The sequence below is a fragment of the Mugil cephalus genome, chromosome 9, assembly GCF_022458985.1.
Source record: "Mugil cephalus isolate CIBA_MC_2020 chromosome 9, CIBA_Mcephalus_1.1, whole genome shotgun sequence".
Taxonomy (NCBI): domain Eukaryota; kingdom Metazoa; phylum Chordata; class Actinopteri; order Mugiliformes; family Mugilidae; genus Mugil; species Mugil cephalus.
Window position 1 is genome coordinate 10,352,607 of NC_061778.1, and position 115,545 is coordinate 10,468,151.

Sequence of the window (115,545 nt, forward strand, 5' to 3'; positions counted from 1 at the left end):
CTCCTTCTAAGTATGATAAACTTTATTACAGCATTACAGTCCATTAAACTGTCTATTTAATCCTTTTTATTATCATTATTATTATTATTATTGGGCTTTCTGGACTTTATGAGAGGGGGAATGACATGCAGGAAAGGCCGCTCGGTGTGGGACTTGAACTGGGGCCGTCCCTGACCACCACCCCGTCATCTATCTATCTATTGAGCTTCACATGTGAATAGTTTGAACCTAAACACATTTGGCTTACCCTTTGTTATCTGATAATGTTGTCATTTTGTGCTTCAACTTGACAAGATCAACACCTTCTCTTTTGTCGTGGGTTTTGTAGGTATAATGTGCTACAGCAGTCTCCAAAACATCTACAGTGTGACTTTATGGACTCCAACTAACAGAAGGATGTTTTTGTTTCTTGAAACTCATCCTTGATCTGATGTGGAAGCAGCCTGAGACTAAGCTAGACATCCCCACCTCTTCACACAAATGAATGTACTGTCCACCCATTGTGTGCCTTTTTCAAAGGCATTTGTGTGAATTCTATGGGTATCCCACCATCATTATTCCATTTTACCTCATGGGAGTTCCTTCACATTAGTGGCCTTTACTAGTGCAGGGCCAACCTACACCCTCTATGAAGGAAGGGTGCAGGTTGGTCCTTTGGCAGGTTTTCGAAGATTCTGCAAACTGACCTTGACAAACTGACGTTGACTCTCTGATAACACTATCTCATAATACTAATGGCCATGCAAATGACATGCGTGGCACATGGGAGAACGAGGCTTGAGAAATGCTGTGTGTGGGCCTGCTAAAACGTCACCACATCTCAAACAATTGAATCATTATGGCAACCAAACATTTTTACAGAGGAACATCATACTAGCTAGATGAAATAACCTATGGATTTATAACTTAAAGGCTCTGAGGGACAACAGTGAGCAGTCATGTACTGATTATCAAAGCATGTGACAAGTTTAAGCACATTGCACAATCACTAGTGACATGGTGATCCCGTCTTGCCTTAGGCAGCTTGTCATACAGAATCCTGAAAATATGTGTCTAGATCTGTTTAATAGTATGTTATCACAGCACATTTTAAAATGTAAGTAATAAATGAGATCTGCTGCAACAGATCTGCCCTGCTATTGCTTAAAAGGTGTGGACATGGTTGAAGTTCAGAAAAAGAGTGAATGATCAAACAAAGGGCAGGTTGGGTAAATTCGACTTTATTCAAACATTCACCATTGAAAGACAATGAATTGTAAATGACAGTTAATCATATGATATATTAATTGTGAGTATTATTCTTGAATAAATGTAAAATATGACAATATGCGCTGTTTTATGTGTTGGTGGCTCCTCGGCCCATGATTGCTTTCTTCGTGTTCCTCTCTGGTCTCAGCAGGATTATGTAACATTTGGGCCCAAACAGCGCAACCAAGAGACCAAAACTGGAGGCCAGGATGGCGAATACCTCAACAGCATCTGCATATTTGCCTGGTGAGTTGACATAAGCTGGGACAAAGGCCACCCACACAGCACAGAAGATTAACATGCTGAATGTGATGAGTTTGGCCTCATTGAAGTTGTCTGGAAGATTCCTTGCTAGAAATGCTAATAGGAAGCTGAGGGTGGCCAGTAAGCCAATGTAGCCCAGTAAAACTGCAAAGCCTATCGTGGACCCCACTACACACTCATAAACTATCTTATCTTTGTAGTACTGGGTGTTTTTATTTGGCATTGGCGAGGAAGATACAAGCCAGGTGATGCAGATTGCTGCTTGAATAGAAGTGAGAACCATAACTGTTCCTCTCTGCTGCACAGCACCAAACCACTTAAGACTAGCTCCACCTCCTGGTTTAGAGGCCTTGAACACAGCCAGTACCACCATAGTTTTGACCAGGATGCATGAGACACAAAGAACAAAGCTGATCCCAAATGCTGCATGTCTCAGTTGGCATGTCCACACTCTGGGACGTCCAATGAACAGCAGTGAGCAGAGAAAACACAACTTCAGGGACACCAAGAGCAGGAAGCTCAGCTCAGAATTGTTGGCGCGTACCATGGGTGTGCTGCGATGGTAGATAAATATCCCTAGAACAATAGCACAGATGAATGTGCCCAGTAATGAGGCGACTGTCAAGCAGATACCCAGAGGTTCTTCGTAAGAGAGGAACTCTGTCTTCTTAGGAACACAGTAGTCTCGGTCGGGGTTCGACCAGAAGTCATCTGGACAACTGATGCACTCCATAGAGTCTGACAAAAGAGGAAAAGTTAAGACAAAAGTCCACTAGGATAAATATACCATTTCAATGAGTGGAAGAAACCATTCTCACTGCTTGGTTTAGCTTGCTTTGGTTCCAAATATAACGTATTTCAGGTATCAGCGGCATGTCCCCCCTCACACAGCCAAGAAACATCATAAATTCATATTTAATACCAACCTGTGTTATTGCTGATCATTCCCTCAGAGCAAGGGATACAGTCAAAACAGCACACAGGTTGCCCCTTCTTTGTGGCCATGCGAGTACCTGGAGGACAGCTCTCACTGCAAATTGACCGGGGTGGCTATAGCAGATTGTTAAGAAAACAGTTATCACAGTTCACCACAATTTGATACTGTTGTTTGATTTTCAGTCAAGTAACTAAGGAGCAATAACCTGTCTGGGTTCAAAGTTCCAGAAAATTTTCTCTTCATTCAGTGTGAGTTCGTTGCCTTTGACCGACTCTTTAACCTCACCAATATGTTGAATCATTGCGGTTCCGTCAGGGTGCCACAGCCAGTTCATGACATCGTATATTGGCAAGGCATCACCGTTCCCATCGAATAACACTTGGTCACCAAATGGTGTGGTGAAGTTTACTCTGTCCAGATAATATATCATCTTCAAATGGGGAGAGATAAATTAAATATCAGAATAACGCATACAGAGTGTGACAGGCTCCATCCAAATACGAACAACACCAGGAAGAGTATTCAGTCTGTTTCTGATGGAATTATTCTGTTTAAAGTGTAACAACACCGTGTTATAAGGCAGTATTGTTGCTGCCCTGCTTCCCTAATCCAAAATCTATTACCAGTTTGGCTGACTTGGCTTGTAACCAGACCCATTAAACCTCTTGCCAAGGAGACATTTAAACCACAGAAGGTCAGTAAAGACAATATTTGATAGGTAACTGCTAAAGAGTACGAAAATATTGCCTGTATAACATATTTAAATCATAAGCACAAATGCCATTTTGTATCATGATATTATTTTTCTTTTAGATAAATTACACCACTATGCAAAACACAGATCTAGTGGGTACATCAGAGTGTAGCAGCAGCAGTATTTTAAATCAGAGAAAGCTGAAACTGATATCACACCTGCCACGGCTCCAGTGTTTGTAAAGTAGCACAGCTGTGCCCGCTGAAAGGCCCTCTCCCTGGCACACAACGCAGCATGTCATCGAGGGCGTAGGCCAGAGCGTACACAGCTTTGTAAATATTATATTCAGGCCTGAGGTTTGAAACATCAAACACCTCACTCTCCACACCATGTAGATCTTCCTGTCCAGTGCACAGTGCTCCACCGGCTTTCACCCATCCTGATGGAGGGGGGGCAAATCTACACTGAAATATATCTTCCCAGAACTGATTGACCTGTGAAATGACAATAGTTCTGAGTTAACAGAAGTAGAAACATACATCATACTGTTACTGCAAATGAGGCTATATTGTAAGATGAAGGTCTCACTATACTATTTCCGTAGTTGTTGTGGTATTTGTCTGGGTGTATGCTTAAGAGGAAGTCTTTGAACCCTGCAATTTCTCCATGACGGATGGCAATGCCCAGTGTGCCGCCCAGGTACGGCATGAATTCGGGCGTCTGGAGAACATCCACTGATGTCCAGGCTTCACTGGCCATCCACTGCAGGCCGGTCACATTCTGCCTCACCACCTGGGCATAATATTATAAAACAAAGATTTTTTTCAGACTCTGGTACAATTTACACTCAGTTCCACATTTTGTCCTTAGATTTACTGATAATGTTTCTAATGTCCTTCTATAAACCGTAAAGTGAAGAAGTAAATGACATACATCTCATTTAACATTTAAAAAAACATCACTCTGGTTTCAACACAACCTCCTTCATTAGCTGATAAATGTGGATTTCATGTGCAAACACCATGACCACACGAGCTGTTGATGTCTTCATCACATTCACAATCCTCCTGAGTTCATCTGGATCGTTGCCCCAAGGCAACACCTCGGAATAGGCCAGACAACCTCCACCGGTTTTAGTCAGGTCGGACTGGAAAGATCGGGCAACATGGACTCCGTAGTCGTCATCACTGACCAGAAGGCCTACCCAGCTCCACCCGAAGCGTTTAAGAATCTGAATCATAGCACGCACCTAAGTTAACACAGAGTTTAGGGATAAATGCTTCAGAGATTTCAGCAATGTCACATCCAGTCTATAGTCTATCATTTTCATTTGATACCGTTGTCGAACAAAGCTCACTTTTATTTCACAGGGAACTAACTTATTTGCAACTTTGCTGTCTCCTGTTGAACATTGTTGTAAGTTATTACTTAACTAGGGACGGTCACCTGGAAAGCATCACTTGGAATCGTCCTAAAGAAAGACGGAAACCGTTTCCGATTGCTCAGACAGGAACATGTGGCAAAATGGCTCACCTGAAAAGAGACACACGGTACATACACAATCTTTGCACAGTACCTCATGCTTACTCTACGATTCTTGTGCCACTTGTGCAATTCAAAAAGCTCAACAATAGGAGCCCAGAAAAAAGCATAAATAAAAATGAAGCTCACCATAGGCAATCTGAATAAACCAAGGACATTGGAGGTGGCGATAGAAAAAGTTGAGTAGGAATCACCCACAATCCCCATGGCTGGAGGGGTCCCACTACAGTTCTCCTGAAGTATAAACTGCTCCTCTTGACCACTGGCCAGCACCAAAGCGGCACGAAATCCAATAACAAGTGCACCACAGTTATCGTAAAGACTGTATCCTAAGGTCACGTTCGGCAGCAGATCAGAGTTCTTGTTGATTTCGTTGACAGCAAAGACCATCGTCATGGCTTGTCTGAAGCCTTGACTGTCAAAGCTAAAACAACAAATAGCTTCCATTAAGCATTAAATGACCAGTTTGAACCCAAATATAAAACCACACATGCACATTGTCAACAAATCTTGCAGTAATAAGTCATACGTCCACATTTTAGACTTGTATGTCTGTTTCAGTATTGATCAAAACCTATAATATAAAGGTTTCACATTATTTTTAGTATCTTAAACACACTGTACAGACAAGGACAATCTGGAAAGATCTCTGCTGTGTGTTAGGCTTACCCTGTGCAGGTGGGTTGAGCTGGCTCCAAAGTGAACGTCCACTCAGGGAAAACTGAGGTGTAGTGGACCTCGAACAGCCCACCCAGAGTCACATCCCCAGGCTTGTGCAACCCGTTGAGGTGAAACTGTCGCCGCAGTTTACAAGATGGGGAAGCAGACGAACAAACAGAGGAGAAAAAAGAAGAGTACATAAGCAACAACAGGTGGAAGCGAAAGATGAGATATATGTCAAGCAATGCCCCCATTACTGCCCTCCTCTGGTCGCTCCTTCTCGATGTGGGGAAACTTAATTTTTATATGCATGGTTAGGTCATCCCCTTTGTGTTCTTTTCGTCAGTGATTCACACCACCAATTGGGGCATGGCCAGTAGTCAGGACGAATTAAACAGACTTCATTAGGATTACATAATGTACAGTCAATGCACAGTCTTTTACGAAAAATGCAGTAAATGTGAGTCATAGAAACGGTACAGATATATTTTATATCAAAATGCGGGCAGTGAACTCACTGAGCTGGCATCCGGTCGACCCAAACACAAGGCGCTTATAGTGCTAGCTGTATGGACCTCCATTCTGGGATGTTTGCTACCTGACTGGAAACGTAGAAGAGGCGTCTCAGCACAAATGAAAGACAAGGATCTAAATTAAATAAAACATGTGACAAACAAGCATTGGGATAACAAACTGGGCCAGCAATACCAACATGTGCAAGGCCCACACACATCTTCACACGGTTTTGATTTCATACCTTGATGAAATCAGTCTGTCCAGAGATAGGCAGATAGAATATTTTTTTAAGGTTTAGGACTGGGCATTTAGTTTTAGGCCTCGCCATTTGTTCAGACTAATAAATGTAATTTGTAAGGTCATGATTTACTTAAAAATTCAACTATAAACCCACAATGTTTATGATATTTGACTCAGATTATTATTATTATAAGTGTTACTACAGATTTACTTATATTATTAGAAAATATATATATTATTGTGGAAGAATAAATCTTATTAATTAATTTATTAATCTTACAAATAACCAGCACATTTGTGAGGCTGTAATGTAGGATTAGACGGTTTGAGGATGTGACAAAATTAAAAGATTTTTTTCTGTTGTTTACAAAGAGACAAAAACAGCCACAGTCAGTAGAAAGAATAATGTACAAACAGGATTTCTTTCTTTTTTGAATAAAATGAGACCAGTGGGTATGGTCATCTCTGATGTATTTTACATGTGCTACAGCAGTCTCCAAAACATCTACAGTGTGACTTTATGGACTCCAACTAACAGAAGGATGTTTTTGTTTCTTGAAACTCATCCTTGATCTGATGTGGAAGCAGCCTGAGACTAAGCTAGACATCCCCACCTCTTCACACAAATGAATGTACTGTCCACCCATTGTGTGCCTTTTTCAAAGGCATTTGTGTGAATTCTATGGGTATCCCACCATCATTATTCCATTTTACCTCATGGCAGTTCCTTCACATTAGTGGCCTTTACTAGTGCAGGGCCAACCTGCACCCTCTATGAAGGAAGGATGCAGGTTGGTCCTTTGGCAGGTTTCAAAGAATCTGTTAAAGACCGAGTAAATTCTCCCACTGAGGGACAAAAGGTACATCTGGTTGCTTAACGTTGAGTCTCTGAAGAGAGAGACACTATCTCATAATACTACTGTCCATGCACATGACATGCATGGCACATGGGAGAACGAGGCTTGAGAAATGCTGTGTGTGGGCCTGCTAAAACGTCACCCACATCTCAAACAATCAAATCATTATGGCAATCAAACATTTTTACAGAAGAACATTGTACTAGCTAGATGAAATAACCTATGGATTTATAACTTAGAGGCTCTGAGGGACAACAGTGAGCAGTCATGTACAGATTATCAAAGCATGTGACAAGTTTAAGCACATTGCCAAATCACTAGTGACATGGTGATCCTGCCTTAGGCAACTTGTTAAACCGAATCCTGAAAATATGTGGCTAGATCTGTTTAATAGTATATTATCACAGCACATTTTAAAATATAAGTAATATATGCATTATAGTGTTTTTATAGTGTCATTATAGTGCTTTTGCTTAAAAGGTGTGGAGATGGTTAAAGTTCAGAAAAAGAGTAAATGATCAGGCAAAGGGCAGGTTGGGTAAATTCGACTTTATTCATTCATTCACCATTGAAAGACAATGAAATGTAAATGTTAATCATATGATAAATTATTGTGAGTATTATTCTTGAATTAATGTAAAATATGACAGTATGTGCTGTTTTATGTGTTGGTGGCTCCTCGGCTCATGACAGCTTTCTTCGTGTTCCTCTCTGGTCTCAGCAGGATTATGTAACATTTGGGCCCAAACAGTGCCACCAAGAGACCAAAACTGGAGGCCAGGATGGCAAATACCTCCACTGTGTCTGCATATTTGCCTGGTGAGCTGACATAAGGTGGGACAAAGGCCACCCACACAGCACAGAAGATTAACATGCTGAATGTGATGAGTTTGGCCTCATTGAAGTTGTCTGGAAGATTCCTTGCTAGAAATGCTAATAGGAAGCTGAGGGTGGCCAGTAAGCCAATGTAGCCCAGTAAAACTGCAAAGCCTATCGTGGACCCCACTACACACTCATAAACTATCTTATCTTTGTAGTACTGGGTGTTTTTATGAGGCATTGGCGAGGAAGATACAAGCCAGGTGGTACAGATTGCTGCTTGAATAGAAGTAAGAACCATAACTATTCCTCTCTGCTGCACAGCACCAAACCACTTAAGACTAGCTCCACCTCCTGGTTTAGAGGCCTTGAACACAGCCAGTACCACCATAGTTTTGACCAGGATGCATGAGACACAAAGAACAAAGCTGATCCCAAATGCTGCATGTCTCAGTTGGCATGTCCACACTCTGGGACGTCCAATGAACAGCAGTGAGCAGAGAAAACACAACTTCAGGGACACCAAGAGCAGGAAGCTCAGCTCAGAATTGTTGGCGCGTACCATGGGTGTGCTGCGATGGTAGATAAATATCCCTAGAACAATAGCACAGATGAATGTGCCCAGTAATGAGGCGGCTGTCAAGCAGATACCCAGAGGTTCTTCGTAGGAGAGGAACTCTGTCTTCTTAGGAACACAGTGGTCTCGGTTGGGGTTCGACCAGAAGTCATCTGGACAACTGATGCACTCCATAGAGTCTGACAAAAGAGGAAAAGTTAAGACAAAAGTCCACAAGGATACAGATACCATTTCAATGAGTGGAAACCATTCTCACTGCTTGGTTTAGCTTGCTTTGGTTCCAAATATAACGTATTTCAGGTATCAGCGGCATGTCCCCCCTCACCCCGCCAAGAAACATCATAAATTACATAATTTCATATTTAATACCAACCTGTGTTATTGCTGATCATTCCCTCAGAGCAAGGGATACAGTCAAAACAGCACACAGGTTGCCCCGTCTTTGTGGCCATGCGAGTACCTGGAGGACAGCTCTCACTGCAAATTGACCGGGGTGGCTATAGCAGATTGTTAAGAAAACAGTTATCACAGTTCACCACAATTTGATGCTGTTGTTTGATTTTCAGTCAATTAACCAAGGAGCAATAACCTGTCTGGGTTCAAAGTTCCAGAAAATCTTCTCTTCATTCAGTGTGAGTTCGTTGCCTTTGACCGACTCTTTAACCTCACCAATATGTTGAATCATTGCGGTTCCGTCAGGGTGCCACAGCCAGTTCATGACATCGTATATTGGCAAGGCATCACCATTCACATCGAATGACACTTGGTCACCAACTGGTGTGGTGAAGTTTACTCTGTCCAGATAATATATCATCTTCAAATGGGGGGAGAGAGAAATTAAATAGCAGAATAACGCATACAGAGTGTGACAGGCTCCATCCAAATACGAACAACACAAGGAAGAATATTCAGTCTGTTTCTGATGGAATTATTCTGTTTAAAGTGTAACAACACCGTGTTATAAGGCAGTATTGTTGCTGCCCTGCTTCCCTAATCCAAAATCTATTACCAGTTTGGCTGACTTGGCTTGTAACCAGACCCATTAAACCTCTTGCCAAGGAGACATTTAAACCACAGAAGGTCAGTAAAGACAATATTTGATAGGTAACTGCTAAAGAGTACAAAAATATTGCCTGTATAACATATTTAAATCTTAAGCACAAATGCCATTTTGTATCATATTATTTTTCTTTTAGATAAATTACACCACTATGCAAAACACAGATCTAGTGGGTACATCAGAGTGAAGCAGCAGCAGTATTTTGAATCAGAGAAAGCTGAAACTGATATCACACCTGCCACGGCTCCAGTGTTTGTAAAGTAGCACAGCTGTGCCCGCTGAAAGGCCCTCTCCCTGGCACACAGCGCAGCATGTCATCGAGGGCGTAGGCCAGAGCGTACACAGCTTTGTAAATATTGTATTCAGGCCTGAGGTGTGTAACATCAAACACCTCACTCTCCACACCATGTAGATCTTCCTGTCCAGTGCACAGTGCTCCACCGGCTTCCACCCATCCTGATGGAGGGGGGGCAAATCTACACTGAAATATATCTTCCCAGAACTGATTGACCTGTGAAATGACAATAGTTCTGAGTTAACAGAAGTAGAAACATACATCATACTGTTACTGCAAATGAGGCTATGTTGTAAGATGAAGGTCTCACTATACTATTTCCGTAGTTGCTGTGGTATTTGTCTGGGTGTATGCTTAAGAGGAAGTCTTTGAACCCTGCAATTTCTCCATGACGGATGGCAATGCCCAGTGTGCCGCCCAGGTACGGCATGAATTCGGGCGTCTGGAGAACATCCACTGATGTCCAGGCTTCACTGGCCATCCACTGCAGGCCTGTCACATTCTGCCTCACCACCTGGGCATAATATTGTAAAACAAAGATTTTTTTCAGACTCTGTGATACAATTTACACTCAGTTCCACACTTTGTCCTTAGATTTACTGATAATGTTTCTAATGTCCTTCTATAAACCGTAAAGTGAAGATATAAATGATATACATCTCATTTAACATTTAAAAAAACATCACTCTGGTTTCAACACAACCTCTTTCATTAGCCGATAAATGTGGATTTCAGGTGCAAACACCATGACCACACGAGCTGTTGATGTCTTCATCACATTCACAATCCTCCTGAGTTCATCTGGATCGTTGCCCCAAGGCAACACCTCGGAATAGGCCAGACAACCTCCACCGGTTTTAGTCAGGTCGGACTGAAAAGATCGGGCAACATGGACTCCGTAGTCGTCATCACTGACCAGAAGGCCTACCCAGCTCCACCCGAAGCGTTTAAGAATCTGAATCATAGCACGCACCTAAGTGAACACAGAGTTTAGGGATAAATGCTTCAGAGATTTCAGCAATGTCACATCCAGTCTATAGTCTATATTTATTTGATTTTCATTTGATACCGTTGTCGAACAAAGCTCACGTTTATTTCACAGGGAACTAACTTATTTGCAACTTTGCTGTCTCCTGTTGAACATTGTTGAAAGTTATTATTTAAATAGGGACGGTCACCTGGAAAGCATCACTTGGAATCGTCCTAAAGAAAGACGGAAACCGTTTCCGATCGCTCAGACAGGAACATGTGGCAAAATGGCTTACCTGAAAAGAGACACACGGTACATACACAATCTTTGCACAGTACCTCATGCTTACTCCACGATTCTTGTGCCACTTGTGCAATTTAAAAGCTCAACAACAGGAGCCCCGAAAAAAAAGCATAAATAAAAATGAAGCTCACCATGGGCAACCTGAATAAACCGAGAACATTGGAGGTGGCGATAGAAAAAGTTGAGTAGGAATCACCCACAATCCCCATGGCTGGAGGGGTCCCACTACAGTTCTCCTGAAGTATAAACTGCTCCTCTTGACCACTGGCCAGCACCAAAGCGGCACGAAATCCAATAACAAGTGCACCACAGTTATCGTAAAGACTGTATCCTAAGGTCACGTTCGGCAGCAGATGAGAGTTCTTGTTGATCTCGTTGATAGCAAAAACCATCGTCATGGCTTGTCTGAAGCCTTGAGTGTCAAAGCTAAAACAACAAATAGCTTCCATTAAGCATTAAATGACCAGTTTGAACCCAAACATAAAACCACACATGCACATTGTCAACAAATCTTGCGGCTAAAAGTCATACGTCCACATTTTAGACTTGTATGTCTCTTTCAGTAATGGTCAAAACCTATAATATAAAGGTTTCACATTATTTTTAGTATCTTAAACACACTGTACAGACAAGGACAATCTGGAAAGATCTCTGCTGTGTGTTCGGCTTACCCTGTGCAGGTGGGTTGAGCTGGCTCCAAAGTGAACGTCCACTCAGGGAAGACTGAGGTGTAGTGGACCTCGAACAGCCCACCCAGAGTCACATCCCCAGGTTTGTGCAACCCGCTGAGGTGAAACTGTCGCCGCAGTTTACAAGATGGGGAAGCAGACGAACAAACAGAGGAGAAAAAAGAAGAAGAGTATATAAGCAAGAACAGGTGGAACGGAAAGATGAGGTATATGTCAAGCAATGCCCCCATTACTGCCCTCCTCTGGTCGCTCCTTCTCGATGTGGGGAAACTTAATTTTTATATGCATGGTTAGGTCATCCCCTTTGTGTTCTTTTCGTCAGTGATTCACACCACCAATTGGGGCATGGCCAGTAGTCAGGACGAATTAAACAGACTTCATTAGGATTACATAATGTACAGTCAATGCACAGTCTTTTACGAAAAATGCAGTAAATGTGAGTCATAGAAACGGTACAGATATATTTTATATCAAAATGCGGGCAGTGAACTCACTGAGCTTGCATCCGGTCGACCCAAACACAAGGCGGTTATAGTGCTAGCTGTATGGACCTCCATTCTGGGTTGTTTGCTACCTGACTGAAAACGTAGAAGAGGCGTCTCAGCACAAATGTCTACCTGTGATCTAAATTAAATAAAACATGAGATAAACAAGCATTGGGATAACAAACTGGGCCAGCAATACCAACATGTGCAAGGCCCACACACATCTTCACATGGTTTTGATTTCATGCCTTGATGAAATCTGTCCAGAGATAGGCAGACAGACAAACCAACAAATAAATACTTACAAAACCACATTCATAGCACAAAGGGGAAAAGATGCTTTATCTTTTTTTCTTTTTTTTTAGTTTTAGAACTGGTCGTTTACTTTTAGGCCTCGCCATTTGTTCAGACTAATAAATGTAATTTGTAAGGTCATGATTTACTTGAAAATTCAACTATGAACCCACAATGTTTATGATATTTGACTCAGATTATTATTATTATAAGTGTTATTATACGTTTTACTACAGATATTACGTATACTACTACTTACTTAATACTTACTTATATTATTAGAAAAATATATATTATTGTGGAAGAATAAATCTTATTAATTAATTTATTAATCTTACAAATAACCAGCACATTTGTAAGACTTTAATGTAAGACGAGACGGTTTGAGGATGTGACAAAAATAAAATATTTTTCTCTGTTGTTTACAGTGGTAACTTTCAAAGAGACAAAAACAGCCACAGTCAGTAGAAAGAATAATGTACAAACAGGATTTCTTTCTTTTTTGAATAAAATGAGACCAGTGGGTATGGTCATCTCTGATGTATTTTAAGCTGACGCACAAACGATGCTTCTGTGTTAGGGGCTATATAAACCAGTCAAAGCACTCCTACGCTGACAATCAAACCCTAGAGGGATGGATATCTCCATTCTCTTCATTGGACTGAGATTGGCTCTGGGTTGGTTCAAGCTCAACTCGGCTGATGTCTTGGGTGGGGTCAGTACTCAGACTTCATGCAAGCTGCAGGGTACTTCTCGTCTACCTGCATTCTCAAAGGATGGTGACTACATTATCGGAGGTGTTTTCTCCATACACTACTACATTAACACAGTCAAGCCTAACTATACTACCATGCCTGAGCCACTCAGGTGTACAGGGAGGTTAGTAAATGGGAGAAGTTGGGGATGAAATGATGTTAGACTGCTCAAGAGTATAAACTGAAATGTTTTCCTTTGTGTTCTGTGATATGTTGTTGCACAGTATTTTTAAGAAGGGTTTGGTTACAGTAAATTTACAGAAATTGAAATGTACAGATGCATGAAAAACAAGTGATTGTCATCAGCTGAGTAGTAAATGTTATACGAACATAATCAGCCTTTAATGATTTAATTTACCACTGTTATTCTGTGCATTAATATCTGATATCTAATCTTATCCTCTAATTTACCACTTTCTATATGACTGACAGATTCATTGTGATTAGTTTTCCATATTTATGAATATCTCCTTTTCTGTGACAATGTGAATTGCCCTTATTAACTGAGTGTCTTTGTGCAGCATGGACACCCGTGAACTGCGCTTCGCCCACTCTATGATCTTTGCCATCGAGGAGATTAACAGCAACACGGAGCTGCTCCCGGACATCAGGCTCGGATATGAGATCCACGACTCGTGTGGCTCGGTACCGGTGGCGGTGCACGCGGCGTTTCAGCTTTTAAATGGTCCGGACCCCGTATTTGACAACGGAGGCAACTGCTCCCAGTCTGGTAAGGTGATGGCTATTGTTGGCGAGTCTGGATCCACGCCATCCATCAGCATGTCCCGCGTCATCGGGTCATTTAATATTCCTCAAGTAAGTATTTATCCCGGTAAAAATATGAATGCGCTTATTTTTTTCCCTTAAAGAGTTATCCTGTCTTGTTTTTCTTTAGGTGAGCCACTTTGCCACTTGTGCGTGTTTGTCTGATAAGAAACAGTATCCGAGTTTCTTCAGAACTATCCCCAGTGACCAGTTCCAAGCTGACGCGCTCGCCAAGCTGGTAAAACACTTTGGCTGGACTTGGATAGGGGCTGTCCGGTCGGATTCGGACTATGGAAATAACGGCATGGCGTCTTTTTTGGAGGCAGCTCACAAAGAGGGGATCTGTGTGGAATATTCTGTATCTTTCTATCGGACCCACCCACGGAGCAAGATCCAGAGAGTGGCTGAAGTTATCCGCAGGTTTCTACGTGGCAGATTTGTGCAGATTAATTATAGAATTTTTTTATTTTTTATTTTTTTGTCCTCCTCTGTCATATGAGGTCAATGCTGCAGCATTTACACAGAACACTGAAATCACTTTCACAATCTTGATCCAATTTCTCTTGTACTTAAATTTCTCTCCAGGTCAACAGCTTTGGTTGTTGTGGCATTTGCAGCCCCTGGAGACATGAAGATGCTGCTGGAGGAGCTATCTCGTGAGCCTTCACCACCACGCCAGTGGATAGGCAGTGAGGCCTGGGTAACAGATCAAGAGATGCTGAGGTTCAGCTTCTGTGCCGGAGCCATTGGATTTGGCATTCAGAAATCTGTCATTCCAGGTCTGAGAGACTTCCTCCTGGATCTCTCTCCCTCTGAAGTGGTTGCATCCCCACTGCTAACTGAATTCTGGGAGGAGGCATTTAACTGCAGACTGGGAAAAAGTGAGAAAGTTTTTGATTTTTAATTATCAGCTGTGAGCTTTACTGCAGTGATTTAACAGTATCAGCACTGTAGTCTTCCATGAAATAAATAAAAGTTTAAAATGGTACTTTTTAGCATGTTTAAATTGCAGTACATCACTCGTGCAGACCAACAGATAATGGCTGTTTAATGTCATCTGTGTAATCTGGAGTTGTTGTTGTACTTTGTGTCCCTGTGTGTTTTTAGATGCTGCTGCAGGTGAGAGTGTGTGTGATGGAACTGAAGACTTGCAGAAGCTTCAGAGCCCGTACACTGACACCTCTCAACTCAGAGTTACTAACATGGTGTACAAGGCTGTTTATGCAATAGCACACGGCATTCACAATGCAGTGTGTAAGGAAATAAATGGCACAAGTCAGTGTGATAAGCTCACCAATTTAGAGTCTAAACAGGTCAGCTGAAATTCATAACTGAAGCTGCATTTCTTAACCTAAAAAATATACTTTTAATTGAGTTGAACATTTCTTTCTCTCCTTTTTCTTTTCCTCTTCTGTGTTATATTAACTACATCCTTGCAGGTTTTTACTGAGTTGAAGAAAGTAAGATTTTCCCAGAATGGTTATGACGTGTCATTTGATGCTAACGGGGATCCTGTGGCAGTGTACGAGCTTGTTAACTGGCAGAAAAGTGAGACTGGTGTCATTGAGTTGGTAACAGTGGGACACTATGATGCATCACTGCCAGTGGGCCAGGAGTTCCGCATCAACAAGAACCTAACATGGGTGGATGGTGGTACACAAGTAATGAGCAACATGAGCAACAGCAAATGAATCTTTGGTGAACTCAGCAATCATGTCTGTGTAGCAACAAATGTCCATCCATTAATTAGCCTGTATCCCTGTGACAGGTGCCAGCGTCAGTGTGCTCTAACAGTTGTCCTCCAGGAACTCGCAAAGTGCTGCAGAAAGGAAAACCCATCTGCTGCTATGACTGTATACCATGTCCTGAAGGAGAGATTAGCAATGCTACAGGTAATAAGACATTATTATGCAAATGTAATAAATGTTTACTTGTCGATGTGTGCAAAGCTGAGTTATATTCTTCTTCTTTTTTTCAGATTCCCTTGACTGTTTCCCTTGCCCAGAAGAATTCTGGCCTAATGCAGAGAGAGATACTTGTTTCCCCAAGCCTGTGGAGTTTCTTTCCTTTGAGGATGTGCTAGGAATCATTCTGGCTGCATTCTCAGTTGGTGGTGCCTGTCTGACCATTATAACAGCGGTTGTATTCTTCCGTCACAGGACGTCTCCAATTGTCAGGGCCAACAACTCTGAGCTGAGTTTCCTGCTGCTCCTCTCCCTGACTCTGTGTTTCTTGTGTTCATTAACTTTCATTGGAGCACCCTCTGACTGGTCCTGCATGCTGCGACACACAGCATTTGGCATCACCTTTGTTCTCTGTATCTCATGTGTACTTGGGAAAACTATCGTGGTTTTAATGGCTTTCAAAGCTACACTTCCAGGCAGTAATGTCATGAAATGGTTTGGTCCTCCACAGCAAAGAATGACTGTAGTTTCCTTCACATTTATTCAAGTTTTAATATGTACTATTTGGTTGGTAGTTAGTCCTCCTTTCCCAATAAATAATCTGTCCACATACAAGGAGAAAATCATCCTGGAATGTGCATTAGGCTCTGCCATTGGGTTCTGGGCTGTGCTCGGGTACATCGGCCTGTTGGCTGTCTTTTGCTTTGTACTGGCTGTCCTAGCTCGGAAACTACCTGATAATTTTAACGAAGCCAAGTTTATCACCTTCAGCATGCTGATATTCTGTGCAGTATGGATCACCTTTATCCCAGCATATGTCAGCTCTCCTGGGAAATTTACTGTGGCTGTTGAGATATTTGCGATACTGGCCTCCAGTTTTGGACTAATACTTTGCATATTTGCTCCCAAGTGTTTTATCATATTGTTTAAGCCAGAGAAGAACACTAAGAAACACTTAATGAACAAAAATTAATACTAAAACAACAGAAATTTGAAAATAATTAACACAAACCAAAAATACTTTTAACTTGTTCACATTTAGTGCAATACAAGAAACTCTTAGTTGAGGTAAATATTAATCTAATAAATAAGCTGTGTTCTAATGCACATGTCTGCGAATACAGTTTTAATCTGCTATTGTGACACTGTACTTATATGAGCTTTCTTGTAAAATAAATTTGAAAAATAATTTACGATTCTGAGTATTTATTCAATATTTCAAACCATTTTGCAACTTGAATAATATTAAAAATAAAAAGTGCTTGTTGCAGAACATGGGAGATCTCCCACACACACATTTATGGACATAATAATTTATATTATCTAATTTTAACAAGTAATAAGAAGTCTTTATTGGAATTTAGACATCAAAAAGCACAAGTAATCTTTTAAAGGTCTAAAGAATGTAATGGTTGAGCTGATCCCTGAACCCTGAATAGAATGTGAACAAAGCTGTGCATGCTCTGGCCTACACCCCTGATACCGTGTTGTACCAACTTACAGGTAGAGAGAGTCTCTTGCACAGAGAGGGGCAGCGCTAGTTCACAAAGACTAGAATCCTGGCAAGTGCAGTATCAAGCTACATTCCAACTGCTTTTCATTTGTATAGTCTACATAACAATAAGAGATGAAATGGAATTTTACATTGCAGACAATTAGTCCGTAAAACGTTGTACAAATACTGAATTATTAGGCCTGGCATTGGTACACTGGCTAAACTCTGTTATTTTGCATGGCCTGTGATTAAATTTACATTTACAGTATGGTGGCTGAGAGAGCTCGATGCACCAAAACTAAAGAACATGCAAGAAAATGTATGAAACACAGGCAAAGGAAGGAAACGTCATTATCAGTTTGACAGCACATGCTCACCACACCAGCAGATACAGAAATGCACTGGTGCTGTGAGTATGTGCACGGCAGATCTTCTGTGTTTGCTGGTTTGTTTACAAGTGTTTGGCTGGCTGTTTGGAAATATGTTTGCCTGTCTGTCGTATTTATGTGAACAAGTGCAAAAAGGCAAGGATCTAAATGAAATCAAACGTGAGACAAACATCCACTGGGACTGAAAAGTGTGATCAAGCCAGCAACACCAGTTTTGATCTCTTGTGTGGTTGTGACGCCATGGCTAGACAAAATCTTCCCACAGATGGCCAGACAAAGAAATAAATACTTAGAAAAGTACTCAAAATCACTTTGGTTCCATGAATGGGAAAGATGTTTTTTTTTCTACCTTTTTTGTGGTAGTTTGGGGACTTCTCCATATGTTTACCACCGCCAACGCTTCAATTGCTTTGAATTTATATCGTTGTTTAAATATAACTACAGTATTTTGACATACAGGACATCAGGCAAAGTTTCAGAATTGCTTGCCTGTTCCTTAAGGTCATAGATTATTTGAGGGTACAAGTGTAAATCCACAAAGTTTACACTGTTTGATCCACATTAAGGAGCTGAACTCTAAAAAGAAACTTGCTAGCAGGATTTGTTATAGTTTAATATAGTGGAGTGATGAATCCTGTTATTTGTTCATTTTAAAAATAATCAATTACGGGTAAATTTGTGGGGCTTTTCCGTAATATGAGATCAACCAAACAAAAGGTGTGAGAACGTAGCTAAACTAAGTTTGCTTTTTCTATTATTTACAGTGGCAGTTTTCAAAGAGAAGAAAAAATACATGGTGGACAGTGGAAATGATCTTTTCCAAACAGGTCAAGAACAAAAACACACAATCACATCTCTGATGTAAGCTGACATACAAAACGTGCTTTTGTGTGAGGAGCTATATAAACCAGTAAAACCACCCCGTGACAACATACTTGAGGGATGGATTTCTCCGTTCTCTTCATTGCCCTGAGGTTGGCTCTGGGTTGGTTTGAGCTCAACTCGGCAGACGTCTTGGGTGGTGTCGGCACTCAGACGTCATCCGTGAAATGCAAGCTGCAGGGTACTTCTCGTCTACCTGCATTCTCAATGGATGGTGACTATGTTATCGGGGCTGTTTTCTCCCTACACAACTACATTGACACAATGAAGTCTAACTATACCACCATGCCTGAGCCACTCACTTGCACAGGGAGGTTAGTAGGAGGGAGATATGGGGGATAAAGGAGCAATAGAATAACAGTGTTTTGAATTCTGTGCTGTAATATCTTGTTGTATTAGTTTTTTTTTATTATTATTGTGGAAAACTCAACAAGAGAAACAACGAATCATTAAAAACTGAATTGCATTTAAGTTTCAAATCAGAGCTTGGTTATATAAAGTAAATTCACAACAAACAGCAATGCATATCTGTATGAAATATAAGTGGCTGTGATGTTTGTGAGCTGATTAGTAAATATGAAACATGATTTTAAAAATAATCAGCCTTTACAGATTTAATTTAATACTGTTAATCTCTGTGTTAATATTCCTGTGGATTTTGAGCAGCTATTTAATACTATCCTCCAATTTAACCGTTTGTATATGACTGACAAATGAATTGTGAATTGTTAATGTTCCATAACTATGAACAAAAGATATTTTCCGAAACACCGTGCATGTTCCCTGTTTTTGTGTTTGTGCAGAGTAGACACCCGTGAACTGCGTTTCGCCCGCTCTATGATCTTTGCCATCGAGGAGATTAACAACAACACGGAGCTGCTGCCGCGCGTCAGGCTCGGATATGAGATGCACGACTCGTGTGGCTCGGTACCGGTGGCGATGCACGCGGCGTTTCAGCTTTCAAATGGCCTGGATCCCGTGTTTAACACCGGAGGCAACTGCTCCCAGTCTGGTAAGGTGATGGCTATTGTTGGCGAGTCTGGATCCACGCCATCCATCAGCATGTCCCGCGTCATCGGGTCATTTAATATTCCTCAAGTAAGTATTTATCCCGGTAAAAATATGAATGCGCTCATTTTTTTCCCTTAAAGAGTTATCCTGTCTTGTTTTTCTTTAGGTGAGCCACTTTGCCACTTGCGCGTGTTTGTCTGATAAGAAGCAGTATCCGAGTTTCTTCAGAACTATCCCCAGTGACCAGTTCCAAGCTGACGCGCTCGCCAAGCTGGTAAAACACTTTGGCTGGACTTGGATAGGGGCTGTCCGGTCGGATTCGGACTACGGAAATAATTTCATGGCGTCTTTTTTGGAGGCAGCTCACAAAGAGGGGATCTGTGTGGAATACTCTGTATCTTTTTATCGGACCAACCCACGGAGCAAGATCCAGAGAGTGGCTGAAGTTATCCGCAGGTTTCTACGTGACAGATTTAACTTTATTTATAGCACTAAAGGTTTTTTCTTTCATGTAGGACCATAGCTGTAGCATATATTCAAAACACTAAAATCATTTCTCACATAAATTTGTGTTAACAATCTTGACCCATCAGCTATGTCATTTAATATTTTGGGTGTTATTATAATACAACCTACTGTACTCAAACTTCTCTCCAGGTCGACAGCTTTGGTTGTTGTGGCAGTTGCAGCCCGTGGGGACATGAGGTTGCTTCTGGAGGAGCTATCACTGGAGGCTTCCCCACCTCGGCAATGGATAGGCGGTGAGGCTTGGATAACCGATCGAGGCATGGTGAGGTTCAGCTTCTGTGCCGGAGCCATTGGATTTGGCATTCAGAAATCTGTCATTCCAGGTCTGAGAGACTTCCTCCTGGATCTCTCTCCCTCTGAAGTGGTTGCATCCCCACTGCTAACTCAATTCTGGGAGGAGGCGTTTAACTGCAGACTGGGAAAAAGTGAGATTTTTAATTTTCACATGTGAGATTTACTGCAACAATTACAATATAAGCACTGTAGTCTTCTATTCAACAAAGTAAGTCTAAAAATGGTACTTGTTAGCATGCATAAGTTACAGTACGTCACTCTGGATATGAATTCAGAACAACCGATATTAACATTCAAAGACAAAACTCTGTGCCCCCGCGCGTTTTTAGGTGCTACTGCAGATGAGAGTGTGTGTGATGGAACTGAAGACTTGCAGAGGCTCCTGAGCGCATACACTGACACCTCTCAACTCAGAATTACTAACATGGTGTACAAGGCTGTTTATGCAATAGCACATGCCATTCACAATGCAGTGTGTAAGGAAATAAATGGCACAACTCAGTGTGATAAGCTCACCAAGTTAGAGGCTAAACAGGTCAGCTTAAGTTCGTAACTCAAAAATTCAAAACTGAATCCTAATGTCTAGTCATAATGTACTTAGAATAGAATGGAACTTAGAATGGAATTGCGAATACATTTTGTTTATTCTCCTTTCAACCTCGCAGGTTTTAACTGAGTTGAGGAAAGTAAGATTTTCCCAGAATGGTTATGACGTGTCATTTGATGCTAACGGGGATCCTGTGGCAGTGTACGAGCTTATTAACTGGCAGAAAAGTGAGACTGGTATCATTGAGTTGGTAGCAGTGGGACACTATGATGCATCACTGCCAGTGGGCCAGGAGTTCCGCATCAACAAGAACCTAACATGGGTGGATGGTGGCACACAAGTAATGAGCAACAACAAATGAATCTTTGGTGAACTCAGTCATCATGTCTGTGTAGCAACAAATGTCCATCCATTAATTAGCCTGTATCCCTGTGACAGGTGCCAGTGTCAGTGTGCTCTAACAGTTGTCCTCCAGGAACTCGCAAAGTGCTGCAGAAAGGAAAACCCATCTGCTGCTATGACTGTATACCATGTCCTGAAGGAGAGATTAGCAATACTACAGGTATGAAATGTTTTATTATGCAAATGTATTAAATGTTTACTTGTGGATTCATGCAAAATTGAATAAATTCTTCTTTTTTTCAGATTCCCTTGTTTGTTTCCCTTGCCCAGAGGAATTCTGGCCTAATGCAGAGAGAGACGCTTGTTTCCCCAAGCCTGTGGAGTTCCTTTCTTTTGAGGATGTGCTAGGAATCATTCTGGCTGCATTCTCAGTTGGTGGTGCCTGTCTGACCATTATAACTGCGGTTGTATTCTTCCATCACAGGATGTCTCCAATCGTCAGGGCCAACAACTCTGAGCTGAGTTTCCTGCTGCTCCTCTCCCTGACTCTATGTTTCTTATGTTCATTAACTTTCATTGGAGCACCCTCTGACTGGTCCTGCATGCTGCGACACACAGCGTTTGGCATCACCTTTGTTCTCTGTATCTCATGTGTACTTGGGAAAACTATCGTGGTTTTAATGGCTTTCAAAGCTACACTTCCAGGCAGTAATGTCATGAAATGGTTTGGTCCTCCACAGCAAAGAATGACTGTAGTTTCCTTCACATTTATTCAAGTTTTAATATGTACTATTTGGTTGGTAGTTAGTCCTCCCTTCCCAATAAAAAATCTAACCACGTACAAGGAGAAAATCATCCTGGAATGTGCATTAGGCTCGGTCATTGGGTTCTGGGCTGTGCTCGGGTACATCGGCCTGTTGGCTGTCTTTTGCTTTGTACTGGCTGTCCTAGCTCGGAAACTACCTGATAATTTTAACGAAGCCAAGTTTATCACCTTCAGCATGCTGATATTCTGTGCAGTATGGATCACCTTTATCCCAGCATATGTCAGCTCTCCTGGGAAATTTACTGTGGCTGTTGAGATATTTGCAATACTGGCCTCCAGTTTTGGACTAATACTGTGCATATTTGCTCCAAAGTGTTTTATCATATTGTTTAAGCCGGAGAAGAACACTAAGAAACACTTAATGAACAAAAATTAATACTAGTACAACAGAACTTTGAAATAATCAAGATAGAAAATTTTCATAGTGTAACACAAGTAAATTCTTTTTTCTACAATTCTAAGTTGAGATACATATCCATACATTACCAGCTTCCTTATGCACATGTCTATTTGTGAACATTTTAATCTGCTATTTTACTAATATCAATTTTCATGTCAAAAACATTTGAAAAATAAAATAATGTACAATTCTGAGTATTATTTATATTTTGAATGTATTCTTAATAATAAAATAAACAAAAGCTGTAAATGCATGTGTATTGCAGAGAGAGAGATCTCTGCCATACACACAATTTTGATTTAAAACTTTTAGCAAGAAGTCGACTATCGCATATCACGTGACAAAAACAACACAGACGTCTCAGAGAACACTGATGAGGAGCCAAGTAGGTCATTACAGCAAACTAGCCGTGGTTCATTGTGTGTGTGTGGAAATACACACACGATGAACAATAACAGAAAGAAGGAGGCTGCATATCAACTTTGCTGATGAATTACATTGTCTGAAGTTGTTATGCATGGAAAATGATTCAGACATACAGCACATTTTTTCATCCTGGTTACATTATGTTTCCATGTGTGATGTCATCAACTAGTTGATATAGACTCAACTTTCACCACATATTAGTTAACTTTAAAAAAAAAAAAAAGTGAAAGTCAAGTAGACTTGTCGGTCTGACGTCTCATGAAAACACAACAGAAAGTAATGCACTACAATAGTTAAATCCATATTTTTCATCTTGTAATGTTTCACACAAAGGAAGCTATAGAGGCTTCTCTACTAGTTTACTGAAACTTGAACACGGCCACTCTCGGCCGTAGCCCACGCCAACACCAAAAACACGGTTAGTCTGAATTTTCTAAAATCTGGCTCTTGCTCCAAAAACTCTCTACCACCTCTGGCATGGTGCATTAACTGACATCAAGGACAAAAAAGTGTCAACTAATAAAACACAACAGAAACACACGCACTTGTCAATACTGTGAGCTTCAGATATATTGTCTATATAAATAGACCCCGTCAGTAGCATTTGATAGTAGGACAGTGTACCCAGAATAAGAACAGCACTATTTCTCTGAAGCTTTGTCTGTTTACAATAGTTAAAGGCCTAATAACTTTGACAAAGAAATGCACAAACAAAGAGCTGATGTGCAGCCTTATCCTTCTTTCTGTTACCGCAGGGTGTTTGATGAAGTTGTTAATTGACTGCTGAGCATTAGGACCATTGCTCTTCTAGTATTAGTGGATAAGTTGCACATATTACCAGGCTTTCACAACATTTTATTGTAATTTGTCACAATGAATTAATATATTTTAACATTACAAGATTACTTGATTTACTGTGATATTCACGATCACACTGTAATTTAGATGTTGTCACAGTAACTTCCTATAGAATTACTGTGAAAGTAATGGAATTATTAGCCAGTAAATTTAGACTATAAAGATTAACAGTGTAGATGAGCGTACTCAGTGTATTTGAGGACTGAATTCCATGTTTTACATGTCACGGTAAAATGAGCTTAATTTTTAGTGAGGTATTTCCGCACACTTGATGGGTCAATGCTAGTTTGCTGCAACGACCAACTGAGCTTCTCACCGGTCTTCTTGGAGGTGTCCATGTTGTTATTTTCATAATTTGTAAAACGTATTATTATTGTTATTATATTCGGTCGTTATCATTGTACCCTAATGGTGCGTGCCAGCAATTTAAAACTTTGTTGAGCTGTTGGGTGACTTTCACGGTGGCTGAGAGCTCGATGTACCGAAATTCAAGAGAACACATGAAAATAGACAAACAATACATCACACAAAGTGAGAGGGCACAAATGTAAGTTCTCAATGTTTACAAAGTTTGATTCACATTAAGGAGCTGAACTCTAAAAAATAACTCACTAGTAAGATTTATTATAGTTTAATAAAAATGGAGCGATAAATCATCTAAATCTTCTTTATGAAATACAAATATTCAGTTAGGGGTGATTTTGTTGGGCTTTACTGTAATATGAGATCAACCAAGCCAAAAGGAGTGATATTTTTACAAAATGGTAAATGGAAGTTTGCTTTTTCTATTGTTTATAGCAGGAGCTATCAAAAAGAGAAACAGACAATGGAAGTAGAAGTTCTATTCCACGAACAGGTCAGAGAACAAAAACAAATAACCACATCTCTAATGTATTGTTAAGCTGACGTACTAGGTGCTTTTGTATGAGAAGCTATATAAACCAGTAAAACCACTCCTATCGCCACATACTTGAGAAATGGATATCTCCATTCTCTTCATTGCCCTGAGGTTGGCTCTGGGTTGGTTTGAGCTCAACTCGGCAGACGTCTTGGGTGGAGTCAGTCCTCAGACTTCGTCCGTGAAATGCAAGCTGCAGGGTACTTCTCGTCTACCTGCATTCTCAATGGATGGTGACTACATTATCGGAGGTGTTTTCTCCGTACACAACTACATTAACACAATGAAGCCTAACTATACCACCATGCCTGAGCCACTCATTTGCACAGGGAGGTTAGTAGGAGGGAGACATGGGGGATAAAAGGATGTTAGACTGTACAACAATAGGAATTGCAATGCTGTGATTTGTGTGCCATCGTTTCTTGTTCCACAGTCGTTCAGTTGCTGAAATCTCTAAAAGAATATTAATTATTTAAAAATGGAGAACTATATTAAGGTTCAAATCGATGCTTGGTTATACAAAGAAAATTCACAACAAACAGAAATGCATATCTGTATGAAATGTGTTTGTGTTCAATACAGTGTTTGTTCATGAGCTAATTAGTAAATACTACACATGATATGAAAATAGTCAGCCTTTATAGATTTTATTTAATACTGTTAGTCTGTGCATTAATATCCCTGTATATTTTGGGCTGATATTTAATATTACCCTGTAATTCAACCTTTTTTAGCCTACACAAATGAATAGCAAATGTTCAGTGTTCCATATCTATGAACAGAAGATCTCTTTTTCTGCAACACTGTGAGTGTTATGAGTGTCTGTGTGCAGTATGGACTCCCGTGAACTGCGTTTCGCCCGCGCAATGATCTTTGCCATCGAGGAGATTAACAACAACACGGAGCTGCTGCCGCGCGTCAGGCTCGGATATGAGATCCACGACTCGTGCGCTTCGGTACCGGTGGCGGTGCATGTGGCGTTTCAGCTTTCAAATGGCCTGGATCCCGTGTTTGACACTGGAGACAACTGCTCCCAGTCTGGTAAGGTGATGGCTATTGTTGCTGAGTCTGGATCCACGCCATCCATCAGCATGTCGCGCGTCATCGGGTCCTTTAACATTCCACAAGTAAATATTGACGTAATTTATCCTGGTAAAAATATGAATGCGCTTATTTATTTATTTTTTTTTCGTCAAAAAGTTACACTTTCTTGTTTTGTTTTAGGTGAGCCACTTTGCCACTTGTGCATGTTTGTCTGACAAGAAGCAGTATCCGAGTTTCTTCAGAACTATCCCCAGTGACCAGTTCCAAGCTGACGCGCTCGCTAAACTGGTGAAACACTTTGGCTGGACTTGGATAGGAGCGGTCCGGTCGGATTCGGACTACGGAAATAATGGCATGGCGTCTTTTTTGGAGGCAGCTCACAAAGAGGGGATCTGTGTGGAATACTCTGTATCTTTCTATCGGACCCACCCACGCAGCCGGATCCAGAGAGTGGCTGAAGTTATCCGCAGGTAGATCACAGATTTAACTTGTGCGCAGATAACTTTCTTTATCCTAGCAATAAACCTTTTTTTTTCTTTTTTTTTTGCCTTCATCATATTCATGCGTGTTTTCACATCAGCTATTTCATTTAATATTTTAGATGTGTGACACTATAATACAACCTACTGTACCCAAATTTCTCTCCAGGTCAACAGCTTTGGTGGTTGTGGCATTTGTAGCCTCTGGAGACATGGTTATGCTTTTGGAGGAGCTATCCCAGGAGCCTTCTCCACCTCGCCAGTGGATAGGCAGTGAGGCCTGGGTAACGGAACGAGACATGCTGAGGTTCAGCTTCTGTGCCGGGGCCATTGGAATTGGGATTCAAAAATCTGTCATTCCAGGTCTGAGAGACTTCATTCTGGATCTCTCTCCTTCTGAAGTGCTTGCATCCCCACTGCTAACTGAATTCTGGGAGGATGCATTCAACTGCAGACTGGGAAAAAGTGAGAAAATTTTTAATTTTTAGTTATCACTTGATTACTCACATCTAGCTCGTGTGGTTGTACAATCTTAATGAAAATGACACTTTCTTGGTTGACATAATGTGCACCTCTGCCAATGTTCTCACGGTATATGATGATCTTTCATGAACTTTATATCAATACTGTAGTCTTCTAGTCAACAAACAAAGTTAAAAAACTGCTACTTATTAGCATGTAAAAGTTACAATGAATAAATCTACTCTGGCTGTAGAAAAACAGTGGATGCCATGACAGCTCAGCAAAAATTAAGCCAAAGCACACTGTGACATCACAATGATTGGCAATCAGTCAAACTTTATTCAGGATACATGCCAATAGTAGTAAAAAAAAAAACAAAAACAAAAACAGGCTGACATACAATAATTGAATAAATATAATACATACACAGTTTATAATCTGACATTTCTTTGTAAGTAGGGGAGGTAGAGCAAAGCATAGTCTTCATCAGACACTAGTGAGTCCCGCAGAAGTATAAATGGGCCAATGATTAAGCAGCTCCACTGTCAGACAATACTGTGTAGCTGTGTAAACTTCCTAGATGGCTCCACTCACATTCCTGGTATTCAAGCAGTAAATTTACAACAGCCAGCAGACAGCTGACTAATGCGTATATGATGTAATCTGGATGTAGGTGATAAGATTCTTTGTTTTTGCTAAAAACAGTAACAATTTTAACTTTCAAAGGCAAAACTCTGTGTCCCTGTGTGTTTTTGTGTTTTTAGGTGCTGCTGCAGGTGAGAGTGTGTGTGATGGAACTGAAGACTTGCAGAGGCTCCAGAGCCCGTACACTGACACCTCTCAACTCAGAATTACTAACATGGTGTACAAGGCTGTTTATGCAATAGCACATGCCATTCACAATGCAGTGTGTAAGGAAATAAATGGCAGAAGTCAGTGTGATAAGCTCACCAACTTAGAGTCTAAACAGGTCAGACAAAATTCATAACTGAATCCTAATGTCTAGTCATAATGTACTTTGAATGGAATTGGGCATACATTTTCTTTCTCTCCCTCTCTCTTCCCGGTCTATTTTATTTATTACATCCTCAGGTTTTAACTGAGTTGAAGAAAGTAAATTTTTCCCAGAATGGTTATGACGTGTCATTTGATGCTAACGGGGATCCTGTGGCAGTGTACGAGCTTGTTAACTGGCAGAAAAGTGACACTGGTGTCATTGAGTTGGTAACAGTGGGACACTATGATGCATCACTGCCAGTGGGCCAGGAGTTCCGCATCACCAGGAACCTAACATGGGTGGATGGTGCCACGCAAGTAATGACCAACATGACAATAATAAATTAATCTGTAGTAAATTAAATCATCATGTCTGTGTAGCAACAAATGTCCATCCATTAATTAGCCTGTATCTCTGTGACAGGTGCCAGCGTCAGTGTGCTCTAACAGTTGTCCTCCAGGAACTCGCAAAGTGCTGCAGAAAGGAAAACCCATCTGCTGCTATGACTGTATACCATGTCCTGAAGGAGAGATTAGCAATGCTACAGGTAATAAGACATGTTTTATTATGCAAATGTATTAGATGCTTACTTGTGGATTCATGCAAAATTGAATAAATTCTTCTTCTTTTTTTCAGATTCTCTTGTTTGTTTCCCTTGCTCAGAAGAATTCTGGCCTAATGCAGAGAGAGACACTTGTTTCCCCAAGCCTGTGGAGTTTCTCTCTTTTGAGGATGTGCTAGGAATCATTCTGGCTGCATTCTCAGTTGGTGGTGCCTGTCTGACCATTATAACAGCGGTTGTATTCTTCCGTCACAGGACGTCTCCAATTGTCAGGGCCAACAACTCTGAGCTGAGTTTCCTGCTGCTCCTCTCCCTGACTCTATGTTTCTTGTGTTCATTAACTTTCATTGGAGCACCCTCTGACTGGTCCTGCATGCTGCGACACACAGCGTTTGGCATCACCTTTGTTCTCTGTATCTCATGTGTACTTGGGAAAACTATCGTGGTTTTAATGGCTTTCAAAGCTACACTTCCAGGCAGTAATGTCATGAAATGGTTTGGCCCCTCACAGCAAAGAATGACTGTAGTTTCCTTCACATTTATTCAAGTTTTAATATGTACTATTTGGTTGGTAGTTAGTCCTCCCTTCCCAATAAAAAATCTAACCACGTACAAGGAGAAAATCATCCTTGAATGTGCATTAGGCTCTGCCATTGGGTTCTGGGCTGTGCTCGGGTACATCGGCCTGTTGGCTGTCTTTTGCTTTGTACTGGCTGTCCTAGCTCGGAAACTACCTGACAATTTTAACGAAGCCAAGTTTATCACCTTCAGCATGCTGATATTCTGTGCAGTATGGATCACCTTTATCCCAGCATATGTCAGCTCTCCTGGGAAATTTACTGTGGCTGTTGAGATATTTGCAATACTGGCCTCCAGTTTTGGACTAATACTGTGTATATTTGCTCCAAAGTGTTTTATCATATTGTTTAAGCCAGAGAAGAACACTAAGAAACATTTAATGAACAAAAATTAATACTAGTACAGCACAACTTTGAAATAATTAAAATGGAAACAAAATTCAGATTCAGATAAAGACTCAACTATTTTCTAGATGTTTAATCCACTTTTCTGTTATTTTACTCATTTTAGTTTTCATGTAAAATAAATTTGAAAAATAAAATAAAGATTAACATACGATTTGGAGTATTTCTTTTCCCCCAGTATTTTGTATGCACGTTGCAACTTGAATAATATTTGGATTATGAACACATAAGTGTAAATGCATATTTATTGCGGAATGAGGGAGCTCTGCCATACACACACTTTTGATTTTCAGCATAAAAAAGGATCTCATGCTTTTCAATTAACAATATTACCAATGTGAGAAAGCAATGTTGATAAGTGACAGGTGTGCGTGTCAAATTACAGGCATAATAATTCACAACATATATAACTATACAAGTAATACACAAGTAACCCATTAGAGTTAAAGATCTAGAGAAAATGTAGGGTGAGTTGTTGGATGGTAAAAACATAGGCCTGCATAGAATGTGAACAAAGATGTGTATGCTCTAGCTCACATCCCTGATAATATGCTGTACGACATTACAGGGACAGTGAGTTTCTTGCACAGGGAGGGGCTGTGTTAGTTTGAAAAGACAATAACCCTGTCAGGCGTAATATCAAGCTACACTTGTCCTGTTTTTATAACATATTTCCATTAAAAATTTCTACCCACTGGCAGAAATGTCCATTAAATAAAAAGTTGTATAAATCCTGAATTGTTTAACCATGAGATTGGTACACTTACAAAACTATTTAGCTGGTACTGTGCTTCAGCTCCATAATAGTCTACATGTTTATTGCATGTCCCTTATTTGTGTGAGAGGCTATAATAAGCTAAAGAAAAACTGTTCCACTGTGTTGTATCCCTGTGTTGATCCTCTTATAGTTTGTTATTTGCAAAATCACATAATATTCCCACTGTATGTGTTCCTCTGTTACAGCAAACCTATGTATAAGAGGCTCAACCACTCTCTTTTTTTAAAGGTCAACTAATGAGGTGGAATTCGAGTCAACGTGACTATTCGATGACGTCACTAATAGTAGAAATGCTTTGCAACAACAAAATCTATGGTCTTCAATTCTCGATTATATATTGATGTGTCTCAAACAAATGAAGCTTCGGAGGCTTTTTTGCAAGTTTTGCAACTTCAGCTTGAACACAGGCTCTCACCGTTGTCGGCAAACTCTACCAGAACTTCCGTCTCTCGTATGGTGCATTCAATGGCACCAAGAACAACAAAACACGCTCTAAAACCACAACAACAACATCAATTAATAGAACACAACACGACTGAACCACACGAGGTTATACTGTTAACCGCGAATATATCGGCACCATCAATAGCATTTAACAACACTCCCTCCACAGCGTGTTATAAAATGTCACAATTTGGACCGTTCCTCTGCTAACTTCAGCGGAAGCCTTTTTAGATGAGTGTGCATTGCAGTAGTACTTTTGTTGTATTTCAGGACTGACTTACATATTCTGGATGTCACAGTAGAATAGATCTCATCTTTAGTGAAGTATTTCCGCAGCCTTCATGAACCATTAATAGTTCACCTGCAAAGGCCCACTGAGCTCCTCACCTGTCTTCTTGCAGGCGTCCATGTTGTTATTGTCACGTGATCAATGAGTAGTTTACATGAAGCTGGTGACAGTGGAACAGCTGTTAAATCGAACAGTCCATTTGTCTGAATAAGCCCTGCAAGGTATTTACGTGGACTTCTTCATCCATTATTGTTGTACCGCAATGGAACATGCAAACATCTCAAAATGCTGAACAGTTGGGTCAGTTTTTACTTACTTCAGTGAAACACAAGAAAACACATGCAAACAGAGGAAAAAAAGTATTTGGATTGTGTATCCGTATTCAGAGGTGTTATATTTGCATAACAGGCGTTGTCAAGTTGATGTGTTCTTATTTATTTATTTATTTCTGTTTGCATGTGTTTGCAGTGTGCTGAGGTACACTTTTTTGACCCAAGTACACAAAGACCACACCTTAAATGATGCACAAAAGTTTATTGGTAGACAGGCTGTGAGACAAATGAATGAAGGGATGAGAAGGGTCAAAGGGGATGAAAAGGATTGAGGGGATGGGATACTCATGCATTGTTAATCGTTTCATTTTTTAAAAATTTATTTTACATGTTAAGCACATAATAATGAGTAGTGGTAAAATAAGACGATAAAGATTAAAGTGGCAATCACAAACCGACTGAATTAACTCAAATATGAATTCAAAAGGAAGATTTTGATAGTATTAAATGTGAAATGTTTAAGCTGTATATGTATTTTCATCTTAATTATGCCAAAGTTCTATTGTACTAGTATTAATTTTTGTTCATTAAATGTTTCTTAGTGTTCTTTTCCGGCTTAAACAATATGATAAAACACTTTGGAGCAAATATACACAGTATTAGTCCAAAACTGGAGGCCAGTATTGCAAATATCTCAACAGCCACAGTAAATTTCCCAGGAGAGCTGACATATGCTGGGATAAAGGTGATCCATACTGCACAGAATATCAGCATGCTGAAGGTGATAAGCTTGGCTTCGTTAAAATTATCAGGTAGTTTCCGAGCTAGGACAGCCAGTACAAAGCAAAAGACAGCCAACAGGCCGATGTACCCGAGCACAGCCCAGAACCCAATGGCCGAGCCTAATGCACATTCCAGGATGATTTTCTCCTTGTACGTGGTTAGATTTTTTATTGGGAAGGGAGGACTAACTACCAACCAAATAGTACATATTAAAACTTGAATAAATGTGAAGGAAACTACAGTCATTCTTTGCTGTGAGGGGCCAAACCATTTCATGACATTACTGCCTGGAAGTGTAGCTTTGAAAGCCATTAACACCACGATAGTTTTCCCAAGTACACATGAGATACAGAGAACAAAGATGATGCCAAACGCTGTGTGTCGCAGCATGCAGGACCAGTCAGAGGGTGCTCCAATGAAAGTTAATGAACACAAGAAACATAGAGTCAGGGAGAGGAGCAGCAGGAAACTCAGCTCAGAGTTGTTGGCCCTGACAATTGGAGAAGTCCTGTGATGGAAGAATACAACCGCTGTTATAATGGTCAGACAGGCACCACCAACTGAGAATGCAGCCAGAATGATTCCTAGCACATCCTCAAAAGAGAGAAACTCCACAGGCTTGGGGAAACAAGTATCTCTCTCTGCATTAGGCCAGAATTCCTCTGGGCAAGGGAAACAATCAAGAGAATCTGAAAAAAGAAGAAAAATGTAATTCAGTTTTGCACACATCCACTTTTGCATTTTCATAATCAAACGTGTCTTGTTACCTGTAGCATTGCTAATCTCTCCTTCAGGACATGGTATACAGTCATAGCAGCAGATGGGTTTTCCTTTCTGCAGCACTTTGCGAGTTCCTGGAGGACAACTGTTAGAGCACACTGACACTGGCACCTGTCACAGAGATACAGGCTAATTAATGGATGGACATTTGTTGCTACACAGACACGATTGCTGAGTTCACCAAAGATTCATTTGCTGTTGCTCATGTTGCTCATTACTTGTGTACCACCATCCACCCATGGTGCGGAACTCCTGGCCCACTGGCAGTGATGCATCATAGTGTCCCACTGTTACCAACTCAGTGACACCAGTCTCACTTTTCTGCCAGTTAACAAGCTCGTACACTGCCACAGGATCCCCGTTAGCATCAAATGACACGTCATAACCATTCTGGGAAAATCTTACTTTCTTCAGCTCAGTTAACAGCTGTGAGGACATAGCAAATGTAACACAGAAGAGGAAAAGAAAGGGGGAGAAAGAAAATTCATGTTCAACTCAATTAAAAATTAAAAGTTAAGAAATACGCTGGGGATCAGTTATGGAATTTGGCTGACCTGTTTGAACTCTAACTTGGTGAGCTTATCACACTGACTTGTGCCATTTATTTCCTTACACACTGCATTGTGAATGCCGTGTGCAATTGCATAGACGGCCTTGTATGCCATGTTAGTAACTCTGAGCTGAGAGGTGTCAGTGTATGCACTCTGGAGACTCTGCAAGTCTTCAGTTCCATCACACACACTCTCACCTGCAGCAGCAACTAAAAACACAAACACAGGCACATTTGCATTTGAACATAGAATTACTTCAATATTCTATCTCATACCTTATGAATATCATTCAGATTATTTGTGACTGAAATTTACACAAAGCAGAAAGAGTCTTCAGTAAGTGACTGTTGATCTGAATTCATAACAAGATCAAACTCATTTATTATAACTGATACATGCTACTTCATTTGTTGAATGGAAGACTGACTGTATACGGTAGTGATACTGAAATTCATGCAGTAAAGTTCATGAAAGATCATCGTGTCAAGTGACAATAAAGTAAGATTTAACAATCAAAACTTCCTCACCTTTTCCCAGTCTACAGTTGAATGCATCCTCCCAGAATTCAGTTAGAAGTGAGGATGCAACCACTTCAGAGGGAGAGAGATCCAGGAGGAAGTCTCTCAGACCTGGAATGACAGATTGCTGAATGCCAAATCCAATGGCCCCGGCACAGAAGCTGTACTTCAGAAAGTTTGGATCAGTTACCCAAGTCTCACTGCCTATCCACTGGCGTGGTGGGGGAGGCTCCAGAGATAACTCCTCCAACAGCATAACCATGTCTCCAGAAGCTGCAAATGCCACAATAACCGAAGCTGTCGACCTGGAGAGTCATAGAACAATATATCATACTATAATACATCTGAAACTTTTTAAAATTGGGTGTGCTTCATTCTTTAACATAAGCAAACATGAGAAATGATTTTGTTATACTATATGCAGGCTGCAGAATTGATCACACAAGACAAGAGAAAAAAACAAAAAAACAAAACAAAAAAAAACATGACAAAAACAAGATGTTTTGCCAAGATAAATAAATAGTGTGTATTTCATCTCTTAACCTGCGAATAACATCAGCTACTTTCTGGATCTTGCTCCTTGGGTCAGCCCGATAGAACGCTACAGAGTATTCCACACATATCCCCTCTTTCAGAGCTGCGTCCAAAAAAGATGCCATGCCGTTATTTCCATAGTCCGAATCCGACCGGATAGCTCCTATCCAAGTCCAGCCAAAGTGTTTTACCAGCTTGGCGAGCGCGTCAGCTTGGACTTGGTCACTGGGGATAGTTCTGAAGAAATTCGGATACTGCTTCTTATCAGACAAACATGCGCAAGTGGCAAAGTGGCTCACCTAAAGCAAAACAAGAAATCTTTAACTGAAAAAGTAATCATCACATTCATATTTTACACCATTATCAATGCTACAGTACTTACTTGAGGAATGTTAAAGGACCCTATTACACGTGACATGCTGATAGATGGTGTGGATCCAGAGTCACCAACTATAGCCATCACCTTACCAGACTGGGAGCAGTTGTCTCCAGTGTCAAACACAGGATCCAGGCCATTTGAAAGCTGAAACGCCACATGCACTGCTACTGGCACCGAGCCACACGAGTCGTGGATCTCATATCCAAGCCTGATGCCCGGGAGCAGCTCTGTGTTGTTGTTAATCTCCTCGATGGCAAAGATCATTGCACGGGCGAAGCGAAGTTCACGGGTGTCCATGCTGCACACAGACACTCATAAAATAAGGACAATTCACAGTATTGTTTGAGATTTTCTGTTCATTAATACGGAAAACTAATCACAATGAATCTACAAAATGATGCACTTTTTATGAATACAGTTTACATATCCAATTTCTGAATTTCCCCTTAATGCAGGCCTAAAATTGCAAATATATCTCATCGCTGTACAAAATCTTACAAAAAACAAATCAAAACATTTCTATTCCTGCACAGACAAACATTCTTTTAACCAACTTTTCTCCCTCATACTAACCTCCCTGCACACCTGAGTGGCTCAGGCATGGTGGTGTAGTCATTCTCCACTGTATGAATGTAGTAGTGTATTGTGAAAACACCACCAATAATGTAGTCACCATCCATTGAGAATACAGGTAGACGAGTGGTTCCCTTCAGCTTGCATTTAACAGATGAAGCCTCAGTACTGACTCCAGCATCAGCTGTAGCCTCTTTCAACACAGCCCTAGGTTTCAGACCATGCAGTGTTCCACCCAAGACATCAGCTGAGTTTAGCTCAAACCAACACAGAGCCAGTCTGAGGACAATAAAGAGAGCAGTGATCTCCATCCCTTAAGAATGTGGGCGTAGGTGTCTTTTAATGGTTTATATAGCTCTTCGCACAAACGTTTCTGTGGTACGTCACCTTACAATACATCAGAGAGCCCCACACCCAGTGGCCTTTGATTACGTCTTTTAATTCAATCACCTATTTGCACAATAAAATTTCCACTATGTGTCACTCTCTGTTTTTCTCACTCACAGGTGAAGTAAATGACATTTTAAAAGTTGGAAAATCATTGGACCTGAATATTCATGAGGATGTTACTTAGACATGAACCACTCACCTACATCAGACCAATAACCCCCAACCCATAGCAATGACACTCCTTGATCGCAGCAGCCATCCCCAGCTGACAAGCCCATGTACCCATCATTCTTGCAAACTGTGAAGAGTAATCCTTTCAAATTTGAGGCCTTGTCCAACTAGTCACTTTCTTAGACTGGTTCAAGATCCCTATTGAATGTCTGTCCCTTTCACAAACTGAGAACAGAATTTGTCAGCATGTTCTGGGAAGAGCAGTTTGGATGTAAGCTGGACTTCAGTGGTGTGGATGCTTCTGAGTACCAGCCAGGCTCTCAAACCAATTCTGTCTCCTTGTTTGGACCTGCTATGCGACTACATATATTATTAAATGTGTCAGCTGACAAAAATGCTGATAAGCCTATATGTACAGGATCAGTGGATCGGAGGCCCTCTTACAGCAGCTACACTGATATATCTCAGGCCAGCATATCCTAGTATATGTATAAAGCAATTTATGACATCACCCACACTCTGCACACTTTATTGAACTGTAATTCACTTCAGCTTAACATGAGGCCATGGGAGAAGTACAAGTCATTTACATCTGGGAATGCAGGTGAAACATACATACATATAGTGTGTGTGTGTGTGTGTGTGTGGTTATATATATATGAAATCACACAAAGAGAAAATCATCCTGGAATGTGCATTAGGCTCTGCCATTGGCTTCTGGGCTGTGCTTGGATACATTGGCCTGCTGACTGTCTTTGTACTTAACTACCTGATAATTTTAACAAAGCTAAGCTTATCACCTTCAGCATGCTGATATTCTGTGGAGTATGGATCACCTTTATGCCAGCATATGTCCAGTTTTAGCCGGACGGACAAAAACCAAGAAACACTTAATGAACAATAATCAATGCTAGTACAGTATCACAGTTTAAATTATTAATATTTAGTGCAATACAAGAAAGTCTTATTTGAAATACATATTCATAAGTATTTTCTTATGCAAATATCTAGTTGTGAATATAATTTTAATCTGCTTTTGTGTTATCTTACTGATTTTGATGTTCTTTGTAAATACATTTGAAAATTTAAGTATTTTGTTTGTGTGTTTGTTTTTTTTTTTTGTATTCAGCACACTTATAGCGACTTGAATAATATTTGCATGATGAAAATATGCGACTGTCACTCGGCAAACACTCCCATAACTCCAATCTTTCGCATGGTGCATTAACTGACATCAAGGACTACATATCTGTGGATATGTATAGCCTATGTAAACAGACAACATCAATAGCTAACTCCACAGCGAGTTGCAAGATGGGATAGTGTAGCCGGATTAAAATACGTGTTATTATTCTTTGAAGCCTTTTCCGTGTACAGCAGCTAAAGGTGTAATAAATTTGACAATGCAATTCACTAACAAAAAAGCTGATTTGCAGCCTCCCTCTCTCTACCTTGCCACAGGGAGTTTGGTGAAGGTGCTGAATGACTGCTGTCGAGAGGGTTTGGACCGTTCCTCTAGCGTTAGCCGATGCACTTTCAAATGAGTGTGTAACGCAGTAGGACTTTTGATGTACTTCAGGGCTGACTTACACATTTTGCATGTCACGCTAGAATGGGCTTCATCTTTAGTCAAGTACTTCCACACAATTGACGAACCGCTGCCAGTTAACTGTAACGACCCAGTGAGCTCCTCACCTGTCTTCACGGGGGCGTCCATGTTATTGTCACGTGATCAGTGACTTTACATGACGCTTCAAGCGCCGTGTCAAGTCAACCAGTTGATTGGTCTGCATAACGCCAACTAGGTGTTTGTTTGGACAGCTTTATCCATTATTGTTGTATCCCAATGGTACGTGCAAACAATTAAATACTTTGGGAAACCGTTGGGTCACTTAGTAGCAAAATGGTTTCAAAATGTTGAAAAGAATACTCATGCATTGTTGATATTTTCATTTTTTCCCAATTTATTTGTTAAGCACATAATAATGAGTAGTGGTAAAATAAGACGATAAAGATTAAAGTGGCATCCACAAACTGACTGAATTAATTCAAAAAAGAATTCATAAATAAGAACCTTTTTGATAGCATTACATATGAAAACTTTAAGCTATATTTGTGTTTCTATCTTAATTAGACCAGAGTTCTATTGCACTAGTATTCATTTTTGTTCATTAGGTGTTTCTTAGTGTTCTTCTCTGGCTTAAACAATATGATAAAACACTTTGGAGCAAATATGCACAGTATTAGTCCAAAACTGGAGGCCAGTATTGCAAATATCTCAACAGCCACAGTAAATTTCCCTGGAGAGCTGACATATGCTGGGATAAAGGTGATCCATACTGCACAGAATATCAGCATGCTGAAGGTGATAAACTTGGCTTCGTTAAAATTGTCAGGTAGTTTCCGAGCTAGGACAGCCAGTACAAAGCAAAAGACAGCCAACAGGCCGATGTACCCGAGCACAGCCCAGAACCCAATGGCAGAGCCTAATGCACATTCCAGGATGATTTTCTCCTTGTATATGTTTAGATTTTTTATTGGGAAGGGAGGACTAACTACCAACCAAATAGTACATATTAAAACCTGAATAAATGTGAAGGAAACTACAGTCATTCTTTGCTGTGGAGGACCAAACCATTTCATGACATTACTGCCTGGAAGTGTAGCTTTGAAAGCCATTAAAACCACAATAGTTTTTCCAAGCACACATGAGATACAGAGAACAAAGGTGATGCCAAACGCTGTGTGTCGCAGCATGCAGGACCAGTCAGAGGGTGCTCCGATGAAGGTTAATGAACACAAGAAACATAGAGTCAGGGAGAGGAGCAGCAGGAAACTCAGCTCAGAGTTGTTGGCCCTGACAATTGGAGACATCCTGTGACGAAAGAATACAACCGTTGTTATAATGGTCAGACAGGCACCACCAACTGAGAATGCAGCCAGAATGATTCCTAGTACATCCTCAAAGGAAAGAAATTCCACAGGCTTGGGGAAACAAGCGTCTCTCTCTGCATTAGGCCAGAATTCCTCTGGGCAAGGGAAACAATCAAGGGAATCTGAAAGAAGAAGAAGAAGAATATAACTCAGCTTTGGACACATCCACAAGTAACATTTCATACATTTGCATAATAAAACACTTCATATTACCTGTAGCATTGCTAATCTCTCCTTCAGGACATGATATACAGTCATAGCAGCAGATGGGTTTTCCTTTCTGCAGCACTTTGCGAGTTCCTGGAGGACAACTGTTAGAGCACACTGACACCGGCACCTGTCACAGAGATACAGGCTAATAAATGGTTGGACATTTGTTGCTACACAGACATGATGATTTAATTTACTACAGATTAATTTATTATTGTCATGTTGCTCATTACTTGTGTGCCACCATCCACCCATGTTAGGTTCTTGTTGATGCGGAACTCCAGGCCCACTGGCAGTGATGCATCATAGTGTCCCACTGTTACCAACTCAATGACACCAGTCTCACTTTTCTGCCAGTTAACAAGCTCGTACACTGCCACAGGATCCCCGTTAGCATCAAATGACACGTCATAACCATTCTGGGAAAATCTTACTTTCTTCAGCTCAGTAAAAACCTGTGAGAATGTAATAAATGCAACACAGGAGAGGAAGAGAAACAAAATGTTCAACTTAATTAAAAATTATTATTATTATTAAGTTAAGATATACATAGGTTCGGTTATGTATTTCAGCTGACCTGTTTAGACTCTAACTTGGTGAGTTTATCACACTGACTTGTGCCATTTATTTCCTTACAGACTGCATTGTGAATGGCATGTGCTATTGCATAAACAGCCTTGTATGCCATGTTAGTTACTCTGAGCTGAGAGGTGTCAGTGTACGGGCTCTGGAGCCTCTGCAAGTCTTCAGTTCCATCACACACACTTTCACCTGCAGCAGCATCTAAAAACACAGAATTCCCAACCAGATTAAATTGATTTATTAATAGTGACACATGCTGCTTCATTTGTGGAATGCAAGACTGACTGTATATAGCACTGGTACTGTGAAGCGAAGTTCATAAAAGATCACCATGTCAAGATTTAACAATCAAGAACTTTCTCACTTTTTCCCAGTCTACAGTTGAATGCATCCTCCCAGAATTCAGTTAGAAGTGGGGATGCAACCACTTCAGAGGGAGAGAGATCCAGGAGGAAGTCTCTCAGACCTGGAATGACAGATTGCTGAATGCCAAATCCAATGGCCCCGGCACAGAAGGAGAACTTCAGAAAGTTTGGATCGGTTACCCAAGACTCACTGCCTATCCACTGGCGTGGTGGGGGAGGCTCCAGAGATAACTCCTCCAACAGCAAAACCATGTCTCCAGAAGCTACAAATGCCACAACAACCAAAGCTGTCGACCTGTGGAGCCACAGTACAATATGTCATACTATTATACATCTGAAACTTTGTTAAATGGGCTATGCTTAATTTTTCTTTTGAACACAAATAAATATGAGAAATGATTTTGGTGTACTCTATGTAGGATACAGCATTGATCTCACAAGACAACAGAAAGATAAAAAAAAAAAAACATTATCAAAAAAATATGTATTGCTATTACAATGAAGTATTATATTCGTGATGTAAAAACCTGCGGATAACATCAGCCACTCTCTGGATCCTGCTGCGTGGGTGGGTCCGATAGAAAGATACAGAGTATTCCACGCATATCCCCTCTTTCAGAGCTGCCTCCAAAAAAGACGCCATGCCGTTATTTCCGTAGTCCGAATCCGACCGGACAGCCCCTATCCAAGTCCAGCCAAAGTGTTTTACCAGTTTGGCGAGCGCGTCAGCTTGGAACTGGTCACTGGGAATAGTTCTGAAGAAACTCGGATACTGCTTCTTATCAGACAAACACGCACAAGTGGCATAGTGGCTCACCTAAAGAAAAACACGTAACTTACGTGGGAAATAAAATATTTTCTCATTTTACACCGGGATTCATGCTTCAGTACTTACTTGAGGAATGTTAAATGACCCGAGGACGCGCGACATGCTGATGGATGGCGTGGATCCAGACTCACCAACTATAGCCATCACCTTACCAGACTGGGAGCAGTTGTCTCCAGTGTCAAACACGGGATCCAGGCCATTTGAAAACTGAAACGCCACATGCACCGCCACTGGCACCGAGCCGCACGAGTCATGGATCTCATATCCGAGCCGGATGCCCGGGAGCAGCTCCGTGTTGTTGTTAATCTCCTCGATGGCAAAGATCATAGCGCGGGCGAAGCGCAGTTCACGGGTGTCCATGCTGCACAAAGACACTCAGTAAATAAGGACAATTCATATTCTCCTCATATATATGGGAAACCAATCATACTTAATCTGTAAAATGTTACATTTCAATTTTTCATGAATGCAGTTTACATATCACATTTCTGAATTCCTCCTTAATGCAGGCCTACATTTCCAACACTGCACTAAATCTATGCAATGCATTACAGAAGACAAATCAAAAACATCATCCCCAGTCAAATATTCTTTTATCGTCCACTTCTCCCTCATACTAACCTCCCTGCACACCTGAGTGGCTCAGGCATGGTGGTGTAGTTATTCTCCACTGTGTGAATGTAGTAGTGTATAGTGAAAACACCACCAATAATGTAGTCACCATCCATTGAGAACACAGGTATACGAGTGGTTCCCTGCAGCTTGCATTTAACGGATGAAGCCTCAGTACTGACTCCAGCATCAGTCCTAGCCTCTTTGACCAGTGACCTCGGTTTCAGACCATGCAGTGTTCCACCCAAGACATCAGCTGAGTTCAGCTCGAACCAACACAGAGCTAATCTCAGGGCAATAAAGAGAGCAGTGATCTCCATCCCTGAAGAATGTGGGCGTAGGCGTGCTTTTAATGGTTTATATAGCTCTTCACACAACACTTGGCGCTTCTATTGTACGTCAGCTTACAATACATCAGAGATGCCCATGCCTCGTGATTATGTCTTTTAGTTCAATGCCCTGTTTGTCCTATATAATTAACACTATGTGTCGCTCTCTGTTTTTTTTTTCACTTTGAAAGCTAAACTTCTTAATTTCCCTACATCCCCCAACATTTTACTTGTTTATCCAGTTAAGCCTTTACATATGCACGCCTAATTCACCGTTTGTAAAATCAATTATATGAGTACATCTATAATGCTGGTAGAAAGAAAAACATCTGTGAGTTCCTTTCAGAAGTTAATCTGCTCTATAATCCGTCTTTTAATTTAATGTCCTTACACATTACATTTATTAGTAACTGAGCATGCATTATTACTCGTTGTGATGCATTGCATATCCAGCCCAGTATCATAATATTTTGACACATGTATTATTACATGCTTCATAGTGCAATAAAAATCAAAGGTGCAAATCATCAAACACTATTCCTATACATGTGGTTCTTTTGGCTCCAAGGCTCAGGCCGATGTTGGACTGAAGGAGCAGTGGTTATTGCAGGTGTTTGTACACTGATCAAGCCTAATATTATGACCACATTCCTAATATTAAGTAGGTGTCCCATATGTCAACACAGTTGTGACTCATCAGTGAATGGACATGGGCCTTCTTAGTGTGTTCTGTGGTGTCTGGCAACAGAATGTTGCAGGAAGGAACCTCTGTGAATAAGGTTTGTTCCAGTGCGTCCCACAGATACTTGATCAGTTTGGGATCTAGTGACTTTGGAGGCTAGCTCAACATCTTGTGCTGCTTCCATGTTTTGTTTGTTTGTTGGTTTGTTTGTTTGTCTGTGTGCCTGTGGACAGATCTTGTCAAATGTTAATGTATGTTGTATGTATGTTAATGAAAGATAGGGTCACGAAATTACAAAAGAAATCTGTGTTGCCAAATGTGTGGCATTCTGCTCCTGTCTCCATAGTCTGTGTCTCATATTCCATTTGATTTAATTCTTTGTTTGCATACTCCTTTCCCTGTGGTACAGATCCAAAACGAAAAGTGAATACACAAAATTGAATTGATTGAATCTATTCACTTAAAATACACTGAAAACTGCAAATCATGAGCAACTTTTCATTCTTGCAAATGCCAGATGTTTGTTGCACAATGAAACTCTCAGCATAACATTCTCATTTATTTCCGAAGTGGTTGTTTTATTATGCCCATAGGCCAGTGTGTATTTGCAAACAGAGGTCTCCCTGTAACCAACTGAAACAGCTGTGAAACAATCACAGACATGAATGCACTCTAGCTTTTCAACATAATCTCCAGTAGGTGGTAGCAGTTTACCAAGAAATTTTATGATGTCTCAAAATTTCAAGGAAAATCACCATACTTTTGGTTTCTTTGTGTTATTTTCATTGAATTGTATTTCTCTTATTTAATGTTTAATACCAAATGCATAAATATCCCATAACATATATCACATATATTATTTTTCATTCTACAAATCAGTTTTATTGTCAACATTTATATGATCCTATTATTCTTATTTTTCACATCAACCACAGGGTTCTCCAGTGAAGCTGTATTTCTTGTGTGATTGGTTGATCTGATGAGTCATATGACCTATGAAAACGTCATACTTTTTTTTTCTTTACAGTCTACCTTATTAGCCGGCCGAAGACTGTCTCTCTCACAAACAGTCTTCATGGGGTCAGTATGGGCAATGCATTCAACTCTTGTCGGGATATGCTTCTGGTTGCTTCTCTGTGTCTTCTTTAGCCTTCTCGTCTTAGTGTCCTCTGGTGGTCCTGCAGATGAGAGGAAAGCGTTTAGTTTGGAGGGAATCACTGTGGGAAAAGCAGAGAGACTATACGATTTGCAGGCAGGGGAAGTTAGTGGTGTTCATTCTGGTTTACCTCGGTGCGTGAAACTGGGCGACAGTGAGCCTCTGGCCTTGCACTCAGAGGGGGACGTTGTCATTGGGGGGTTTTTCCCTCTGCATTTTGTGGCCCCTGTGCCACAGCACAACTACCACAGCAAACCCAAAATCACACCGTGCAGTGGGTGAGTGTGAGGACGCTGCTGATGTTTAATTTTGATTAATTTATCACATTCACACATTTCATATTTTTTTATAAAATGAGTGCGTTCCTATTGTTTAGATAGTCTGCATTGTTACACCATGTTTATGCTGTGATTTCTGACTGCAGCTTTGACTACAGAGCCTTCCGCTGGATGATGACTATGGTGTTCGCGGTGGAGGAAATTAACCGCAACTCAAGCCTGTTGCCAGGTCTGAAGCTAGGCTACCGGATCATGGACAGCTGTGACCACGTCCACACTAGCCTGCAAGCTCTCTTTTCTCTGATCAGTTACTCCAAGGCTGCAACAAGTGAGCTGCAGCAAATGACAGAGATTGGAAACGTATTGAATGTGACAAAGGATATGAGTGTTGAAATGGATTGGTTAAAAGCTGTAGAAATACCTCCTAATATGGGAAATGACATAAAAGTAAAAGCAACAGAGGAGATAGCATGTCTGTCTGCATCTCCTGTGCCTGCTGTGATCGGCCTCGCGTCTTCTTCCCCCACAAGAGCTGTAGCTGACACTCTTGGTCCTTTTAACATCCCACTGGTAATACATTAGCAAAATAACACACACTGAAAGGCTGTTTAAAAGTGTTTAATGATGTTATTTTGGATTTTTAGTGTTTCAAGAGCTGCTCTGTCTCCCTCTAGGTCAGCTATTTTGCCACTTGTACCTGTCTTACTAACAAGCGCATGTACCCGTCTTTCTTGCGAACCGTGCCGAGTGATCTCTTTCAAGTTAGAGGCCTTGTCCAACTGGTCACTTTCTTGGGCTGGTTCTGGGTGGGCACAATAGGAACCACGGTGAGAAACTTGCTGCTACACGGCACGGTTTTTCTGTGCAACGCACCAGCATAACTGACTTTCTGTGTTTGTTTTAGGATGACTACAGTCACTACGGAATCCAAGCTTTCACAAATCAGTTTAGACAACAGGGTGGGTGTGTGGCATTTCACCTCACTCTCCCCAAATCGCCAACAGTAGACGAGATACGAGAAATGGCAGACAAGCTGCAGAGTTCAACTGCACGGGTCACGGTGGTCTTTGCAACAGAGGGGCAGCTCCTGGATCTGCTCTTGGAGGTAAACAGACGTATAAGGCCAGTTGTACATTGTAATGTGACTGCAACAGAGCTGGTAATCACGGAAATCATAAAATGTCTTTATCTATGTCATACCAGCTTGCTCGGAGAAATGTGACAGGGATACAGTGGGTAGCTAGTGAAGCCTGGGTGACTGCTAGCCTGCTGACCTCACCCCAATTCCACCCGCTCTTAGAGGGAACACTGGGCTTCTCCTTCCCCGGAGTCAGGATCCCCGGCCTGAAGGAGTTCCTTCTGAGTGTCCGTCCTTCTCCCAAACCTGGGATGGAATTTGTCAACATATTTTGGGAGGAGCAGTTTGGTTGTAAGCTGGGATTCAGTGGTGTAGATGCATTCGGTTACCGGTCTCAAAACAACTCTGGGTCCTTGTTTGGGCCACTAAATAGCTTATTAAATGTGTCAGCTGATAAAAATGATGGAAGTGCTGCTGAAAAGCCTGTGTGTACCGGATCGGAGGATCTGAGGCTCTCCGATAGCAGCTACACTGATGTGTCTCAGGTCAGAATCTCCTATAACGTGTATAAAGCTGTATATGCCATCGCCCACGCTCTGCACACTTTACTGAACTGTGATTCTGCAGAACCTAACGTGAGATTATGTGAGAAGCACAAATCGTTTACATCTGGGCAGGTTGGTGAAACTATTACTATTGTTTTTCATTATTATTTTAAGCTGTCATGATTCTTTGTTTAATTGTTTCTTTCTGTACAGTTGTTGCATCATTTGAAGGCAGTGAATTTCAGCAACCAGTTCGATGAGAAAGTGTATTTCGACTCTAACGGAGAGCCAGTCCCCCTCTATGACATAATTAACTGGCAGAAGAACAGCAAGAATGAAATAAGGTGGAGTAAATTACCTCAGTGTGAAAATGTTTCAGTGATCGTGATTAAGAAGATTATATTTATTGATAATATCTGTGATGGTTTAACCTGCTTGCAAACTTTGGGATATCATTCTGGGCATAGATTTATCAAAGTGGGAAGCTATGACGGTTCAGCTGCTCTGGGGCAACAGTTGAAGATAGAGCAGAGGAACATCGTATGGACAAAAGGACAGTCAGAGGTGAGGCTGGTTTCAGTTGTCTCTTAAATCCTTCATTCTGTGTTAAAGTGTTAAATAAAAGTCTGCAAAACAAATAATAATAACAATCAAATTTTACAGGTGCCAGTATCTCAGTGTACTGCTCCGTGTCCCCCTGGCAGCAGACAGGCCAGACGTCCAGGAGAGCCCCACTGCTGCTTTGACTGTTTGCCCTGTGCAGACGGAGAGATCAGCAACCAGACTGGTAGGTTCTATGTCTTTTACCTACTCAAATATTTTCCACAGAACGAGCCGTGAAAGGTAATGTGGCACAAGTGGGGAGTAATCAACTGTGAGTGTTTGCTTTATGTGTCCCCAAAGGTTCCACTGAGTGCACAAAATGCCTTGAGTACTACTGGTCGGACAAAGAGAGGGTGAAATGTGTCGCAGGGGTCGAAGAGTTTCTGTCTTTCTACGACACCATGGGCATCATCCTGGTGGCACTGACCCTGCTGGGCGTCCTCCTGACCACTGCCATCACCGTTGTCTTCCACTGCTTTCGCTCCACACCCATCGTCAAGGCCAACAACTCAGAAATAAGTTTCCTGCTTCTGCTGTCAATCAAGCTCTGCTTCCTGTGTTCCCTGGTGTTCATCGGCCAGCCGTCGGTGTGGACGTGTCGACTTCGCCAGGCGGCATTTGGCGTCAGCTTTGTCCTCTGTCTCTCCTGCCTGCTCGTTAAGACCATAGTGGTTCTGTTGGCTTTCCGGGCTAACGTGCCTGGTTCCAGGGCTCTGAAGCTGTTTGGTCCATCTCAACAAAGGGCTATGATCCTCTGCACTACAGCACCTCAGGTTGGTGAAATATATGTAACTTTTACTAAATTTAATGCCATTTATGACTATGTATTTGTTGTCTGTCTTTCTACCTTCCCCTCAGATTTGTCTTTGTGCTGGCTGGCTGCTGGGCGCACCTCCTTTCCCATTCAGGAACCCGGCCTACCAAGCCACAACTGGAAAAGTAAGAACAACATACTCTGACGACTCCCACAGTATTCATATTTTCTTTATTTTTTGACATTGCCTGCATCATTCACCAAAAATAAAATTGATCAAATCCCGAGAAGACTGGTGTGTAGGATCTAGTGCCATCTGGTGGTGAGGATGAAGACTGCAGCCATATTTTTTGTGTTGTAAAAAAAAATGGTTGCAGTTGTAGTTACATATTTGGTTCCAGTTGCAGTTTGTTTTTGGATACTGTAAAATGAAAACCCGTTCCCTATATTTTGAATTATTCTAAGATACGACAGACAATTAAAACACGATCAATCATCTGTATGTATACTCTATGATCTGTATTGTTATATGTGCTGTTTTATATCACTATGTATGTTCATCATCAGATTGTTCTGGAGTGTAAGGAACCATGGCCTCCTGGATTTTATCTCGTCCTTGGCTACATCGGACTGCTGGCCTTCGCCTGCCTTCTTCTGGCGTTTCTTGGACGGAAGCTGCCCGATACATTCAACGAGGCAAAGCTCATCACCTTCAGCATGCTGATATTCTTGGCCGTCTGGATCTCTTTCATCCCGGCTTATGTCAGCTCTCCTGGGAAGTTCACTGTGGCTGTGGAAATATTTGCTATATTAGCCTCTAGCTTTGGCCTGTTACTGTGTATTTTTGTGCCCAAATGTTACATCATTTTACTGCAGCCAGAGAGAAACACCAAGAAAGGCATTACCGGAAAACATTCCAGATGAAGCTAATGCACATTTATGTATAGGTGTCAGGTGTCAGGTGCATGTTTTTTTTTCTTTCTTTTTTTTATTTGAAATATACCCATCCAGCATAACATTATGGTCACTGACAGGAGAGGTGGATAACATCAATCATATTGTGACAATTCAATGTTTTGCTGGGAAACTTTTGGACCTGACATTTGTGTGGTTGTCTAGGTACTACCCACCTAGACCAGACCAGGCATGCCCTCCCCAAGGCAATGATTCATCCATAGAATAGCAGCAGTCATCCCCAACAGGATGCAGCCTGACACAGGCACACTCACAAAAATGGTTTAGGAACAATTCAAAAAAAAAAAAAAAAAAAAAAAACATGAAAAACAAGGTGTTGACCTGGCCTCCAAATTCAAGTATCTGTGGGATTCACTGGAACAAGCCTGATCCTCAGAGGCCCCTCCCCTCAACCAATAGGGCCCAAAGTTCCCCACTAACAACATTATTCTGCCAGACACCACATTTTTTTTAATGTTATGCAATCCTTCAAACAAGGCTCTGACTCAAAGTCCCCACTATTTTCTATTATTTACTGTATAAGATTAATCCTTACTGCAGTTATATAAAGCTCTGCTGCCTTCTCTCTGCAGTGTAGGCTCAGTGTCAGCCTTTGCTGAAATATTTTAAAACCAGAGAAGGATAAATATTTAAAGCTCTCCTAATTTAAACAGGCATTTTAGCTTTTTTTCCCTATAACTGGTGTATGTTTAGCATGTGGACATTGTAACAGCTTGAGATGCCTACTGACCTCGAAATCAGCCTTGTAAATGTCTTTTTGATTAAATACCTTCAAAACATTTACTGTCTGCCATTGATTTGTTGTATGGGAAAACTATTAGTAAGAGATGATTAACATATGAATAAAAGAGACATGTTTGTATCTAAGATTGCTTTCACACTGTGCATTTAATCCCAAAGATCATGGTCTGATCTGCATCTCCTCTATTAATTTACTTATTTAACAAATAAGTAATTGCTGCAAATAACTCAACATACATAAAAGCTGGAACATACTTTGCAACACATTTTCTGCAATACATACAGATAATTCTAAGATTTCTAAACTTTCTGGTAAAACTGAATCAATAATTGATTAGTAACTGCAGACTTCCTTGTCTTCAGTTCTAAATTAGACAGGATCAAACTCAAACTAGTTAAAACTGTAACAAGTTAAAATGTGTATGGTAGGAGATCATAGGAAGGTTTTTCAACAACCTGGGTTTATTCATTCATGTTTATTCATTCTAAATATTACAAACATTAACAGAAAAGGCTTCATGTAATTATGCAACTTTTTTTCTAGCACACGGTCTAGAACAAATGTGAAATTAATTAGGACTTGTGAAGAAGTAACATTACTTCTTTTCTTTTCCCAAGAGGTGCTGCTTTGTATTTTTTTCTGGCTTCACTAAGATAATGTAACACTTGGGAGCAAACAGGCAGAACAGCAAACCAAAGCTGGAAGCCAGAATGGCAAATGACTCCACGGCATCGGCGTAATTTCCAGGAGAGCTGATATAAGCAGGGATGAACGCCAGCCACACTGCGCAGAAGATCAGCATGCTGAAAGTGATGAATTTGGCCTCATTGAAGTTGCCGGGCAACTTGCGGGCCAGAAACGCCAGTATAAAGCAGAGACAAGCTTGTAGGCCAATATATCCCAAAACACACCAAAATGCAAAGCTAGATCCCACGCTGCACTCCAGTATGATCTTCGAGCGTTCATACTTGGTATTTCGGAATGGAAAAGGTGGAGCGTCTATTAGCCAGGCGGCACAGATGACTACCTGAACCACAGTGCAGCTGAAGATAATGGCCCTCTGCTGCTTGGGCCCAAGCCACTTCATTATATTGTTCCCTGGCCTGGTGGCAGTGAAAGCAGCCAACACCACCAGAGTTTTTCCCAGGATGCAGGAGATGCAAAGTGAAAAAGTGATGCTGAAGGCAGTGTGGCGAAGCATGCAGGACCAAAATGTTGGCTCTCCAATGAAAACCAGCGAACAAAGGAAGCACAGCGTCAGGGCAAACAGGATGAAGAAGCTGAGTTCTGAGTTATTCACGCGGACGATTGCTGTGTTCCTGTGGTAAAAGAACACTGCAAGGACAGCCACGGTGAGGCAGGCACCCACCACAGAGATCACTGTCAGAGCTATTCCCAAGGCATCATAGGACAAGAACTCCACCCTCTTGGGGATGCAGGCTGTTCTGTCCATGTTTGACCAGAAGTCTTCGGGACAAAATGTGCATTCTATTGAATCTACAAGAGAAAGAGTAAGAAAAAAACAAAATCTCAGTTCAACTCTTCAATATTGAACTATTCCTTGATTGTAAAGAAATATTAAAGTTCCCATTAATTCAAATCTCGTGTGCTTTTATATCACATGGGCTGTATCGAAATATTTGGTCTAACACTGACAAAAAGGCACACTACTGATAAAGTTGATAACATTTTAGAGCTTGTAATTTGCTGTAAAACAGTTTAAAAAAAGGTTGATGACTCATCATGCACTAATGGGCATGCACTTTCTCAAATTTTTACACCCCCTCCATTTCCCTCCACTTCTCTCATTCACCACCATCACTGCCAGCTCTTGCCTGTTGCATAACTTCATCAGCCAGTCTGTGGGGACTTGTACTTCTACTACTAAATGTGAAATTATGTTTAACAGTTCAGCTTAATTGTATGGTTTCAGGCTCACTTGTCTGATTGCTAATTTTGCCGCTGTCACATGGTACACAGTCAAAGCAGCAGACAGGCTCCCCACGACGGACAGCCTTCCTGGACCCTGGAAGGCAGCTGGCACTGCATACAGACACTGGCACCTAAAGAGACAAAACAATAAAATTAAATTTGTTGAAGCAATTATTTGCTTATTGACTAAAATTAGCAACTTTTCTTGATTGCTTTATGAATGTATCCAATCAAAAATGCCCATTATTCCATGTTTGGGCTCATCAAACGAGAGGATTTGCTGCATTTCCTGTTGAACATTACCATGAACTTTGCATTCTTTATTGCAGGCTGGACATAACAAGCCATCTGTGTGTCTAATTTAAACTTTACCAAACGGTGACAACCATTTCTTCCCTTTCTCACATATTATATGTAGGCCAAACAATTACTGAAATGGGTATTCTCCTTCATTTAAGAATGTGTTGTTCTTTTTCTTTATATTCAACTCTGCTGTAAAGTTTATATAAACTTATCATTATAGAATGAAAACAATTATTCTTGTGGTTGCAGGATTTCTGAAACAGTTTGAGGCGTGAATTAATCTGAAGAAAACCCTTTGTGCATTACTCTTTTCTTTTAATTCAGTAATAATTCTTTTTTTTTTTCTCTTGAAGCAATACTGTATGGCCAACTCTGAATTTACTGTTCACTGCGACTACGACTGCAACAGGACTCACATCAGATCCACACCTTCCTGCCCACCTGACTTACCTCCACCTTAACCTACAGAACTTCAACAGTTGGCATCTGATGAAGGTAAAAACACAGTGTGAGCAGCTTGCCTCACTCTGATGCCCTGCCCACATTATCCTGTCCTCCTGGATCACCAGCTCCTCTCCATCAGGCTTGGTTCCGTCAAACAACCCCACGTTGATAAATTCAATGTTCCCGCTTGCGCCTCTCTGCCAGTTGATAATGTCATAATATGGTATGGAGTCGCCCTTCAGGTCAAAGTTTACCTCTTCCCCGGCAATGTTAAATGACACTTCCTGGAGATAGTACTGGAGCTTGAAGACCAGCAGATAATGTGGAGTACTGTAAATATTTTTAAGTGTGTCACCGTAAAAGTAAAAGTGACAATACTGGATGTTTATTATACCTGCCAGGGGAAGATGTTGTTACTCTGAGCGCATGACTTGTTTTGAAAAGGCCCACTTCCTGGTTGACAGCGGAGAAGGTTGTGCAGAGAATGAGCAACTGCGTACACACCTTTATAGACGTTATAGGCCACTCTGGGGCTGGATGTGTTCATGTAGGCTGAATGCTGCTCCAACAGCATCTCCTGCCCCGAGCATAATGGCAACTGGGAGGCAGAGGAAAGAGAAGAACTGCAGCCATACAGAGCCTCCCACAGCTCCTGCACCAGAACATTATCGGGATACCTCTGAGGGTTTATTGTCTGCAGGTAGTCACTGAGCCGGAAGATACGACCCTTTCTGATACCAAACCCAATGGTGCCTCCCAGGAAGGGGTAATACTCGCTCCCTGTGAAGACGGATGCTGTGATCCAGGCCTCACTAGCCACCCACTGGATTCCAGTGATGTTCTCCTCCATGTAGTCTCTCAAGAAAGGAGTCATTTCGCCCTCAGCTGAAAATACCACCACTACTTTTGCAGAAGACGTGCGCATCACCTTTACAGACAGGCACGTAGAGAAGGAGGAAAACGTTTACGAGGAAGAGGGAAGGTATAGAATATTAACTAATAAAATAAATGACATATAACACAACAGGCTGCAAAATTCATTTAATATATGTAACTAAATAAAATACTCAGCACTCAGTTAATGTTTTGTTTTATTTTACTAGATTTCTACTTATATTTTATTTTATTATTTTATCTTTTTTACCTATCTTTTTACTTGGTGGTTCTTAAGAGTGTTTTTTTACATGCAGCTGAGCTGACCAGCAATTTCCCATGTGGATGAATAAAGTCTGTCTAAGAGTCTAGTTCAATAGAACACATTTTTCAGGTGAAAGAACACTCTACAGGTGCTGGCCAGTAAATTAGAATATCATCAAAAAGTTGAATTATTTCAGTAATTCCATTCAAAAGGTGAAACTTGTATACTGTATACTTTCCTTCCACACATAGTGATATATTTCAAGTGTTTATTCATTTTCATTTTTATTATTACAACTGACAGCTAATGAAAACACCAAATTCAGTATGTCAGAAAATTAGAATATTCTGAAAAGGCTCAATATAGAAGACACCTGGTGCCACACTAATCAGCTGATTAACTCAAAACACCTGCAAAGGCCTTTAAAAGGTTCCTCAGTCTTGTTCTGAAGGCTCCACAATCATGGGGAAGACTTCTGACTTAACAGTTGTCCAAAAGACGACCATTGACACCTTGTACAAGGAGGGCAAGACACAAAAGTTGATTGCTAAAGAAGCTGGCTGTTCGCAGAGCTCTGTGTCCAAGCACATTAACAGACAGGCGAAGGGACGGAAAAAATGTGGTAGAAAAAAGTGTACAAGCTCTAGGGATAACCGCACCCTGCAGAGAATTGTGACGACAAACCCATTCAAAAATGTGGGGGAGATCCACAAAGAGTGGACTGCAGCTGGAGTCAGCGCTTCAAGAACCACCACGAAGAGACGCATGAAAGACATGGGATTCAGCTGTCGTATTCCGTGTGTCAAGCCACTCTTGAACAAGAAACAGCGTAAGAAGCATCTCGCCTGGGCCAAGGATAAAAAGGACTGGACTGCTGCTGAGTGGTCCAAAGTTATGTTTTCTGATGAAAGCAAATTTTGCATTTCCTTTGGAAATCAAGGACCCAGAGTCTGGAGGAAGAGCGGAGAAGCACAGAATCCACGTTGCATGAGGTCCAGTGTAAAGTTTCCACCGTCAGTGATGGTGTGGGGTGCCATGTCATCTGCCGGTGTTGGCCCACTCTGTTTCCTGAGGTCCAAGGTCAATGCAGCTGTCTACCAGGAAGTTTTAGAGCACTTCATGCTTCCTGCTGCTGACCAACTTTATGGAGATGCAGATTTCACTTTTCAACAGGACTTGGCACCTGCACACAGTGCCAAAACCACCAGTACCTGGTTCAAGGACCATGGTATCCCTGTCCTTGATTGGCCAGCAAACTCGCCTGACCTTAACCCCATAGAAAATCTATGGGGTATTGTGAAGCGGAAGATGCAATGCGCTAGACCCAACAATGCAGAGGAGCTGAAGACGACTATCAGAGCAACCTGGGCTCTCATAACACCTGAGCAGTGCCACAGACTGATCGAGTCCATGCCACGCCGCATTAATGCAGTGATTGAGGCAAAAGTAGCCCCGACTAAGTATTGAGTGCTATACATGCGCATGCTTTTCATGTTCATTCTTTTCAGTTGGCCAACATTTCTAAAAAAAACATTTTTTTTCATTGGCCTTTTCAATATTCTAATTTTTTGAGATGCCAAATTTGGAGTTTTCATTAGTTGTCACTTATAAATATCAAAATTAAAAGAAATAAACATTGGAAATACATCGGTCTGTGTGCATTGCATGAATATAATGTACAAATTTCACTTTTTGAATGGAATTACTGAGATAAATCAAGTTTTTGATGATATTCTAATTTACTGGCCAGCACCTGTATATACTACCTTTGGAACTTGGATCACCACACACTTTGCATCTACCTGCATGATCTCCAGGGCCCTCTGGCGATTGTAGAGCAGAGGGATCATTTCTTGGTATGCCACACACACTTTGGTGCCTTCCAGTTCTCTCAGTAAACCTTGTACGGCAAAGCGTCCGTATTCATGGTCCCCTCGCACCAGTCCCACCCAAGTCCAGTTGAAGCGCACCAGCAGCTGAGCAATGGCCTTCACCTGGGGAACCAGAAAAGAGGGCCGACCCAATTACACACATATGCACATAAAAAAAAAAAAAAAAAAAAAAAAAAACAGATCCCTCTACAATGTGCTAATAAATTTGTATACCACTGTAAAGTGAGATGAAAACATATTGTATGTAAATGCTATTTATTAAAATTGTGAATCTGAATGTGGTGAATATGTGTTAACAGCAGATAAATAAATTCTAATGCATTATAGTTTAAACAGCAGCAGCTTCAGTGTTTTCTGATTACTAAGGCATACCTGATAGTCATCATTAGGAATTACTCTGAAGAAAGTAGGATATTGTCTTCTGTCAGTGAAACATGCACAGGAGGAAAAGTAGCTGATCTGCGTTGAGGAAGAAAGAAGAAAATAGAAAAGTAAAATCTTTGAATGTTTGTGGGATACCAGAAGAAAAGAGACACAATTACCATCGGGATTCTGAAAGGCTGCAGGATTCTTGACACCACGATGGACTGAGCTGAACCAGATTCTCCGATCACAGCAAGGAGCGGAGAAGCACCACTGCATGTTGGAGAGTCCTCCTCACTCATTCCGTTCAGCACAGCCAGAGCAGCCCTCTGGCCGGTCAGTGGATAAGCACAGGAATCAAAGATTTTGTACCCCAGGGTGTGATTTGGCAACAGGTCGTGACTCTGGTTGATCTCCTCCACTGCCAGCCTCATGGTCTGAGCCCAGCGAAATGCCCTCGGATCAAATCTGTAGCTCAGCAGTCAAAGATGCACAAACCACGCACACATTCAACATGGGGCTGTTTGCCTGAGGAACAAAAACACACATTTCAGCAGGAGGCAAATAATCTCACCCGTTGCACTTCACTGGTGGTGGTCTGTAGGTGCAGTTTAGGTCTGGCATCTCCTGGTTGTAATGAAGGGGAAAGATGCCTCCGATAACGTAGTCACCCTCGGCCACAAAGCCTGGCTGGAAGCTGTTTTGAAGAGTGCACACTTCAGCGAAGCAGAAAACCGGGGCATATGTTAAAGTAAGGACATTGACAGAGTAAAGGAAGGAAAACAACGCAAGCAGAGTCATTATTACACATCCCTTAAGAGAGACAGAGAGAGAGATCAAAGAAAAAGGCAAATTATTTATACCGAATGTCATTCTCATATTAATGACAGGAAGCTTCTGGATTGGACATCGACAGCCCCTCCTAATTCCCTATGGTGAGTTAGTGTAGACTAACATAACATAACATAAATGATGGGGGAAAAAAAACTTCCACAGATAGAGTATCTCATCCTATATCCTATTAACCTAAAGTTAGAATGTTTAGCTATGGCCAGTTTAGGGGTAAAACTCATTTTAGGATGTTTTTAGTTATTATGTGTTACGTGGACACATTTAATACAATTCACAGAACATTCAACTTGCTAATTAAAAGAATCTCTAAAAGTACAGTTTATTAATGTTTGAATTTGGTTGACCAGCGAAGCAAGCTCTGTAATAGCAAACTAAAAATATAATTCAGTCCCAACACACATGATATACAAGCGCTGCTCATTGCTAAAGCAGAGAGCAAGCCCAGTCTTAGACCAATTTAATAAAACAAATGCTCTTATTTTCTGGTTTGTTGGGAGGTTTCAACAGTATTTCTTCTTCTATCAGTATGAACAGTGATGGAGGACAAAAGCCGCTGAAGTGCTGCTAAAGTGCTGCTTTTTGTTGCATGGCCCCCGTAGACAAAGCGTAAGACTCAAGGTCAGTGACATTAATGTCACAGTATTCCATTAACATCACAGGGCTTTTGTATATGACTCAAAACTCAGGATCTTATTGATTTTACAGTTTTAGATTACAAACAAACGAATGCTCTGACTATATATCTGTTAGAAAACTACAGATTAATCTCAACAACTGAAGAGCTGTCTATGAATATATTTATCTCATATTTGTTGTATGCACTATTCATCCTACATCAGGTGTTACATCTAATGATGTCACAACCACCGTGTCTGGGCGTTCCCTTCAGATTTTTTTGTGACAAACTAAAGCTTATAAGTCAGCTGCGTCCTGAAATATCGCTCTCCTTTTTAACAGGAACAGAAGGGGCGATTGAAGCTTTCTACCAACACTGTTGCAGCCATGCCACTGCTGGCTGCAAAGCTTATTATTTTTCTTTCTCTTATTATTTGCAAACCTGACTCATCTGCTGCCGGGGATGCTTGTGTTTTCTTGGGAGAGGAGGAGAGAAATAGTCTGTACGAAGATGGAGATGTGGTTGTAGGAGGGTTATTCCCTCTACATTACAGCCCAGAGTCTTCTGTTACAACTTACAAAGCAAAACCAACACCATATATGTATAAGTAGTAAGTAATTAATGATTAGTTTAAAAGTAGCTGACTCGTTTCTTCTTGTACACTGTACATATACAGTACATATTTGTGTTGTGTGATGAATTGCTTTCACTCTTCTGTGCAGTTTCAGCTCTCGAGCCTTACGCTGGATGCAGACTATGACATTTGCGATCAAAGAGATCAACCAGCGTGGGGATCTCCTGCCACAGCTCAAGCTAGGCTTCCACATCCGTGACAGCTGTAACGACATACCCGTGTCTCTGAGAGCGTCTTTTCTGCTGGTGAATGGGCAGCCGGAGAGAGGCCTCAAAACTCAGAGTGTCGACGGAGACAACAGTCTAGAAAAAAACTATTCAGGTTGCGCTGCCGTGAACAGAACTGTGTCCCGGGTAATCATAGGGGATGCCAGCTCTGGCGTCTGTATGAATCTGCTACGAAGTCTGGGTTCTTTCCATATCCCTCTGGTGAGACTTCCTGAGCTCTTCGGTCGTGATAATGTTTGCAAAATGTATTTGTGCCACGTTAATAAGCATTTAGTATTACCATTCAGTTGTGATATTGTCACTGCCCTGTAAAAACTGTTACTGTTTAAGGTTAAGCAAACCAGCCCCACTTTAACTTAGAGAGAGTAAGATAAAGCTAAAATCTGTATAATTCAGTGGAACATGCTTGTTCCTGTTTGTTGCCTGGACACAGATACAGTATTTGTTGATTTAACTTGAAAGTATATACTGGTGTTTTTTTACATTTTCATAAATGTATTTAAATATTTAAAATTTCCATGTTGCTAAAATAGTTTTTCCTCAGCTTGCATTTTTTAGCTGAGCTCCCGTGTCAGTTGCAGGAGTAACTCTGCACCACTGAACGTTTGTAAAGTCTGTACTGTTCAGTGAAACTTGACACTTGCAGGCCAAAGTACAAATGGTTGACTGCAGTTTTCTCTAATACTAGGTGAGCTATTTTGCATCCTGCAGCTGCCTGAGTAACCAAAAGGAGTTTCCCAGCTTCATGCGGACCATGCCTAGTGATGCCTTCCAGATAAGAGCCCTGGCTCAGCTGGTTAAATATTTCGGCTGGACCTGGGTCGGGATCATTGGCGTGGAGTCTGATTACGCCAGTTTTGCCATTCAGCTCTTCCTTAGGGAGTCAGTGCGGTACGGTGTGTGCACGGCCTACGCTCATTTGTACCCCATGGTGCTCAGTCAGGAGGCCCTAGATGACCTGCTGGAAGTTATACAGGTAGTTCTACATGTTTCTCATAAAGAGGGTTAAATGCACATGAAGAAATAGAGAATATCACCTTAAAAATCAGTTGTAGTTTGACCCTAACCCTAAGTCTTCTCCTCTGTTACAAACAACTACTGAAATATACTGTAGTCACTGAAATCTTTTCTTAAGTCTTTTTCTGCCTCAGTTGTGATTGATGTTAAATTGTATTTTTTAACACAATTTAAACATTTAAACATCATATAAACACAGTTTAACTCCCTAATACTGTACATGTACCCTCATATGAATTACATTAAATATAGACTAAGATACTTAATCAAAAGTCTTCAAACTTTCTGAAAATTAATTCACAGTTAATTACTTTTTCACTCGTTAGACGGCGTCCTCTAAAGTCATCATCAACTTTTCTAGCGAGTCGGAGATGAAAAGCATCCTGAGAGAGATCCAGCGTCGGAACATAACCGGACTGCAGTGGATTGCCAGCGAGGCCTGGTCCACGGCCTCGTCGCTGTGGGAAAACTCTGGGAACCTCCTGAAGGGAACGCTAGGATTCGCCATCCAGAGAACAGACACGATTCCGGGCCTGAAGCAACACCTCACCAGCCTCACCCCGTCCACTATTCATGAATCAGCCTTCTTGGCAGAATTTTGGGAAGAGACGTTTAAGTGTCGACTAAACGGCTCAGTGAACAGCCACTCTCATGGTGATGAGAGCTACTTCGACAGACCGCCGTGTAACGGGAAGGAGGATTTAGATGACGTTTACTCTCCGTATTCTGACATGACACAGTTAAGGGTTTCCTATAATGTCTACAAAGCTGTATATTTGGTGGCTCATGCCTTGCACGACATGAGTAATTGCAAGGTTGGAAAGGGGCCTTTTGCTAATCAAACCTGTGCAGACCCCAAAAATTTTAAACCTTGGCAGGTGAGACTGTGGATATTATGTTACAGTTTATTTTTACTAAACAAGACAGAAGTCACATTAACCTGTTTCTGTTTTTCCAGCTGATCCACTATATGAAACAAGCAAATTTTTCTGCACTGGGGGAAAGAGTCAACTTTGATCAAAACGGTGACCCCATCGCATATTATGATCTTGTGAACTGGCAGACGAGGCCTGATGGCTCTCTGCAATTGGTCAAGGTGGGTTTCTTTGATGCCTCAATGCCCACTGAACACAGCCTCGTCATAAATGACTCCAGGATCCAGTGGCCCGTCGGCAAGCAGGTGTGTTCTCTGCAAACGGGCCTGAGACCATGTTCACCTCTTAGACTGTTTTACTCATTGTTGATCAACGCGTCCGCTAATTTGTTCTCATTCGTGACTCATATCATTTATTGTTGAACAAGCAGACAAAATGTCACCCTCAAATATGACCCAGAATCATGTTATATTTAATTACAATGTTTATTAGTTATATTTGTGAATAGGTTGTGATTGTGTTGTGATAATTTTATTCTACAAATGTAACTTAAAGGAGATTTGAAATTTGTATTACATACGGTATGTACCACTGTTCTTGATTTCATAAAAAATACAATACACTTCACTATTGACTAATATGCTCTGTAGCTATATATATTTAATTTTACTTTATGATTAGACATTAAAATATTATATCAGTGTCTCTCTGAGTGGCTCAACTCTGCCTCTCAGGCTTCCCGGTCTGTATGCAGCGACAGTTGTCCTCCAGGTTTTCGCGTTGCCAGGAGAAAGGGGGAACCCATCTGCTGTTACGACTGCGTTCCCTGCACTGAGGGAGAAGTTAGTAAGAAGAATGGTGTGTTCCGTCTTTTCTTTTCTTTGTCTTAGTGGGTTCTAGAGTCTCTAAAATGTGCCCTTTATATCTCCAGATTCATTGGAGTGCTCACACTGCCCTGAGAACACGTGGTCCAACGAAGCCCGAGATCTTTGCATCCCGAAGGCGATCGAGTACCTGTCTTACCACGAGTTAATGGGCATTCTGTTGTGTGCTGCGTGTGTTCTCGGAGCCTGCATTTCCATTTTCATCCTCGCCATATTCATCACTTACAAAGACACGCCTCTGGTTCGGGCCAACAACATGGAACTGAGCTTTCTTCTCTTGGCGTTCCTCGCCATCTGTTTCCTTGTCGGCCTGCTGTTCATTGGTGAGCCTTCAGACTGGCTTTGCCGCATCAGATATCCAGTATTTGGTATCAGTTTCGCGCTCTGTATCTCATGCCTCCTGGCCAAGACCACAGTGGTTCTGATGGCATTTAGGTCCACATTGCCAGGAAGTAATGCCATGAAGTGGTTTGGTACCAACCAGCAGAGAGCCAGTGTGCTCTTGGGAACCGCCGTCCAGGTAGATGAACTTTCTCTAAACCTGTCTTTTCATCTCTTTCAGTTAAAACAAATAAAAAATTACATCTTATTGTTCCCCCACACACACAGGTCATCATCTGTATTATCTGGCTGCTCACTAGTCCGCCCCATGCCAACAATAACACCAATTACTACAGTGCCACCATCATCATGGAGTGTGTGACTGGTTCAGAAGTTGGCTTCTGGTGTGTTCTTGGATACATCGGCGTTTTGGCCTGCATGTGCTTCCTAATGGCTTTCTTGGCACGAAAGCTGCCCGATAATTTTAACGAAGCCAAGTTCATCACCTTCAGCATGCTGATATTCTTTGCCGTGTGGATTACTTTCATTCCAGTTTACGTGAGCACGGCTGGAAAATACACGGTGGCTGTCCACATCTTCGCTATCTTAGCCTCAGGTTTCGGACTTCTTTTTTGCATCTTTGCGCCAAAGTGCTATATCATAATTCTGAAACCAGAAAAAAACTGCAAGAAAAGCATGATGAAAAGGTGAAAATTAAATTGTTTTCAAAAACTTACATATATAATAAATCAATTTTAATGGCCTTTCTTTGTGTTGCTCATGCTTGAAACAATATAGCAAAGAAGCAATAAAGCAAAGCCCTGTTGAACGAGTTGTTCATTATTCATTCATTAATTGTCTGTAACCGCTTGTCCTCTAGAGGGCCACAGGAGAGGCCTGGAGGCTAACCCAGTTCTCAGTGGACAAAAGGTGGGGTACACCCCAGACAGGTCACCAGTCTATCACAGGTTTAACACAGAAAGACAACAACAACAACCATTCTCCTGTGCACACCTACGGCTACTACACAGTCACCAATTAATCTAACAAGCATATGGGAGCAAATTATCCATTTCAAAAAAGAAAAACAGTTGCTTTTGTCTCTAACGATGCAACCATCACGACATGTTCAACTAAACAGAACAAAGCATCATTAGAGTTAGAGTTTTAATTTTTTCACTGTTGTGTATAGAACATGATTTCAAACCATCTATGTATCCAAAACATAATCACTCAGAATAATGGTTATTATACATCCCCATTAGCAACATTAGTGGTTTAGGTATTACATTTTTAGGATGGCCCTTTATCATCAAAGTCACTGTGACCTTGCACTGAGTAATGCTCAGAGATTCACTTTGACTCAAGTAGGAATCATCCATAGTTAAGTGGACAAAGGTCAAGGTCCTGGTGACTTCACATCAGCCTTCAGATCTGGCACAAGCAAGGTCACTTAACTAAAAAAATTCATAGTGTAATTACGACCTAATTTTCATACAAATTGAGTAAACTTTTGACATCGTAACATTTTATAGCCGAAAGGTGTGAAGGTTAACTACACTGAGCATAATTTTTTTGCATAAAGACCGAATTGCAATTTGACTGGTTGTGGCAAACAAAGCAGACAGTGAAAAAGGTTTTTATTTTGATCTTTTATTTTTATCCTGATGTAACGTAATGTCACAACAAAGCAGTGAAACAGACGATAGAACAACCGAAATGTAAAACTTTTGTATGTAAATCGAATTTGTACATTCAATTTCCTTTAAGCATGTCACAAATTTAGGCATTTACATTTTCCATACACAACATAATTTACAATTACAAATGGCATTTCAACTTTTGTATAAACCTGTTGAGATGTTGTTGCAGTACACATGCTCCTACAGTCCGATAAAAAACAAGCCTTTTAATTAGGAAACTGTGTATTTTTGGTTCATTCTTTTTCCCATGACATGTTTCTTTGTATTTTTCTCTGGCTTCAGCAATATTATGTAACATTTAGGTGCAAAAATGCTGATTAATAAGCCAAATGCCGAAGATAAAATTGCAAATATCTCCACAGCAACGGTAAACTTTCCAGGAGAGCTGACGTACGCTGGGATGAAGGCGATCCACACGGCGCAGAATATCAGCATGCTGAATGTGATAAATTTGGCTTCATTAAAGTTATCAGGCAACTTTCTTGCCAGAAAAGCCAGGACTAAACATATTATTGCCAGGATTCCTATGTAGCCCAGCACTGCATAGAACGCAGCCTCAGAGCCGGTGTTACACTCTAAAACAATCTTCTTGTTGCTGTATCTGAAAACCATGTCTGGGAAAGGTGGGTTTAAATTTAGCCACAACACACATATGACTATTTGAATGAAAGTGCAGGAGCAGACGATGATCCTTTGCTGCGCAGGACCAAACTTTCCTGAAACTTTGTGGCCAGGAAATGTGGCTTTGAAGGCGGTAACCACGACAATAGTTTTTCCCAAGACACAGGAAATGCAAAGAGCAAATGTCACACCAAAAGCCGTGTGGCGCAGCATGCATGTCCAGAGTGTTGGTCTTCCCATGAAAGGGAGAGGACAGAGGAAACACAGAAAAAGAGAAAACAAGAGGAAACAGCTCAGCTCTGTGTTGCTGGCCTTTATTACAGGAGTTTCTCTGTAGTAGATAAAGACCATCATGGTGGCCAGCGACAGGGAGGCCCCTAGCAGGGACACAACGGTGATAGATATTCCCATGGGCTCATGATACGTCAGGAACTCAGTTGTTTTAGGAATGCATTCATCTTTCCTCTCGTTGGACCAGAATTCCTGTGGGCAGGATGTGCAGTCTGCTGCACCTGATCAGGATAAAGAGAAGTGAGCGTGAAGTGAGCATCTGGATAATAACTGGAAAGTGAATGATTCAACTTTGAAGACCACTTCAGTATGGCACAGTAACAAAACCCCAGACTATTTAAACATTAAAAATATGCAGACACTAAACACGTGTCATATATGTTTGGTTGTGTCATATATGTTTCACATATATGCTTTTTGTACATGTCCATGTACCTGTTGAATTGGCTATAGTTCCATCAGCACACGGGATACAGTCAAAACAGCACGTGGGTTTTCCCTTAATTTGAGCTTTCCTGGTTCCGACTGGACAAACATTAGAGCACACTGATGTGGGGACCTGAGGGAAAAAGAAATGTAAAGTGTGAAACAGTAGTGTGCACACACTCAGCAGATTATCTGCTACATGAGAAAGTGTTTTTGACGCTTACTGTTTTCCCTGTCTTCCACACTATCTTGTCCTCCTCGATGCTGAGCTTATATTCACCATTTGCAGTAGATACGAAATGACCCACTGTCACATGTTGCACCTGTCCGTCCATCAGCTGCCAGTTAATAATGTCATAAGAAGCAGGAGGGTCACCATTCTCATCAAAAAACACACGTTCCCCAAACTGATCTTTGAAGTTGACCCTTTGCAGGTGATCAACAACCTGAGAAAAGGAAAAGACTATTCAGACATTCAGACACGTTCATATGAAGAAGAAACCTTCATTATAGATATGGTATATTTATTGTTTGCAGACTGTGTGAAGCATCATTTGTGAATTGAAATATTTTTAAATATTTCTCACCGCCTTCAGCCGTATTTCTGATACATTCAAACACAGCTTCATTACTTTTTCTCCCACTGGCTTGCAGAACACCAGCTGATGAAGGGCATGTGCAATAGCATAAACTGCTTTATGCACATTGTAGGAAACTCTCAGCTGTGTGACATCGAAGAACAAATCCTGAGAGTTCATTAATGTCTCATTGCCTGTGCATATTTTACTTGATCCCTCAGTATCTGTGTTCATCCCAGGTAAAACAGGTCTACAACCCACAATAATCTCCCAGAAGTCCTTCACAAAGGCTGCATTTGGATCTCTATAAGGACTGATATCAGTAAGAAACGGTTTTAGTTTTGGGATAGCCATCTTCTGCACCACAAATCCCAGAGCTCCACCAAAAGCCTGGTATATTTCAGGCGTGGAGGGTCGAGCTGCTGTTATCCAGGCCTCGCTGGCAATCCACTGAATTCCTGTGAGGTTTTGTTTCACTACCTCTTTCATCAAAGGATAGAAGTCGCCCTCAGGAACAAAAGCCAGAATTACCTCAACAGTAGACTCTTTGATCATCTCCACAACATTCAAAATTTTATCCATAGTGTCCGTACGTAGAACGGTGCCGACAAAAGCAATGCAAACCCCAAGGTTTTTAACCTCTTCACTAAAAGCCAGGATCCCATTCCGCCCATAGTCATTGTCTGACTGTATGGCCCCAATCCACTGCCAACCAAAATGTTTCACCAGTGCTGCCAAAGCTTTTGCCTGGAAGTAGTCGCTGGGGATTGTTCGGAAAAAGGTGGGATATTTAGCCCGGTCACTCAGACAGGCACATGTTGAGAAATAACTTACCTATCAAAGGAATAACAAAACAAAACTCATACAACAATCAACACAAAAGCATCAAATATCATAAATCGCATAAATCTCTTACTATTGGTAACTGAAAAGGTCCAAGGGCTCCAGCCACAACCAAGGACTGAGATGATCCGGACTCTGCTATGAGGGCAGATATAGCTGGAGTACAAGCAGAAGTCAAACCCTTCTCCTCAGGTCCACTCGCCAGTGTGAGCGTAGCACGTAAAGTGTTTGTAGGAGATGCACAAGAATTGAGGATTCTATAACCAAGAGATATGTTTGGCAGCAAAGCAGGATCTTTGTTGATTTCTTCAATTGCAAACATCATCACTTGGGTCCATCGGTAAGCTCGCAGGTCAAGTCTAAATGTGAGTTATAAAATGATTTAGATGCTGCAGATTAAAGAAAAAAGCAGGTTTACACGATAAAAACAAACAAGCATGTATGAAGTATGGAAAATTCAGATGTATTCAATCATACCCTGCACACTTCACTCCTGAAGGCTCTTTCTCAAACGTAGAAGTGCTGATTATTTCTTTGTTGAAAACCGGGAAAATCCCCCCGATCATTATGTCTCCCTCCTTAAACAAACTCGGCATGTCGAACCTGCCGAACAGCTCACAGCTGTTGGCTGTGTCCATGAAGAGAACACACAGAAATAAGGTAATAGCCCTTTCCATATTTGTCAGGTTTTAAGCATTGCAGATGAGGGCATGACTCTTATAACAACTGCAGCTGGATGCAAGCAGACGTGCTATCTCCCGCGGGACAGAGCGATCGTATGGTTGGCGCAATGATACTATACAGGAAAAATAATGAAAGTTTACAATATGCAAAAATAATTTCATGATGTGCATTGACCTTCTGATGAAAAATGCATTGTTAATCTGCCTTATAATAAGTTCATTCATAATACAAAGAACTGAAGGAAGGAACTGGAAGACAACTATGTGCATGCTAATGGAATCGTAGAAGTGCTACGATATGTCTTGCAAAAGATGACAGTTTTGTTGTTAAATAACAATAGGCCAAGAGAAAATTACAAAATAGGGCAGTATGAGGATGTGAATGATGCAAGTTCTTATAACACATGAAAATCTAAGAATGCTATTGTGAACAAAAAAGGAGAAAAAAAACACCAGTTAAATCAACAGGATTTTTGTGAGAAATTGAGCAGCCATGAATTTCATGATGCACGTCAGACATTTTGTACTTACAGTTTTATTATTATAATTTTTACATCTTATGCTACTTTTCATTGTTATCTGGGATAACTGAAGAAACTGGGCCACAACTGTGGGGACAGAAAGCAGATAAAACACGCAATTTCGACAAAATCCTAAACCTCAATAGAAGAGAAGAAGGATTGAGGTCATGTGAAATAGTGATGTGTGGACCAGTTAAAGTACTGCGGTTAATGCGTAAATTGGTCGGACTGGGTCATAAAAGCATTCTTAGACATAATGGACAAGTTGTAGGTAGGTGAAAAAACAACATACATCAGACACATCTGAATTAGTGTTGGGCATGAATTAACACAACTATTTGCCAGTGTGTGGCCGGCGGAGGTGGGTTGCTTTGGATTTGTTGCAAAATCCACCATTGCTCTCCTGTGCGAGCTAGGCGTTTGCAGGAGAGAAGGGAGGGAGTAAACAACATGAACCTAGCAGCAGAGTGAGCAAGTGAGTGGCTGTGGCTAAAGAGGAAACACCCCAGCAGGGGAGCATGCTAAACGTAAGGCTAGCTAAGTGGTTTTAGTAGTTAGTAGTTGGGCTAAGCTAATCTTTCAGTTGAAAGTCACACAGTTGCGTGGTGGCTGCGTGGAGGGGGTGACTCCAGGACGTTGGAACTCACAGTTAAGCCTTCTTGAAGTGACGTGGGCCTAACTTAATGAAGCATTGGTGAAGAGAGGTGCCCACTTGAAAACCCCAATAATGTGCTGCATACTGACTACTGCTGTTAGCTAGGCTAGTTAGCTGGTGTCTTCTTGGTGGTTGGTAGTTGGCAGCTGACTGTTAGCGTGCTAGTTGTTTTTTCTGTGGGACTGGGCCTCTAAATGTGTTTTGCCTCGGATCTTGGCACAAGGGATTGTAACATCATATCCTGTGTTATAATGAATGCTCACTGGAAATTGGTGTTCATGCAAGGATAAATAATGCATGGCCAGATATCATTTAATTATTTTTTCAACTAAATGATGATTTGAAAAATATACTGTATATATATATATATATATTTAAATAAAAAAAGGTTTATATGGATGATTTATTTAAAGGTACAAACAGTAAAATATATAACTTACATACTACTGCAATATACATAAAACATATAACAATCAGTAACTGTGGCATCATCTTTTTAATAAGTAAGAAATCATGTGGTTTTTATTCAGATTTTTCCCATGACCCGTTTCTTTGTATTTTTCTCTGGCTTCAGCAATATTATATAACATTTAGGTGCAAAAATGCTGATTAATAAGCCAAACGCCGAAGATAAAATTGCAAATATCTCCACAGCAACGGTAAACTTTCCAGGAGAGCTGACGTACGCTGGGATGAAGGTGATCCACACGGCGCAGAATATCAGCATGCTGAATGTGATAAATTTGGCTTCATTAAAGTTATCAGGCAACTTTCTTGCCAGAAAAGCCAGGACTAAACATATTATTGCCAGGATTCCTATGTAGCCCAGCACTGCATAGAACGCAGCCTCAGAGCCGGTGTTACACTCTAAAACAATTTTCTTGTTGCTGTATCTGAAAACCATGTCCGGGAAAGGTGGGTTTAAATTTAGCCACAACACACATATGACTATTTGAATGAAAGTGCAGGAGCAGACGATGATCCTTTGCTGTGCAGGACCAAACTTCCCCGCTATTTTGCTGCCCGGAACTGTCGCTTTAAAAGCTGTCACCACGACAATAGTTTTTCCCAAGACACAGGAAATGCAAAGAGCAAATGTCACACCAAAAGCCGTGTGGCGCAGCATGCATGTCCAGAGTGTTGGTCTTCCCATGAAAGGGAGAGGACAGAGGAAACACAGAAAAAGAGAAAACAAGAGGAAACAGCTCAGCTCTGTGTTGCTGGCCTTTATTACAGGAGTTTCTCTGTAGTAGATAAAGACTATCATGGTGGCCAGCGACAGGGAGGCCCCTAGCAAGGACACAACGGTGATAGATATTCCCATGGGCTCATGATACGTCAGGAACTCAATTGTTTTAGGAATGCATTCATCTTTCCTCTCGTTGGACCAGAATTCCTGTGGGCAGGATGTGCAGTCTGCTGCACCTGATCAGGATAAAAACACAAAAAACAAACATCTATCATGTGAAAAGTTAAATTAAACAATTAAAAATGGACATGAAATAACACAAAACCAAATATGAGATACTGAGTTATGTATGTTTTGTTTAACATGATATTTGAAACATAACATTATGACCACCTTCCTAATATTGTAGGTGTAGCTCTCCCTTGTGCCTCCAAAACAGTTGTGACACTTCAGAGAATGGACATGGACCTTTTGAGGGTGTCCTGTGGTGTCTGCCAACAAAATTGTGTTAGTGGTTGCGTTTGGGTCTTATGGGTTGAGGGGTGTGGCCTCTGTGGCTCGGACTCTCGACCAGTTTCGGATCTAGTGAATTTGGAGGCCAGGTCAACTCCTTGTGCTATTTTTCATGTTTTTTAAGATGTTCCTAAATTATTTTTGTGTGTGTGCTTGTGTGAGTGTCATTGCTATGGGGGTGGGGGTGCCTGGTCTGGTTGATGTCTAAGTAACATCCACAATAATGCCAGGTCCAAAGGTTTTCCATGCACAACACTGAATTGTCACAAGATCAATGTCAATGTTATTTACTTCTCCTTTCAGTGGTCATAATGTTGTGGCTGTTCAGTGTATGTTTAAGACAATAGTCTGCATACCTGTTGAATTGGCTATAGTTCCATCAGCACATGGGATACAGTCAAAACAGCACGTGGGTTTTCCTTTAATTTGAGCTTTCCTGGTTCCAACTGGACAAATATTAGAGCACACTGATGTGGGGACCTGAGGGAAAAACACGTTTAAAGAGCAAAACAATGGTTCGTACGTTCAGTGAATCTTATCATCACCATTAAACAGGACTCATATGTTTCACGCTTACTGTTTTCCCTGTCCTCCACATTATATTCTCCTCCTCGATGCTGAGCTTATATTCACCATTTGCATTAGATGAAAAATGACCGAGAATCACATGTTGCACCTGTCCGTCCTTCAGCTGCCAGTTAATAACGTCATAAGACGCAGGAGGGTCACCATTCTCATCAAAAAACACACGATCTCCAAACTGATCTCTGAAATTGACCCTTTGCAGGTGATCAACAACCTGAGAAAAGGAAAAGACTATTCAGACATTCACATCAACAAGATGTGTGATGATTGTGGACTCTAGTTCCCCACTGTTTCTCACCTCTTTGTGCTGAATGTCAGATACATTCAAACACAGCTTCATTACTTTTTCTCCCACTGGCTTGCAGAACACCAGCTGATGAAGGGCATGTGCAATAGCATAAACTGCTTTATGCACATTGTAGGAAACTCTCAGCTGTGTGACATCGAAGAACAAATCCTGAGAGTTCATTAATGTCTCATTGCCTGTGCATATTTTACTTGATCCCTCAGTATCTGTGTTCATCCCAGGTAAAACAGGTCTACAACCCACAATAATCTCCCAGAAGTCCTTCACAAAGGCTGCATTTGGATCTCTATAAGGACTGATATCAGTAAGAAACGGTTTTAGTTTTGGGATAGCCATCTTCTGCACCACAAATCCCAGGGCTCCACCGAAAGCCCGGTACATTTCAGGTGTCGAAGGCTGAGGCGCTGTTATCCAGGCCTCGCTGCCAATCCACTGAATTCCTGTGAGGTTTTGTTTCACTACCTCTTTCATCAAAGCAGAAAAGTCTCCCTCAGGAACAAAAGCCAGAATCACTTTGACGGTTGACCGTTTGATCATCTCCACAACTTTCAGGATTTTATCCATAGTATATGTGCGCTTGACTGTCCCAACAAAAGCAATGCAAATCCCGAGCTTTTTAACCTCTTCACTAAAAGCCAGGATCCCATTCCGCCCGTAGTCATTGTCTGACTGTATTGCCCCAATCCACTGCCAACCAAAATGTTTCACCAGTGCTGCCAAGGCTTTTGCCTGGAAGTAGTCGCTGGGGATTGTCCGGAAAAATGTAGGATATTTAGCCCGGTTACTCAGGCAGGCGCATGTTGAAAAATAACTTACCTATCAGAAGAATAACAAAATAATTATTGTTTAGCATCAGATATTTCAGATTAGATTTGATAAAACATGTCATTTAATCTCTTACTACTGGCACTTGAAAGGGTCCAAGCGTTCCAGCCACAGCTAAGGACTGAGATGACCCTGCCTCTGCTATGACAGCAGAAATAGTTGGAGGACAGAAAGAAGTATTTTTTATCTCTTCTGGTCTGCTCGCCAGTGTTAATGCAGCACGCAAGGTGTTTGTAGGAGATGAACATGAGTTAAGGATCCTATAACCAAGAGATATGTTTGGCAGAAGAGTGGGATCTTTGTTGACTTCCTCTATTGCAAATATCATCACCTGGGTCCACCGAAAAGCCCGCAGATCAAATCTAAACAAGGTAAAGCAAATTATATAAATCTAAACAAGCATATATAATATGAAGCTGGCAGGGTAAGACAAACTGTATGGAAAACTTACACAGCACACTTTGCTCCAGGAGGCTCCTGCTCAAAGGTAAAAATGCTGTCTATCTCTTTGTTGAAAACTGGAAAAATACCCCCGATCATTATGTCCCCCTCCTTAAACAAACTCGGCATGTCAAACCTGCCCAACAGCTCACAGCTACAAACTGAGTTCAGGTAGAAGGCACATAGAAATACAAGAGCAGCACTCAGCATGGTTGCACCGCTTTTTTAAAATTCAGTTGAGGACCAGGCTCTTATAATGTATTAGATGCAGGCAGACGTCATGGACAGCTGATTTATTCCCCACAAGCACGGGCACATGTCATGAAATGACACTTGCACACATACGAACACAAACGTGCACGTGGCTATTGGCTGTTAGTCTGCCTTTCATTGGACAATTGTTTGAGCTAATCACTTTTTTCAATTGAATATATCCGCCCAACACAATTTTAGTAATATTTTATAACTGTGTAACCGTTTGTACTGAAGACACAAAAACACAATGAAAGTGAGTGTCTTAAAAAAATTTGATGGTGCTTTCCCAACAGCTTTGTTTGGACGAGCTGTGTGGCCATGTGATATGTCCATGCAGCGTGGACATGCAGCAGCTTCAGTCCGATTTAAATGTTATGCTGCATCATTGTCTACCATGCCATAATTCTGGACAAGGCCACCTCTGTAAAGTGAGCAGTGGTGAGTCAAGATGGTCCTCACAATGTTCAATCAGTGTCTGAGTCTAGGGACTGGGCCCCAGGCTTACTGGCCATAACAGATTCAGTGCACAGTGTCATGCTGCAACTATCTGAGGTACAGTGTGCTGGTGGATCCTGACTGTAAAGAAACTTGCTCAAAAGCCCTCATGCAAGTGCAGGGCTGCTCTGTGCCTCTTAGATCTGCTGCTTTTTGATGATACCTGGCAGATCCCAAAAAACAGTGCTTTATCAGCCAGTGTATGGCTTGCAGATTGATGAGAAGAGGGAGAATGTGGGAAGAGAATAAAATGCATCTTGACTTCTGCCTGCAGAATGCATCAAGTCAAGGGAGAATGTAGTGAGCCTGGCAGCACGTGAGCAAGCGGATGATGCTAGATTTCAGACTCCAGACTGTTTTTCTTGCCTTCTTTCTCTTAACTCAGTGATTGCATTATGGTGAAGCAAAATGAGACCAGAACGTGATTACAGTTGCAGACCTTAGAAGTGGGGCCTGTGCATAGCAAAGGGTACGGAAGGAAATATTCAGGAATGCTCATGCACGAGGGGACGAACTCAGTAACAGTGGCTCTTAGAGCAGGGATGTCAAGCATATAGGCTGCAGGCAAGTCCCAGGGTACAATGTACGAAAATTACATAGAAGTCATGAACTGAAACGTTTCATATCGATATTCCTATTTTTTCCACTAAGCATCGCACTGTTTTAGGAAGAGTTCCATAGATAACACAACACTGAGACCCATAACTAAACAGCAGATGGCAGCAAAGCACCGACATGTCAGTTATTTTATTTAAGAAATTTCCGAATGTATATAAAATGTTTTGTAAAGGGATAGTTCATTAAGTGTAAACATTTTATGGTGTACTTCTTTTTGCATTAAAACAAATGGGAAAGTCTGGAATTGTTGTCATTTATAGATTATTATGCTATTATGTTGCTGGTCTGAACCACTTGAGATCAAATTGGGCTGTATGTGGCTCTTGGACTGTCTTACAGGGTGTAACCTATACTTGTAACAGAACCAATACTAACTGTCATTAACTATTGTTCAGTGACATATACACTGGAAATTAAACCATTTGTACTAAAGCCTTGTGAAAACAGACATGACCAGATTGGTCAGGGTCAGGAGTAACATAAAATTTTATCAATTATTGTCAATTAACACAGTGATATCTGCTGGGCAACACTTGACTCTATCTGTATGACAATAACCTGCACATTGTGAAACCTTCATTCATCTCAAGTGGTTATAGAAAATGAATGAATGAATGAATGAATGAATGACTTTTAAAGTCTTTTTTATTATTAGTTTGTTGAAAGGAAAGATGCATTACCCTTTTGGAACATATTATTTTAGATAACTGAAAAGGAAAGACATGAGTCATTATTTTTTTTTCCATTTATTCGTCATTACAATAAATTACAACGTGTCAGGCTATCCAGTATAATCACTGTATTTGCTCTCACATAACTACATGTTTCTGAAGACACATTTGAATGGCATATTAAAGAGTTTTTGCTGGAATTCTCCCCATCAAATGCTTTTTTGAGTTTTGTTCTGGCCTGAAGATAATAATGTAGCATTTTGGAATAAAAATGCACACCAGCAAACCAAAACTAGAGGCCAGAATAGCAAATATCTCCACCGCCACAGTGAACTTGCCCGGTGAGCTGACATAAGCTGGGATGAACGTGATCCAGACTGCACAAAATATGAGCATGCTAAACGTGATCAGTTTGGCTTCATTGAAACTGTCGGGCAGCTTCCTGGCAAGGAAAGCAAGAGCAAAACACAAGACAGCAAGAAGTCCGATATAACCCAGCACGGCCCAGAATCCTACAGCCGAACCGAGGGCACACTCCAAGATTATCTTTTCTTTGTAATACTTCATGTTTGTATATGGGAAAGGAGGGTTTACTGTCAGCCAAATAATACAAATCACAACCTGGACTAGGGTGAGAACCAGAACACATAGTCTCTGCTGTCTAGGCCCAAACCATTTCATGACATTGCTACCTGGAAGTGTAGCCCTGAAGGCCATCAAAACCATTATTGTTTTCCCCAGAACACAAGAGATACAGAGGACAAAGGTGATGCCAAAAGCAGTGTGCCGCAGCATGCAGGACCACTCAGAGGGCCGACCGATGAACGTAAGAGAACACAGGAAACACAACTTTAATGAAAATAGCAACAAGAAGCTCAGCTCGGAGTTGTTGGCTCTAACAATTGGAGTTTCCTTATGAGTCAAAAATATTATTGATATCAGGAGAGATAGAAATACACCTACGCAGCTAAACCCAGTCAAAAGTGCCCCCATGATTTCTTTGTAGGAAAGGTATTCAGTAGGTTTCGGAAGACACTGGTCCTTTTTTTCATTTGGCCAAAATTCAGGTGGACAGTTGAAACAGTCTGGAGAATCTGTGAGAGACGGGACACAATGCAGAGACACAATCAGAAACGCTTTCTGTATAGTCTTTTTGCAAAAATTATGTTTTGCAATGCTCACTCACTTGACTGATTACTAATTGCTCCCTCGGGACATTCAAGGCAGTCGAAGCAGCACACGGGCTTGTTCTTGTTCATGGCCTTTCGAGTCCCCGGTGGACACGGCTCCCTGCAGACAGACCTCGGCGCCTGATTAGGCAAAACACAGTGTGCAAAACTCAAACGCAATAACATAAACAGTGTTTGAAAAATTTTACCAAAAGGTTGCCGTGATATCACCTCTTCATAGTTTCCTCCCCAGACTATTCTGGTGTCTTTTTTAAGTTTAAATTTTTCCCCCTCTGGAAAGGAGTTGTCGTATTGGCCGATGCTTATGATTTCAGCGGAGCCGTCTTCTTTGATCTGCCAGTTAACTAAGTCGTACTGGGCAACGCTGTCCCCGTTCTCGTCAAAGAACACTTTGGCCCCTTCCTGTGTTGTGAAGTTCACATACTTAAGGTGTTCAAGCACCTGTAGTGAGAGAATCGACAGTTTATCAGGCACAAAGACTTGCAAGCAAAAAGAATACATCAAGACTGTTAATGATCAAATGGAACCCTAGCTTTAATATGTTTAAACAAATGCTTAAGTAAATACTACACCAGAACTTACTAGCTTGGGCTGAACTGTATTCTTGTTCACACAGGACTTTCCAGTCATTGGATTTGAGCCATTCTGACATTGCAATAAAGCATGCAGGGCATGTGCTACAGCGTACACAGCTTTGTACACATTATTCTCAGCCCTGAAATACTCCACATCTGTGTAGTCATTAGAGATGGTCTGTAGATCCTCTGTGCCCGTACATATAGCAGAGGTATTTGATGGAGAGAAGCTGCAGTGAAAAAAATCCTCCCACAACGCTTTAAGTATTTCACTCTGCGGTTCATCAGAAGGCTTCAAGCTGAGTAAGAATTCACGAAGACCTGGTATGTACGTCTGAGGGAGGGCAAAGCCCATTGCGCCCTGTAAAATGTCCTCTCTGTCAACAGAAGCCAATTCTGCCTGCGTGATCCAGGACTCGCTGCCAACCCACTGCTTTCCGGTTATGTTATAACTCTCGATTTTTGACAGGAACGATTTAGAGTAAGACAAGGACATGAACAACAGGACCACCTTCGCCGAGGATTTATTTAGCGTGTCTACAATAGCAGGTAACTGTTCTTCAGCTGACTTTGAGTAAGTCACCCTGTATTCAATACATATGCCCTCTTTTTCTGCTTCCTTAATGAAATCGGTTGTACCTTCCACTGAGTACAGAGAGCTTTCAGTGTAAATGATCCCTACCCAGCGCCAACCAAAGTATTTCATAAGCTGAACCAGAGCAATGATTTGGAAGCGGTCACTCGGCACAGTCCTGAAGAAGCTGGGGTACAGTCTTTTGTCACTTAAGCAAGCGCAGGTTGAGAGGTGGCTCACCTTTGAAGAAAAGAAAGAAACTGTTAAACATACAGAGCGTGTGCACGTTTTTATCTGTGGACGTAGAAATACACAGCGTATGCTCTGCCTCGCCCTCAGTCACTCATTCCCACCTGTGGAATTGATAGTGAGCTCAGTATGATGTTTATGTCTTCACTCACGCCAGAAGACGAATGGCCTAAGAGAGCCTGGATCTGACCCTTGCAGGTGTCCTCCCCATTCACAGCTTCTACCGCTGCGCGGAGCAGGTTTTCACTGCCGCAGCCGTTGTACAACCTATAGCCCAGACTCACTCCTGGAAGGAGCGAAGTGTCTCTGTTGATCTCCTCCACAGTAAAAATCATTGTCCTGGCAAACTTCAGCTCCCTTTCATTCCACCTGAAAACACACATGGCAGCTAATAAACACACTATTACAGCATCATTTTTAGAAAACAACATGTCAAATTGTCACATAAGGCACTTTCTTAACATAAGATACAGATATAACATTTTTAGGCATATTTACTTACGCTGTGCAGTACGTATACGGCAATTCCCGGTAGTCATTATCTACCAGTTTGCGTGTGCTACTGATAGAGAAAATCCCTCCTATCATAAAATCTCCTTCTTTAGAAAATTCCTTGAAGCCCTTCTGCCCGATCATTTTGCATGTTTGGTTCTCTGACTTAATTATTGCCAGAATGCTGAATAAGACAACAGCGATTATCCAACCCATCACGAGCCTCCCTCCCCTTCACTGCAGCGACTGTGACCTGGGAGTTGACCTTTATAGCTCTTTCTGAACCACGAGTTATTGCAGTCAGCCAATGTGAGCACTTTCCCAATTCTCAAAAGATTGGTTTGTTTTTCACAGATCAGTGAAACTGATCCTGCTGATTGATAGGTAGGAAACAGTTGGTCTGATTTACTTCGTACTGCAGAATCGGTGCATGCACTTTTAGGACAGGATAGTGAAGTATCATTATTGTTGTGGACATATTCTGTGTTTTAAAGTAAACGTTTTTGTTTTACGGTCATTCAGAAAAGGCTGGTGTCATATTTTAATGAAATAAAAGCTGCCAGTCTGCATGTTACCACAGCAGTTATAAGAGGAAAGATGCAGAGCAGTAATACATTGATACTTTTATATATATACTTCATGTGAAGTTGTGTCATGCATTTCTTTTTTTCTCTTCTTTTTTTATCCTCATAGACCTTGTATTCAGACCTGGCTGCTTAATTCTACTGATTGGTAACAACAACAAAAAAATATTAATTAATCCTACAAAAGAATTATTTCACAGAGACTAAAATGTAGCACTGCATTTATATTGCACTCTTCTTTTTAATTTGCCTGTCATTCACACATAGTGGTGGTAAACGCGATTAATTTCTTGGACCCTGGCTTCTCTGAGTCGCTCACTAAAGTGATCCGAATCACATGAGTTGGTGCTGTTCGCAAATCATCTGAGTCTGCTGTGTTTCTGGTGAGTCCGATAACTGGCCTTGTGTACTTAGCAGCAGAGGAGACATAAGATCTGAGTTAACGGAGACCTCGGACTCTGGAATCCCGATTCAGTACGACAATTTGAATCATTTACCCGGGTGGTTCAGGAACGGACCAGCTCTGTTTGCACACTCTTTATTATGCCTCCTCGCTGCTGACTGTTCAGTTTATGATTTCAGGCAGTTCATCTATTTGTATCCCTTCTTGTCAACATGTACATCTACAACGGAGTCCAGGTAGGTTAAGGTGTCCCAGTAGAGGAGGGCACATAGTAGAGAACTTGACCCAACCAGGACCCAGAGTCGGGACAGGGGCTCTGACTCCCCATGTCCACCACCCTGGTGCATATGGGGTTTTTAATTTAGGTTCACAAAACTGTCTTGAAAGATGATGACGGTAAAAGGTCATAGGTCATCTCCACTATATGGTACACCGTAATATAACTCTCGTACAGTTGAGAGGCGCACTAACACCAAAATCCTACGAAACAAGGATGTACTAAGTTAGAGATAACACCCAATGAAGTGTCTGTTATCACTAGAGCCACATGTGTGCCAGAACTGTTTGACGTCTAGTCACAGTCCTTTAACTCAATGAGACAGACAGTGGGGAGGCTGATGTTTGGAATTCATATTCATATCACACTTGGTTGCGTTTGCAGTGGGATATGTTGGATACATCTCAACCCAGGTGCTCATGCAACTCAAGTGAGATTAGTATCTTTCAAAGTATATTTTGCATCACTCCCAGTGCAATACACAATAAAATCCAGAGTGATGACTGTGCTGAGCAGATGGCATTTTGGAGGGTGAGGGTATAGGTGGGTTGGTGGGGGGTTATTATACAGGTATAAATGGACCAGCGTAGCTACCTAGTTACTGAGCCCTATGCTGTTGGTTACCATAGCAACCCAGCTGTTACTTTTGATAAATCCCAGGTGACAAACTGACTTTTGAACTTGTAAATATTCATTTAAAACAAATGAATCAATTTGTTATTGTGAGTCCCTAAAAAAATAAATAAATCAAAAAGATATGACTTCTATCTTCATTTGTTAAAAATGTTAATACATGATTTATTTTGTTTACTTAAAATTAATCATAGTGAAATGAATTCCTGAATATGGAGCCTAGAATTATACAGTATATAGTTAATTTACACATAAATACTAGGTCATACCATGCATACCATCTGTACCATAATACATTTTTATTTGCCTTTTAAAATGTTTGGAAAACCATTTATTATCTTAGTGCCTATTTTAATTTCACTGATTCGGCAGATTTTCTGTTAGATGCTGCCACACCCATAAATGCAGCTAATAGGAGCAATCATTTCATCATCATGACACCTATCACTTAATTACAAGGTTGAAAATGAGCTTGTACAAACAAAACTAATTACATTACCTCTAACAACATAAAACAAAACCATGATTTAATAAATGTGTGACTCCACTTCAAGGGTTAATTTGTAATGATGTATTAAAAATATGTGATGAACATGAAATAATTCTACTTATTAAAGAAAAGTACACAGAACAGTTATTGAAATGCAGGGATTAGTGTGCACTTTATTTGCAGTTACAAAAATTCTAAAACAATTTTGAAAGAAAAATGTGATGAAGTTACAATGAAATAAAGTATTGACAAATTAAAAATCATCTCAAATGCAGTTCCATTTTACTCAACCATCTCGTCACTTCATTATCCACATTTGTGAAGGCCGCTTTGAACGTCACGTTAAATGAACCTGCTGATCTTGACGATGAGTATGTACTTTCTTGGCACCACTGAATCCTGCAGGCAGGTGACCAGCTGCACGTGAAAGAGCACACTCAAAACATTTAGTTTTGTCAAGACAGACTGTAGCAAAGTGGTGAGTAAGACCAGCATGGAACACAAAGCAGCCAGCACCTCTGTCTGCGCCAACACACATGCTCTTTGTGTTGATTCCACATACTCCACAAGTCCGTCCCTAGACACATTTTTCACGCTTTCAAGTCCAAGAGGTGAACAAAACGTCAGCCAGAGAAACAACACAGTGACAGGAAGAATCCTAAAATGCTGCTGTCTGGGACGAAACCGTTTCATGACAGTATGAGCAGCCCTGCACGCAATCAACACATGCACAGTTCTCCTCAGAGCACAAGAGAGGCAGACAGCTATGATGGACCGCTCAGACTGCCGGTAGACGGTGACTGATGGTGAAAAGCTGCGCAGCGTCAGGGTAAAAAGCATCCCAGTTGAGGAGTCACTGTCACGTCGCGTTAGTCTCGTGTAGACTGAAAGCAGCAACACAGCTGCCAGACAAAACCGTCCAACCCATCTGTCGGAGTCTGCAGGCTGCACAACGCCGACGCAGCCTGTGCAAACAGCAAATGTGGTGCACAGTAGAAAAATTTATGACAGCTTCATGAAATTGAATTAGCCAGTTCTTTCTAAATGAATGCGTCATTTTTACCTGCTGATGTTGAGTAGAACATGGATGGCATCTGCTCATAAAAAATAACAAAGATTACTTCATGCTCATCGCAGATTCATACAATACATAGTAATATTACTGTGTATGCCACGATGGCTAGAGAATATTATCAATGGTTATTCTGGACATTTTATTCATAAAAATGGAGGTATTCAAAGTTGCTGCTCTCATAAATAATTCTCAATTGAATGTCTGTGAGAACTATTGTATCCCAATATATCAATATACATTTATCACCTTAGAATACCTGCAAATGTGGCATAGGGAGTATAATGTCCATCCCTGGAGATAAAAAGTGAAACACTCTTTGTGCAGTTGAAATACAGAAGGATTAGGTTTTCACAAGAGGCAAATACTAATAATAGGCTTCTGTGAAACATGTTCAAAGAGACGGCAAACACCTCAACACAAAGTCTAAGTTCACTACGCAGGATTCTGCAGGATTTCAACCTCAAAGTTGCACACCTTGCAGGTGCAGGCACAACGTTTTGTTCTCCATTGGTACACCAGGGCTGTGATGTGGGCACAGCGAGTCATGGACCTCAGGAGCAGACACATATTTGTGCCGTGGTTACCAGGCGTTATCTGTATTGAGGCAAAGTACAGACAGATTACGAGCAAAAATATATAACAAACTGGCATGGAGTGGATTTTACACATGATAAAATTTCTCATGCAGTGTGATGGATTTGATTTTTCCAAACATGGACCAGGCACTTACCTCCGTCTTAACGAGAGGGCAGCCGGTCTTAGACGGGAAATATACAGCAAACTGCAGCATTTTACATTTGCCGACATGCCCGTTTCCCTCAGCTCTTTGCAACACATTCACACAACCACTGAAGAGCAGACAACTCAAAGGTACACCTGGAAACAGAGTATGGTCTTTTGTGATTGTCTCTCCACTGATTTCAGAAGATCTAAATACATAAAGGGAAACAAAAGAGAAAAACAACAGCAACATTACTTTTTAACATTAAGAGATTATCACATATTCATGAGCTCTAACTGCAGTCAGACATTGTATTGTCATTTGGAGGCAGACTGAAGACATAATGCATAATGACACAGCTGTGAGGCTATTACTTGTCTACAATTACAGTAGAATGACTTCAAAGCGTAAGTGCCTCATAAAAACTCCTCTAGAGCTTATCTAATTGTCTTTTAAGGGGTCTATCAATGTGGTGTTTAGGCCCCATAATTCAGCCTGGCTCCCTAATGAGAGAGTGATTAAATTACAAGCCCATCAATCTGGGGAAAACACACTGGGGTATCCAGAAAAAAAAAAAAAAAAAAACTTAATGAATAAGATGCATATGAAGGAAAATAGAAAAAACGGATAACATTTTAATTTACCAGCAATATACTCACCTCTGCCGTGACAGATTTGTTGTCTCATAAATGACAGAGCTTTTATGTGTTGTACTGGAGGCCTTTGCTTCTTCGCAGCGCCCGTACTGACTGAGCTCAGCCCACCGGCCCAAGCTGAGCCATGTGTCCGATGACACCATCCAAGTGAGGAGAGTTAGGAGGACGAATGTGACTGTTGTCATCTTTGCCACGTGTGCTTCTTGTAAAGATGTGTTTTATAGCTTCCTGTCTGCTACTCAAGTGTAGGAGGCAACTTAGCGGGCCATTCTCAGTGGGACATGCAAATGTTTTTGTTTTCTTCTTAAGACTTGAAGGATGTCAGGCATGAAGAAGAGATCTGTCAGGAATCCACATGGGACCTGTCTCCCAACAACGATCGATCAGAGTGTTTACTGAAACCTTTAAGTTTTGATTTAGTTGGTTTAGTGAAAGACGAATGTGTGTATGACAGCGACATGCATAAACAAGTATAACAAGGAATTATATGTTCAAAATCCATTAGATACAAGTTAAACACATACAGTACATTGCAGTTTCAAATAGACAATTCATCTCAGTTCCATTCAAGAAAAAACTTCCAGGTGAAGAAAAGAGGGACTGAAAGAGAGGCAACATTCAAAGTACTGACTGTAGAACATCTTAGTGTGTGCACACTGGGCTCATAAAGTTAGAGACACTAAGTTCATGACGTGACACAGTGGCTTATAAAAAAAAATGAAGAGAGCAGAGAGCAGAGGTGGTTGGTGCATTGTGGGAGGTCTTCCTGCAGGCTAGGCCTATAGCAGCATAACTAAGAGATGGTTTATGGTCACCTGAGTCAGTCCAAACTATAATGTGTTCTGTACTGGTCTGCCACAAACCCTTGAGGGTGGAGAGATGGTATAGCAGCTACTGGCTACGGCTACATAATGGACACTGAATGAACATGGGCCTTCTGAGGGTTTCCTGCGGTGTCTGGCAACAAGATATTGTTAATGGGTGCCTTAAGGTCCTATGGTTTGAGGGGAGGAGCCTCTGTGGATCAGGCTTGTCCCGGTGCATCCCACAGATAATTGATCAGTTTGGCATCTTGTGAGAGTGGAGACCACCTTGTGCCGTTTTTCATGTTTGCTTTGTTTTTTTTTGTTTTGTTTTTTTTTTTTGAGTTGTTCCTAAACCATTTTTTGTGTGTCTGTGTCAGGCTGCATCCTGATGGGGAGTGTCATTGCTATGGGGTCTGGTCTAAGTGGGAGGTACATGTCTGATTATGAATACCAGGTCTAAAAGTTTCCCAGCAGAACATTGTGTTGTCACAAGATGGTCAATGTTATTTGCTACCCCCTTTGGGGGTCATAATGTTATGCTTGATCCGTGTATTATACACATAGAATGCATAGTATTGCTGCAGCAAATCACCATTCAGATTAAATGTGTTTATTTAAATACACAGTGTAATTAGAACAGTATTTAAGAAACACTGTGTTTCTTTACATAAGGAACTGATTTAAACTGCGTTAGACATTGTGTAACAAGAAAATTAACAATTACAAAACAAAGGAATCATATTTATCACTGAATATATTTTGTTTTTCCCAAGATATGTTTTTTGGTATTTTGTTCTGGTCTCAGCAATATGACATAAAATTTGGGAATGAAAATGCAGAAAAGAAGCCCGTAACTAGAGGCCAGGATGGCAAATATCTCCACAGCTACAGTGAACTTTCCAGGAGAGCTGACATACGCTGGGATAAAAGTGATCCAGACTGCACAGAATATCAACATGCTGAAGGTGATGAATTTAGCTTCATTAAAATTATCTGGTAAGTTTCTAGCCAGAAAAGCAAGCACAAAACATAACAAAGCCAAGAGTCCAACGTATCCTAGCACAGCCCAGAAGCCTACAGCTGACCCCAGAGCACACTCGAGAATAATCCTGTCCTTGTAGTGATTCATATTTCTGTAAGGGAAAGGAGGGTTGATTGTCAGCCACAACAAGCAAATCAAAACTTGTACGAGGGTGAAAGCCACGACACACAGTCTCTGCTGTAAAGGCCCAAACCATTTCATCACATTACTGCCTGGGAGTGTAGCCCTGAAGGCCATTAACACCACTAGTGTTTTCCCTAAGACACATGAAATGCAGAGGACAAAGGTGATGCCAAATGCTGTGTGTCTCAGCATGCAGGACCACTCAGAGGGCCGGCCGATGAAGGTCAGAGAGCACAGGAAACACAGAGTCAAGGAGAAGAGCAGCAGGAAGCTCAGCTCTGAGTTGTTGGCCCTGACAATAGGAGTTTCCCTGAAATAAAAGAACACTAATGCGATCACAGCAGTCAAAGCTGCCCCCGTCAAGCAGAGGAAAGTTAAAATGATACCCATGAGCTCTGCAAAAGACAGAAATTCAATTTCCTTCATGATGCATGCGTCTCCTCTGCTGTTCGGCCATAGTTCAATGGGACATTTGAAGCAATCCATCGAGTCTGTTGAAGAAAGGCAAAATAAAATACCAGAAACAGGCAAAGCACTTTGAAGATACAGCACATGCTCTAAGCCTAACCTGTAACGTTGCTGATTTCTCCTTCTGCGCACGGAATACAGTCATAACAGCAAACGTGTTTTCTTTTCTGCAGCACTTTGCGTTTTCCTGGAGGACAGCTCTCACTGCACACCGACACAGGCACCTGGTGTATGGATATAGGGAAGAGGTGCACGTAACCTACTTTTTCAAACAGTTTTCCGCTCCGTTACATTCTTCTGTCTAGATCATAAAATATTATGCAGAACATTACTGCGACTGACAACCCAGAAATGTAAAAGCAAAGCATTACGAACATGTACCGTTTCACCTCCTCCTCCCCACACTATCTTCTCGCTGTTCATTATGAACTGACGCTCTCCGGGCCGAGCGGAGTCAAAAGTACCGACTGTGGCGACGTGCATGGTCCCTGAGGTCACGCGTTGTAAATTCACGAGTTCATATCTTGCGGCTGAATCTCCGTTTTGGTCAAAAGTCACTGTCTCGCCCCCACTTGTCGTGAAGTTGATATTCTGTAAGTAATGCAGCACCTGTAGAGAAAAGGACGGGCAAAATATTACAAAACGGAAGGCTGCTTTGGGGATACAGATTTTGAAGGATTCCAAATGAGCTGTGATCCTTTTGTTTGCTTCCTCACCTGCCATGGCTCAAAGTGTTTAGTATCAGCACAGCTCCCGTTGGAGAACGGCCCTTTCCCCTCTTCACATGTGACCAGGCTGTGGAGAGCGTGGGCCACTGCATAAACCGACTTGTACACGTTGTTAGTAAATCTCAGCTCAGAAACGTCCGTGAAATACGAGTCTACGCTCTGCAGGCTCTCGGAGCCAGTGCACGGCTTTCTTTGTGTGTCTACAGCGGGATTCAGGGAGCAGTCAAAAACATCCTCCCAGAAGTCCCTGACAAACTGACTCCCGGTAAATAGCGACGGGTGGAGCCGCCTCAGGTGCTCCTCCAGACCCGGGATCCGTGCTCGGCTGATGACGAAACCCAAGGAGCCCACGAGGAGGCCGTGTCCCTCGCTGTCAGTCAGGGAGTGGTCGGTGATCCAGGCGTCACTGCCAACCCACTGCAGTCCTGTCACATTCCGTTTGTACAGCTCGGCCGCCAGCACTTTCACCTCTCTGTGGGACATGAAAGCCACGACGACTTTAGAGGTGGAGCGCTTCACAGCCTCGAGTACTTTATGCAACTCGCGAGGAGGACCTGTTTGTTCAAACGCCTCGTAGTACTCCACGCACACCCCTTCCTCTTGAGCAGCTTGTATAAACGAGGTGATCCCGTTGACGCCGTACTCGTTTTTGTTACTTATTGCCCCCACCCAGGTCCAGCTGAAGTGCTTGACAAGCTTTGCCAGGGCTCTGCTCTGGTGGAGGTCGCTCGGGATGGTTCGGAAGAAGGACGGGAACTCCTCTCTGTTGCTCAGACATGCACAGGTTGCGAAGTGACTGATCTGTGCAAAAGAAATTAAGGGATGTCAAGTTAATCATGTGGAACAAAGTAACTGCATTAAAGCAAATGTCACTCAAGAAGTCTAAAACAATGCATATCCACACATTCTAAACTTGACTGAAGGACTGAGAAAAAAAAATGCATTTATATGGGATCTACAATATTCACCACTGGCACGTGGAATCGTCCTATGATCCGAGCAAATCCCACCGTTGGTGCAGAAGCCGAGTGGCCCAGCACAGCCTGTGCACGGTCAGCTTTTGTGCAGTTCCTCTCATCTATCATCTCTTTCTGTCCGTTGGCTAAATTTAAAGCAGACTGTATAATGTTGGTCATTCCACATGAATTGTATATCCTGTAGCCCAGCGTGTAATTTGGAAGAATAGAAGGGTTCCTATTTATTTCCCCAATCGCAAAAATCATGGTCTGGGCAAATTTGAATTCTCTTACGTTAATGCTAGAAAACAAATAAATTGGGGGGAAAACACAAAATCAAACATCACAACATACATTTTTTGTATATTTTTTCCATATAAATTTGAAATTCAGTCACAAAAATACATACTTACTTTAGACATTTTGGAGGATCGGGTAAGGTTTGAAAAGTGGGCACGCTGCCTGTGTAGCCTGTGCGGAACGTGAAGATGCCACCTAAAGTGAAGTCCCCAGTCTGGGTCAGCTCGGGTGGTAGCGCTCTGCCCTGTAACTGGCACACGGGTGTCACTCTGCTGATCAGAAGGACCAGGAGGACCAGCTTCAGCAGTGGCATCTTTCCGCTCTGCGTGCTGGCCTCTTGAACCCGGCGTGCTCCTTTGTGCCCTTTATACCCCACATATGCGTGTTCAACCTGGTTCACAACAATGCTTTTGTCTGTGGACCTGTTGCTTTAGGTTGTAAGAGATGATCCCCAGGGAAAGAAAAAAAAATAGTGTGGGGTAAAACAATAAGAATGTGCAGTTGACATATTCACAATATATATGGTATATTTTTGTTTTTCTCTATTGGTCAGTTGATGTCGGAGATGTTACACTCCAAAAACAAGGGCAAAAACAAAGTTGCACAGTGTTAAAGGTGTTAAAAATTATTCTATTAATATCAACCAAACTATCCACACTATAGATGTGTGCTTTTTGTATTTTTTGAGGGAATCTGATGTTTTCACTAATATAGAGATAAATATATAAAGAATATATCAACAGTGCACTCATTTGCTTTCTTTGTTTTCCCTTTTCCATGTTTGTCCATTTGTTCCCATGTAGAGTAATTTGACTCATAGTTTGCACATGAATCGAAGCTGAAGTTCAAAACATATTTAAACATTTTAAGGCATTTCTTAATTTTATTAAAATGATTAATTCTTTTTTTCTCCCTCAAATGTTGCCATTGTCTTTTGCCAGGATTGTCTATCAGCATTTTGATACTACCTCAGATCCAGATTTTATTTTTCTGTGCTTCGTTTTCTATCCTGCAGTATTTCACTATTGATCAGTATATATTTATGTTTATGTTGTTAAGTGAAAGTGTTTAAAAATGAATGCAATGTGTGCAACTAAATGCTTTCATTAGATCAGTCTCTGATAATGTTGTGGTCTCAGGCCTGGCCACTCATGAAGCTCAGAGTGAGACTCAGTCTTCATGCTTGGCATCATTGTCTTATTACATAACCCACCTTCAAAACCACAGACTGATGAACTCTGTCTATTAGACAGAGGTAGGTCACCCTGTAGCTGCCCCAGTAACCTCATACTAGCACCTCAGTGCTTAATATGATGTTCTTTTTGTGTTTGTTTATTGCAGATGTAACACAAGTTTAGTTTATTTGCACAAATGTTAAAATTACAGTTAAAATGTACAGAATAAGAGGTTAGAAGCCACTGAGGACTTATCAAAGAACCTCAAAAATGTAATTTAATTAAATCTTCAATAATCATTGTTATAAAGGTACATAAAAGCCGCTTTTGCAGGTTAGTACTGGTTTCCCCTTTTCCAATCTTTAATGGTGCCTTTGCTGCCTGTACCGTTCTCATAGTGGAGCCATGAACTTATGCTGAAATGAGAGAGGCCTGCACTCTCAGGCTTTTATGGGGGGATGGGACGTTGTACCTCCTGTCTGTAGGTTTTCTTCAACTCAATGTGGATCTGTGTTGACCGTGGCCATTCAAATGCAACAGCTCGTAGACTGCTTAAGTTTTGGTAGGTTTTTATTACGGAAGGAGACAATTACTTTTCCACACAGGCCCAGTCAGGGTTGGTAATATTTTGCTTCAGTGCTTGCAATCATCATTTAAAGTATATGGCACACACAAAGGGGGTCATGTACCTTTTCACAATGTTTATTTCCTCATTATTATATTTTATCAGCTCAACAGTTGATCATATTTTCGATTCCGACTTTTCAAATGTGAAACTGCGCATTCATCACCCTAAACAATTTTAACAGGACAGAAAATGCTGCAGGATTTTATTGATTGTGTCACTAAGCTTACCCACAAGAAATAAAAGCCTCGACAACAAAACCGAAGTCATTAATAGTCTGTGGGGTGGAGGAAAGGGGTCTTTTCACGTGATTTGAAGTTATTTTGTTCGATTTGGAGCTAAGCTCTCACAGACAATGATACTTATAATACACAATATAATGGACATTTTTAAAAACTAATTCGCTAATTTAGAATTTAACTTCTGTAAGACAAACACAGATGTGGCGTAGACCCGAGGTCATATCTCAAAGAAAACAAACAACTAGAGGAAGTGAGGGAGGGAGAGGGATCAAAACAAAGCCTTAATTGCATTAGCATGTAAGAGTTGCATGTTGTGACAAAGATGTTGATTAGTATAGACCCTATTTTTTCTGCTTGGGGCAATATGCCACCTGTTGTTCCTGTTGTTGCTTAAAAGAATCAAGCAGTCTGTTGCAATGCGTAATCTCCTGTGCCTACGTCTGAGCCCCGCAGCGGCCGTCCCACTGGGATCGCTGGGTAATGAAGTCACACATGCAACAGATGGGGACTTATTTACCTCCTGCTGTTTTTCATCTATGTTGCTTTTGTGTATATGTGCAGCCTTTTTTAAAAAAAAAAAAAATATTTATTTAATTTAGAATTGCATCATTTTATATTTGAACTTTTTTGTTGTTGCTCAACAAACGTCAGGGGAACTCTTTCAATTAGTTGGAGCCCCAGACAGAAATAATTAGCGCTATGATAAACTTTCCCTTTCTTCAAAACAACTCTTAAACTCATAAACAATTTTTTTTTCAGAAACTATGGAGAATGATTTAGTACTTTGAGGAAGTTTTAGCTATGAGTAGGCACAGAATTAGATCAAAAACTTGCACAATCTGCACCGGTTATTATAAGCCAACTGCAAAAATGCTTTAAAAATGTCAAAGTAAAAACTAAAATCCCCCACAGGACTCCCCGTACTTACTGTTGCGCTTTAATTTTCAGATTCATGTTGGCTGATGATGCATGAAAGTTGAGCGGCAGGTATATGAAAAGGTTGGGCAACTAATGTTAGAGAAAGCAATTAAATCTTTTTCTTGTTTGTGATGTCTAAAGATGGGCATTAAACGGGCAAAGACAGAAGTGGATATCATCAAATTAAGGCTTCATAGCTGAAACACTTATTCTGCATAGTCTGGATAGAATTGCATGGCATTTTATAATTGGGCCTCTGTCAGTGCTTTTTGCAGTTTAACCACTCTGCAGTATCTTGTGACGGCCACAGGGAGGAGGAATAATGATAGGGTCAGATATCTCTTCCAAGTGTTCATAGAAATGTGTGAGTACTTCATACCAATACTGATTTTTTTTTAGCGGGTACCACTTTTTAAATTGTAGTTTAAATCATTTTTTTTTTTTAATCCTACAGTTTTTGTACATTATAAATGTGACTAATATGCTAATATGCTCTATGCCCTAACATGGGCCTTCTGAGGGTGTCCTGTGGTGTCTCACGACATAATTGATCAGTTTGGGATCTAGTGAATTTGGAGGCCAGGTCAACACCTTTTGCTGCTGTTTTTCATGTTTTTTTGAGTTGTTCCTAAACCATTTTAGGGGTGTCTGGTCTCATCTAGGTGGGTGGTTCATATCTACGTAACAGCCACATGAACGCCGGGACTAAATGTTTCCCAGCAGAACATTGAATTGTTGCGGGATAGTCAATGTTATTGACTTCTCCTGTCAGTGGTTTTAACGTTGTGGCTGATGTATCAAAGAAGCAGAGACACACATATTGTTTTCAGAGTCTCTGTAGCTAGTTTCATGGTGAATTCCTATCATTAATTTGTCTGCATAGTTATGAATGGACACATGACTGGAATAATATAGCAACATGCAACTGATGATTTATTCACTGCAACATAATCATATACATTAATAGAAAAAAAACATGGGCACAGATAACAGTTCAGTCACAGGTACTTCCACAACGCTAATAACGTATATCATTATTAGATGTTTTACCCATTATGTGTCTTTTAGTGTTTTGTTCTGGCCTAAACAAGATTATGAAACACTTTGGTAGAAAAATGCAGAAGAGTAGCCCGTAGCTGGAGGCCAAGATAGCAAAGATCTCCACAGCTACAGTGAACTTCCCAGGAGAGCTGACGTACGCTGGAATGAAGGCGATCCACACTGCACAGAATATCAACATGCTGAAGGTGATGAACTTAGCTTCGTTGAAATTATCAGGCAGCTTTCGAGCCAGAAAAGCAAAAATAAAACACAACACCGCCAGACATCCTATGTATCCCAGAACGGCACAGAAACCTGCAGCTGCTCCAAGATTACACTGTAAGATGATTCTGTCTTTATACAGAAGCAAATTCATTAAGGGAAAAGGAGGGTTTATCGTGAGCCAAAGTACGCAAATCAAAACCTGTATCAGAGTGAAACACAGCACGCTGAGTCTCTGCTGGGCAGGCCCAAACCATTTCATCACATTACTGCCTGGAAGTGTAGCCCTGAAGGCCATTAACACCACTAGTGTTTTCCCCAAGACGCACGAAATGCAGAGGACAAAGGTGATGCCAAACGCTGTGTGTCTCAGCATGCAGGACCACTCAGAGGGCCGGCCGATGAAAGTCAGAGAGCACAGGAAACACAGAGTCAAGGAGAAGAGCAGCAGGAAGCTCAGCTCCGAGTTGTTGGCCCGCACCAGTGGGGTTTCTATGTGGCAGTAGAACACTAGTGTGACGGTCAGCGTGAGAAAAGCTCCCAGCAATGAAAAAAACACCAAGAGCGTTCCAAGAATTTCATCGTATGCCAGGAATTCTACTGCTTTGGGGACGCAAGCGTCTCTCCGTTCGTTGGACCAGTACTCCAGTGGACATTTCATGCAGTGTATTGAATCTGCAAAACGAAAAACAAAGCAAAGAATTATGACTGATAGAATAAAACAGTTTTTCTGTTTTGTTTTGTCGTTCATTCACCTGTTACGTTACTGATCTCGCCTGCGGGGCATGGTATGCAGTCATAACAGCAGACTGGCTTTCCCTTCTGGAGTGCCTTATGAGTCCCTGGGAGACATTTCTCACTGCAGACTGACACTGGCACCTCCTGCACACACAAAGATCAGGGGCTGCAATTTGTTGTAGTAAATGAAATTAACATTTTGTCATCATGTCTCAGTACACAGAAATTCAAACCTCAGTGACCCCATTAGCCCAAGTAACTGGGATGTTGTTCATGATAAACTGATGACTGTCTGGAAAAGAAGCATCATAAAGGCCAACCGTTTCTCCTTCCATGGTCCCTCTTTTTGTAATTTGCAAATTAACAAGTTCATATCTCGCTGGTGAATCTCCTTCGCTGTTAAAATAGACTCTTTCTCCTTCTTCAGTGGTGAAATTTACATTACTGAGATAGTGCAAGACCTAGGAGGAAATTATACAGGGGTTAGACAGATTCCAGCTGTTACCGTTCTGTCACAATTAACTGGCAGCGTCTCACCTGCCACGGTAGAACGTGTTTGAGGTCGGCACAGCTCCCGTTAGAAAAGGCCGGTCTGCCAGGCTCGCATTTAATCAGGCTGTCAAGAGCATGAGCCACGGCGTAAACCGACTTATACACGTTATTAGTGAACCTGAGTTCAGACACATCAGTGAACTGTGATTCAATATCCCGCAAGCTCTCGGAGCCACTGCATGGCTGCCTCCGTGTGTCCGTGCTGTCATTCAGAGAGCAGTCAAACACGTCTTCCCAGAAATCCCTGACAAACTGGCTGCCGGGAAACTGTGACGGGTGGAGCTGCCTCAGGTGCTCCTCCAGCCCGCGGATCTCAGCCTTGGCCACGGTGAAGCCTAACGAGCCCACAAGGATGCCGTGTCCCTCGCTGTCAGTCAGAGAGTGATCCGTGATCCAGGCGTCGCTGCCGACCCACTGAAGTCCCGTAGTGTTCTGTTTGTGCAGCTCAGAAGCAAGCAACTTGATTTCTCTGTGGGACATGAAAGCCATGACCACTCTTGAAGTGGAACGCTTAATAACCTCTGTTATTCGCTGTAGCCTGTCGGGTGGATCTGACGATGAAAATGCTTCGGAATACTCAACACATATGCCGTACTCTTGTGCAGCCTGGATGAACGCTGCTATGCCGTTGAGTCCGTATTCGTTGTCCACAGCTACAGCCCCAATCCAGGTCCAGCCAAAGTGCTTGACCAGCTTTGCCAGGGCTCTGCTCTGGTAGTAGTCGCTGGGAATAGTTCGGAAAAAAGTGGGATACTGCTTCCTGTTGCTCAGACAAGCACATGTGGCAAAATGACTGATCTGGGAGGAAATATACAAACATCAGGCTGGAAATGACGACAATTTTGAAGAACATGACTGTTGATATTCAGCTACACACTTAACACAGTGTTAAATGACTTACCACAGGTACTTGAAACCTCCCCACAACCTCTGCAAAAGCAATTGTTGGTCTTGACCCTGAATGCCCCAGGATAGCTTGAACTGCCTCAGTTCTAGTGCAGTTGTCGTCCCTGATTTCTCCCTTTTGTCCGCTCACCAGTGCCAGTGCAGCTCTCAGTATGTCCATGGTTCCACAGTTATCATAAATCTTGTAGCCAAGTTTAACATTAGACAGCATTTCAGGGTCTTTGTTTATCTCATTTATAGCGAAGATCATTGTTTGAGCAAATTTGAATTCTCTAAAATTGAAGCTTTGTGGTGAAACAGAACAGAACAAATTAACACATGTCCAAACAGAAAAAATACACACAGTGCAATATGTGACAGGCCTTGAAATACATACTTTTTGCATTTTCTCAACTCTGGCATTGTCTGAAATGAGTTAGTTACGTAATCCTGCCCTGTGCGAAATGAAAAAATGCCTCCGATAACGAGGTCACCATCCTGGGTTAGTTCTGGTGGTTGTACCGTGCCTTGCAGTCGGCACACAGAATCCCCCTTCCCCATTAGTAGAACCAGGAGGAGCAGCTTTATTAATGACATGGCCCTGCTCTGTTCTGCTCTCGAGGCAAAGGCCAATCGACTCCACGTCTCACGACGCGGCTTTATACGCACTCAGCAACAGGGAGGGAAGTTGTCATGGCTGAACTCGTTCTCAGGAGAGCAAAACAAACAAATGAAGTCAACAATGTTTTTCTCTGGGAAAGTGTGTTTTTATTCGTTCAGTACAGTTGTATTATTATGTAACTTAAAACTGAGACTTGCACGTTTATATGACTTAATTACAGTTGTCAGTTGTCTTGTAGAGTATAAATGTGCTTTGCCACATGGTATGTCACAAAAAACAGTACAAAACAGATCAATATTTTAATTGTACATACTTTTGATATCATGATGACATAAAATTATCACCGTATGTCTTCCAGTTTTCTAAATTACATTGGTGCCCCCTTCCCCATCATATGCTTCTTTGTGTTCTTCTCTGGTTTCAGTAAGATGACATAACATTTTGGGATGAAAATACAAAACAGAAGCCCGAAACTGGAGGCCAGGATGGCGAATATCTCCACGGCAACACTGAACTTCCCAGGAGAGCTGACGTAAGCTGGAATGAAAGTGATCCACACTGCACAGAATATCAGCATGCTGAAGGTGATGAATTTGGCCTCGTTGAAGTTATCAGGAAGTTTCCGAGCCAGAAAAGCAAAAATAAAACAAAATATGGCCAGAAGTCCTACGTACCCAAGAACAGCCCAGAAACCTACAGTTGAGCCCAGAGCACACTCTAAGATGATTTTATCCTTGAACTGCTTAAAATTCTTGTATGGGAAAGGAGGAGAAATTGATAACCAGAGGATACATATGATAACTTGTATAAGAGTGAAAGCCAGAACACTGAGTCTCTGCTGTGTAGGCCCAAACCATTTCATCACATTACTACCTGGAAGTGTAGCCCTGAAGGCCATTAACACCACCATTGTTTTCCCTAATACACAAGAGATGCAGAGGACAAAGGTGATGCCAAAAGCTGTGTGTCGCAGCATGCAGGACCACTCAGAGGGCCGACCGATGAAGGTCAGAGAGCAGAGGAAACACAGAGTCAAGGAGAAGAGCAGCAGGAAGCTCAGCTCTGAGTTGTTGGCTCTCACTAATGGAGATTTTCTGTATCTGAAAAAAATGAATGCCACAATAGCAGTCATGCACGTTCCAAATAAAGATGCAGTAGTGAGGAGAGCCCCCATAATTTCTTCATATGACAGAAACACAGCCTCTTTCTTTATGCAGGCATCTCTTCTCTCATTTGACCAGAATTCAGGGAGACATCTTTCACAGGTGATAGAATCTGCAAAGAAGCATTGAATTAGACATTAGACATCCTGCGTAGATTTGCCTCATTCAGTCACACTTGCTGTTTCACGTCACACATTTCACATTATTTTAGCTCTGTCACTACACAATGCATATGGTCTTAAGTTGCACTACAGTCTTAAGTCTTAAGTTCCATTAGAGGAATGATATAGGAATTACAACCTTTATTATACCAAGTCCACTATTTTCTGGGGCTGAAATGTGATTGGACAAGTGAGTAGAAGGTGAGTCTTGTGATGTGACTTATGATATGACTTTATTATTTATTCACCAACTTAACAGGTCAGAAGGCCTTGGGTTCAAAGGTGGCAGTAGCTTTTGTACAGTGATGCTATCAACCTGAGACATGTGCACAAAGAAGTTCTCAATGCAAATGTAACAGGGCGTTTTGATGCAAAAATCCATCAGTAGGATAGTAAGAATATTAGGAGCAAGCAAAGAAACAGATTAACAAGGCCTGGACATGTACTGAGAAAATAGTGGGTTGTGGATGCTCTCACAATACTTCACATGCTAAAGAAAGACCGCTTCAGTCAAGTTAAATAACTGGGCCGTAACCGTCTACTGAAGCCAGCTGAATACTGAAGTGTAAAGATATACTGTCGGCCAAACTAACAAAGGCTGAACACAGCTTCTGTGAAAGGCCTGGCAAAGCATCACAATGGAGGAGTGGTCATTGGTTCTTGCAAAGGCTCCTTAATGGAGTATATATAAAAGTCAACATTTTATTTCTTATTGGGTTTATTTTTCCAATTGAGTCCCTTTTAATAGGGGACTGTATATGAAAATGGTTGCAAATTTTAAATTTTCCCTTCAGTTGGAAACAATAATAAAAAAATATTGGCATGTGTCTGCATTGTAAACATTATATATATATTTATACCTTCCTGTATATTGTATATAATTTTTTTTGTCTTATATTTTCCCTACATCTGGAATCGAACAATTATACATTGATATACTTGTGATGAAAAACCTGCCCTAATCCCCCGAACAGCTCATTCCCTGCTTTGGAAATTACAGTACAAAAATCAGTTATTTCACACTGCCAAGTCACAATGACAACTTTCTTCTGTGAGGTAGTTGAGCTCAAGAGTTTGCATTAAATATTACAAAACCTGTAACGTTGCTTATTTCTCCCTCTGCACATCTTATACAGTCATAGCAGCAGACAGGTTTTCCTTTCTGGAGAACCTTGTGTGTTCCTGGGGGACACTTCTCACTGCAAACTGACACAGGCACCTGCATGGACAAAATTACTATGGATAAACAATATTGTTTTAACCGGCCTCTATTATTAATCTAGATGTATTAAGTACAAATGAGATGACAAAGTAATATATAAGTAAAGTACTCTTTACCTGCACTGAGTTTCGAGCCCAGATTATAGATTTTGTGTGCAGATTCAGCTGTTTGTGTGCAGGTAAGGACAAATCATGAAGACCGACTGTGACAAAATCAACAATGTTATTTTCTCTCGGCTGCCAGTTTATGATCTCATACTTTGCAGCTGGATCTCCATTCTCATTAAAATAAACTTCCTCTTCCTCCTTTGTTTTGAAGCGAATATTTTTTATGTGCTGTAAAATCTTAGAGGATAGGCATAATAATCTCAGTTAATATTTTGTCATAACCACTGACTTAAGAAAGTTAGAAATAGATGGCAAAGGAATCTTCAACCACTTTAAAAGTAAATATGACTTACGAAGAAAAAATACTATTTAAATTGGGAAGGAGCTCACCGTGAATGGATCTAGTTGCACCTTGTTATTGCATGTTTGATTACAGCTGAGAATACTGTGAAGTGCATGGGCCACTGCATACACTCCTTTATAGACATTGTTGAATATAGGCATGAGAGACATATCAGTGAAGCTGTTAAGGACTCCAGTCAGATCTTCATCTCCAGTACATCGTCTCTGATTCTCTCCTGGTAATTCTGACTGTTTGAACTTGCAGCTAAATAATGCCTCCCAGAACCCAACAAACATTTCATTACTCGATGAATTTAGTGGCTTCACATCCAAAATGAACTCTTTCATTCCAGTGACGTGTGCTTTGGGGATGGAAAGGCCGATGGCACCATCCAGTATGTGGTGCTTATCCAGTGCTGCAATTTCTGAATCAAATATCCATCCCTCGGTACCTACCCACTGGTACCCAGACAAGTTGTGGTAGGAGAACTCATGTAACAGCAAATTCAAGTCCATGGGGGAGAGAAATGCAACAATCACCTTGGAGGTTGAAACCTTTATAATGTCAATTATACCTCTTATTTTCTCTTCAGGATCTGTTCTAAAGAAAGCTACAGAATACTCCAGACAGATGCCAAGCTGCTGTGCAGTTTGTATGAATGTAGCCATGCCGTTATTCCCATAATCATCATTAGTTCTGATAGCTCCAACCCAGGTCCAGCCAAGGTGCTTGACCAAATGTGCCAGGGCTCTGCTCTGGTAGTAGTCACTGGGTATTGTTCTGAGGAAAGATGGGTACTTAGTTTTGTCACTGAGACAAGCACATGTGGCAAAGTGACTGATCTGAAAGGAAAAAAGACTAAGGTGTTAAACTGAATGTTCATGCAATGACATTTGCACGAAAAAGTACATATTATCTCCGCAAATTACTACTAGTTATACCTACCAGAGGGATATTAAATGGTCCGATGACAGTTGCAATTGCCCTGCTAGGAGAAGAAGAGGTTTCTCCTATTATGGCCTGTACTTCTGCAGGTTTAGTACATGGTGCTTCTGAGGGTGCAGAAACAATTTCGTTACCATTAATCAAAGCCAGTGCAACTTTTACACTTCTGGCAATGGAACCACACGTGTCATAGAGTTTGTAACCCAGAGAGATTCCTGGCAGCAGGTCTGATCTGTTATTAATTTCTTCAATGGCAAAAAGCATAGCCTGGGCAAACTGGAAGTCTCTGAAATTTAAACTAAGAGCAAAGTTGTAAATATTACATTGCAAACATTTTGTCCTTAAAGTATAAATATGTCAATACAACAAGTTGTACTTGAAACAGAAACCAAAGCGACGCAAAAGGGAATATTTCTTATTTCAGTCATCAGTTTGACAATTTTCTGTAATCAGTGTAATTTACCTGGTGCATTCCAGTGGCAGGGGTTTGTGCATGTATGTTTCCTCTCGGTTTTTCCAGCTGGTGTGGAAAGAGAAGATTGCCCCCAATACAATGTCCCCATCCTTGGATAGCTGAGGGATCTCAGGGTCCCCTATTTGCCTGCATGCTGGCTCCTCAGCATGAGACACAGACACCACCAACACAAGCTGTAAAAGTGCCCAACCTTGTTGTGGCCACCTCTGTGTGGACAACATGCTGTCTGATAGAGATAAACCACTGGGTGGCACCTCATGTACCCGTATGGCTGATTAAAAGCTTGCAGGAGTTTATATATGTATATACATTTTGGAGCAGCATACGTAATAGAACAGTGATGTTTCATCTTTGTGGATCAACAAGGTGGGGCAAGGAGGAGGGGCATGCCCAAGTAGAAAAGTAATTGTAAGATCACTTTATTTAAGTCAGCCCATAAAAATAAATAAATAAACGCACAACAACAGGCAGTGAATAATAACGTGGAAAATAAAGGAAGATGTAGGTCAATGTATATAAAGTTATTGAATTATTCATCCACTTCTTAGAGAAGAATTTAGCATCAGTAAACCAACTGAATCACTTCAAATACAGTAAGATTTATTTTGGCCACTTGGGAGCCAATTTTTTACCGAAAATAGGACCTCGCAAAGAGCTATCCAAGGGTGGGGACAAGGATGGGGACGTGTAACCTACACACGTAGCTTACGCCGGTGAGAGCCATTTTTACGCTCGTCAGTCTGGCTGGCTCTTTACCAACACCACCAAAACACTAGTTGGCGCTGTGTCATAACATGGGGATACGCTACTACCAAGCAGACCAACCACAGTTCTTGCGGTCTGAGTCCCAGCAAGACATACTTACATTTCTGGCTACGCCATTAGGGTCTGTATCACCATACTTACAGTGTCAAGTTGGACTAGAACCATGAACCACCTATAACTCCTTAGGGGATTGACTTATCATTGTTTTCACATTTTGAAAATGGAATTTAAAACTGAAAATTTATGTAGGCGAAATTTTAACCAACAATTTTGCTATCAGTCAAGCAGGTTTTCATTCACACTCTCGTGTGGACATCAATGTGCATGCTTTAATATACTAAGACTGAGTAAATACTGCTACTATGTACATGGGCTAATACAGTAGGAATGGTGTCCCCTTCAGGTGGGTTAATTTTGGCACAAAAGCACATAAAAATTACAGCAGTATTCTATAGCATGCACTTCTACCATAATAGACTGATAGGTTGAAGGTAATCTGTCTATAAATACGCGGGACATTTCAGACACCCTGACCCCATTAGTAATGTCATTTATGACGACCTTCTTTGACTCCTGTCACAACTACATGATGCCGCCATTTCCCATGAGTAGAAAGCAGAATAAAGACCAGAAAGCCACTAGATCAATGTCATGTCTAGTTTATTTGTACTGCCATAGTCCTAATTAAATCCTTTGTAGCTGTGTATCCACATTTTGCTTCTCTTCAGACACCAAGACAATTGAAGAACATTATTTTTGAGGTTGGGTTGTTAACATGTTTGTGCAAATGCCTCATCTCGCTCAACCATGTTAAACATTGCTTCATCTTCATGAATCAAAGACAAAATCTATCTATCTACCTATCTAGCTGTCTAGCTAGCTAGCTCCTCTCAGGCATACAATGCTTGCTCCACAGTTTATTGAGAAAGTAAAACTTGAAGTTGGAAAAATTATCGCAACTCTCAAACAAGACACAGCGCCAACTAGTGTTTGGTTGACGCTGTAACTGTAAAGTATAAATGACTCACACCAGCGTAGGCTATGCGCATAGGTTATGCTGTCTATGTCCTGCAGAGATAGATATTATAATATAATGTTGAGACAACAGACATCTATGTATTAACGTCCACTTCTGTGATTTCACTATCATTTTAATAAATTCATCATAGTTTCTTCAGAATGCATGATTCCATCTACAACAACTATGAAGAAGAGAAGCTATCAGAGCTGCTCTTGTTGCTCTTTTGTCTTGCCTGTCCACATGCATGTCTCAGTCAACTTTGTCAACTTGTCTAAACACTGAAAACATGCGTATTTGTTTAAGGAGAACATGTTAGTTTAGATGTTTCTACACAAGTTAAGATAATTTTACTTATATAGTTTAAATGTCCGAATAGAGGTCATTGTGAGTATCTATAACACCTCTCTACTGTAACACATACAATAGTGCAGTATAATGCTTTGCCTCATCTTAAGAGCTGTATGTGTCTCATCTGTTGTCCTTTCTCCACCAATGTTTCCCCCCTAATGATCTACCTATTATATCTTATATATTGAAACACTGTCTACACACCTTTTATTTAACTCCTAGTGAGACTAACATGGTTTTCTGGCTCTGTGCTCTCGATCATTCTAATAACGATAACATCATGAGCACGCCGTTTACCCACAAAGCGTTTCTACAGTTAATACTTTGAACTTTGGCTGTATCCACTCTTTTTGTTCATTATCAACCTCCCACGTTACAAGCAACGCACATCACCTAGTATCATTTACTCTTGTTTGTACAATGGACACATTCACCATGCACCCCTTCTTCTTTTCTGTTCCTCCTCCCTCATTTTTCTCTCTAACGTCCATCACATTATCCATTTCTTTTTCAAGGTTTCCTCCATAGTCTCAGTGCTTTCCCCCGGGGGTTACAGGCTCTGAGCTCTATAAAGCATCTTGACTATTGGTATTGATATGCATGCATTTGACACATTATTGTGTGAAAATTATGAAGCCATTATTATTACTATTGTTATTTAGGTGCCCCCTTCCCCATCATACTCTTCTTTGTGTTCTTCTCTGGTTTCAATAAGATGACATAACATTTTGGGAAGAAAATGCAAACTAGCAGTCCAAAGCTGGAGGCCAGGATGGCAAAGATCTCCACAGCAACGCTGAACTTCCCAGGGGAGCTGACATACGCTGGGATAAAAGTGATCCACACTGCACAGAATATCAGCATGCTGAAGGTAATGAATTTGGCCTCGTTGAAGTTATCAGGAAGTTTCCGAGCCAGAAAAGCAAAAATAAAACATAACATGGCCAGAAGTGCTATGTACCCAAGAACAGCCCAGAAACCTACAGTTGAGCCCAGAGCACACTCTAAGATGATTTTATCCTTGAACTGCTTAAGATTCTTGAACGGAAAAGGAGGAGATATTGATAACCAGAGGATACATATGATAACTTGTATAAGAGTGAAAGCCAGAACACTGAGTCTCTGCTGTGTAGGCCCAAACCATTTCATCACATTATTACCTGGAAGTGTAGCCCTGAAGGCCATTAACACCACCATTGTTTTCCCCAAGACACAAGAGATGCAGAGGACAAAGGTGATGCCAAACGCTGTGTGTCTAAGCATGCAGGACCACTCAGAGGGCCGGCCGATGAAGGTCAGAGAGCACAGGAAACACAGAGTCAAGGAGAAGAGCAGTAGGAAGCTCAGCTCTGAGTTATTGGCCCTGACAATAGGAGTTTTCCTGTATTTGAAAAAAACGAAAGCCACAATAACAGTCATGGATGTTCCAAATAAAGATGCAGTTGTGAGCAGAGCTCCCATAATTTCTTCATATGACAGAAACACAGCCTCCTTCTTTATGCAGGCATTTCTTCTCTCATTTGACCAGAATTCAGGGAGACATCTTTCACAGGTGATAGAATCTGCAAAGTTGCATTGAAAGGGATGTTAGACAGTCTGAGTAGATTTGTCTCATGCATTTATTATTATTATTATTATTGTTGTTGTTGTTTAAATCTACTCCAACCATGAATCTGAGACATGATTTTCAGATAATGAAGTAATAACAGTATGAAAATGCAATTGCATGACTATTAATGGTTTAATAATTATATGTAATTTGTCACATACTCATACACCCTATTCAAACCATGTTTTGGAAATTAGAATAAAAAGCTATGTTCTTTTTTAAAAGTTAACTTTGTCAACCTCATTTTGTGGCAAGTGCTCCTGTTAAACATTACTGAACCTGTAACGTTGCTTATTTCTCCCTCTGCACATCTTATACAGTCATAGCAGCAGACAGGCTTTCCTTTCTGGAGAACCTTGCGTGTTCCTGGGGGACACTTCTCACTGCAAACTGATACAGGCACCTGCATGGACAAAACCATTTTGACATTAACAAGCTTATCAGTTATGGTGCACTGAATACATATCAGATATCACATATCAGATAGACATAACGTTCACGGTGTATAGTAATTAGGAACAATGGTGTCTTTACCTGCTCTGAGTTCTGGGCCCAAATTAAAAACTTATTGTGCAGATTCAGCTGTTTGTCTGTAGGTAACGATGCATCATAAAGCCCGACTGTGACAAAATCCACGACACCATTTTCTCTCGGCTGCCAGTTTATAATTTCATACTTTGCAGCCGGATCTCCATTCTCATTGAAATAAACTTCATCTCCCTCCTTTGTTTTGAAGCGAATATTTTTTATGCGCTGTAAAATCTAAGAAAATAGGTCATAATTAAGTTATTTATTCGCGAATGTTTTTCAAGCCTATTGGCTCAAGAACATGTTACAACCATATACTTTTCAGATGTCAAACCATCATTCTAAGTTAATGTCACTTAAGTTAAATCTAATGTGGTACTAAACTCACGGTGGATGGATTTAGCACAATGTTGTTGTTACATGTTTTGTTGCAGCCGAGAATACTGTGAAGTGCATGGGCCACTGCATACACTCCTTTATAGACATTGTTGAATATAGGCATGAGAGACATATCAGTGAAGCTGTTATGGACTCTGGTCAGGTCTTCGTCTCCAGTACATTGTCTCTGATTCTCTCCTGGTGATTCTGACTGTTTGAACTTGCAGGTAAATAGTGCCTCCCAGAACTCTGTAAACATTTCATTGCTGGATGAATTTAGTGGCTTCACATCCAAAATGAACTCTCTCATTCCAGTGACGTGTGCTTTGGGGATGGAAAGGCCGATGGCACCATCCAGGATGTGAGCATCATCCATTGCAGCCGTATTTGAATCAAAGATCCAGGCCTCAGTACCTACCCACTGATATCCCGTTATGTTTTGGTTGGACAATGCATGTATCAGCACAGTCAAATCCTTCGGAGAGAGGAATGTGACAATCACCTTGGAAGTTGACAGTTTGATTATGTCAACTATCTGTTGTATTCTGTCCGCTGGATCCGTTCTAAAGAAAGATACAGAATACTCCAGACAGATGCCAAGCTGCTCTGCGGTTTCTATGAATGTAGCCATGCCATCATTGCCATAAGCATCATTGCTTCTGATAGCTCCAACCCAGGTCCAGCCAAAGTGCTTGACCAAGTGTGCCAGGGCTCTGCTCTGGTAGTAGTCACTGGGTATTGTTCTGAGGAAGGATGGGTACTTAGTTTTGTCACTGAGACAAGCACATGTGGCAAAGTAGCTGATCTTAAAAAGAAGAAGAAATAATATCACTAGAATAAATGTATCACATTTGCTTTGAACAACAGACACTACGTAAATTCATTTTTACCAACCCTACCCACCAGCGGGATATGAAATGGTCCGATGACAGTTGCAATTGCCCTGCTGGGAGAGGAAGAGGTTTCTCCTATAATGGCCTGTACTTGTGCAGGTTTGGTACACGGTGCCTCAGAGGGTGCAGTCACATCTTCATTCCCATTAATCAAGGCAAGTGCAACTTTTATACTTCTGACAATGGAGCCACAGGTGTCATAGAGCTTATAACCCAGAGAGATTCCTGGCAGCAGGTCTGAACCATTATTAATCTCGTCGATGGCAAAAAGCATAGCCTGGGCAAACTGGAAGCCTCTGAAATTTAAACTAGAAGCAAAGTTGTAAATATTACATTTCAAACATTTTGTCCTTAAAACATAAATAAAACTTTACAACCAATTGCTCGCACTTAATGGTGCAATTTACCTGGTGCACTGCAGTGGCAGAGGTTTGTGCATGTAGGTATCCTGTCGGATGTTCCAGTTGTTGTGGAAAGAAAAGATTCCCCCCAAAACGATGTCCCCATGTTTAGATAGCGGGGCGTTCTCCGGGTCTCCTATCTGTCTGCACACTGGCTCCTCGCCGTGAGACAAACACACCACCATTAGGAGCTGTAAACACAGCCAGCCCCACTGTGGCCAGTGTGTGGACTTCATGCTGACTGATAGAGGTAAACCATGGGGTGGCATAACCTGCACTGTAAGGTTAATCAAAAGCTTTCACTTGTATATATACATTTTCAAGCAGCGTGAGTAACAGAATAATAATGTTTCATCTTGTGGATCAACAAGGTGGGGAGGGAAATCCCCAGATAATAAATTAGTTTTAAGGTGAACTTATTTTAAAATTTAACCAATGCTTGATATCATTACCATGAATAAAGAAAGCAAATAAAGATTAAGGTTGATGATTTAAAGTGGAGAAAATCACACTTTCACCAAAAATATTTGGATCATTATAAAATATATATACATATATATATATATATTGCTAATATATTGCCCTGTAAACTAACCTGCACCATTAAGTTGATTCCAGTGTGCATAGCTCAAAAGGAAAAATGGTGAGCACACTTTGTTTTATAGTTTGGTAAAACTGATTTAATACCTTCTTTCAACCTTTGTTGACTTGATTATCTCATCTCATCTCCTACTACCTCTTATCCTTACTATGGTCGTGGGGGTTACTGGAGCCTATCCCAGTCTGTCAATGGGGAAGAGGCCTTGATTATTTCATTAAAAGTTTGCTGACTATTATGCCACTGGACATTTCAGTCCTCATGAATGTTATTCACGATTTTACTTGCAGTTTTTATTAGATGACTTAAATTATTATTAATGTGAACATATTAGAGTTTCAGTTACATAACCAATTTCCGCCTAAAGTGCTGTGTCTCAGCTTCTGACACCCAAACTGGAGGAAGACTTGTTAATGCCCCTCTGTGCCTCCATTTGCCTCGCTGTGGCAGTGCCAGCGTTTTTGACTTAATCACCGTAACCAGCCACACGCTGCAGGGGGGACCATTACTTCTTAACTGATCAACAGGTTAATAAATTCTGAGAAAAAAAAAAACGATTCATTCAGAACACTTTATTTGTCGCCAGGGGGCAATTTAAGATACAGATGGTTAAGGTCTCGCAAACCATCACAAATGAGTTCAAAAGTGCATTCTAGGTGATACCGATGGGTTGTAGACTTCAGGCAGTCTTTAAAAAGAGTCTTGACAACACATTAATAAATCATATTAATCACAAGAGCCATTTATATAGGAAACCATTCATATGTCAGAGTATATTTATGTGAATAAAAATGGTTGCACTTCCTACACGTTGGATAAGATCTTTCTGCTCACACACTTGAAAGAGAGCAGACTGCACTTTAAGCATGTATATGTTGTATAAATGTAAGCCACAATGTGTTGGTTCAGCTAATGTAACAACATCTAGCCAGTGTCTGAGGACCTATCCTTCTACCTGTGGATTTTTTTTTTCGATTGCCACAGTACTGATAAAATAAAATAAAAAAAATAGCATGTCTGGTCCTCTTTAGTCACATTATGCAGATGACAGGATAATAGAAGAAGCCCAGTTTGTGAGATATGCAGTAGCCATTGCACCATACTTGGTCTGTTACCTCTCCCAACTCCCATATTTAAGTAAAAAAATACATTCAATCAGTTTTAAATAATAAAATAAGAAATAAGAAGACAAAAATATATTTAGGCACCCCAAAGTGGCTTCATTATGTGTAATAACTTCAGCTTGACGATCTCTGAGCGTTGAACCAATCAGTTTCTGTAACAGCTTAAGCCACATTTTAGGCCTCGGACATATTAAGGCTTGACTTTATCTGACAAGATGGTCTTTAATAGAAGCTGATTACTGTCACTTAAGCAATTGCTTGATGGTGTTCCTTAACTTTGTGATTTCATTAGGGTCAAAGTTCACCTGCACCACGTCGTAATTCTCCTAAACTTGGAGTGAATGAATGCCTTCCACTATTTAAAAAATGTGCACTGCATTTTCATGGAACATTTGTTTCATGCTAATTTAGATGAGTCCACACAAGTCAATGTAACCTTTTTCATGCCATAAAATTTTGAACCTTATGGACATTTTATGATGTCTCAATAGGGTCCACTGTATTTACCTGGGCAGAAATGCACAACAAATCTCATGTTGAAGCGTCTGATATTGCACTACTCCTGACAAATTCACACTTTTAAGTAGTGAATGCATATTTTAATAAATGCTGCCATTTCCATTAGTTGTCATAACTTAAATGACAGCTGGAAAATATGGAAACAATACATATGCAGTACATGGGATATGTGATTACTTGAGAGTATGGCTTGATATAAGAAAATTATGATGACCACGATGTTTTCAGAATCATTTTGGTGCCCCCTTCCCCATCATACTCTTCTTTGTGTTCTTCTCTGGTTTCAATAAGATGACGTAACATTTTGGGAAAAAAATGCAAACTAGCAGTCCAAAGCTGGAGGCCAGGATGGCAAAGATCTCCACAGCAACGCTGAACTTCCCAGGAGAGCTGACATACGCTGGGATGAAAGTGATCCACACTGCACAGAATATCAGCATGCTGAAGGTGATGAATTTGGCCTCGTTGAAGTTATCAGGAAGTTTCCGAGCCAGAAAAGCAAAAATAAAACACAACATGGCCAGAAGTCCTACATACCCAAGAACAGCCCAGAAACCTACAGCTGAGCCCAGAGCACACTCTAAGATGATTTTATCCTTGAACTGCTTAAAATTCTTGTATGGGAAAGGAGGAGAAATTGATAACCAGAGGATACATATGATAACTTGTATAAGAGTGAAACCCAGAACACTGAGTCTCTGCTGTGTAGGCCCAAACCATTTCATCACATTACTACCTGGAAGTGTAGCTCTGAAGGCCATTAACACCACCATTGTTTTCCCTAAGACACAAGACATGCAGAGGACAAAGGTGATGCCAAACGCTGTGTGTCTAAGCATGCAGGACCACTCAGAGGGCCGGCCGATGAAGGTCAGAGAGCATAGGAAACACAGAGTCAAGGAGAAGAGCAGTAGGAAGCTCAGCTCTGAGTTGTTGGCCCTGACAATAGGAGTTTTCCTGTATTTGAAAAAAACGAAAGCCACAATAACAGTCATGGACGTTCCAAATAAAGATGCAGTTGTGAGGAGAGCTCCCATAATTTCTCCATATGACAGAAACACAGCCTCCTTCTTTATGCAGGCATCTCTTCTCTCATTTGACCAGAATTCAGGGAGACATCTTTCACAGGTGATAGAATCTGCAAAGTTGCATTGAAAGGGATGTTAGACAGTCTGAGTAGATTTGTCTCATGCATTTTTTATTATTATTATAATTATTGTTCGAATCTACTCCAACCATGAATCTGAGACATGATTTTCAGATAATGAAGTAATAACAGTATGAAAATGCAATTGCATGACTATTAATGGTTTAATAATTATATGTAATTTGTCACATACTCATACACCCTATTCAAACCATGTTTTGGAAATTAGATATAAAAGCTATGTTCTTTTTTAAAAGTTAACTTTGTCAACCTCATTTTGTGGCAAGTGCTCCTGTTAAACATTACTGAACCTGTAACGTTGCTTATTTCTCCCTCTGCACATCTTATACAGTCATAGCAGCAGACAGGCTTTCCTTTCTGGAGAACCTTGCGTGTTCCTGGGGGACACTTCTCACTGCAAACTGATACAGGCACCTGCATGGACAGAAACATTTCGATGTTAACAAGCTTATCAGTTATTGACTGATCACTGAATACACATATCACGATGGACAGATAGACATAACGTTCACGGTGTATAGTCATTAGGAATGACGGTGTCTTTACCTGCTCTGACTTCTGGGCCCAAATTAAAAACTTATTGTGCAGATTCAGCTGTTTGTCTGCAGGTAACGATGCATCATAAAGCCCGACTGTGACAAAATCCACGACACCATTTTCTCTCGGCTGCCAGTTTATAATCTCATACTTTGCAGCCGGATCTCCATTCTCATTGAAATAAACTTCATCTCCCTCCTTTGTTTTGAAGCGAATATTTTTTATGCGCTGTAAAATCTAAGAAAATAGGTCATAATTAAGTTATTTATTAGCGAATGTTTTTCAAGCCTATTGGCTCAAAAACATGTTACAACCATATACTTTTCAGATGTCAAACCATCATTCTAAGTTAAATCTAATGTGGTACTAAGCTCACCGTGGATGGATTTAGCTGCACCTTGTTGTCACATGTTTTGTTGCAGCCGAGAATACTGTGAAGTGCATGGGCCACTGCATACACTCCTTTATAGACATTATTGAATATAGGCATGAGAGACATATCAGTGAAGCTGTTAAGGAGTACAGTCAGGTCTTCGTCTCCAGTACATTGTCTCTGGTTCTCTGCTGATGATTCTGACTTTTTGAACTTACAGCTAAATAATGCCTCCCAGAACTCTGTAAACATTTCATTGCTGGATGAATTTAGTGGCTTCACGTCCAAAATGAACTCCCTCATTCCAGTGACATGTGCCTTGGGGATGGAAAGGCCGATGGCACCATCCAGAATATGTAACCTATCCATTTCTGCAGTTTGGGAATCAAATATCCATCCCTCACTGCCTACCCACTGGTACCCAGTCAGTTTGTGCTTGGACAACTCATGTATCAGCACATCCATATCCATGTGGGAAAGGAATGCAACAATCACCTTGGAGGTTGAAGCTTTAATAATGTCAATTATCTTTTCTATTTTGTCTGATGAATCTGTTCTAAAGAAGGCTACAAAATACTCCAGACAGATGCCAAGCTGCTCTGCGGTTTCTATGAATGTAGCCATGCCATCATTGCCGTAAGCATCATTGCTTCTGATAGCTCCAACCCAGGTCCAGCCAAAGTGCTTGACCAAGTGTGCCAGGGCTCTGCTCTGGTAGTAGTCACTGGGTATTGTTCTGAGGAAGGATGGGTACTTAGTTTTGTCACTGAGACAAGCACATGTGGCAAAGTAGCTGATCTTAAACAGAAGAAGAAATAATATCACTAGAATAAATGTATCACATTTGCTTTGAACAACAGACACTACGTAAATTCATTTTTACCAACCCTACCCACCATGGGGATATGAAATGGTCCGATGACAGTTGCAATTGCCCTGGTGGGAGAAGAAGAGGTTTCACCTATTATGGCCTGTACTTGTGCAGGTTTGGTACACGGTGCCTCAGAGGGTGCAGTCACATCTTCATTCCCATTAATCAAGCCAGTGCAACTTTTATACTTCTCACAATGGAGCCACAGGTGTCATAGAGCTTATAACCCAGAGAGATTCCTGGCAGCAGGTCTGAACTGTTATTAATCTCGTCGATGGCAAAAAGCATAGCCTGGGCAAACTGGAAGCCTCTGAAATTTAAACTAAGAGCAAAGTTGTAAATATTACATTGCAAACATTTTGTCCTTAAAACATAAATAAAACTTTAGAACCAACTGTTCGCACTTAATGGTGCAATTTACCTGGTGCACTGCAGTGGCAGAGGTTTGTGCATGTAGGTATCCTGTCGGATGTTCCAGTTGTTGTGGAAATAGAAGATTCCCCCCAAAATGATGTCCCCATGTTTAGATAGCGGGGCGTTCTCCGGGTCTCCTATCTGTCTGCACACTGGCTCCTCGGCGTGAGACAAACACACCACCATCAGGAGCTGTAAACACAGCCAGCCCCACTGTGGCCAGTGTGTGGACTTCATGCTGACTGATAGAGCTAAACCATGGGGTGGCATAACCTGCACTGTAAGGTTAATCAAAAGCTTTCACTTGTATATATACATTTTCAAGCAGCGTGAGTAACAGAATAATAATGTTTCATCTTGTGGATCAACAAGGTGTGGAGGGAAATCCCCAGATAATAAATTAGTTTTAAGGTGAACTTATTTTAAAATTTAACCAATGCTTGATATCATTACAATGAATAAAGAAAGCAAATAAAGATTAAGGTTGATGATTTAAAGTGGAGAAAATCACACTTTCACCAAAAATATTTGGATCATTATAAAATATATATATATATATATATATATATATAGAGAGAGAGAGAGAGAGAGAGAGAGAGAGAGAGAGAGAGAGAGAGAGAGAGATAAATCTTGCTAAATTCCCTGTAAACTAACCTGCACCATTAAGTTGATTCCAGTGTGTTCCACTGAGCACACTTTGTTTTATAGTTTGGTAAAACTGATTTAATACCTTCTTTCAACCTTTGTCGACTTGATTATCTCATCTCATCTCATCTCATCTCATCTCATCTCATCTCATCTCATCTCATCTCATCTCATCTCATCTCATCTCATCTCGTCTCGTCTTGTCTCGTCTCATCTCGTCTCATCTCGTCTCATCTCCTACTACCTCTTATCCTCACTAGGGTCGCGGGGGTTACTGGAGCCTATCCCAGTCTGTCATCGGGCGAGAGGCGGGGTACACCCTGGACAGGTCCTTGATTATTTCATTAAAAGTTTGTTGACTATTAATTGAGGGGAAATCAGTAAGCAATTGCAAAGGATTGTGCATTCATTTGTGTATTACTCATTCATTCATTTTCTGTAGCCGCTTCCTCTGGAGGGTCGCCAGATCACCAGTCTATTGCAGGACTTTGTACAAAATTGTGTATTGTAAAACTTATATTTGGGAAGAGTAACCGAGGACATTATGCTGCAAAAGCATAATGTTTATTATTTCGATACATGCAGTATTATGGGTTATATTGTTTTGTGTGGGTTTGAGTGTGGAATTGAGTCTTTGGTTTGTTAGTTATTTTGGCCAATACAGTGACTCATTATCTGTAACCTAGCATACAACAGTGTGCACAACCTATATACATCGGACGACAGCTTAGCATTCTGCCTCTGCCACTAGACATTGGAGCCCTCATGAATGTAATTCATGATTTTACTTGTAGTTTTTATTAGATGGCTTAAATTATTATTAATGTGAACATATTATAGTTTCAGTTACATAACCAATTTCCGCCTAAAGTGCTGTGTCTCAGCTTCTGACACCCAAACTGGAGGAAGACTTGTTAATGCCCCTCTGTGCCTCCATTTGCCTCGCTGTGGCAGTGCCAGCGTTTTTGACTTAATCACCGTAACCAGCCACACGCTGCAGGGGGGGACCATTACGTCTTAACTGATCAACAGGTTAATAAATTCTGAGAACAAAAACGATTCATTCAGAACACTTTATTTGTCGCCAGGGGGCAATTTAAGATACAGATGGTTAAGGCCTCGCAAACCATCACAAATGAGATTCAAAAGTGCATTCTAGGTGATACCGATGGGTTGTAGACTTCAGGCAGTCTTTACATGCAAAAGAGTCTTGACAACACATTAATAAATCATATTAATAACAAGAGCCATTTATATAGGAAAACATTCATATATCAGAGTATATTTATGTGAATAAAAATGGTTGCACTTCCTACACGTTGGATAAGATCTTTCTGCTCACACACTTGAAAGAGAGCAGACTGCACTTTAAGCATGTATATGTTGTATAAATGTAAGCCACAATGTGTTGGTTCAGCTAATGTAACAACATCTAGCCAGTGTCTGAGGACCTATCCTTCTACCTGTGGATTTTTTTTCGATTGCCACAGTACTGATAAAATAAAATAAAAAAAATAGCATGTCTGGTCCTCTTTAGTCACATTATGCAGATGACAGGATAATAGAAGAAGCCCAGTTTCTGAGATATGCAGTAGCCATTGCACCATACTTGGTCTGTTACCTCTCCCAACTCCCATATTTAAGTAAAAAAATACATTCAATCAGTTTTAAATAATAAAATAAGAAATAAGAAGACAAAAATATATTTAGGCACCCCAAAGTGGCTTCATTATGTGTAATAACTTCAGCTTGACGATCTCTGAGCGTTGAACCAATCAGTTTCTGTAACAGCTTAAGCCACATTTTAGGCCTCGGACATATTAAGGCTTGACTTTATCTGACAAGATGGTCTTTAATAGAGAGCTGATTACTGTCACTTAAGCAATTGCTTGATGGTGTTCCTTAACTTTGTGATTTCATTAGGGTCAAAGTTCACCTGCACCACGTCGTAATTCTCCTAAACTTGGAGTGAATGAATGCCTTCCACTATTTAAAAAATGTGCACTGCATTTTCATGGAACATTTGTTTCATGCTAATTTAGATGAGTCCACACAAGTCAATGTAACCTTTTTCATGCCATTTTGAACCTTATGGACATTTTATGATGTCTCAATAGGGCCCACTGTATTTACCTGGGCAGAAATGCACAACAAATCTCATGTTGAAGCGTCTGATATTGCACTACTCCTGACAAATTCACACTTTTAAGTAGTGAATGCATATTTTAATAAATGCTGCCATTTCCATTAGTTGTCATAACTTAAATGACAGCTGGAAAATATGGAAACAATACATATACAGTACATGGGATATGTGATTACTTGAGAGTATGGCTTGATATAAGAAAATTATGATGACCACGATGTTTTCAGAATCATTTTGGTGCCCCCTTCCCCATCATACTCTTCTTTGTGTTCTTCTCTGGTTTCAATAAGATGACGTAACATTTTGGGAAAAAAATGCAAACTAGCAGTCCAAAGCTGGAGGCCAGGATGGCAAAGATCTCCACAGCAACGCTGAACTTCCCAGGAGAGCTGACATACGCTGGGATGAAAGTGATCCACACTGCACAGAATATCAGCATGCTGAAGGTGATGAATTTGGCCTCGTTGAAGTTATCAGGAAGTTTCCGAGCCAGAAAAGCAAAAATAAAACACAACATGGCCAGAAGTCCTACATACCCAAGAACAGCCCAGAAACCTACAGCTGAGCCCAGAGCACACTCTAAGATGATTTTATTCTTGAACTGCTTAAAATTCTTGTATGGGAAAGGAGGAGAAATTGATAACCAGAGGATACATATGATAACTTGTATAAGAGTGAAACCCAGAACACTGAGTCTCTGCTGTGTAGGCCCAAACCATTTCATCACATTACTACCTGGAAGTGTAGCTCTGAAGGCCATTAACACCACCATTGTTTTCCCTAAGACACAAGACATGCAGAGGACAAAGGTGATGCCAAACGCTGTGTGTCTCAGCATGCAGGACCACTCAGAGGGCCGGCCGATGAAGGTCAGAGAGCATAGGAAACACAGAGTCAAGGAGAAGAGCAGTAGGAAGCTCAGCTCTGAGTTGTTGGCCCTGACAATAGGAGTTTTCCTGTATTTGAAAAAAACGAAAGCCACAATAACAGTCATGGACGTTCCAAATAAAGATGCAGTTGTGAGGAGAGCTCCCATAATTTCTCCATATGACAGAAACACAGCCTCCTTCTTTATGCAGGCATCTCTTCTCTCATTTGACCAGAATTCAGGGAGACATCTTTCACAGGTGATAGAATCTGCAAAGTTGCATTGAAAGGGATGTTAGACAGTCTGAGTAGATTTGTCTCATGCATTTTTTATTATTATTATAATTATTGTTCGAATCTACTCCAACCATGAATCTGAGACATGATTTTCAGATAATGAAGTAATAACAGTATGAAAATGCAATTGCATGACTATTAATGGTTTAATAATTATATGTAATTTGTCACATACTCATACACCCTATTCAAACCATGTTTTGGAAATTAGAATAAAAAGCTATGTTCTTTTTTAAAAGTTAACTTTGTCAACCTCATTTTGTGGCAAGTGCTCCTGTTAAACATTACTGAACCTGTAACGTTGCTTATTTCTCCCTCTGCACATCTTATACAGTCATAGCAGCAGACAGGCTTTCCTTTCTGGAGAACCTTGCGTGTTCCTGGGGACACTTCTCACTGCAAACTGATACAGGCACCTGCATGGACAGAAACATTTCGATGTTAACAAGCTTATCAGTTATTGACTGATCACTGAATACACATATCACGATGGACAGATAGACATAACGTTCACGGTGTATAGTCATTAGGAACGACGGTGTCTTTACCTGCTCTGACTTCTGGGCCCAAATTAAAAACTTATTGTGCAGATTCAGCTGTTTGTCTGCAGGTAACGATGCATCATAAAGCCCGACTGTGACAAAATCCACGACACCATTTTCTCTCGGCTGCCAGTTTATAATCTCATACTTTGCAGCCGGATCTCCATTCTCATTGAAATAAACTTCATCTCCCTCCTTTGTTTTGAAGCGAATATTTTTTATGCGCTGTAAAATCTAAGAAAATAGGTCATAATTAAGTTATTTATTAGCGAATGTTTTTCAAGCCTATTGGCTCAAGAACATGTTACAACCATATACTTTTCAGATGTCAAACCATCATTCTAAGTTAAATCTAATGTGGTACTAAGCTCACCGTGGATGGATTTAGCTGCACCTTGTTGTCACATGTTTTGTTGCAGCCGAGAATACTGTGAAGTGCATGGGCCACTGCATACACTCCTTTATAGACATTATTGAATATAGGCATGAGAGACATATCAGTGAAGCTGTTAAGGAGTACAGTCAGGTCTTCGTCTCCAGTACATTGTCTCTGGTTCTCTGCTGATGATTCTGACTTTTTGAACTTACAGCTAAATAATGCCTCCCAGAACTCTGTAAACATTTCATTGCTGGATGAATTTAGTGGCTTCACGTCCAAATGAACTCCCTCATTCCAGTGACATGTGCCTTGGGGATGGAAAGGCCGATGGCACCATCCAGAATATGTAACCTATCCATTTCTGCAGTTTGGGAATCAAATATCCATCCCTCACTGCCTACCCACTGATACCCAGTCAGTTTGTGCTTGGACAACTCATGTATCAGCACATCCATATCCATGTGGGAAAGGAATGCAACAATCACCTTGGAGGTTGAAGCTTTGATAATGTCAATTATCTTTTCTATTTTGTCTGATGAATCTGTTCTAAAGAAGGCTACAAAATACTCCAGACAGATGCCAAGCTGCTCTGCGGTTTCTATGAATGTAGCCATGCCATCATTGCCGTAAGCATCATTGCTTCTGATAGCTCCAACCCAGGTCCAGCCAAAGTGCTTGACCAAGTGTGCCAGGGCTCTGCTCTGGTAGTAGTCACTGGGTATTGTTCTGAGGAAGGATGGGTACTTAGTTTTGTCACTGAGACAAGCACATGTGGCAAAGTAGCTGATCTTAAACAGAAGAAGAAATAATATCACTAGAATAAATGTATCACATTTGCTTTGAACAACAGACACTACGTAAATTCATTTTTACCAACCCTACCCACCATGGGGATATGAAATGGTCCGATGACAGTTGCAATTGCCCTGGTGGGAGAAGAAGAGGTTTCACCTATTATGGCCTGTACTTGTGCAGGTTTGGTACACGGTGCCTCAGAGGGTGCAGTCACATCTTCATTCCCATTAATCAAGGCCAGTGCAACTTTTATACTTCTCACAATGGAGCCACAGGTGTCATAGAGCTTATAACCCAGAGAGATTCCTGGCAGCAGGTCTGAACTGTTATTAATCTCGTCGATGGCAAAAAGCATAGCCTGGGCAAACTGGAAGCCTCTGAAATTTAAACTAAGAGCAAAGTTGTAAATATTACATTGCAAACATTTTGTCCTTAAAACATAAATAAAACTTTAGAACCAACTGTTCGCACTTAATGGTGCAATTTACCTGGTGCACTGCAGTGGCAGAGGTTTGTGCATGTAGGTATCCTGTCGGATGTTCCAGTTGTTGTGGAAATAGAAGATTCCCCCCAAAATGATGTCCCCATGTTTAGATAGCGGGGCGTTCTCCGGGTCTCCTATCTGCCTGCACACTGGCTCCTCGGCGTGAGACAAACACACCACCATCAGGAGCTGTAAACACAGCCAGCCCCACTGTGGCCAGTGTGTGGACTTCATGCTGACTGATAGAGCTAAACCATGGGGTGGCATAACCTGCACTGTAAGGTTAATCAAAAGCTTTCACTTGTATATATACATTTTCAAGCAGCGTGAGTAACAGAATAATAATGTTTCATCTTGTGGATCAACAAGGTGTGGAGGGAAATCCCCAGATAATAAATTAGTTTTAAGGTGAACTTATTTTAAAATTTAACCAATGCTTGATATCATTACAATGAATAAAGAAAGCAAATAAAGATTAAGGTTGATGATTTAAAGTGGAGAAAATCACACTTTCACCAAAAATATTTGGATCATTATAAAATATATATACATATATATATATATATATATTGCTAATATATTGCCCTGTAAACTAACCTGCACCATTAAGTTGATTCCAGTGTGCATAGCTCAAAAGGAAAAATGGTGAGCACACTTTGTTTTATAGTTTGGTAAAACTGATTTAATACCTTCTTTCAACCTTTGTTGACTTGATTATCTCATCTCATCTCCTACTACCTCTTATCCTTACTATGGTCGTGGGGGTTACTGGAGCCTATCCCAGTCTGTCAATGGGGAAGAGGCCTTGATTATTTCATTAAAAGTTTGCTGACTATTATGCCACTGGACATTTCAGTCCTCATGAATGTTATTCACGATTTTACTTGCAGTTTTTATTAGATGGCTTAAATTATTATTAATGTGAACATATTAGAGTTTCAGTTACATAACCAATTTCCGCCTAAAGTGCTGTGTCTCAGCTTCTGACACCCAAACTGGAGGAAGACTTGTTAATGCCCCTCTGTGCCTCCATTTGCCTCGCTGTGGCAGTGCCAGCGTTTTTGACTTAATCACCGTAACCAGCCACACGCTGCAGGGGGGACCATTACTTCTTAACTGATCAACAGGTTAATAAATTCTGAGAAAAAAAAACGATTCATTCAGAACACTTTATTTGTCGCCAGGGGGCAATTTAAGATACAGATGGTTAAGGTCTCGCACACCATCACAAATGAGTTCAAAAGTGCATTCTAGGTGATACCGATGGGTTGTAGACTTCAGGCAGTCTTTAAAAAGAGTCTTGACAACACATTAATAAATCATATTAATAACAAGAGCCATTTATATAGGAAAACATTCATATGTCAGAGTATATTTATGTGAATAAAAATGGTTGCACTTCCTACACGTTGGATAAGATCTTTCTGCTCACACACTTGAAAGAGAGCAGACTGCACTTTAAGCATGTATATGTTGTATAAATGTAAGCCACAATGTGTTGGTTCAGCTAATGTAACAACATCTAGCCAGTGTCTGAGGACCTATCCTTCTACCTGTGGATTTGTTTTTCGATTGCCACAGTACTGATAAAATAAAATAAAAAAAATAGCATGTCTGGTCCTCTTTAGTCACATTATGCAGATGACAGGATAATAGAAGAAGCCCAGTTTCTGAGATATGCAGTAGCCATTGCACCATACTTGGTCTGTTACCTCTCCCAACTCCCATATTTAAGTAAAAAAATACATTCAATCAGTTTTAAATAATAAAATAAGAAATAAGAAGACAAAAATATATTTAGGCACCCCAAAGTGGCTTCATTATGTATAATAATTTCAGCTTGACGATCTCTGAGCGTTGAACCAAACCAATTTAGGCCTCGGACATATTAAGGCTTTACTTTATCTGACAAGA

General features: G+C 41.0%; 14 protein-coding genes and 5 pseudogenes across 15 annotated transcripts; 4 read left to right on the forward strand and 15 right to left on the reverse strand.

Moving 5' to 3' along the window:
* Nucleotides 1-1,306: 1,306 nt before the first annotated feature.
* On the reverse strand, nucleotides 1,307-5,461 carry LOC125014090 (extracellular calcium-sensing receptor-like). Its single transcript, XM_047595127.1, has 9 exons — nucleotides 5,355-5,461; nucleotides 4,815-5,109; nucleotides 4,590-4,676; nucleotides 4,123-4,392; nucleotides 3,732-3,935; nucleotides 3,362-3,637; nucleotides 2,655-2,879; nucleotides 2,439-2,562; nucleotides 1,307-2,250 (listed from the first exon to the last, which is right to left on the reverse strand). The coding sequence occupies exons 2-9, from the start codon at nucleotides 5,079-5,081 to the stop codon at nucleotides 1,337-1,339; spliced, it is 2,367 nt and encodes a 788-aa protein (XP_047451083.1). The 5' UTR covers nucleotides 5,082-5,109; nucleotides 5,355-5,461; the 3' UTR covers nucleotides 1,307-1,336.
* Nucleotides 5,462-7,610: 2,149 nt separating this feature from the next.
* Nucleotides 7,611-11,783, reverse strand: LOC125014089 (extracellular calcium-sensing receptor-like). Its single transcript, XM_047595126.1, has 9 exons — nucleotides 11,654-11,783; nucleotides 11,114-11,408; nucleotides 10,888-10,974; nucleotides 10,413-10,682; nucleotides 10,020-10,223; nucleotides 9,650-9,925; nucleotides 8,944-9,168; nucleotides 8,728-8,851; nucleotides 7,611-8,533 (listed from the first exon to the last, which is right to left on the reverse strand). The coding sequence occupies exons 2-9, from the start codon at nucleotides 11,378-11,380 to the stop codon at nucleotides 7,620-7,622; spliced, it is 2,367 nt and encodes a 788-aa protein (XP_047451082.1). The 5' UTR covers nucleotides 11,381-11,408; nucleotides 11,654-11,783; the 3' UTR covers nucleotides 7,611-7,619.
* Nucleotides 11,784-13,727: 1,944 nt separating this feature from the next.
* On the forward strand, nucleotides 13,728-17,054 carry LOC125014087 (annotated as a pseudogene).
* Nucleotides 17,055-18,751: 1,697 nt separating this feature from the next.
* LOC125013252 (extracellular calcium-sensing receptor-like) lies at nucleotides 18,752-22,758 on the forward strand. The gene is made up of 8 exons (XM_047593743.1): nucleotides 18,752-18,954; nucleotides 19,444-19,738; nucleotides 19,818-20,107; nucleotides 20,309-20,604; nucleotides 20,803-21,008; nucleotides 21,139-21,360; nucleotides 21,459-21,582; nucleotides 21,666-22,758. The coding sequence occupies exons 1-8, from the start codon at nucleotides 18,848-18,850 to the stop codon at nucleotides 22,562-22,564; spliced, it is 2,439 nt and encodes an 812-aa protein (XP_047449699.1). The 5' UTR covers nucleotides 18,752-18,847; the 3' UTR covers nucleotides 22,565-22,758.
* Nucleotides 22,759-25,565: 2,807 nt separating this feature from the next.
* LOC125013249 lies at nucleotides 25,566-29,425 on the forward strand (annotated as a pseudogene).
* A 1,940-nt stretch (nucleotides 29,426-31,365) lies between these two features.
* On the reverse strand, nucleotides 31,366-36,179 carry LOC125013253 (annotated as a pseudogene).
* A 1,576-nt stretch (nucleotides 36,180-37,755) lies between these two features.
* Nucleotides 37,756-41,422, reverse strand: LOC125013250 (extracellular calcium-sensing receptor-like). The gene is made up of 8 exons (XM_047593741.1): nucleotides 41,301-41,422; nucleotides 40,746-41,040; nucleotides 40,378-40,667; nucleotides 39,850-40,145; nucleotides 39,481-39,686; nucleotides 39,137-39,358; nucleotides 38,907-39,030; nucleotides 37,756-38,815 (listed from the first exon to the last, which is right to left on the reverse strand). Exons 1-8 carry the CDS (start codon nucleotides 41,405-41,407, stop codon nucleotides 37,911-37,913), a joined length of 2,445 nt encoding a protein of 814 aa, XP_047449697.1. The 5' UTR covers nucleotides 41,408-41,422; the 3' UTR covers nucleotides 37,756-37,910.
* A 1,973-nt stretch (nucleotides 41,423-43,395) lies between these two features.
* Nucleotides 43,396-60,642, forward strand: LOC125013836. The gene is made up of 21 exons (XM_047594738.1): nucleotides 43,396-43,736; nucleotides 43,883-44,064; nucleotides 44,197-44,306; nucleotides 44,411-44,563; nucleotides 44,641-44,841; nucleotides 44,940-45,185; nucleotides 45,297-45,491; nucleotides 45,573-45,703; nucleotides 45,827-45,923; nucleotides 46,023-46,146; nucleotides 46,263-46,901; nucleotides 47,118-47,122; nucleotides 47,284-47,478; nucleotides 56,315-56,580; nucleotides 56,696-57,035; nucleotides 57,523-57,810; nucleotides 58,178-58,729; nucleotides 58,810-59,031; nucleotides 59,461-59,584; nucleotides 59,658-60,130; nucleotides 60,220-60,642. Exons 1-21 carry the CDS (start codon nucleotides 43,396-43,398, stop codon nucleotides 60,640-60,642), a joined length of 5,307 nt encoding a protein of 1,768 aa, XP_047450694.1.
* Nucleotides 48,952-55,305, reverse strand: LOC125013254 (extracellular calcium-sensing receptor-like). The gene is made up of 8 exons (XM_047593744.1): nucleotides 55,080-55,305; nucleotides 54,685-54,973; nucleotides 54,515-54,601; nucleotides 54,053-54,244; nucleotides 51,507-52,040; nucleotides 51,190-51,414; nucleotides 50,373-50,496; nucleotides 48,952-49,930 (listed from the first exon to the last, which is right to left on the reverse strand). The coding sequence occupies exons 1-8, from the start codon at nucleotides 55,127-55,129 to the stop codon at nucleotides 49,029-49,031; spliced, it is 2,403 nt and encodes an 800-aa protein (XP_047449700.1). The 5' UTR covers nucleotides 55,130-55,305; the 3' UTR covers nucleotides 48,952-49,028.
* Nucleotides 60,643-61,843: 1,201 nt separating the features above from the next.
* Nucleotides 61,844-65,004, reverse strand: LOC125013251 (extracellular calcium-sensing receptor-like). Its single transcript, XM_047593742.1, has 6 exons — nucleotides 64,871-65,004; nucleotides 64,467-64,752; nucleotides 63,560-64,384; nucleotides 63,191-63,418; nucleotides 62,982-63,105; nucleotides 61,844-62,767 (listed from the first exon to the last, which is right to left on the reverse strand). Exons 1-6 carry the CDS (start codon nucleotides 64,987-64,989, stop codon nucleotides 61,845-61,847), a joined length of 2,505 nt encoding a protein of 834 aa, XP_047449698.1. The 5' UTR covers nucleotides 64,990-65,004; the 3' UTR covers nucleotide 61,844.
* Nucleotides 65,005-66,778: 1,774 nt separating this feature from the next.
* Nucleotides 66,779-70,358, reverse strand: LOC125013572 (extracellular calcium-sensing receptor-like). The gene is made up of 6 exons (XM_047594358.1): nucleotides 70,123-70,358; nucleotides 69,748-70,033; nucleotides 68,838-69,662; nucleotides 68,532-68,753; nucleotides 68,311-68,434; nucleotides 66,779-67,677 (listed from the first exon to the last, which is right to left on the reverse strand). The coding sequence occupies exons 1-6, from the start codon at nucleotides 70,320-70,322 to the stop codon at nucleotides 66,779-66,781; spliced, it is 2,556 nt and encodes an 851-aa protein (XP_047450314.1). The 5' UTR covers nucleotides 70,323-70,358.
* A 1,906-nt stretch (nucleotides 70,359-72,264) lies between these two features.
* LOC125013558 (extracellular calcium-sensing receptor-like) lies at nucleotides 72,265-75,453 on the reverse strand. Its single transcript, XM_047594342.1, has 6 exons — nucleotides 75,242-75,453; nucleotides 74,844-75,108; nucleotides 73,924-74,730; nucleotides 73,552-73,782; nucleotides 73,338-73,461; nucleotides 72,265-73,245 (listed from the first exon to the last, which is right to left on the reverse strand). Exons 1-6 carry the CDS (start codon nucleotides 75,445-75,447, stop codon nucleotides 72,332-72,334), a joined length of 2,547 nt encoding a protein of 848 aa, XP_047450298.1. The 5' UTR covers nucleotides 75,448-75,453; the 3' UTR covers nucleotides 72,265-72,331.
* Nucleotides 75,454-77,792: 2,339 nt separating this feature from the next.
* On the reverse strand, nucleotides 77,793-80,246 carry LOC125013943. 2 transcript variants are annotated; one of them, XM_047594909.1, is made up of 5 exons: nucleotides 80,074-80,246; nucleotides 79,424-79,569; nucleotides 79,168-79,287; nucleotides 78,682-78,712; nucleotides 77,793-78,583 (listed from the first exon to the last, which is right to left on the reverse strand). In XM_047594909.1, the coding sequence occupies exons 1-5, from the start codon at nucleotides 80,099-80,101 to the stop codon at nucleotides 77,961-77,963; spliced, it is 948 nt and encodes a 315-aa protein (XP_047450865.1). In that variant the 5' UTR covers nucleotides 80,102-80,246; the 3' UTR covers nucleotides 77,793-77,960. The 2 variants fall into 2 exon arrangements, with proteins under 2 accessions (XP_047450865.1, XP_047450864.1); XM_047594908.1 differs by having other exon boundaries at nucleotides 79,424-79,622.
* Nucleotides 80,247-81,473: 1,227 nt separating this feature from the next.
* LOC125013035 (extracellular calcium-sensing receptor-like) lies at nucleotides 81,474-84,807 on the reverse strand. Its single transcript, XM_047593304.1, has 6 exons — nucleotides 84,607-84,807; nucleotides 84,206-84,494; nucleotides 83,226-84,038; nucleotides 82,891-83,118; nucleotides 82,610-82,733; nucleotides 81,474-82,532 (listed from the first exon to the last, which is right to left on the reverse strand). The coding sequence occupies exons 1-6, from the start codon at nucleotides 84,804-84,806 to the stop codon at nucleotides 81,622-81,624; spliced, it is 2,565 nt and encodes an 854-aa protein (XP_047449260.1). The 5' UTR covers nucleotide 84,807; the 3' UTR covers nucleotides 81,474-81,621.
* A 3,654-nt stretch (nucleotides 84,808-88,461) lies between these two features.
* On the reverse strand, nucleotides 88,462-91,423 carry LOC125013534 (extracellular calcium-sensing receptor-like). Its single transcript, XM_047594307.1, has 6 exons — nucleotides 91,289-91,423; nucleotides 90,908-91,196; nucleotides 89,992-90,804; nucleotides 89,688-89,915; nucleotides 89,472-89,598; nucleotides 88,462-89,391 (listed from the first exon to the last, which is right to left on the reverse strand). Exons 1-6 carry the CDS (start codon nucleotides 91,312-91,314, stop codon nucleotides 88,472-88,474), a joined length of 2,403 nt encoding a protein of 800 aa, XP_047450263.1. The 5' UTR covers nucleotides 91,315-91,423; the 3' UTR covers nucleotides 88,462-88,471.
* A 324-nt stretch (nucleotides 91,424-91,747) lies between these two features.
* Nucleotides 91,748-95,964, reverse strand: LOC125013576 (extracellular calcium-sensing receptor-like). The gene is made up of 6 exons (XM_047594362.1): nucleotides 95,918-95,964; nucleotides 95,455-95,752; nucleotides 94,557-95,351; nucleotides 94,176-94,403; nucleotides 93,933-94,056; nucleotides 91,748-92,788 (listed from the first exon to the last, which is right to left on the reverse strand). Exons 1-6 carry the CDS (start codon nucleotides 95,947-95,949, stop codon nucleotides 91,881-91,883), a joined length of 2,385 nt encoding a protein of 794 aa, XP_047450318.1. The 5' UTR covers nucleotides 95,950-95,964; the 3' UTR covers nucleotides 91,748-91,880.
* A 2,753-nt stretch (nucleotides 95,965-98,717) lies between these two features.
* On the reverse strand, nucleotides 98,718-101,925 carry LOC125013559 (extracellular calcium-sensing receptor-like). Its single transcript, XM_047594343.1, has 6 exons — nucleotides 101,879-101,925; nucleotides 101,482-101,779; nucleotides 100,589-101,383; nucleotides 100,207-100,434; nucleotides 99,952-100,075; nucleotides 98,718-99,625 (listed from the first exon to the last, which is right to left on the reverse strand). Exons 1-6 carry the CDS (start codon nucleotides 101,908-101,910, stop codon nucleotides 98,718-98,720), a joined length of 2,385 nt encoding a protein of 794 aa, XP_047450299.1. The 5' UTR covers nucleotides 101,911-101,925.
* Nucleotides 101,926-104,343: 2,418 nt separating this feature from the next.
* LOC125012991 lies at nucleotides 104,344-108,053 on the reverse strand (annotated as a pseudogene).
* A 2,443-nt stretch (nucleotides 108,054-110,496) lies between these two features.
* On the reverse strand, nucleotides 110,497-113,787 carry LOC125012992 (annotated as a pseudogene).
* Nucleotides 113,788-115,545: the final 1,758 nt, after the last annotated feature.

Bases quoted from the DNA above. Each gene is read 5' to 3' on its own strand.
- LOC125014090 (XM_047595127.1), bottom strand. From the start codon at position 5,081: ATGACGATGGTCTTTGCTGTCAACGAAATCAACAAGAACTCTGATCTG. The intron at 4,393-4,589 runs GTGACCGTCCCT...GTGTTAACTTAG, and splicing joins TTCCAAGTGATGCTTTCCAG to GTGCGTGCTATGATTCAGAT. The intron at 2,251-2,438 runs GTTGGTATTAAA...CTCTTTTGTCAG, and splicing joins AATGATCAGCAATAACACAG to ACTCTATGGAGTGCATCAGT.
- LOC125014089 (XM_047595126.1), bottom strand. From the start codon at position 11,380: ATGACGATGGTTTTTGCTATCAACGAGATCAACAAGAACTCTCATCTG. The intron at 9,926-10,019 runs GTGAGACCTTCA...GTCATTTCACAG, and splicing joins GCAACTACGGAAATAGTATA to GTCAATCAGTTCTGGGAAGA. The intron at 8,852-8,943 runs GTTATTGCTCCT...AATCTGCTATAG, and splicing joins GGAACTTTGAACCCAGACAG to CCACCCCGGTCAATTTGCAG.
- LOC125013252 (XM_047593743.1), top strand. From the start codon at position 18,848: ATGGATGGTGACTATGTTATCGGGGCTGTTTTCTCCCTACACAACTAC. The intron at 19,739-19,817 runs GTAAGTATTTAT...GTTTTTCTTTAG, and splicing joins GGTCATTTAATATTCCTCAA to GTGAGCCACTTTGCCACTTG. The intron at 21,009-21,138 runs GTCAGCTTAAGT...TCAACCTCGCAG, and splicing joins CCAAGTTAGAGGCTAAACAG to GTTTTAACTGAGTTGAGGAA.
- LOC125013250 (XM_047593741.1), bottom strand. From the start codon at position 41,407: ATGGATGGTGACTACATTATTGGTGGTGTTTTCACTATACACTACTAC. The intron at 40,668-40,745 runs GTAAGTACTGAA...GTTTTTCTTTAG, and splicing joins GGTCATTTAACATTCCTCAA to GTGAGCCACTATGCCACTTG. The intron at 38,816-38,906 runs GTAATATGAAGT...TTCTTCTTTCAG, and splicing joins AGAGATTAGCAATGCTACAG to ATTCCCTTGATTGTTTCCCT.
- LOC125013836 (XM_047594738.1), top strand. From the start codon at position 43,396: ATGCATTCAACTCTTGTCGGGATATGCTTCTGGTTGCTTCTCTGTGTC. The intron at 45,704-45,826 runs GTGGAGTAAATT...TTCTGGGCATAG, and splicing joins AACAGCAAGAATGAAATAAG to ATTTATCAAAGTGGGAAGCT. The intron at 58,730-58,809 runs GTGAGACTGTGG...CTGTTTTTCCAG, and splicing joins AAAATTTTAAACCTTGGCAG to CTGATCCACTATATGAAACA.
- LOC125013254 (XM_047593744.1), bottom strand. From the start codon at position 55,129: ATGCCAGACCTAAACTGCACCTACAGACCACCACCAGTGAAGTGCAAC. The intron at 54,245-54,514 runs GTATGCCTTAGT...CTGGTTCCCCAG, and splicing joins TTCCTAATGATGACTATCAG to GTGAAGGCCATTGCTCAGCT. The intron at 52,041-54,052 runs GTAGATGCAAAG...CTGTCTGTAAAG, and splicing joins GGGCCCTGGAGATCATGCAG to GTGATGCGCACGTCTTCTGC.
- LOC125013251 (XM_047593742.1), bottom strand. From the start codon at position 64,989: ATGCCGAGTTTGTTTAAGGAGGGAGACATAATGATCGGGGGGATTTTC. The intron at 63,106-63,190 runs GTCAAAAACACT...TTTTTCCCTCAG, and splicing joins AGACAGGGAAAACAGTAAGC to GTCCCCACATCAGTGTGCTC. The intron at 62,768-62,981 runs GTACATGGACAT...TATCCTGATCAG, and splicing joins AACTATAGCCAATTCAACAG to GTGCAGCAGACTGCACATCC.
- LOC125013572 (XM_047594358.1), bottom strand. From the start codon at position 70,322: ATGCTGAGTGCTGCTCTTGTATTTCTATGTGCCTTCTACCTGAACTCA. The intron at 68,754-68,837 runs GTGAGAAACAGT...TCCTTTTCTCAG, and splicing joins CTGACATTCAGCACAAAGAG to GTTGTTGATCACCTGCAAAG. The intron at 67,678-68,310 runs GTATGCAGACTA...TATCCTGATCAG, and splicing joins AACTATAGCCAATTCAACAG to GTGCAGCAGACTGCACATCC.
- LOC125013558 (XM_047594342.1), bottom strand. From the start codon at position 75,447: ATGGGTTGGATAATCGCTGTTGTCTTATTCAGCATTCTGGCAATAATT. The intron at 75,109-75,241 runs GTAAGTAAATAT...GTGTGTTTTCAG, and splicing joins CCGTATACGTACTGCACAGC to GTGGAATGAAAGGGAGCTGA. The intron at 74,731-74,843 runs GTGGGAATGAGT...TTTTCTTCAAAG, and splicing joins GCTCACTATCAATTCCACAG to GTGAGCCACCTCTCAACCTG.
- LOC125013943 (XM_047594908.1), bottom strand. From the start codon at position 80,213: ATGGTGTCATCGGACACATGGCTCAGCTTGGGCCGGTGGGCTGAGCTC. The intron at 79,288-79,423 runs GTAAGTGCCTGG...GCCTCAATACAG, and splicing joins GCCCTCTCGTTAAGACGGAG to ATAACGCCTGGTAACCACGG. The intron at 78,713-79,167 runs GTGTGCAACTTT...TTTTATGAGCAG, and splicing joins GTTGTGCCTGCACCTGCAAG to ATGCCATCCATGTTCTACTC.
- LOC125013035 (XM_047593304.1), bottom strand. From the start codon at position 84,806: ATGCCACTGCTGAAGCTGGTCCTCCTGGTCCTTCTGATCAGCAGAGTG. The intron at 84,039-84,205 runs GTGAATATTGTA...TCTTTTGCACAG, and splicing joins GACGATTCCACGTGCCAGTG to ATCAGTCACTTCGCAACCTG. The intron at 83,119-83,225 runs GTGAGGAAGCAA...TTTTCTCTACAG, and splicing joins AACACTTTGAGCCATGGCAG to GTGCTGCATTACTTACAGAA.
- LOC125013534 (XM_047594307.1), bottom strand. From the start codon at position 91,314: ATGCCAGAGTTGAGAAAATGCAAAAA. The intron at 90,805-90,907 runs GTAAGTCATTTA...ATTTCCTCCCAG, and splicing joins GGAGGTTTCAAGTACCTGTG to ATCAGTCATTTTGCCACATG. The intron at 89,916-89,991 runs GTGAGACGCTGC...ATTTCCTCCTAG, and splicing joins AACACGTTCTACCGTGGCAG to GTCTTGCACTATCTCAGTAA.
- LOC125013576 (XM_047594362.1), bottom strand. From the start codon at position 95,949: ATGCACAAACCCCTGCCACTGGAATGCACCAG. The intron at 95,352-95,454 runs GTAGGTATAACT...TTTTCCTTTCAG, and splicing joins GACCATTTAATATCCCTCTG to ATCAGTCACTTTGCCACATG. The intron at 94,404-94,556 runs GTGAGCTCCTTC...CTATCCTCTAAG, and splicing joins TGCAACTAGATCCATTCACG to ATTTTACAGCACATAAAAAA.
- LOC125013559 (XM_047594343.1), bottom strand. From the start codon at position 101,910: ATGCACAAACCTCTGCCACTGCAGTGCACCAG. The intron at 100,076-100,206 runs GTAAAGACACCA...TTGTCCATGCAG, and splicing joins GGGCCCAGAACTCAGAGCAG to GTGCCTGTATCAGTTTGCAG. The intron at 99,626-99,951 runs GTTCAGTAATGT...GCAACTTTGCAG, and splicing joins AGAAATAAGCAACGTTACAG to ATTCTATCACCTGTGAAAGA.